Source organism: Lutzomyia longipalpis, chromosome 4 (assembly GCF_024334085.1).
Source record: "Lutzomyia longipalpis isolate SR_M1_2022 chromosome 4, ASM2433408v1".
NCBI lineage: Eukaryota > Metazoa > Arthropoda > Insecta > Diptera > Psychodidae > Lutzomyia > Lutzomyia longipalpis.
Genome location: NC_074710.1, coordinates 12189878 through 12311773, shown reverse-complemented (window position 1 = coordinate 12311773; position 121896 = coordinate 12189878). Strand labels below are relative to the sequence as shown.

The 121896-nt window shown below is 35.0% G+C and overlaps 13 protein-coding genes and 3 long non-coding RNA genes across 30 annotated transcripts; 9 read left to right on the top strand and 7 right to left on the bottom strand.

Moving 5' to 3' along the window:
* Positions 1-1361: 1361 nt before the first annotated feature.
* Positions 1362-6369, top strand: LOC129796342 (ubiquitin-protein ligase E3C). Its single transcript, XM_055838159.1, has 6 exons — positions 1362-1796; positions 1867-2264; positions 2336-3652; positions 4935-5041; positions 5112-5956; positions 6037-6369. The coding sequence occupies exons 1-6, from the start codon at positions 1464-1466 to the stop codon at positions 6202-6204; spliced, it is 3168 nt and encodes a 1055-aa protein (XP_055694134.1). The 5' UTR covers positions 1362-1463; the 3' UTR covers positions 6205-6369.
* Positions 6370-7092: 723 nt separating this feature from the next.
* LOC129796341 (histone deacetylase complex subunit SAP130) lies at positions 7093-12263 on the top strand. The gene is made up of 6 exons (XM_055838158.1): positions 7093-7350; positions 7451-7560; positions 7624-7731; positions 7822-7974; positions 8275-10637; positions 11911-12263. The coding sequence occupies exons 1-6, from the start codon at positions 7223-7225 to the stop codon at positions 12163-12165; spliced, it is 3117 nt and encodes a 1038-aa protein (XP_055694133.1). The 5' UTR covers positions 7093-7222; the 3' UTR covers positions 12166-12263.
* Positions 12264-12306: 43 nt separating this feature from the next.
* Positions 12307-19556, bottom strand: LOC129796340 (major facilitator superfamily domain-containing protein 6). Its single transcript, XM_055838157.1, has 10 exons — positions 19408-19556; positions 18899-19057; positions 17274-17612; positions 16714-17198; positions 16269-16637; positions 15564-16192; positions 15446-15492; positions 15271-15374; positions 15021-15207; positions 12307-14196 (listed from the first exon to the last, which is right to left on the bottom strand). Exons 3-9 carry the CDS (start codon positions 17542-17544, stop codon positions 15022-15024), a joined length of 2091 nt encoding a protein of 696 aa, XP_055694132.1. The 5' UTR covers positions 17545-17612; positions 18899-19057; positions 19408-19556; the 3' UTR covers positions 12307-14196; position 15021.
* Positions 19557-21047: 1491 nt separating this feature from the next.
* On the bottom strand, positions 21048-33679 carry LOC129796339 (monocarboxylate transporter 7). Its single transcript, XM_055838156.1, has 7 exons — positions 33358-33679; positions 25076-25558; positions 24291-24535; positions 23612-24228; positions 23170-23489; positions 22967-23092; positions 21048-21961 (listed from the first exon to the last, which is right to left on the bottom strand). Exons 2-7 carry the CDS (start codon positions 25542-25544, stop codon positions 21804-21806), a joined length of 1935 nt encoding a protein of 644 aa, XP_055694131.1. The 5' UTR covers positions 25545-25558; positions 33358-33679; the 3' UTR covers positions 21048-21803.
* A 5741-nt stretch (positions 33680-39420) lies between these two features.
* LOC129796298 (monocarboxylate transporter 14) lies at positions 39421-74997 on the bottom strand. 11 transcript variants are annotated; one of them, XM_055838083.1, is made up of 10 exons: positions 69633-70594; positions 66716-66974; positions 60131-60255; positions 57213-57379; positions 54200-54343; positions 50245-50898; positions 49486-49691; positions 47860-48496; positions 47552-47783; positions 39421-47482 (listed from the first exon to the last, which is right to left on the bottom strand). In XM_055838083.1, the coding sequence occupies exons 2-10, from the start codon at positions 66785-66787 to the stop codon at positions 47272-47274; spliced, it is 2448 nt and encodes an 815-aa protein (XP_055694058.1). In that variant the 5' UTR covers positions 66788-66974; positions 69633-70594; the 3' UTR covers positions 39421-47271. The 11 variants fall into 11 exon arrangements, with proteins under 11 accessions (XP_055694058.1, XP_055694064.1, XP_055694065.1 ...); XM_055838089.1 differs by having other exon boundaries at positions 49561-49691; XM_055838090.1 differs by having other exon boundaries at positions 49561-49691; positions 69820-70594.
* A 64-nt stretch (positions 74998-75061) lies between these two features.
* Positions 75062-75486, top strand: LOC129796333 (uncharacterized). The gene is made up of 2 exons (XR_008751213.1): positions 75062-75217; positions 75302-75486. It is a non-coding gene; the product is annotated as an uncharacterized LOC129796333 (long non-coding RNA).
* On the bottom strand, positions 75423-75932 carry LOC129796329 (uncharacterized). The gene is made up of 2 exons (XM_055838153.1): positions 75778-75932; positions 75423-75713 (listed from the first exon to the last, which is right to left on the bottom strand). Exon 2 carries the CDS (start codon positions 75708-75710, stop codon positions 75483-75485), a length of 228 nt encoding a protein of 75 aa, XP_055694128.1. The 5' UTR covers positions 75711-75713; positions 75778-75932; the 3' UTR covers positions 75423-75482.
* Positions 75933-76477: 545 nt separating this feature from the next.
* On the top strand, positions 76478-82570 carry LOC129796303 (E3 ubiquitin-protein ligase COP1-like). The gene is made up of 2 exons (XM_055838101.1): positions 76478-76593; positions 80351-82570. The coding sequence occupies exon 2, from the start codon at positions 80496-80498 to the stop codon at positions 82464-82466; it is 1971 nt and encodes a 656-aa protein (XP_055694076.1). The 5' UTR covers positions 76478-76593; positions 80351-80495; the 3' UTR covers positions 82467-82570.
* A 1781-nt stretch (positions 82571-84351) lies between these two features.
* On the bottom strand, positions 84352-86679 carry LOC129796311 (senecionine N-oxygenase-like). Its single transcript, XM_055838129.1, has 2 exons — positions 86240-86679; positions 84352-85547 (listed from the first exon to the last, which is right to left on the bottom strand). Exons 1-2 carry the CDS (start codon positions 86554-86556, stop codon positions 84605-84607), a joined length of 1260 nt encoding a protein of 419 aa, XP_055694104.1. The 5' UTR covers positions 86557-86679; the 3' UTR covers positions 84352-84604.
* Positions 86555-89353, top strand: LOC129794512 (cytosol aminopeptidase-like). The gene is made up of 3 exons (XM_055835265.1): positions 86555-86662; positions 87785-88823; positions 89070-89353. The coding sequence occupies exons 1-3, from the start codon at positions 86555-86557 to the stop codon at positions 89351-89353; spliced, it is 1431 nt and encodes a 476-aa protein (XP_055691240.1).
* A 233-nt stretch (positions 89354-89586) lies between these two features.
* LOC129796323 (mediator of RNA polymerase II transcription subunit 28) lies at positions 89587-95588 on the bottom strand. Of its 4 annotated transcripts, none has more exons than XM_055838142.1 (5): positions 95396-95588; positions 95020-95304; positions 94383-94574; positions 91567-91690; positions 89587-91506 (listed from the first exon to the last, which is right to left on the bottom strand). In XM_055838142.1, exons 1-5 carry the CDS (start codon positions 95453-95455, stop codon positions 91475-91477), a joined length of 693 nt encoding a protein of 230 aa, XP_055694117.1. In that variant the 5' UTR covers positions 95456-95588; the 3' UTR covers positions 89587-91474. The 4 variants fall into 4 exon arrangements, with proteins under 4 accessions (XP_055694117.1, XP_055694118.1, XP_055694119.1 ...); XM_055838143.1 differs by lacking the exons at positions 89587-91506; positions 91567-91690 and adding exons at positions 92616-92802; positions 93904-93963 and having other exon boundaries at positions 95396-95586; XM_055838144.1 differs by lacking the exons at positions 89587-91506; positions 91567-91690 and adding exons at positions 92616-92802; positions 93904-93951 and having other exon boundaries at positions 95396-95586.
* A 70-nt stretch (positions 95589-95658) lies between these two features.
* On the top strand, positions 95659-98642 carry LOC129796297 (golgin subfamily A member 2). Its single transcript, XM_055838080.1, has 3 exons — positions 95659-95836; positions 95983-97245; positions 97310-98642. The coding sequence occupies exons 1-3, from the start codon at positions 95786-95788 to the stop codon at positions 98546-98548; spliced, it is 2553 nt and encodes an 850-aa protein (XP_055694055.1). The 5' UTR covers positions 95659-95785; the 3' UTR covers positions 98549-98642.
* Positions 98643-98716: 74 nt separating this feature from the next.
* LOC129796305 (uncharacterized protein DDB_G0284459) lies at positions 98717-100626 on the top strand. Its single transcript, XM_055838116.1, has 2 exons — positions 98717-98925; positions 99003-100626. Exons 1-2 carry the CDS (start codon positions 98854-98856, stop codon positions 100602-100604), a joined length of 1674 nt encoding a protein of 557 aa, XP_055694091.1. The 5' UTR covers positions 98717-98853; the 3' UTR covers positions 100605-100626.
* A 70-nt stretch (positions 100627-100696) lies between these two features.
* Positions 100697-108949, top strand: LOC129796302 (origin recognition complex subunit 3). Its single transcript, XM_055838099.1, has 5 exons — positions 100697-100848; positions 100912-101079; positions 101146-102699; positions 108342-108520; positions 108692-108949. The coding sequence occupies exons 1-5, from the start codon at positions 100822-100824 to the stop codon at positions 108786-108788; spliced, it is 2025 nt and encodes a 674-aa protein (XP_055694074.1). The 5' UTR covers positions 100697-100821; the 3' UTR covers positions 108789-108949.
* Positions 104008-104591, bottom strand: LOC129796332 (uncharacterized). Its single transcript, XR_008751212.1, has 2 exons — positions 104314-104591; positions 104008-104238 (listed from the first exon to the last, which is right to left on the bottom strand). It is a non-coding gene; the product is annotated as an uncharacterized LOC129796332 (long non-coding RNA).
* LOC129796331 (uncharacterized) lies at positions 104601-106652 on the top strand. Of its 2 annotated transcripts, XR_008751211.1 has the most exons (3): positions 104736-104962; positions 105039-105752; positions 106638-106652. It is a non-coding gene; the product is annotated as an uncharacterized LOC129796331 (long non-coding RNA). The 2 variants fall into 2 exon arrangements; XR_008751210.1 differs by lacking the exon at positions 106638-106652 and having other exon boundaries at positions 104601-104962; positions 105039-105263.
* Positions 108950-121896: the final 12947 nt, after the last annotated feature.

Below are 121896 nucleotides of genomic sequence, written 5' to 3'. Positions count from 1 at the left end.
GCAAGATATATGTGCGGGGGAGGAAGGTATAGAAGAAGTGGTAGCACAACATAGCACGGAGCCCTCCAAAAGCATTCCAATAGATATTCAATTAATTGATAATTAATATTGGTCACGATACCTGAATTGCGAACAGTAGCAACTCATCCATTTTGACTTCTTCTTTTATGTTATCTGCATGCATACGGAAGGTTAAGAAGGGTGGAGTGGGTTGGTTGTAGCTGCGATGGATTAATTGAACAACCCAAATCGAAAGAAAAGTTGGAAAATTATTATTTTTAAGGACTTTGAATAATCTTCTGCTGAGAAAAAAAATATGGATGACTTTGGATAAAAGAGAAGTCAGCAGTGAAGAATCCTCAATAATACAAAACTTATTTTCCCCCACAATCTCTTTTACTTTCACGAATAAGTCAAGCCAGTCAAAGAGACAAACTATTTAAATGTTTTTTTTATTATTAATATGTGATTCTATAAGTTGGAAGAATGCAAAAAATCGAAAAAATCTATAATTTTTCAGTAACAACTTGCAGCGTTACAGACGTAGCGTCATTTTTAGCAAACATGGCGCCTTTAACGAATTAACGATTTTATTTAAAGATGTGAATTCTCTGTGTCTAATTATCAGTTAGGACGTCATTCTTTAATCACATTTATTTTAATTCAAAGCATTTCTCACCAGGAAAAACTTTGGGAAAAATAATTAGAGTTAATAAAATTAGGAAGGACCCAAAATATGGCAAAGGGTTACAAAAGAAGAGCTAAAAAACCAAAAATTGATTTTTTGGACTGATTTAAATAGCCCCAATCTCCCTTAATGTGAAAAATGTAAATAAATTTACTTCTTTTGCTATTTCAAAATGCAATTTTTCAAAACTATTCACCGCTTTCCCCGATTTCCCTATGTAAAAATGGCGCGAAGTAAAATTCCAATGAAATGTCCGCAAAAATCGTTGGAATTCGTAGATAAATCTATATCCAAGATTGAATTCGGCGAGATATAACGGATTTATTTCAGTCTGATAAAAAACCTCTAAAATTTTGAAAATTCGTTCTTTCTTTTCAAGAAAAAATCATTTTCGGGGCTCCTGGAGCATCTGCAAATGCTCTGGAGCTCTCCAGAAAGCTTCTATGCAGAAATTGGGGCTCGCAATTTTTTTGACGGTTGAAGATTTTAAACGACAATTTTTTTTCGTACCGGATTTTTGAAATACTTATCGGCAATCGACGAAGTGTCGCTTCCTGACCACTAAATACTACTTCCGGTCGGGAAATTCGATGGGAAAGGCGAGAAAATTGCGAAAAACTTTCGGTGCGAGCGGAACAGTATCAGTGACGTGCGAGTGAGAGAATCGTGAGCCAATCAGATGATTGTCAAAGTTGTCAAAGTAACGTCACAGGAAGTGAAAAACAAAGCAAAAATCTAATTGGAAAAAAGGAAATTCTTTATTTTGTTTGCAAAAATGTACAACTTCAATGGTGATTTCCGTCGTCGTCCTGAGCAGAATTTTAGTGGGCAATCCCAAATGCCGGATCGTGAGTCCGTGATTAGGCGAGCGCAGACAGAACGGCAGAAACGGGAGGAGGCACGACAGCAGGAAACGAGTGCCCTCACAATTCAATCCTTCTTCCGCAGCTGCTTCTGGAGGCAGCGCATCAAGGCACGAGAGCGTGATAACTTTGATAGCTTCTTCCACACACAGAACACGCGTATTGCTACGCAGCAGCTGGATTTTCTCCTCAAGCGCTTTGTCTTCTTCTACGATCACTCACGGAATGACGATTGCCAGAGATTGGTGAGTTGCTGCTCTGCGTAACTTCCGTCTCTACGTGACTTGCAAGTTTTTTTCTTTTTTTACTTTTCAGGTGAAAATCTGCGAAATCATCACACAGGACTCCCAAGTTATCTTCCACAATGTTCTCCGACATAAAATTTGGAAGTATCGTCTGCAGAAATTACTTCACATTGCTCTCCGGCAGTTGCATGCCTCGATAAAGAATCCCCCGGAGATTCTTCTTCAAATGTATGAAATTTTCATTGTGGGCGATGCACCAGCACCATGGTCACAAATTGTCGTAGAGCTTCTCATGTATCTACTCCAGAGGAACTTCTTCCACTACATGAGACACATAATTGATGAGCAGAGTTCCCTCATACCCACCAATCCTGCGGAAATCACACCAAATTTGCTATGTTTTCGCTACCTCCAGCTCACCATGAAGCCCCTCTATCTCCTCCAGCACACTGATAATGAGAATTTCAGGTAAATCGATCATTTTAGGACCTTTTCTAGGATAGGAGTGTTGTTTAGCATCTCTTTCAATAAATTCGCAGTATTGCCGTTCTCACGAACTTCCTGCGTCACATTCTCAGTCCAGAGTTGACAAAATCCAGCAAAATTCTCCTTCTTCCCTACCTTGTCACGTGCAAGAGATTCCCCTACGTGAAATTCCTCAATTATCTCGCATCCCTTTCGAATGTAACCACCACGGAAACCACAACGTTATACTCGAGCTCCCTCCTCTATTCCCTTCTCTACATTGATCGCTACTACCTGGATTTGGTGAAGAATGTCGAGACTATGTCGTACTACCTGAGAAGCCTCTCCCGGATTCTCCATCATAGCGTTCAACTTTTTGCCGAGAAACGCCTCGAGGGGCAAGCTGAGAATCACAGTGATTCGGAGGATGATGAAGATCTCCCATTGTCCGTGAGTGTGGTGAGTGTTGAGGAGGAAGCACTGCAGGAGAGCATAAAAATCCTCGGAGATTCGCGTCATATGGCGAAAATTGCTGAATTCGTTGATTCCCTCGTTGATGATCATGAGGCAATTTCAGCTACATGCCACATCTGCAATAGCCTAATGATTTACGGAAGAATCACCACAACTGGACCCAATCATTCGTTGCTCGGAATTCTCGCGGAGAGATCCAAATTCATTCGTGCCACATGGTTCAGTGTGGATCAATTGGGTAGAACAATGGGTGGTTCCTTCTCAAATGCCATCGTTAAATGCGCAAATACCTCCGTACCCATCCTGACCACCTTCTGTACGCTTCTAAGTCAAAAAATCTCCACACTTCACGACGAGGAATTCATTGGTGGGCACAAAGACAACAGCCCAATGCCATTCAATGTGGACCAAATTATTGAAGTTAGCCACAGACTTACCACGCTATGCCTCGAAATAATCGACCTGGCCTTCCCAGAGACGAAAATCACGCTGAAAAATAACTACAAACCCGTCATTGATCCATCCAGTGGGCATGTGAGTGAAACAGCAATGGAACTGGAGAGGAATACCAAGTGGCGGCACATCTTCAAAGTTTGCGTCATCCTCCTGCGACAAATCTACAATCGGGACTTGCGCCTGTCCTTCTGCCCAATGAATCATTGGGATATACCATCATTTAATCTTGTCCTGGATAAGAGTGCAAATGTCTTCTACTTGCAGCACATTGTGCAGGAGGATTTAATCTCTCTCAATACCCCCACAACAAGTTCAACGGATCAATTGATGGAAAACGGTGGAATCCCCATGACGGCCAAGCAGATAAGATCAATTAAAATTCTCAAGGAGATTCCCTTTACAATTTCCTTCAATAGTCGCGTCGTGATGTTCCAGGAACTTCTAACGGTGGACAAGATGAGGTGAGTTTTATCACTTTTATAGCAGGAACGTAAAAATTCGCCCCCTAAAAATTCCATAAGTTCAGGTTTTTCTCCAGAAGTCAGAAGAAATTATTTTTATATAAAAAAAAAAGTTTAGAGAGGATATTTTCTAACGTTATGAAAAATTAACAGAAAAAAAAGTCAAACGTTAGAAGGGAAATGTAAAATTTGTAAAGAAAAATGAAACGTTGGAAGTGAAGCGGATGAAGTTAAAAAATACGTCAATGTTATGAAAGAAACGTCAAACATTGAACGTTAGGAAAGAAGTGTCAAAAGTAAAAAAAATATATCAAATGTTGTAAAGGAAACGTCAAACGTAAGGAAATCGTCAAATTAAAAAAAAAGTCAATCGTTAGAAAAGAAGCATCAGAATCTAAAGAATATGTCACACGTTAAAAAAAAACACGTCAAAGGTTTTGAAAAAAATCAAATATCGTAAAAAGAAACGTCAAACGTTAGAAAAGCGTCAGAAAATAAAAGAAGTCAAAAATTAGAAATATAAAACTTCTAAAGAAAAATTTAACGTTAGAATAGAAGCGTCAAAAGTTAAAAAAAACATCCAATGTTCTGAAAGAAACGTCAAACTTATAAAGAAACAGTTAACGTTAGAAGAGAAGTTAACAAATACTTTAAATGTTGTGTAGAAAACGTCAAACGTTAGGAGAAAAGTGTCAAAAGTTTAAAAAAAATCAAATGTTGTAAAGGAAACGTCAAACGTTAGGAAAACGTCAGAAGTTAAATGAAGTCAAACGATAGAAAAGAAGCATTAGATATATAAAAAAAACGTCAAACTTTACAGAAGTAATGTGAAACATCTAAAGAAAAATTTAACGTTAGAATAGAAGCGTCAAAAGTTAAAAAAAAAACATCAAATGTTGTGAAAGAAACATCAAACTTGTAAAGAAACGTCAAACGTTAGAAAAGATATCATAAAACGTCAGAAAAGGGCTTCAAATGTTATCAAAGAAACGTTAAACGTTGTGAAAATACGTCAAGCATTTGAAGTATTAAAGGTTTCTAAAGAAACATAAAAAAAAAAGCCTCAAGCACTAGAAAAGAAAATGTCAATTGTTAGAAATAAAACGTCACGTCATTTTTTACTTATTTTCAACGTCTTTAAAATTTTGAAGAAAAGACTTAAAACATTTTCTTAAATATATTTCTGTCTTCGCCAATAGTTTATAATTGAACATAAAAAAAATCCTTTAAGAATAATAAAATGAGCAAAATTCTAAAATAGATTCATTTTCTTTGCTTTCAGAGCTCAAAGGGAACCTCATAGATTCTTTGTGGAGCCCCGTATTCACCTCACAGTTAGGCGATCTCACATCTATGAAGATTCCTTCAATGCCCTGGCATATGGAAGTGGTGAGATCCTTGTAGAGACTTCCCTTTCAAACCAATGAGAATTGATGATTTTTAATTAATTTTCTTTTAGAACCTGATTTTCGTGGAAAATTCAAAATTCAAATGATAAATGCCGCAGGATTGGAAGAGGTGGGAATTGATGGTGGTGGAATTTTTCGTGAATTCCTCTCGGAACTCCTTAAGACAGCCTTCGATCCCCATCGTGGGTTCTTCATGATCACCACGGATAACAAATTGTACCCAAATCCCGGTGCTGGGAAGATTGTGGAGGATTTTAAGGAGCACTACTACTTCATTGGACGCATCCTGGGGAAGGCTCTCTATGAGAATTTACTCGTTGAAGTACCACTGGCGGAGTTTTTTCTCTCAAAGTTGGTCAGTAAGTATCCAGATGTGGATATAAATCAACTAGCATCCCTTGATCCTGTACTCCATCGCAACCTGCTGAGCCTCAAAGCCTACGATGGGGATGTGAGTGAGTTGGGATTGGATTTTACGGTGGTTTGTGAGGAATTGGGGGAGACGCGTGTGGTGGAATTGAAGCCCGATGGGAGCAATATTGCTGTGACGAATCACAATAGGATGGAATACATTCACCTTATGGCGGATTACAAACTAAATCGCCAAATTCGTCCGCAATGCTTGGCCTTCCGGGAGGGATTGCAGAATGTCATCCCGACGGAATGGGTGTCAATTTTCAGCAACAAAGAATTCCAACTTCTCATCTCGGGGGCGGAGCATTCAATTTGCGTGCAGGATCTCAAGTGTCACACAAAATACGGCGGAAACTACACAGAAGATCACCCAACGATCATCCTCTTTTGGCGTGTCATTGAGAATTTCACAGACATTCAGAAGAGACAATTTCTCAAGTTTGTCACCAGCTGCTCCAGGCCACCACTACTTGGCTTCCGGGTAAAGAGCGAAACTCAATTTGACGGAATTTTCTTTTCTTTTGAAAATTAATCTTTTTTTTTTCTCGTAAAATTTTATAGGAACTCGACCCACCCTTTTGCATACAGGATGCTGTGAATACCGAGAGACTCCCATCAGCAAGTACATGTCTAAATCTACTCAAGCTCCCCCCATTCCAGAACGAGGAAACAATGCGAATGAAGTTACTCTATGCAATTGATAGTGGTTCCGGTTTTGAATTAAGCTAATTTATTTACCATCCCAAGAATAATTTCTCCTACAAGAGGAAAACTTTATTTGAAAGGATTTAATTATACATTAAAATAAAAATTATATATTGAGATCTATGTGTGTGGAAATCAGCGTGCATCAAAAACGACCACTAAAAACATAATAAATGAAATTTTAGACCCGGAAAGAACTCCCGGAATGTTTTTTTTTTTTTTGAATACTTACATCGCTTTGTACGCTTCTTGTACATAATTCTGTAGCCACATTCACGGCATCGGATGGGATCTCGTGGTCTCATGTCGTTCTCGTGATGACATTCTGGAAAATTAATGCAGAAAATGTGAAAATTCGGGAAAAATGGTAAGGGAGGCATGCAAAACTAACCTCCACAAACATAAACCATTGCTGTTTTCGTCACAGCGGAGTCTTTTGATGAACTTGGCTCACTCATTTTATCTCAAAAACTTCTTGTTTCACTTTTCTTTGCTTTTCTGATGATTTTTTTTTTGGAGTTTTCCGGGTATTTTATAAGAAAATGCGTAGCGCAAAACCCAGATGCGTTTGTTTTTATTTTGAGTGCGAATTTAAGGTTATGTTATTATCTCTGCCAAGAGAAATGTTCAACACTAGAGGCGCTAATGTCGTTAACCAATTTTATCTAATTCTTGCAATTTTCTTCCGTTTTTCACAGTTTTTAGAGAATTTTCTGAGATAGATTAAGCTTTCCTGACGTACAAAGTCATTTATTTAAAAATTTTATCTTACAATTCTTGCAAATTACGTTTGTTTTTAATCTTCATTTTTCTAAAAAAAAAATTGATAAACCCCTTAGAAAATTTTTAATCGCTTTTCGCCGAGTGCTGAAAATCGATGAAATCTTCGGCAGTTTTCGTGGAATTTCGCATAAGATTCCCCCCTATGTATTTGTGTTTTTGTGAACCTTTGTGTGTGTGTGGGAAATGTGTCTTCGCCGCCATTGAAATAATTTGGCTTGCTTGTGAAAAAAATTGCCAAGAAAAGTGAGAAAGTGACAAAATGAGTGGTCAGGAGGGCGATAAGATTCCCGTGGGGAAGACAATCGCCTTCCCAATTGATCTAGCTCCCAAGGTGGCCCTTGTGAAGCCAGCAACAGACGGGAAAACGCAAACACAGCAAACTTTTCGGTAGGTGCTCAAAAAAAGGGGGGCGCTTCTAATTTTACTACAAATTCTCCCGGAGAATTTCCTTAAAAATATTTGTTTTCTTTCTTGGGGTGTCTTGTAGAACAATTGGACAGCCACAGATGAGACTCATTGCAGGTGCCGTACAGACTTCGGGAACGGCACAAATCATCCAGACGCATTTAATGCCGCCCCAGGCGATGATAAAGCAAGGTGAGTAGCTTTGGAGGCTGTCTGTGGCCCCAATTTGGTACAAAGTTTTGTTTTCTTTGGCAGTTGACACATCCGGAAGGACACAGATTACGGCATTGCCGGCACGAAGTATCTCTCAGACATCCATTACAGTCACCCGGACACAGACTCCGACAACTTATGTGCCAAGAGGTAAGGATTTTAGCAAGAGGAATCAAAAGGAATCCCTGCAAGGAAGTTTCCACGAGTAATTAATTTTATTTCTTTCCGGATGTTCCCTAGGGGTGACGACTGTGACAAATATGGCAGGAGCCAGGGCAGTAGCAACTAATCCACGTACCCCAACACCCCCAGGGGCACAAATAAGTTCAACATTCGTACGGAGTACAGCACCACCGAGAACACCATCACCAGCAGCAACAGTCATCTCTCCAGGTGAGTTCCTAATTGTCCATCACTTATGGCCCAGAGTGCTAAAGGGTTCACCCCTTGACCGCACTGCCGTGAGTTCGAATCCCGGGGAAGAGGGTAATGTGATGAACTTAGCTAATGGGGGGCATTTTTGTCACCCAACCACGGCCTAAAAGCTGTGGAAACTGATCATTGGGGGAGTCACGAAGCTCCCCTGACTATGATTTCTACTAATCTGAATCTTCTTCCCCACAAAAGAGCTTTTTTTTTTTGGAAAAACTTCCGGAAAAAGTTTGCTAAATACTTTGAAATTTCTATGTGCAGCTGTACAAGGAGCTGCAACGTGGATGTCGGGAACTGTTCAGGTCCCAGCACAGCTAATTCGTGCCAGTATAAGTCAGGCACCACGTCCACAGCGAATGCTAACGCCGGGCACGAGTAGCGTCACCACGACAGCTGGGGCAACGATAACGGCAAATGTGGTGGCTGCATCGCCAGCTGGACAGAGTGGGCAGGCAACAACGGGTGCTCAGACGGTATCGGGGGCATCGCAGCAGCAGATTTTTGCCACACTGGCCGCCGTTCAGTGTGCTCCGCGTCAGCAGACGGCAACTCTTGTCTACAGTAGTGTCTCAAATCCGCAACAGCAATTCCCCGGGCAGCGTCTTGCCGTGGCAACATCCCTCGGTGGCCCACGCCAGGTGCGTCCCATTCAGCTGAGCAATGCCCGTCTGTCGGCGGCAGGGATTGGAGTGCGTGTCAGTGCGGCAAATATCAGCATTCGTGCCCCAAGTGTACCCGTTTTGGCACCTTCGAGTGTCCTCACGACCATCCCCACGCAAGCACGCACCTCCCAGACAACTGGTGGTGGTCTCACGGCCACGGGAACACTTCCGGCAACAAGAATAATTCAAGTACAGCAACCCCCGGCTGGTGGAACGGCTCAGGTGATCAGTGCAAGTCGCCTTGCGGGGAATCTCATGACACTCCATCCGGTGATCATGAATACCCCCACGGGGACGCAGCGAAGTGCAACAGCAACGAATCTGGGCACCGGAAAGGTACAACCATCGCTCACAATCACGCACGTGGGGAAGCTCCCATCGCAGGGGGCGACACAGGCAACAGGAAGTGCTGCACCGGCTCTGGCGCAAGTTAGTGGCACACAAACGGGGCAACTGCAGTCTCAGACGCATCATACAGTGTCCGGAGGCATGGGTGGGATGGGTAGTCAGACGGCGGGAAGTCAGTCAATTGCGCAGATTGTGAGTGTGAATCAACAGGGTGCCATTACGGGGCAGGCACATCAGCTGGTTGCTGTGAATCAGCAACAACTTCTCACGGCAACGCAGAATCCATCGAGTGGGGCCACTGTTGTCCCCTTGGCCATTGCAGCACGTCCCGGTGCAGGGCAGACAGCTGTCACACCGGTTCAGCAGCAGGTTTCCAGTCAGGCAGCCATTGTACGTACCAGCGTACCCGGAATTTCCGTTTCAAGTGGTAACGTTGTGAGTCAGGTGGTGTCTGTGCCGCCAATTGCAAAAGTTCTGCCCCAGCAGCAATCTACGGAAGTTTCCGGTGTCTTCATACAGCAGCGTCCTGCAACTTCCGGATGTGCTACTCCGGTGTCAGCAGCTGTCACTGTGTCCGGAATGCAATTGGCACTCACATCATCTGCCAGTGGTACAGCTACGAGTATCAGCTACTCATCAGCTGGTGGTTCATTCGCCGTTGTTGGGGGGAATCGTCAAATTCACGGACTTGTCCCATCAACATCCGGTACACAGGCACAAACAGCTGCCGTACAAACTGTCCCGGTGCGTTTTCAACCGAATATGCCCCAACTGATTGTTGATAGCTCCACCACTGGGCAGCAGGGAACGCATCAGATTATTACAATGACACAACCAACATCCAATGTCTCCCAACAGCAGCCACAGCAGCAGCAGCATATGATCATCCCAATGCCAGCTAAACTAGCTCCAGCAAGTCCACGTCCGAGTATTTTACGCAAACGTGACAGTGAAGGGATCTGCGTTGCACCGAAGGGGGTTAAAAATCTCGTTCCAATCCTCCAGTCAATGGGGAAGGCACCCACACCGGTGCCAGAGCCGGAGAAGGAGATCAAAATGGACATGCCATCACCCCCAAGACCTCCGTCCACGGATGGTTCGACAACAGTGAGTGCCACATCGAGTCCGGGACTTGAGCAGCAGCAACAGATGCCAGACCCTGAGGAAATCTCAATGGCACTTCGGGTACAAAGTGAACTCGCATACACGACAATGAGTGCAGCTTTTGCTGCTAGTACATCAGCTGCGCAAGCCACAGAAGCACCCGAAGTGGAGGTAACACCCCGAAAGAAGCCACGAAAGCAGCAAATTGACAGTGGGACAGATGCAGCGCCGCAGCCCGAAGCTCCCAAGGCAACAATGCCACAAGTGAATAATAAGGAGAATAACAATCAAATGCAGGAGGTGACGATCAAGAAGCCACGCACGTGTTCCCTCCTGGAGACCTACAAGCAGAACTGGAAGGCAGCAAATAATCATTTTCAGCGCTATTCGGATGTGAAGCCACGCGAGGAAAGGAGACCGTCAGTGATGGATTTGGCTAATCAAGCGCACGTCCTGCAGAAGGTCAATGGATGGAAGATTTATCATCTCAGTGCCCAAATGGAGGATTTGGTGAGTTAATTTATTCAAATTTAATTTTTCGATAAGGGGGTGTTTATATGGAGAATATTTTGATTTTCTTTTGGGCAAATCTTTCGAATATTGGCAAAAAAAATCGAATATTCCGAAGATCTGAGTATTTTTCTATTCTAAATAATTTTTTTCTAGCTTGAATTTACTCCGTTTTTAGGTAGAATTTTAGTTGTCATTCTAAAACTTTTCAAAATTAAAAATTGAATTTTTTTCAGTCTGAATTTAGTACTTTTTGGGCTTGAATTTAGTACCCTTTTCGGTTTAGATTTAGTACATTTTAATGCTTAAGTTATCTTTTTGACTTAAATTTAGTACTTTACGATTTTTTAAGACAGGATTTGCTTCATTGCTCATCAAGAATTCATTGAACAGTATTGAATTTAGTATGTTTAAGGCTTTCATTTCGTTCTTTTTAAACATTTGTTTGTTAATCAAAGACTTTAATGATGATTAAATGATTAAAAACCGAACAATTATTTTAAGTTTGAATTTAGTACTTTTTAGGCTTGATTTTAGTACATTTTAAGCTTTTGATTCTCAATATGAGCTTCTTCATAATTAAAAAGCAAATTAGTTTTTTAGCTTGAATTTAGTACAATTCGGTTTGAATTTAGTACTTTTAGGCTTTTGCTTATCAATCTGAGCCTTTTTAGGATTGAAATCCACATGAATTTAGGCTTGAATTGAGTACTTCTCGGCTAACTTTTAGTACATTTTAAATTTTGATCTTTTTGGTTTGAATTTAGTACTTTTTTTCAAAGAATTCTTATCCTCAATCTGAGACTTTATGATTATTTAGTACTTTTAGGCTTGAATCAAGCACTATTTCGACTTAAATTTATTACTTTTTAGGCTTCATTTTAGTACTATTCAGGTATTTTCTCATCAACTTGAGTGTCTTTAAAATTAAAAAGAAAAAAAAATTTCAACTTAAATTTAAATTTTTGTGCTCAAAAAAATCATTTGAAATTCTCACATTTTGGCCATTTTGTTCCTGTAGAGTTTCCAAAATAACGTGACCATCCCTTAGTACGTTGAAGCTTGAATTTAGTACCGACTTTTAAACTTTAATTTTGTACTTTTTATGCCTTTACTCCTCAATTTGTGTTTTTTTTTCATAGGGTTAATATTTTTATTTTTAATGCAGAAAATATCGAATTTTTGACGAATTATTTAAGCAGAGATCTTGTTTTTTTTTGGATAATAAAAGAAAAAATAATTTACCAAATTTTTTCTCTTTAATTTTTTTCAGTGTGAGCTGGAGTCTCAAGTGTACGACAAATTGTCTTCGATGCTGCAGGTGATGGAGGCGCACGAGCAGAATCCAGATGTGGATCGTGTGAATGATCTGCTCAAGGGGAACATGCAGAGGAGTAAGGTGATCATTGATGGGGTAAATGAGGCCCGGGGGCAGATAATGAAGATCTTCGATCACAAATCCCACGTGTCTGACATTATCCACCGGTGTGCGTCAAAGAGGAACTTCAAGAAGCGCGAGAAGACATAAAAAAATGACGAGAACGCCAAGGAAGGATGTTTTTTTGTGCACATTTTACTTATAAAGAAGATTTTATCAATAAAACAAAAAATGATTTAATCTCTAAATGAAGAGTTTTCTTTTCTTTTTCAAGAAAAATGAAAAAGAATATTTTCTTAACATTTCATAGAGTGCATTTTATTATTCTCAAATATTCTTTACAAGTGCTGTACAATTCACTAATACGAGATACATTTATACAACAATATGAATTTGATGTGTTCTCACGGCGGAGATTCATCGTCAAATTCCCATCTTTTATCCAGAAAAGTTTTCTTTGGTTTTGTTAGACATTGATTAGGAGATTAATGAGTATTTTGGGTAGATTTTCATTTCATTTGCAATAACCTTTATTCCTGATTTTTAAACATTTCTCTTTGTCTCTAAAAGGTAAAGTATACAATACAAGTTATTTCCTTTTGTCATACTACACGAAACTTACTAATATTAGTCAAAATAGTGTCTCCGCTACCGATGGCGCGTTATTCATTTTTCTTTCATTTATTTATTTATTTTTTAAATTAGTTAAAACCTAAATTTCTCAATAAATATTCAATATTATCTATTTTTAAATATAACATTTTTCAAAGTTTTTTTTTATTCTGTATATCATAAATACCTATATTTTTTATGTTTATGTATAATATATAGTTTTTTTTCTTTTATATTTCTTATCTCTTTAAAAATGATATGATGATGATATAAAGCGATTTGTGTGAAGTTATTTATCCCATACTGATGTGTCACATAGTTTCTATTTTTTCTTCATTTCTTTCATCTTTTGCACTTGGAATTAAATTGGCAGAAATTGGTATGTGTCTTCGCTAATAATGTTCATGTAAAAACATAGAATCCTATGTACAAGGGTCAACTTTCTATACTTTCCTTGGTTTCTGTTACTTTATTATTACATAATCAATTCCAACTTTTAAAAAAATATTAACAACAAAATATTTATTACATAGAATTTTTATAACATAAAAACTCAGCAATGAAATTCAACATTATTTTCTAACTAAATCATGTTAATTAACAATTAGGATGTAATTTACAATCCTTAATGTTTTATAAAGTTTAAAAACTGAATTAAAAATGTAAATTTTTAAAGCAAAAATTCTATGATAAAATAACAAAAAAACATTAAAAACTTAGTATGGACACATTGCAAATAGAACAGTTTATTTGCAAAATAAAACAAATTCGATGATATGTTGATTGCAGAATAAGCAGGTACGAAAAAAGATGTCTATGTTTCTAGATATTCCTCAACGTTTAAGGCTAGTTTGTCAATGTGATTTAATCTACGATTCTATATGCAGTGCTTGCGAAAATGAAGCAAATCCTTTGTTATTTGTTTTATTGCTATGCGTTAATTTTTATTGTTTTTCTATATTTTGTGTCTTTGCTAAAATTAACATCGAATTTATTACGCTGAATTAAAAAAAAAACTAAATTAAAATTATTTCTGAAGATTGTAAATCAATTTCATTTACTAAATACATAAAAGCGTTTGTGTACTGACTGTAAAACATCGCAATGAATAAAAATGTATATAACAAATTTCAACAAAAATGCTGCAACATTAAAAGCTTTATGTTTATGCCATTCTTGAAATTCACGATATTTTCCTATTAAATCAATATTCTATGTTTTACCAGTTTTAGCATAGACACACACCTAAAATAAAACAATTTACTTCCAAGTGCAAAATTTTAGGTAATCTTTAGTTTTATTTTTTTCTTGGTTTATTGAGTATTTTCCTTTGCCAAATTCTTTCCTTTAATTCCTTAAAATATCATGTTTTTCTTTCACAAAAATAATCACATATTTTTACGAGGGAGCTTCCCCATTAGCATTTCTTTGTATTACATGTTTTTAAGCATAAATTTAAAGCATGCTTTTCTTGCAATGTTTAAGGACAGATATGTGTTTGTTGAATGGACCAAAATTCTATTTTTTTTCTTGCGGTTTGTAGAGCAAAAAATTCATTGTTTGTCGTTGCTGCGGGACAAAAAGTAGATTAATATATCATAGTTTTTTTTTGTCTGGTTACTCTGGTTATGTATTTTTTTGTTTTAGAATTTGAGCTTTTCAAGTTTCAGCGAAGCTAAAAGCAACAGCTGCTTAAAGGAAATTACATAAATAATAAAAAGAAAATAATCATGAACATTTATAGTGAAGATTAAACAGTGAACGTTTTTTTTTTAAATGGATTTTCTGAATTTTTATTATTTCCTTAAATTCTATGTTTTTTTGCATAATTTTCACGGAGATATCTAATTCGCAGTTTTCTTCATGAAGATCATAAAATCACTGAATTTTTCTTTCCTTTTTTCTCCTAAAAAAAGTGTCCCCCAATAAAATAGAGAGGTCAACATCGTTTGTTTTATCTACTAAAAATAACCTAAACTGACCTCGATTTTCTATGTTTTTTATTCATCAATTTTTCTTAGTTAATACCTATACTCTTGCAATGCGCTAGCCTAGAAATTCTTAATTTTATACTCAATTTTTTTTCTTTGCTAAATGCTTTTTTCTGGTCAAAATTCTGTGCTCACCAGGAGGAGTAACGAGCAACTTTTTCTTTTTCTTTTTTAAAAGAAATAAAAAATAAATTAAACTGCTGATTATTTTTGTATAATATTATTTAGCTTTCTGTGGGATTCATTAACAATGGGTAGGATATTATGTTATATATATATAGATGATTCAGGGCATAAACCAAAGAAAAATAAACACACGGTTTGTGTCCTGAATGATGACATAGAACCTATGAAATTATTGTTTGCAGCCATCTTGAATTTTTTTTAAATAACTTTTGGTACCTTATTTCTGGAATGGATTCCTCGGGGAGCCACCGGGTATGTCCAAATTGCCTCCAGTTGATTGGTATGAAGCACCGTAGTTGTCGTTAATGTGTGAAACTTCATTTAGACGAGTGCTGGATAATGCTCGTGGGATAGGATTGCTGGGGACTCCATGAGGAGCTAGATGTGAAGTCTCTTCGGCCACCTAAAGCCGAGAAAAAAAAATTAAAATAAAGAAGCGAGAAGGAAATAAGAAGAATTATCTTACCTGACGTGGATCTTCAGTCATGGGGATATCTGATACAAATCCTCCTTCCTTGCGATAGAAATTGATGAAGATGAATGCAGCCAGGACAAAAATGCAGGTGATACCTGAGAAAAAAAGTGAAGAAAAATGCAAAATTTCAATCTGAAACTCATTAAAATTGATTTTAGAAGCTCACCATAGCCCCTGAAGGTAGCTGTAGTCCCAAAGTATGTTACAAAGATCCTAGATAAAAGAAAAATCCCCTTAGATGATCCCAGCCGTAAACCAATAGAGAAAACTTTCTTCTAACTCACCCGCCAATGACAGCACCACATCCCCTTCCAAGTCCATGATGTAGACCCTGAAGAACACCCTGTGCCGATGATCGAAGAGGTTGTGGGGTGTTGTGGGCAATGTAGGAGCAACAGGCTGCCCAGACGGCAGCATGAGTGATGCCCTGCATAAATTCAAACGGCAACACCCACCATGGATTCTTCAAGTAGGAAATGTAGAGGAAGCGCAGGATGTTCCCAACTAGACCCAAGCAGAGCACTTTGACATGCCCAATTTGTGTAATGAGTCGAAAGCTGAAGAAGTAGGCAAATATCTCACTGATGTGATTGATAACGGATGCAACACCGAACAGTGTCGGGGAGCCCCCGTAGTCTTGAAGGTGCCAAAAGAGGAATGTGAAGATCAACCCAATACCGAATCCCATGAACCAGGCAACAAAGAGGAAACTGCCGCACTTTAGATCCTTAAATTGCTTCAGCACTGTCACCCATTCGGGCATTTCACGCGTTGTCTGGGCAAACATCTTTGTCTGAGCACCCAGATCAGACGTTAATGAAGATCCAGCTGGTTTTGTGGGTGCAGCCAGTGAAGGAAGTTGAAGCTGCGCAGCCAGTTGATTTTGCATCTCATCCTCATAGCTTGGTTTCACCTGCAATGGTACACAAAGTTGGAAAACTTCTTAACTACTACTCTTCTGTCAAAAACAACCCCTGATGCGCACTTACCTCTCCAGGAGCTTCCTCAGTCGCTGTAGGCTCCTCGTAGTCGTACTTGAAGTTAATTTGCGTGGCAGTTAGCAGTGCAGCACCCATGAGAACGGAGAAGGTAGCAAAGCAAATTGTATAGTTCTTCTCCTCCTTCTCCGGACCACACGGATGATCGGGGAATGCCGTTGAGTGATCCAATGCTATCCCAACGAAAAACATAGCCAATCCCCATCCGAGGGAGCCAAACATACGCTGATGCCCATATCGATCTGCATCATCGCCGAGGATTGTAATTACAGCCGAATCAGCCAAAGTAATTGCAGGTGCTGCGAAGAATTCTCCAATGATCACAAGGAGGATCAGGAGGAAGAAAGCCTTTTGAATGTCCTGGAATTTTTTTTTAAATTAAAGTTTAATTATTTGAAATATAATTTAAGCTCTGCTACAAACACCAACGACTTACCTCAGTACGGTAGACAATGGAGGAGAAAAGCGGGGAAACCCAGCTTCCGTGCAATTTAGCATTGTAGTTGGTGGCATAGCGAACATCAAGAGGTGACACACCAGCCTCAGATAGTGGTCTTACGGCTCTCTTTGCGCGTTCATACTGCTCAACACCTTCACTGAGATGCTCAGAGCTCATATCCAGAGCCCAGTTGGTATCACTGATGGAACGCTTGAGAATCCGTGGTGCCTGTGGGACTTTAAGCTCGTAATCAGTGGCGTTGCGCCTTTCTAGGCAACTTGTGGCTGGTGGTTGGATGAAACCCAGTGGTAGTGTAAAGAGGATCCAGCAGGATAGCGATGCCAATAGGAGGGTTTTGCCTTTCTTGCAGCGATCAGCATAGCTACCCCAGAAGGGAGCTGAGAGGAATTCCACAAAAGGACGTATGCCAATCAGTAGACCACACTGCCCAGGATTCATGCCCATCTGCTTGAAGTAGACGCCTGAGAAAAGGATAAAAAAAAATATTTTTCCTTTTTTTCAAATCTTTGAAATTTGTGAAAAAAAAGGAGATCTACCCATGAGGGGAAAGAGTGATCCAAATGCCGAGTAGAAGAAGAAGTAGAAGGTCTTCACGAAGAGTAGCTCCTGATCCACAGAACCGCAGAACATCTCAATAATATCGTAACGTCCGCGAATTTTGTGCGTTGACTCCTTCGCCTGTGGATAGAGATTGGGATCCACTTCACCTTCCGCCTCCGGGTCCACCATCGGGCGTGCTTGTTGGTAGTGAGCCGGTGGGGCACGCTGCTGGCCATACTCCGAGTATTCATCATTCAACTGCTCCATTTTCCCTGCCTCAACTCTGTCCCTTTGCCTCGATGTGCTTCTTCTTTGCCTTTTCTTTTGTGAGTTTTCTTCAAATAAATTTTTAAAAAAAGTCGTTTTTAAAAGACATTTTATTATCCTTAAAAATAAAGAAAATGTTCATTTCATCCATCTATTGTGTCCTGACCCTCCATAGGGGGAAGATATGCCTGAACGTTCGTTTCGGCTCTTATGTTATTCATAATAAACAACGAAACATTTTATGTTAAAAATTATGCTAAATTGATTTTTTTTTAGCAAAAATCGCAAAAATTAGGGAAATGGAAGAATGAATGCTTATTAGGGATATGTGAGTCACTATATGTCCTTCCGAGAACGTTTTCTGGCTCAAATCTCTATCACAAACTCTCGTAAGTTCTCAATTAAAAAGAAAAAGCTTGATTGATCAAATTTATCTGCAATAAAAGCGTATTCATTCAATCTGCCTTACGCCATGTTCTTTCAGCTTGATGTTCATTTTCATTTCACTGATCCTATATTTTGGGCAGGATGTATCCTTTCCCTTCCTATAAGCTTCCAATAAGTCTCTGATAAATGAAGGCTATCTAATCAGGGTTGAATGATTGAAAAGTTTGAACAATTTTTTGAAAAAAAATCATATTTTTAATAGTTTTAACGTGATAAAAAGAATCATGGCTGCAATTGCAAAAATGCTACTTCTTTTGAATGTTTTCAACGATTTTTAACCTTAAAAACTTTTTATTTCCCTTCGCTCATTTTCCATTTAAAATTTTCAGCATTATATTATAGCTCTTTATTCATTTAAAATCAAAGTGCATCTTTAGTTGCTGTTTTGTTCAGATTTGTGACGCCATCTTGAAAGATGCCATTGAGACTTTTAGGTTATTTTAAATGAACTAAAATGTTGAATAATATAGCACTTCATTTTCTTCCTTATTTTCTTTTCCCAATATTTTAATGATTCTGAGAAAAAGAGTTTCAAGCTTTTACAATACTAAATAGCTTGGAATAATATTTAATTTTAAAACATTTATTTTTTAAAAATAATTTTGTAGAATTTTAGGAAAATCGAAACAATTAAAACTTGAAATTATCATGTGGAGTGAAAAGTTTTTTATCCAATTAACTAAATGTGTTTTAATTTTAACAATTAATTTGGTAAATTTGATTTAACACTATTTAAATGAAAACAAAAACCTTTACAAATTATATTAATTTTGCCAATTAAAAAAGTTTGAAGGGTTGGTGAGACAAAAGGGCTTCATGTTGAATTTAGCAGATGAATCTCTCTATGCGTGGAGCAACATGGGTCGATATGAATATAAATGCGAGAAAAATAAAATATATAACTCACTTTACTCTTAGAAAGCTTCCTGTATGTTGTGGCTCAGGCGTCCATTGAGGTCAGGAAGGATGTGCAAAAAATCTAATGTGGCTGAAGCACCTTGTGAGTGTCCTTCCTGTATATGCAAACGGAGATGCAGCTGCGGATGCAAATTCTCGGAAGAAATCCCTGTGAGTGATGTCATAAAATTTATTCCATATACAAAATTGAATTTCACCCTCCACACATGGATGGGGAGGCTCCACCATTTTTTTGCATCACCTGCCATGGGCACAGTACTAGACATGGTAGGTACATTGTGATGGAATAAAAACAGGATATTGTAGAGGATATTGAAAATGTGCAATTTACAGTAAATTTATAATTTCCTCCTTTGATGTCTTTGGCAACAATTTTCCTCTTTTGCACACATGCAAAATGTGTCACACGGTGGGGGGTGCAAAAATGGCTCTTGATAGAGTTGAACACCAAAAGGGGGTTGATTGATTGAAAGGGCCAACAATGGGGGAGAAACTCACCAAATTCCACGGAATTCTCAGGGAAAAAATTCAACACACTTCACTGCCGATGGGGGCTCTTGCCCAGCAATGGCCAGGAGTCTCAGTGAGGGAGAGTCCCCAAAAAAGGTCACCACACAAGAATATTCAACAGCACACCGAACACAAATGACAGGTACTGAAGGGGATCGATAGAATTTATAGCATTCCACGGGACCAGGAAGCTCCAAATGCGCAAGTCTCGCCCTTCCTGGCCATGGCGGGATTTTTTTTCTATAATCATTTAAAGCAGAGAACAGAGATGTTTTTAAAATTTAAAGTTTCATTTTTTTTTGAGTCCTTAGTCCTAAAATAGAATTCCTTATTCCTTAGGTACTGTACTGTAGTATATATAGTTGGAATCAAAGAGAAAATTAAATGTAAATTAAACTCTAATTAAAAGAACAATCTTTGTGGACTAATAGCACTCCTCGGTTATTTTTATGGAAAAATTAAATTACATAAATAAAATTATTACTCTTATTACTCCTAAGACAAATGAACAAAATAAATGAAAATAGAGGAAAATTCACATTCGAAGTAAAAGTATGTGTAGAAGGAAAATTCTCAGTTGAAATAAAGTCTCTTTAAGCTTTCCTAAAGCATTTCCTAATGCCAGCTTTTGAAGAAATCATTGCAAAAAAAATAAATAACCATAACAATTATGGGTGGGGTCAATTAAGTCAATTTGAAAAAATCTTAATCTGCAGAATTGTAAAAGGAAAAGAAGTTTTTCTTAGAAGAATTTCTTACAAGGATCTTGCTCAATTTCAACGGGAATTGTGAGCTTTTGAGCGTTTTCAGCTTTTCCTGAACTCTTCCACTTTTATTTTTGTGCGAAAATTTTGAGGTATTTTCAATCATTAATGGGGCGAATTAAATTTGTAGAATTTTCTCTCCCTTAAAAATAAAGCAAAAATTAAAACAAAACAAAGCAAAAATCTTGAATATATTCGGGGTTAAGAAAGTGAGAATAAAAAAAAAACAAAGAATTTAAGTTTTGAGTCGTATTCTGCGACCAAGAAATCCTTGAATTTTCAATAATTTCTTCTGAAAGGAGTCTAGTCAGCTATGAGAATTCCCCTGGGTCGAGAAAACAATTTGTTCATTATATGGGGTAAATTGAAACAATTTTTTTCTTTTCTTTTCTAACAACTTTAAAGTTCTTGTAAGATTTTGACAGTTTAATGTTTTTAAAATCGTTCTGTTGTCGTTCTATAAAAATAAACAAAGAATTAGTTGTTCCAGAAAAGTCAGAAAGAACTTTACAGAGGCTTAGAAAAGTAATTTGTCAGAAACCTGTTTAAAGAAAGAAATAAAATGTCAAAATCTTATAAGGCTTATAAGATTTTTCCCAGAATACCAAAAATCCTATAACTGACGAATTGTAAGGAAAAAAAGAAAAGATTTGTATCAGAATCTAGATTTGTCAACTTTTGTTTAAGTTTCATTTCACTAATTTTGGATGAAGTAATTATAAAAACAAAAGTGAATAGACTCCTTTTCTTTAGAATTCAATTTTTTACATACCTTTTTAGATACCTTCTAGTATCTTCTTGACCATTTGCAGCACAGAAAGAGCCACAAAAATGAATAAACTCCTTTAGCACAATCAAAAGAGATTTTGTGTAAATTTCTCTAACAATATTTTATTTAAATGAGTAACAAATAGAAGTCCTTTGCTTCGTCCACGCGTAGTAAAATGCGTTGTTTTCATCGCTATTAAATAGAAACTAACAGGAAAATCTACACGAACTGTTTTCTAACTTCTCTAATTGATATATTTTTTTACCTTATAAAAATCTAATGGACTCTCAGTGTGAAAGATCACATACTAATGAAAATAAATTGATAAAATAGTTTTTTTTTCTTTTAGCTAAAACACAATTATATGCATTTATTAGTAAAATATCTAATTGGTTTCCTACACTATTGACAAAAACACCCTTTAAATGCCTATAATCCATTATAGAAAAATATTTACATTGATTTTATTTCTTCTGTTGTAAAATTAAGGCACATTTCTCCTACGAAAAAAGTCTTTCTTTTAGCAAATTCTATAAAATATTTTTTCAACATAATCTTTCTAATGCATAAAAATATACAGAAAAAAAACATTTGAAATATGTACAAAATTATTTTAAAATGTTATACAAAATATTTTTTTTTTAGTAATGTGTTCTTGGTATATTTTTCATCGCTTAAATATCTCTCTCTCTCTCTTGAAAAAAAAATATCAACAAATTCCTGCTGAAAACCTTTCCATGCTGATATCACAGAATAGTGGGGGCTAAAAAAATTCTTAGATAACATTCAATGACACAGAGAATTGTAACAGCTCCAGAATGGCTTCTAAATCTCCTTTTTTATGACACATCCTAAGCAGCTGACTTTGAGGTGTTCTTTGCATCATTTCGGCCATCCTCCCAGCGCTTTATGCAGTTAAGGGGGTAGATAATTACAGCTGAGAGTGTCATCAGGGCACCAGAGAGCCAGAAAGCAGCATCGTGACTGTCAGTCCAGCTCATGAATGCTCCTAGAAAAATCAAAGATTGGTATTTAATTAATTTTGTTTGAAGATTTGCTTTTTTTCCTTCAGGACAAAACAGCAAAACTCAAGCTTTCCCTTTCACCAAAAATGGCGCAACTTTCTTTTCAATTTTGGAAGAGTTTTTTCAATATTTTCTCTTCATATATTGTAATATATTTTGTTTATTAATTTTTCTCTTTTTTTTTCTATATTTTGTAAGCTGAAAACAGATCTGTGAACTCTTAAAAGATTTTGTTTAATGAATAAACATTTTATTATTATTATTAAAATAGCGCAACATTTCCCGTTGCAGTTAAAAAAAAAGAATCACAGCCATAAACGAAGCGAGCAACATTTTTTTTCCTTCAGAAAGTAAAGGAAAGCTCAATAATATCTTTTTAACGAAAAAAAAAGAAATGCAAGCCCTTTTGTATTTGATTTAATAATTCATTCAAAATTAGTCAATTAATGAGACAATATGGCGTCTTGAAGCGTGTTTGAGACAAACATAACCCATTAACAGAGCAGTTGGCAACTGTGTCTTGTCTGAAGTTGCTCGTAATTTGATTTGTAACGATAAAAATTCAACATATTGATCTCCTTAATCAGCTTGAATAGCTTAATAATCAACTACTCTAGCAACGTGGGATTCTCTAACGACTCATCATACTCTCTATTATCACATAAGAAATGTCAAAAACCTCTCCACAACTGCAGCAGATAAGCTATCGTGAACAAAAAAAATGAAACAAGACAACCTAACCATAGCTACAGAGAAATTCAAGTGGTTATCAATTAATCAAGATATAAAAGTTATGGTGTAAACACGTTGTAAAACAATATGAGCTTTCAGTAGTAGGTGGGAGCATGATGTTACCTACTATTGAACTCAAACGTAAATTGTTGGGAGATTTATGAGATAATCTCGGTACTTAGGGGTTGTATTGACGTCACAAGAGTGTGATGAATGAGCTTCGCAAAAATACGGGCATTTAGCAACAAGATTCTTACCAGCAATTGGTGATCCAATAGCGGCGGCAATACCTTGGAACAACATAAGTATCCCAAAGGCATTTGTTAGCTTCTCCAAACCCAGTAAATCCACAACGATTATTGATCGAAGGGCTGAGAAACAAGCTGGAGAAAAAAAACATGGCGGTTCGTTGGTATTTCTTATATTATAAAAGTGAGGTTAAAAAGACAGAAGAACTTACCGATAGCAATGCCAAAGAAGACAGCATATGTAAATTGGAAGGCTTCACTCATGGAGTAACCACTGAAGATTGTTGCAACACCCCCGAGAGTTATGGCAATATTGTTAACATGGAGCGAATTGACGCCCTTAATTGAACTTATAAGACCACAACCGATCCTAGCAATCGTATTGGCAATACCAATGGAGGATAGTACAAAAACAGCTGTTTGTTTCTCCATTCCACGTGCCACAGCACGTGCCACGAGGTACATGAAGGGAATAAAGAAGCCCATCATTGTCAGGAAGCCACTCAGAGCCAAAAGGATAAATGTTGGAGATCTGCAAGGGAAAATTTCTCCATTAATTTTGATGATTTTCTTCTTCAAATATGGCGGAGAAGCGTCTATTTAACAAAGTCAATTGTGGCAGCACTGTATGCAATTGCAGCCAACTTCACTCACTTTAACAATGAAATATCCAACATGGTGGCGAGAGTTCGTTTAACCATCTCTGGGCATAATTTGCATGATTTCTCCTTTTCTTCGCGCTTATCCTGTTGCGTAGGGAGTCTCGTGACGGACATATGATAGCCAAGGGATGTTTGGGATTGGTACTGGGGCACACGTGCCAGAGAGCCACTGAAGAAAATATCATCGCGATAGAGTGGTCGTGGATTTTCCGTGGTGGATACACGTCGACTTCCGGGTCGGCTACTTTCACGTTCAGACACAGTATGGCGTCTCTTGGGGACAATTACAGGACGTGGCTCACCCCCTTCAAGCAGAGCACCATTTTCATCGACATTCTCATCGGTTTCACCGACAGGACGGAGTTCCAGTGATGCCGGCATAAGGGGTGCCACCTGTGTGTCTCTATCTTCAGACGTGCGCTTTGCATGACCATTGAGATCCTGTCCACTACCACGAAAGACCTCAGATGCAGTTGGGTAGTGATTGTTGGGAATGGAGCCCATCCATGTGTTGTGGACGCTATTGGGCACCGAATAGGCGAGACGCTTCTCAAATGCATCCTCGTGGAGTTTCACCTTCTCAGCTGCAGCTGCTTGATCAATTGGAACCTAACAGGAATTTTTCTCTCATTAACTGGCCAAAAACAATCCCAAGAAATGCAATCTTATACCTCAATCGGTTTTATGGGACGGAAGCAGATGGCAAAGAGAGCACATAGCATGATAATGGCTCCCTGAATAACGAGGGTGATCCTCCAATTTTGCGATGTGATGAGATAATCCGTAAGTGGGGCAAAGATGAATGTGCCAATACCGGAGCCACACAGAGAAATTCCCGTGGCCAGGGCGCGCCATCTTTCAAAGTAATACCCCACAGTGATTACGGACGGCATATAGATGAGGCAGAAACCAATCCCTAAAAAATATAAACATTCCCATTTTATACTTTCACCCATGCAGAGTGACTGTGTCAAGGACTTGGAATTTGGTCATATCGCTCTTGAAAGAATTCTCTTGAGAAGACGCGATAAAAACCTTGGATAAGACCCCTAACGAACTTATTTTTCTTTATCTTTTTCACTTTTTTTCACATTCGATTTCCGGGAATTTCAATGACGACGCTTTTATCATTAAGCTATACCTTATCTTCAGAAGAAATGAAAAAAAACTTCGCACATCAGCCACGAGATAGTATTTCGTGTTCATCAAGTTCATTTAAAATCCATTGTGGTTTGCAAAACGTAAACTGATTAAATTAAACGTACAAATTTATATAGAAGTGTTTGAAAAGTCGTCATGGTTTTTACCTTCTGCTAATTGGAAGACTTAATAAACAAATAATTATCTTTTTGAGAGAATTTTTCGTTAGCAAACCACCATTTTCATTTACGCATTCATTTCATTTAAAAGGAAAAATTTTAAGGTTAAGGAATAAAAAAACATGGCGGACACTAACCACCAATGACACCGTAGGTGATATAGAGGTGAACAATATTTGTTGCAAAGTAGGACGTGCAGAAGCCAATGGCTCCAATTGTTGCACCCATCATCGTTACAGGCCGGAAACCCCATCTATTGGCCAGAGCACTCACAAAAGGTCCCGCCATGAGGTAGAAACCACTGAGGAGGGATGTAACGAGCGCCACTTCGGCATCCGTGACGTCAAATTCATCCTTGACGGGCTTCAAGAGTGCACCAGCACTGAAAATAATGCCATCCACGACGATGTTGCAGCAAAAGGACGCCATCATCACCACCCAACCCCATCCACCATCTGGTGGAACGACCACCTGTGCCGTTGCCACGTCAGGGATATCCTCACTAGGTGGCTTCGTGTGATCCTTCCCATTTGTCTCCACAAAGGTGCCATTATTTGTCTCCTGCGCACCATTCTCTGCTAATTCCAACGTATTCTGCGGCGGCATCCCGCTCTAACTTTCTGCGAAGAAAATATCCAAAAGAATTTGTTTTGAAAAGTGAAAAAATATAGATACAAATCATTATATAAGCATTTGAAGATTTCAAAATAACAAGATGGCGTCGTTTTAAAAAAACTTTGAAAGAAAAGGGGCGTGGTGGTGAGTTTTAATTTATTAAGCTTAATTATGGCGTTTTTGATGACTAAAAAAATATTCTTTTTGGATTGTTGATTTTTTTCTTTAATTCTAATCTGATAAGTCCAACATTCTTTTAATATTTTCCCAATAATAATTCAATAAAAATTATCTCAATCGATTGATCAATTTATGCTCAATTATTCAGCAATCACCCAATTTCCGCTCAAATATTGATCAATCAAACAATATTTGCTAAAATATTATTCTATACTTGGAGTAAAAATTCTAATCCTCTCCTCACGATCTGTTGGAAATTTTCTCCTTTTTAAATCGAATTTCAATTGAAAAAAAAAATCTTTAAGATTTCTTAAATTTTATTTATCCGAAACGTCACTGATTGCACCAAACTCTGCGCTTTACCTTCCCTTCCCCGTCTTGATCGCTTTTCCGAGGAAGTTCCTCATTCATTCTAATTTACTTTTAAATGCTACAAACCCCCTGATTTTTTTCTTTCTAATAAATTCCAACGTGGCTGGCCTTTCAATGCTAAATGTGCAGCTTTTAGTGGGAGATCCGGAGGCAAGAAAAAAAACTCGCTTTAGAATGTAATGTAAATTGAAAATCTTCACCTTTCCACATTCCTCAGGAATCTTGCCTATTATCAAATTAATTGCCCACATAAGCTTTTTCCTTCTTTTATTGGAATTTTCATTTGAAAAAAAAATCTCAAGATGCGCACGTGAGCTTTTTCGCGCTTTTTTTTCTTACTCAACCACTGCCAAGCCCCCAGAGAAATTTTCGCGCAATTTTCTGTTGCATTTTTCGCGAGTTTGTATATTTCTTTTTCATTTACATTCATGCTAAAATTGCGATACGAATCAATGGCTTATCTAATCAATCGTGAGACGTGTTATCGGACCTGAGTAGTCCATCAATCATCGCCATAGTGGGATCTTCACGCGAAACACGTGCTTTGCGCATAGAGCATGTGACGCGGGCTTTTTCTTTATCATAATACAAGTCACAGATGAAAGTGCAAATTATTGCGCTAAATTCGTGGAATTTCACAGGCACGACCCAATTTGGAGTCTTTTCCACGGAGGACATCGCAAAATTTAAGTACATCGCAGTTTGATGATTAAATGAAAATCTTTCTAGTTCAATCCAGACATTTTTTTTCATACAATGAGTGACAAAAAAATCAGCAAAGAGACGCCGTTGTGTTAATATTTTGGGAGAACATACGCAAGGAAATGTCGCAGAATTTTGTTGCGCAACATGTGTTGAGAAGAAAATGAAAAAGCTAACACATTTTTTTTTGAATGATTGAACAACTCACAAAGCGTTGATCTTGAACTTATTTGCGATGGTGTCAATCATGGAGAATAAAAACGTTGCACGAAGGATTAATGGCGAGGAAAGTAAAGGAAAATATTGGCGCGAAAAACTCACACCAAGTGCCTGCAACTTGTTGATCATTCTGTTGACAAATCAATAAATTATCGCCATGTGCTGCTGCACTTTTCCAATCAACGCTGTTGTTTTCCCGCGCTCACCGCAGCGCAACTTGTTTGCCAATACTTTACATAAATTGAAAAATATGTCTATCACACGCTAATATCAATTTACCAATTGAATACATAAAATTTCCACTATTAACGAGACATTCTTTTGCTCTATGGGGTGCATTTAATGTCCTTTCAAGGAAACGAAAAGAAAATGGCGCCCTTCACGCCTAAATTAACCTTTATTTTAACCTTGAAAGTTCCTAAAATCTCTGCCAAATATAGCGCTAAAAACTCCAAGGAGAAAAATATCTACAAGTTTTTCTTTTATCAATTTTATCAATTTTTTCTTGTGAGCAATGCTAATCAGAGCATTAAATAGCTGTCATTAAAAGAAATGTAATTAATAACTGGTTGTATGTAACAAAGAAATAAAAAAAAATGAATCGAGATTAATTGGAAAATTTTCCACTGACTTCTGACACGACCTTTCTTGATAAGACCCAAAATAGGCCGAAAGTGTGTGCAAAATGAATTTCACATTGCTCAATCATTGCATGCAATTTCTTGCTCTATTTGGGATTATCTGGGGCATTTTTCAACTTAATCTTTTTCAATATGGCGGACTAGGCGTCCTTTTTTTCTTCTCCTTTTTTTAGTTTTTGTGTTGCGGTCTGGGCTATTGGATTCATTCAGGATCCATAAGGAATATTTTCTCAATAGAATGTATTAGTCAAAAATCTGTTCAAGCCGGAGATTTTATGTCGATATATTTTTATTTTACGTTTTTTTCTTAACATTTGGCATATTTTCTAACGCTTGATGTTCTTTATCTGGCATTTGACATTTTTTTCTAACGGTTGACGTTTCTCATAAAATGTCTGACTTTGTTTCTTTAAGAGGTCACACTTTTTTTCTAACGTTTAATGAACATTTTCTGACATTTGACGTTGTTTTCAAAAATTCTTAAGTCTAATTTTCTTACATTTTTCTTGTAATTTTTTATTTTTTTCTTAAACTATTTTCTTTTGATTACTACAGAAAATCCAAACTTAATGTGACCTTTTTAGGTTATTTAAATACTCAAAGACTCTCCAAGACTAATATGCCACTAAGCGAAAGTGGAGTGTTGTATAACGTAATAACTCAATTAATTTTTCTTATTTTATTTACTTAGCTGTTTGAAGAAATTGCAATTGATTGTTTGTAAAGCAAACGCATAATGATCTTGAACAATATGCTAATATGTCGGCCTATTAATAAGCATCCTGACATGCAAATTAAGTCTCTCAGAGTGTGTCCACCAATTAACAATGTTGTTTCAGATCGAAAACTAGATCAATTTGCTACGAGATCGATGCAGAAAGAAGAAAATTGCCGGCGGGAGGGTAAACATAAAGCATACATCAATTTAAAAAAAAATGAAGTGCTAATTGGTCGTTGATATGGAGGTGGGATTAGGAGTCGATGATGTGGCTAGAACAAATTGGATAATTGCAGTAAGATCGCAAAAATTTTTCCTCCTAAAGGGAGTTCGTGATCTTTGGGCAATTAGCAATGTTAATTGGCTCATTTAGCACTTCACTTTCATCCCATTCCGCAGTTAGGGTCTCTCCCAATGTGAGTCATTGCGAAACATTGGGAGGATTTTATGATTTATTTCAATGAAAATTAATTGAAAAGAGAGGAAAATTCTCAGAACCAAAAAAATGAGTTTTTTTTAAGAGAAATATTCTGCAACAAAATCAATATAAACCGCAGGGGTATTCATTAATTGTTTATTGTTAGAAAGTAACCAAAAGAAGTAAACTCAATGTTTTTTTGTTCGTAATAGAATCTTTTGTTATGAAAAGTTATAAAGAAAATTATTTTCGTCTATACACAGATTAAATTTATTCTTTCACCAAAGTTCTACCTCATATTTATTACATCTCATGCATTTCATTAAAAATTTTATTTGAAGAGACAACACTTATAAAATTATTCTAGTTCAGAAAAAAAACTTTCAGCGCTGTCGTATCAAGCATTCGTTAACTTTCAAAATAACATTAACGTAATTTTTTTCTTTAAAAACTTTATATCAAAGCAAAATAATATTTTCTAAATGTTGTAGACTAATTTCCCGTTTTTATTTTAAACTTTTATGAATGAATCACATTTCTTATAGGAAATTACTCTTCGTGAAATATTATTGCAAAAAATACTTCCAATCCATCAGAAAACCAACAATTTCGGTCAAGAAGCCAAGGTTAAAACCACAAAAAAGTTCATCATACAACCACACACTATGTGAACTTATTTCCTACGCCTAAGATATATCCAAAGAAATAGAGAAACTAAAAGAAACTGCCACATGTAAGACAAAAAAAATTCAAGATCACGAGTGTGTTTATCTTTAGACTTTACGATATGTTTAAAGAAGAAAAAAATTTTAAGCGTGTTTGAAAATAAATTGCGATTGCGAGTTTTTTGGAGGCTCGTCTCTTGTTGTCTTATTAAATTTCTTTCGCGCTCACAGCATAAGTTCTTGTGGCATCCACTCAGGCGCAAAATGAAATTCATATTAAATGGTAATTAAATCAGCTGGGTGTTGCTAAATGCATTGCACGAGGAGATATCATTGAACAATAACAAAGTGATTGAGCAACGTGCGTATTTAATTATTTGAAATTCTAAAGTCATTTATCTCCTTATCTCATCGTCACTCCGTTCTATTTTAAATATTTTAACTTTTCACTGTCTCGCCGCGTTGAAATTTCTGACAGGCACAAGATCACAATGGAAGTGAGTGTGTGGTGGAGGTACTTTGGTTAAAAAAAATAGTAACAAAAAAACTTATATGTATAGGTATTTAAGATTCGTTAAGTTTGAATTTTAAGATTTCAGTCACTTAATAAAAGTTCAAATTTAAATTAATTTAAGTTAAATTCACTAAATTTCGTTAAGTTTTGACATTTAAATTGACCTTGGACATATTTGATTTATTTCCAAAAATTATCGTTAAGTTTCGAAATAGTGGTTCATTGAGATGAAAGTGTAAAAAAAACCCAAAATTATAATTAAAATATTTTCGTTAAGTTTTGACACATGTTGCATGTTCAATTTTTTTTTAGAAAAGTCCGCATTTATTTAATTCTTCAATCAAATTAAAGATAAAGCTATAATGTTTCGTTAAGTTTTTAAAGTTATATTAATGTTAATTTCGTTAAGCTAAAATTTATTCAAATAATATTGAATTATGAAAATAATTAAATTGTATAGTAAAAAATGCAAAATTTTCATGCAAGAATCCGGTTAGAAAAAATTCTTAATCACGATTTTTCGCTTTAAAAAAATAGCAAATATTTTTTCTCAGTGTTTGACTACAAAGTTCGGCATTATGTGACAAATGCGCCGCACAATTTTCCAATCATAGCTCGCAAAAAATGCCGAAAAGTTTAAAAATAAATTTGACAAAATCGCTTTAGAAAAAAAACCTCCAAGTGAACCCCTCCAAATGCGTCTAATCTTCAGGGGAATTCTCTTCAATGTTCTTTATCAAGCGTCCACCATTGATCTCCTTATCGTTATATACAGAAACGTTCACGCGGGATTTAGGTTTCAAGTTGAAAAATGATATGAGAAAATTTGTGGGAGGATTTTCATTATTTTTGCCGTGTTTTTTTTTTTGCAGAACTTGTCTGCTCGATCAATATCATTTGTTGGTTTGGTGGTGTGCAAAAATTACAACGAAAGTATCTTGTTGACCTTAAGAAGTCAGCAAACTGTTGGCATAAGTATAAGAAATATATAATATCATGCGATTCACAATGAAATAGATGCTAATTAGACATTAGTTCGCTATATATACACAGCATGAAAAAAAACCGGTGTCGGCGGCCGTTACATCGTCTACCTACAATTTTTCGGGAAATGCCCCACGATTACACCTTTTTGGGTTTTTCCTCGCGCTCGCATATAATTTCTCTCTTCTCTTCACAACATTCAATAAATAATACGCCAATTAAAAGCTTTTTGCAGTGTTGTGCACCTAACATGAATATAAAATATTAATTGAAGAATTTCCACCCTCGAGGGATTCCCGCATTGAGTCTTTTCAATAAATTCCCCGCCCAAGGGGTCAGCAACTTGCTCTATTTTGTTGTATATTTGTTATTTATACCAAAAACACAAAATATTGTCTAAAATGTTCAAAAACAAAAACAGGTCAGTGTTTAAATATTTTTGAATAGTGCTGATATAAATAACAAATAAATATATAATACGGAATTATTGGCATGACGGATTTGAATGGATTTTGAATTCAAGGACTTTTCACGCAGAGATATTTCCACGGAAAAATTCCATTGATTTGCCAATAAATGATGGATCCATTTTAATCTCAAAGATTAAGTACTTTAAATTTATAATTTAGGTATTGATTCGATCTATAAAAATATATCAGTAAATTTCTTTAAAATAATCCGTTTTTTTTAAGTTGACTTTGGATTAATTTCATTAATTTTCAAGTTATTTGTTTGATGTATGGCCTGTTAAGTTCGTAAAATTCAGATCTTTAAGAGAAATCTAATCTTAAGAGAATTCTGATCTTTCTAGATTTATTATACAAAAATAATCAAGAAAATTAGAAGTCGGATTTTCGGTCGTTTTTAGGCTAATTATTTCTTATTCTTTGCCGACTTTTCAGACTGTATGAGTCCTTCCTCAGTGCCTACAACTTTTAAAGAAATTTTAGGCCCTGAGGAAGGACTCATACAGTCTGAAAAGTCGGCAAAGAATAAAAAATAATTAGCCTAAAAAACGACCGAAAATCCGTCTTCTTATTTTCTTGACGGATATATTGTTGATATTTTTCTTTATTCTAAATATTAGACAGAATATTTTTCAAAAAAAATCAAATTGATTGCTTTCTCAATCAACTCATAACATTATAAGAATTTCTTAAATTATCAAAATCGGAAAAGTATTCTTATAAGTTTAAGGTTAAGGTTTAGGCTAGAGACTGACTTCCTTTTTAATTTTTGCATCCAAATTGCAAAGGCTTTTTGAATTTCGGGATTTTTTAAAACTGTAACAACTTACAATTTAAAAATCACAGCTAAAATACAGAACTGAAAATAATAAGTCAGAACGAGTGGAATAGAAAAAAAGAACATTTTCAATTAATTTTATTTGTTGAAGATCTTTTAAAAAAGCCATAATTTTCATTCTCAGAGGTTTAAGAAGTTTCTAACGTACCTAACTTGAAAAGGACACTAAGCACTTTTACATCACAAAAAAAAACTCTGCAGCAGGAACAATAAAATGGTTATTAAATGAACGTTAGTAATTAAGAAAAACATAGGTATTTCCCAGAAAATTCAAGGAAAATCATTTATTTTATTAGTCTAAGTCCTCGTCAAGCAAGTCGAACTTATAACAAAACTTGTAGAACTTTTCATTTTCGAGTTTTCTTAGTCATTTGGACTATTTTCTTTCACCTTTTAAAGCAAAATCGTAACAATTTTGTCTACTTTCTGTTTTCAATTTCGTACCGTGAATAGTGTCCTTTTGAAAGCTAAATAATTAAAAATAAACTAATAAAATTTATTTATTTAAATAAAATGATCATTCAGCTACAACAAGCAAACACTTGTTTTGTTGTAAATCCATTCATTTAGAAGTATTTTGAGAGAAAGAAAAAAATCAACAGGTGCTAAAATTCCTGGAACGTGCGCTTTGCTCATCGCAAGATCACATAAATATGAATGGATGAAGAAAACCCCCTCTCATAAATTCCCACGCGATCATCTTTGAATAACAAAACTATCAATCATTCTGTGAGAGACTTCTCAATGCACTTTACTGATAAAAAGGAAGATGCTTCGAGCACACTCCACGGAAGATCGGCATGTAGGCATGATCCCAAATATTTACACAGAAAACAAGATAACATACAGCAGATATGCTCATTTGAGTGAAATTTACAATCAAATCCCTTTGTCAAATTGGAGCCAGTGTGTGGCTTTATGTGGATTTCTTCAAGATATTTTCTTTGCCATTTTTAGTGATTTTTTTTATCGCGCATTGAGATCCCAACGCCAAATTCACCAAAAATGTGCCACGATTTGAGGCGGACGGTTGAAAAATAAATAAGAAATGTTTCTACGTTTACATTTGCTATTAAAACTACGTACATTCTGATCACTTCCAAAAGTAAAAGATTAAAAACTTCTAGGTGCTGATTAGTCACAAATTAAATCCTTTACACTGTCCACCACGCACGGGGTTTTTCTAGCAAGAAATTCGAGAGTTTCGTCAGCAAATTTTCAAACACGCCAATATAGAGCCAGCCGAAAATTTGTGAATTTTCTTCCACAAAAATGAAACACTTTTCACACACAATTCGCGGTTGCTTGAAGCTCGTGTGAGCTCGGAGGAGTCCAGAGAGCGACTGACTCAATGGGGTTCCAATACGGGCTGGTGTGTGACCAAGTGGCTCAACCACGACGATATAGAATCACAATATCAACGAGAAGGAAGCACATGGAGGAGAGATAGAGCTTCACAAATCACATGTGCTTTATTTTTCCAATCCCCGCGCGCTTTTTTCCCACCACCACCACCCGAGCTTTGCGAGAGAAATTCAAATTTTTTGCCAGTTGGATACAGTTGTTGCCAATAGAATTGATACGTGTGTGCAGAATTTATGAGTGCTGCGTGGATTATCTATACTTGCAAAATGAGTGCCTAATTCCGTAGCTAAGAAATTCCAAGAGATTTTATTAAAAGTGTTTCCTTCTTTTTTTTTTCAAAGAACTTTTTAAGATTGAAGAAATGTGGGGCTAGTAAATTAATCAGTTAAAGGAGTTTATTCATTTTCAAAATTCATAATTTGTTGGAAAAACTCGGAAAATGATTTTCTTTAGTAGCAAAATCTAAGCTTCTATTGTACTTCATTTATCTCCTTTAACCTTTTCACGTCCATTGAGTCATACGCATACTCAAGTATGCATATAAATAGAGCCTGAAGAAGCCAATAAATTTGGCGAACCGTCGCTGGAAAACATAATTTAGTTTTTTTTTCTTCCTCTTTGTCTGATTGCTCCACCGATTAAACTTCAACAACTTGCAACAGTCGTCAATCGTGCAGTAACAAACGCGAAGGGGTTAAATGAATTATTTCCCTAACAATTACAAATGTTTTAAATTAATGTAAAGCCGAAACACGTCCATGCGAACGCAAAAGAGTTGGGAGCAAGTTCTTCTATATTTTTGAAATCTAACTGCAAGAAGAATTCAAAAATTCAAGTGGAATTCAGTTTCTTTTATTAAATGCTTCAACATGGCGTCACCAAAGGACGCCATATTGCTGCTGAAAGTTCAATAAAAGGCATTTTCTTACTTTTTACCCTGCCTTTTACTCTTTCTACAATACAAATAGTGATTCATTTAGTTTTAATGCGACTGGGGGTGTGGGATCTCTTAAAATTTAAATAAAATCGTCATTTTTGCAGATCACATAATGTTTCAGTTTTTTCTTCTCTCGTATGCAATGGGAGTGTCTTTCATGTGATTTCTGTGGGATTCTCAGCTGATACCCATCGTATTGACGCGTGGTCCTGCGGGGACGAGTTTTCGTGTCGCCACAGAGACTAAAATTCGCATAAATTGATCATCGATGTGCCACATAAATTAATTTGTAAATGCGGGAAGGCACGTCTGCTGACCTTCGCGATCATCTCCATCTAACGTGTGCCCCTCTATATTTTTTTGTATCTTCTATTGGTGACTCTTTTTGGGATGATCACAGAAGTGGCAGCTTTTGAGCAATCAACTTTCAGTTTTTATATGTTTGTTGTTTTCATTATTGGAAAACCAAATAGTCGCGCGCGCCAAAGAAATTCTAAGCACAAATAAGATCAAGAAAGCAATAAAAATCTTCAGGTGGAATATTTTTTATTGCCATCCTTGAGAAATTCTCATTTCATATTCTATGAAAAATATTATTAGAGATTATTTATCTGTGAGGAAAGACAGAAGAAGAAAAAAAAGAATAGAAGAAAAAGACGCACATTTTATGGAATTAACATTGTGAATTGCAAAAATTTCAAGAACAAACCGCGTAAGAAGAGAATGAATGAACTAAATAAATTAAAGTGCTGTTATTGATGATTTTTTGTCATAGGCATGTTTACGTCAGTTTGTAAAATGTTTTAAGGTGAGCTTAATTAAATTTTCCAGTAGTGATTCAGTTTTTTTTTCGGGGATTAGTCATAAAGTTGTGTGACTAAATAAAATTAATAAAAATACTTATTTCTTATAAGATTCTCATAGGTACATATAATGTTAGTGATATTATCTGTCAAAAATGTGACATATGTCATGTTAAGTACTGTCAAATCGATTAGAGATAAATCCGTTAACACGCCATATCGCTAAAGACTTTTTAAACACACTCAATGTGTTATCATGTTAAAATTGATTGCTCATGATTTTTCGGCGCGCTTTTTTGCCCAAATTGACCTTCAATATATTAAAGAGAAGCCCATCGATGCTAATTTATACACCACCAGCAAAAATCATAAAAGTGATGCCAAACACAGCGACGCATAATTCTCTCTCTCCACGACAAGCCCCCTAATGTCTGACCAATTGGACAGCAGACCTCGGCAAATTGATTGCAGACCACAACGCAAATTGACGTCAATAGATTTCAAACTTATACACATAGCGTTTGGAAAGAAAATCTTCCGCATGTCACAGCGTCGTGAGAAACCCTCCAAAAATGTCCGCGCTCTTTGGTAACCAAAAAAAATGATTGACTGCCACCCACGCTGAGAAAATTTAGCTCAATGAGTTATTTCTTTCTGATCACAACGGAAATTTCGGCAAATTCTATTCATTTTATTTATAGAAGTTTCATATTTAACGCGGAAGGGTTAACGTATTATTTAATGCTTCAAAACTTACCTGGTACTCCGTATACTTGAACTTGAAACCACGCATAGAAAGTGAAATGTTAGCCATTTTCAAATCACCGTGACCTTGGATGGCGCGTGGTATCTTTCCACCATCTGATGCTGCCTCCACTGCCTCTTAGTCACTCCGAACTTTTCACTAATTGTTGCTTTTTATTGCGTGGCTTTGCTTTATGGACTTCCTGCAATTGCACGGAGAGATTTTTGGAGTTTATGGCAATGGAGGTTTCCGTTTTGAGCATTTTATTTTAAACACTAGATGTCTCCATTTCCATTAGCCCTCTGGTGGGAATAAAATAATAAGGGCGTTGTTTAACACTTGGAGAATCGATGTTTCTAACCTCAAAACTTTGACCTTCATTTTCTCTTAACAGAAAATGTTTTTCCAAGTTTTTTCAGCAAACTTGATGGAAGTACATAGAAATGTAAAATTTATCATGAAATATTAAGTAGATTTTAATTCTGTGGCGCTTAAAAAAAGCCGGATTTGCCACTTTGTTCAGCAAAATCCTCAAAGGGTTAATTGCAAAGAATGTGGACATATGCTGAAATCCTGAAATCATATCTTTTTAATTATTTTCCTTATTTTCAAATATTATGTAGGTATATCTAATTAGACTTTTGGTGGTAAAAAAAATTGAACATGGCGTCCTTTCTATTTTTTCAATCACTAAAACCTGGCGGAATAGCCCTCTGGTGGACAAATAAATTTAAATTAGCGCGTCTTTGAACCGCCATGGACCTAACGCTATTGGTTTGAATCACCTAAATGTTCAAGATATAATTTTAATATTTTTTCAGCATCTAAAATGAACATATTTTATTTATTTTTAAACGCTGATTTGTTTTCAAACTGACAAGCCATATTTATGTCACAAAAATGTCCAAATTAGTCGCCGCAGCAGCTTATCTGCAGAGGGGAAGTTCACCGTGAATGGCGCGAGATAATTTTGATGAGATTGTAAATCACATTGCTCTATTCACCCCTCGGCCGTGCCTTAATCTTTCCGCCTTGAGTGGTACACACAGCTCTAAATCTTTCGCACACGAAAACGCCTTGATAATTGGTTGTGCAATCACAGCGCAAACGAATTTGCGGTGGATGAGAAAATGCGCGATGGTCAGGTCAGGAGGAGGTTATCATTTGTGGGCAACGCTAATCTGCACCACGTTTGTTCAGCGCGCGACCCCCAGCAAATCATCCCCTCCGATGACCCCCTCGGAGAGGAATTGAAAGTCATCCTCGTGTTAGCCGAATTGCCACTAATTGCCAGTCAATTCACTATGGCGCTTCTTCATTGAATTAATCGGCGGACTTGTGCGCCGACAGACGCTACGCATCTTCCTCATTGCGATATAAATCATCAATTTGCAACCGCGCGATCTATTTTTATAATTTTTACAATTCCTTTCCTTTTGTCCACATAGGGGGCAATTTAGAGAGTCTGAGAGAGCCTTGTACGGACATTTCGCAGCATTGACGCGGGCAAAAGAAAAAGGTTTTATGTTTCCATTTTGTTTGTTAAACATGATCTTGAGATAATTTCTATTGGATTGCAATTTTTGCAGGCATTTCCTCTTTACAGTGTACTCAATTAGAGTGTGCTGTGGATTAAATGACAACTTATTACAAATGTACCTATTTTCAAATTGGCTGCCATTAATTGGACAAATATGGCGGATTTCTAACGGATATTCAATTCAATGTTCAAGATGGTTTGTTAAATTCTTTTCAATGGTGGAATTTCCATTTTTTTAAGTAGTTTTCCATATTAAAATAGCAGATAAACCTTACGGCCATTTTGAGAAATTCTAAAATGAGTTTTTTGCGATGTTTTGAATAACTACAAAAAAAATATCTGTCAAAAATAGGTTAAAATCACGACGAATCGAGCATTTTGTTAATTTTTGTTTTCAACCTTTATTCTTATCAAGAGAGAAATGATTGAATAACTGATAAAACTGGTGTTAAATTACTTCTTTGAATAATATTTTGTATTATATTTCTAATTTTAGGGATAAGAAGCCATAATAAAAATTCAAACAGCTATTAAGGAGCCTCAATAGCGATAATACTTAACCTCTTAACCCTAAAAATATGCGGGGAAACTTGAGGGTCAATCGCGTGCACGAGATTAGAAAATGTTAAAAAAAATTTAATTTAAAGTGCTTTTCCTCTCAATAATTTTAATTTCTTGTCACCAAAATGCCGCGTTTTTTTTTTCAGAAGAAGACTTTTTTGGTGATACCCCCTGACATTCCGCTATCACACAATGTGAGGTTGGCTGCCCTCAAAACAAGAGAAAAAAAAGAATAGATTTGTTTTTTCACGGTCTTTTTGAAAGTCTATCGAAATCTCTAAAGAATGTTAAAGAAATAATTAAAAAAAAGAAACGTCGAATCATCACTGAGAAATGGCGGTTTTTGTGTTTAGAATTTGAATTTCTGAATTGTTTAGAAAGTTTAGAAAATTCATTAATGGCGTCGCGTCCTTTCTCAACTTTCTAAACGTTAATTTCCACCCATAGTAAATGCGCTGAAATGTTGTAAAAGATATTTTCAAGAATGACATCCATTGATTATGCTTTTCTCGCAATTTCCTTCAGAATTCCAACGCAAATGACTTGAAAAAAATGAGAGATATTTTTACCCTCTGTTCATTCTCTCTAACTAAAGATTCTAAATTAGTTTCTTTTTGTCTGCCAAACTTCAAAACCACTCGCAATGGGCAAAAAACGTCCACTACAGCCTTTTTATTGGTCCCAATTGATGGATTGAATTTGATTTCTCTGGATTGATGATGAAATATCATTGAGGGGTGACGTGAGACTTGCCGCCAAAACGTTGTGCGTATAGTTTGACCTACAATAGGGGGTTAAATATCACAAACTAAATCCGCATGTCGCGCAAAGACACGCAGTGAGATATCGCGCGCTTTGGAAGTAAACAAACTTATTTAGGACGCTGCACTTTATGAACTGCAAAAACTTGTGTACTTGGTGCACTTGGCGAGTGTGAGGACATCTTTGTGTCGAGAGAGAAAGGTTATTTTTGCATTCTAAACGTTAGAAATTTTTAATTTGATGTGTTTTGAAGGTTTTGAACGACTAAGAGGAGTCAAAACAGCACAAGTTGGCGTCATAAAGACAATTCAAACCGTTTCTAACCTCAAATATCAAAACATTACGACGCAGAAAAGGCATCATTCTATCTTTGTATAGATCTTCATTCTCCGGCCTCAAACTTAAAAAAAAAAACTAAGAAAATCAAAACAACAAATTAATTGACATAAAATGATTATATTTTCATCAGCTTTGCACTTCCGATGAATACTGAGGCAGCTACAAAATAATTTGTAGGTATACTAAAACAAATATTAACCATAAGCTTACGATTGATTGTGATTTATACTTTTGTGGTGGCCAAATTGCTTAATGCTCACTCAATTAATGAATTTATTTGTATTAAAATTTATTTTCATTGCAGTATTTTAAGCACCTTAAAGCGCCGCCATCTTGTTTTCTATGTTATTCTTGCTGTTTTCAATATAATTTCTAACTTTCAATATGGCGCTCAATTGTGAAAATATTATTTTTTAGTATTTTAAGAAGAAAAACTTCAAAAAACAGCGCCTAATATTCACCGCAAAATTGTGCGCAACTGCATTATGAAAATATCTGTATACACATTTACATTTTTGTTTTTTTTACATTTATCTTTTAGCTCATTGATATTTCCATCTTTGATTTTTCTCCTGCTTGTACGGCAAAAAATGGCAATCATTGAAATTAATTTCAATGATCGTGTGAATTTCTCTGCATAATTTCCATTGTCAACATTTATATTACTTTATGGCTATTTTTATGGTTTCTTAATTGGTTTACTTCCAGTTTCTATAAAATTTACAAAAATAGCACCCCCATCTTCAAAACTTTAGTATTTTATAGCTACTGGAAGTCGACCCCAAATTGTTTTCTTTTTTTTTACTTATTTTTCTTACTATGTTATTTTTGTTTTAAAATTTACTTCAAGGTAGTTTTTAGACAGCAAATGTTGAAGATTTTGCTTGCAGCTTCTTGCAAAAATGAGGTTGAAAGTGGTTGACAGATACGAATTTTACTGAATCAAGTAGCTCACACGCAGTTGATGATTTTCAAAAATGGCCTCAATTCCATCTGTCAAAATTGTTGCTTCGAAAAATCCACTTCGTAGCAGATACAATAATTAGTGAAATACTTGGTGATTTTTTTGACAGTTATCAGTTAACAGCTTCTGTCATCCATATGTCATTTACTTAAATTAACTGTCAAAAACGTGAAAAGTGAATCTTCTTGGAAGAGCCATTTTGAATTACGTCACAATTTTATAAAAAATTGTTTTAGCACACTTAAAAGCTTCAAGCACTTGTTGTTGGAACTTTCTGCATGGGAAAGAATAAGAGAAATTACCCCGTTTTTAGTCTAGGAGAAACTAAAAAATGGCGTAAAACCTAAAACAAATTCGGAAACGTCCAAATTTCGCACCATTCGATTTAAATAATTAAAATAAAACCTTTGTATATGTAAAAAAAATTGTTTATGGTGCTATGCAGGAAAAGAATGTCAAGAAAGAATGATCATTACATTTTTTCCTGACATTTTTTTGTCATTCCATCTCACTCCCACTAATGTATTTTCCTATCTTTCGTCTTTCTCCCACGCATGGTGACGACATTTTTTTTTTTCATGGCATGCTTTTTTTCTTGCGCACAACATGTTTTTATTTCCTTGAATTTTCTCAACATTTGGGGGTATTTTCCCCAAAGAAAAGTGGAAAATGCTTAGCTAAAGAGCCCACAGTGCCAGGAAAACAGTGAAAAATGGAAATTTACGGTCATTTATCGGCCAAATATGTGAAAATGTGCGAAGTGAAAAATCAAAACATTCTTTTCCGGATTGATTTTTACGGGATACTTTTCTGGATTTTGACCACACGAATCACTTCTTGCGGGCTTTTTGTACCTTCCTACAGGTCATCTGCAAAGGGAAGGTCTGCTTGGGGTCAGGGAAATGCTTTCTGGGTGGTGGAATCCCACCTAACGCGAAAAACTGGTCCGGGAGTGAATGTTTTGCTGTCGAACTTCACTGTTTTCACTTATTTGGCCGATAAATACCCACGATTTTCCACTTTTCACACTTTCACAGGCACTAAGAACACTTCCACAAGCCGCTTTTCACTTTTCCCTAGATAAAATATCACAATTCACAGAGATAATTGACGAAAAATAAGAAACATGTTGACTACGCAAGAGCTTGAAAAAGAATGTCGCAGGAACATGTTTTTTTCTGTCATTCTTTTTCCAGCTCTTATGAAGTCAACGTGTTTGTTAGTTTTCTCTGCAATTTTCTCTGTAAATTGTGATATTTTAGCTCGGGAAAAGTGAAAAGCGACTTGTGGAAGTGTTCTAAGTGTCCGTGAAGGTGTGAAAAGTGGAAAATCGGGGGTATTTATTGGCCAAATAAGTGAAAACTGTGCAGTTTCTACAGCAAAACATTCACTCCCGGACCAATTTTTTCCGCGTTCAGGTGGGATTCCACCACCCAGGAAGCATTTTCCTGCCCCCCACACAGACCTTCCGTGTTGCAAATGACCTGTGGGAAGGTCCAAAAATCCTGCAGGAAGTGATTTGTGTCGTGAAAATACAGAAAAATATCCCGTAAAAATTGGTCAGGGAAAGAATGTTTTGATTTTTCACTTCGCGCATTTTCACATATTTGGCCGCTAAATGACCATAAATTTCCACTTTTCACGGCTTTCCTGGCACTGAGAACACTTCAGCAAAGCCCATTTTCACTTTTTCATGGAAAAATATCCCCAAATACTGAGAAAATAATACGAAATGAAAAACATGTTGAGTGCACAGAAAAGAATGATGAAAATGTCGTCACCATGCGTGGGAGAAAGACGAAAGATACAGAAATACATTAGTGGGAGAGAGAGGGAATGACAAAAAATGTCAGGAAAAAATGTCATGATCATTTTCTCTTGACATTCTTTTCCTGCATAGCACCATTAAACGTTTGGCTTTGGTTTCCCACAAAAGCCATCGAAGCCATTGACCAAATAAGTGGACGTTGTGCATTTTGTATTCAATCGAAGTACGATTTGACAGTTAAGAGATTTTAGGTAAGAAAATTGAAAAAGCGGATTTTCGGTTGCTTTTTCTGCTAATTTTTTTTTAATTTTCAGCCGACGTTTCGGACTGTATGAGTCCTTCCTCAGGGCCTACATCATTTTTGATTTTTTGTATTCTTTCAAATGTTGTAGGCTCTGAAAAAGGACTCAGACACTCCGAAATGTCGGCTGAAAATAGAAAATAATTAGCCACAAAAAACGACCAAAAATGCACCTTTACAATTTCCTTAAATTTTTTTTTCACAAGATTTAAGTGTATTCAGTTACTACACTGGGCCACTTATCCGTACAATGACTTCTATGAAATATGGCTTCTGTGAAACTCTTTAAACGCATTTCCTGAAAAGAGCTCACGTTTAATCAAAAATTGATTAATATAAAAAATTTTTGTTTTATTTATTTAAATCGGATAGTGCCAAATTTGAACGTTTCCGAATGTTTTTGGCAGTAAGACATATTTCGCCTGTGCTGTTTGCATTGTTTCTCTTGCAGAAGTTAAAAAAGCATCAAACGCTTGAAACTTAATCCAGATTTATTCAAAAATTTTTATTCTTCATAAAAGTCAAACAGATCCGATTAAATGACAAGTTTTACAATCTTTTCGGCAAAATTTCAAAAATTTTCAGTGAGAATTGACTTTTCTAGGCAATTTTTGGAGTTCGATTTATGAGAAATTAAAATATTTTTAAAACAAATCTGAATTAAGTGTGATAAATCCCCATTGCAATTTTCTTTTCTGCGCGTTCTACTACTTGATCTTCAAAGGTTCTTGCAGCACAATCTGCGTGTATTTCATTACTTCTATGTAGGTGTTTGCAGAAAAATACAAATAAAAAGAAAATTGTCTGAAAATTGAAGCCTTAATCTCTATAAAAATTCATCAAGCTCTGGCATTTTACAACTTTAATTAATTTTCATGTAGAAAAATAATTTTTCTTGCCACAATATCTCTCATTTTCACATACTTTCTTTCATTTTTTTTATCCATCAATTTGTGTTTTTTGTGTTTTCATTTAAAATGTGGAATGATTTTAATTTTCCTTCATTTGCACCCATTGAAATTGCATTGGTTTCTATGGGTTTTCCAACAGCAATAAATTGATTATTATGTATATTTTTTTTATGTTTATATTTCTAGACATTTTCCATTTATTTTGCTATAGGTATATTTTGTTATACATTTTTTATCTATTTTTTTTATATATATTTTTTTAAATATGTTTTTCTTTATATACTTCGCTGCCTGCTACAGCAATATATCGTACAAAGATTAGGAATTCTTTAGCAATTACGATATTTGCTGTTTCAACCAGCGAAACCACCTGCAAAATCTCTTTGATCAAAGTAATTTTTATTTTGGGGTTTGTTTTTTTCTTGCAAAAGGACATTTTAGGATGGAAAAGTTCTTGCAGTGAAAGAATAAAAAAACGCCCTTGATTTGGGTTGAATTGATCAGTAATTAAAGATCTCTTGATTAAGGAAATAGAATAATTTTTTGGTCAGTAAAAATGATATTTCGACAGTGAAAATATTCATTTGATCAGTAGTGTGTCTGTTTGAGTAATATTTTTATTACAACATTGAAACATTGATTTTTCTTTACCACGTAATTTATTCTGTGGATGATCTCAGATGATTATTCTCTGTTAAAATCTTTTCTGTAGGTTTATCTACGTTACCACATGGCGTATGATCGACCATGTTAACCGTCTGTAGACTGTGCCTGTATCATTCATGCGTAGGACTGTGTGAGTAGGTGGTCGTGTAAACTCCTTGGAGTTTTAGGTCAATTTTTGAACTCCAATTTATTTTTCATTCTTGTAAATATTTTTAATCTTTTTTTTTTTAATATTACGTGATCAAATTGATCGGAAATTTCAAAACAACCTTCACATGAAATCAAAAAAAAAAAAGTTTAATAAGACAAAAAGACTCTGGGGTCGAATACCTACTCATCACGATCTACGGAGGGTTGAGGAATTGAAGAAAAAATTAAAAATTCGTGTAATAATAAAATGTTTTGAAATTTTTCACCCAATTTAATTATTTTTTTGTATTTTCTTTGAAATTACGTTTCGAGGAAAAATCTCTCCTTCTTTTAAGGTCTATAAGACACGTGCTGATCATTCCTTTATCAATTCATTGTAAAATAACAAATTTTCTCATATTTTCTTTTGTTCCATTGACCTGATGAAGAAGGTAAGCCACTCTCGAAAAGTCATTGAGAATAAAATCAAGTGGTCAATAAAAGAATATTTTCACCAATCAAATTCTCTTCAAAACTTAAAAAAATATTTTTTTAACCAAAAAATTTTTTCATTTTAATTGAAGAAAAATATTATTATATATTTTTTCAGCCCTTTTGGGTATTAAAGGGCGTGACCCTTATTCAGCTGCAAGTGCAACCCCACAGATGTTGAGCACAAGCAAGAATATTACATTGTTTTTAACTCACTGAGTTATATCACAGTGCTTTGCAATTAAAAGTTAATATATTTTCTCATTCTCACAAAATCTTTTTTTTTTCTCCCCATTCCACACGTTAACGCATGAAATGCTAAATCGTCCATCTTAATGCTATTTTTTAGCATTTTTTTTTCAAATTTTTCTCCATTGTTTTCTCATTGTTTCAGCTTTAAACTAATTATTTTAAAAAGAAATTCGCATTTGCAAAGAAAACGAATCCTTTTCTCGTCGTTTGAGTACAATAGCCGCATGCTATCGCTTTTTTTTGCTTTATACCTAAAACCATCTAAATGATATGGTAAAAGAAATATGCATATAACATAATAAATTCTAATGCTCATCCGAAGTAATTCGGCAAAAAAATTATTAATTTTTGTTTTTTAATTGTATTTACAAATTAATTTGAACGAATGTTAATCTCTAAAATAACTAAAATTATTTATTTTTTCATTTCTTTTTTTTTTACAAAGCTATTCTACGTCATTAACGTCCATTTTCATCGGAGGGGTAAATATTGTATTCAGGGGGGTACACCGTGCAACAAAAAAAAAGTTAATTTGGATAAGATTTTTTTTTATTTTCAGAATTGAAGAAAAAGTCCAAAAATATTTATTAGGCCGTTTTGTCTACAAAAAAAACTTCGTTGACTAAATTAGCAAATAAAGGGCCTTAATCAGGGACCAAGAAACCCTTGAAATCTTTGAATTTTGTACTGAAATTTCAAGTTTTCAAGCGAATTTCAAAGGTTTCTTAGTCGCTAAATAAGACCCAATGTTGATGCTTATTAGCAAAACTCTTTGTTTTTTTATTATTCCTAAGATTATCTATGTCTTTTACTAACATTCTTATTCTTTGAAAGCCATTGAATGTTCTGCGAAAAGTAATGAAAGATTCAAGAAGAAATATTTACAAAATGAAACTCACTATGCGATGTTTGGTGGCTTAAAGGACGAAATATTTTAAAAAGTAAAGTTGTGTTGAATTTTTTAGATTTCAAAGGTTTTCCTTTGTCCATTTAGCTCCCAGAAAAAAAAAACTTATCTTGAAGAAAAAAAATCTTATTGATTCTTTAGAGATACTAACCCTCCCAACAGCAAAAAAATAAAACTAACCGTAAAAAAGAAGTTTTTTTTTAATGTAATAAAACGATTTTGTTTTGTTTAACAGATCAAAATTGTAAAAAAAAAGATCCTAAAATTCTAACGAGGAATTTTCAGCTGTTAGAGGATCTTCATCGGTGCTTTAAAGGATTTTTTTTTATTTTCCTGATTTTCCTATCAACGAAAATTTTATCGAGCAAAATTCTTTACTAAAAAAAATCTACAAAATATTTAGGAATAATTTAAAAACTTAACGGAGGTCTATGAGAGACATGTTTATTTTATTTACTTTTATTTGAGAACTAAAAGTATGTTGCACGATGTTAAATTTCAATTTGCGCATACAAAATTGAGTTATTGCCTCGATTCTGTTGAAGATCTTTTATATTTTCATCTTATCTTACAAGAAAACTTTTAAAAACACCAAAAATTATAGCAGCCTAGACACATTATATATAATAAATTATGGTTGGCTTGCATTTACTATAAAATTGGCAATAAGTGCCCTCAGCATTTTATGGCAATTGTAAATTGACCAAAAAGTTAAATAATCATTGAATAATTTCTTAATTTGTTCAGGTTTTAATTTTTTTTCACAAGAAATAATTTCGAAATCATTACATCCTTTTTAGCACGAAATGTGTCTCGGCTATAGGGGAGACCGGGATTAAGAAAGTCACTTAAGGGTTTAGAAAAAGCTCAAAATATCATATTTCCCAAACAGATAAAGCGAAATGTATAGCTCATTTCTAAAGGAAATTTACTGCACTATAACTCTTTCTCAGATCATTTTGTTCTATTTTGCTAGGAAATATGATATTTTAAGCTTTTTTCAAACCCTTAAGTGACTTTATTAGCCCCGCTCTCCCCTACGGTTTAAACCATTTATTTATAGCTCTATCAAATCTTGATTTTTTTTTAAACAAAATTGTAAGAAACGTATAGATTTTCTACAAGATCGAGGCCTTAGTTATTTACGACATTTATTGTTATTGGGTCCTATTCAGTGACCAAGAAATCCCTGAAATTATAGAAATTTGAATAGTGGGCCTAATTCAGCGACCAAGAAACCCTTGAAATCTTTGAATTTTGTACTGAAATTTAAAGATTTCAAGCAAATTTTAAGGGTTTCTTGGTCGTTGAATAAGGCCCAATTTCAAGGATTTCTTGGTCGCAGAATACATATTGAATTATAAATAAAATTCTCTACCCCACATAGGGTGGCACCATCCAATATATTTACAATTAAAATATTTTCTTTACGGGGGTAGTTTTACAAGATGGGGAGACGTTGAAAATTAAAAATTAAAATTATAAAATTACCTACGCGTGTCGCTTAGAGGGATTTATCTTTCGACCGAATAAAGTGCCGATAGTACCGAGATGGTCTTCAGAGAACAGATTCGCGCTGATTTACCTCCTTGTCGTCGGTAGCCTTGAAGCCCTGTGGCTGTTCGGTGGATGGTGATGGTGCCGTGTGGACAATCTTTGGCACCATCGTAATGGGCTGATCATCATCGGCGAGATCTTCGGCGGGTTCCTCATCAATTGGCGTAAGAGCTTCCTCCGGGTACTGTTGTACATTCCCTGCCTTTGAGAACCTGCTCAGAATTCAAATAAAAACATTAAAAAATCAAAAGAAAATTCGTTGAAAAGTTAGGTTATGGAACCTCTTCATTGCGGGCGCCATGAAACTTGTAATAGTTGAGATCAAGAAGAAAAAGCCAGCCATGTAGAAGGGAATATCGTAGCTTTGTGTTGAGTCGTAGACAGCACCAGCAAGGGGAGATCCAACAATGGCAGCAGCACCCCTGAACAAGATCAGCAAGCCAAAGGCATTTGTCAATTTATCCAATCCCAGGAGATCCACAAGAATGATTGAAGTGAGTGAAATGTAGCCGGCTGTTGGCAAAAAATTGCGGATTAAAAAGGCCTTTAAGCAAAAATTCCAAAGAGGAATTTATAAATAAAAACTCACAGACTGCAACACCGAAGAATATGGCCATGGCAACGTAGGCACCATAGGAGCTGCAGAAAGGTGTCAGCGAGACCGCAATGGTGGAGACAACGAGACACATGTTATTAAGAAGGAGAGAATCAACTTTAGGGAAGTCAGCAACGTAGCCACAGATGACACGACCGAAGGTGTTTGTGATGCCAATAATAGAGAGGAGGAAGGAGGCAGAATTCTGACTAATACCCGACAAAATAGCAGCATCAACGAGGTAGACAAAGGGCACATAGAGCCCCGCCATGCCGAAGACATTTGAGATTCCAATCATCATGAAGACGGGATCCTTGAGCAGGCTCACATCCAGCATCGTAGCCAGGGCAGATTTGAAGGAATCCGGTAGTACGAGGCACGGGCACAGATCGTACTTCTCACCACGCTCAACGTCATCCCCACCATCGCGCACATCCATCCGGCTGACCTTCTCGTACCTCGGTAGGGAAATCACGGAGTTCCTGTAGTGCGAGAGTGACTTCTGCGACTGATATTCACGCAAATTCGTCACGGAGCCAGAGTAGAAGATATCCTTGCGCGACATTGGTCTTACAATTGCGGGACGTTCACGTGGCAAGGAAGTCTTGGACGTGTAAACCATCTCACCATCCTGTACGAAGGAAATCCCGAAATTATTAAAAGATAAAATCATTTCCCTTCAAACTACCTTCCCTGTGAGTGTTTAGTGTTGTGCTAAACCTACTAAATAATTTTGTTTTTTAGTAGTTCCAGAAGTTAGTTGGAAAGTGTTAAAATTTATTAAAGAGGTCCTCTATTATCCTTACAATTTTATTTATTTTTTTAATCTTGCATCTCCCGTTTATGCAACAAGTTGTTAAATAAATTTAATTTCAAGAATAAAACTAATTTTAGAGTGAGAAAATTCCATGAAAAATAATTGTGGAGTCTTGTAGGACTATTCGGAGGAATTTCCATTGATTCTCCACATTTTTCCATGGAATTTTTTCATTGTTATTTCCATAAACTTTTCTTAAATATTTACCGATTTATTAAATCAGAATAAAAAAATCAATTTGATTTATAAAATTTCTCCATGGAGAATTCTTAGGAAAATCACAGTAAATATCCGCTAATTCTCCACATTTTTCCATGGAACTTTTTAATTGTTATTTCCATAGTCTTTTAATAAATATTTACAAATTATGTATCAAAATGAATAAGAAATCCATTAGATCGTTTATATTCCTCCATGGAGAATTCTTAGGAAAATCACAGTAAATATCCGCCAATACTCCTTATTTCTCCGCGGAGAAGTCAGGAAATTAGCAGAAAATGTATTTTTTGCATCTCTCCGTTTGATTTTCCTTCAAATAACAAAATAAAATGACAATGATTCCCAATACAATTGCATTTTGTTAACGCTCGAATGCTTTTTTAAACCACTTTGTTGCATACACATCGTGGGTGACGCTAAAGAGGGTCAATGTTAGCATAGTAAAAGTTAGATGGATATAAGTGCAATAAATCATCCAAACACCTCTCTATACATCCCACAAAAGAGAGAATAAAAGAAATAAAAGCAAAAAAAAAGAACTTTTTGGGAGGAAGATAAAATAGCCAATTGGTGTTTCTACTAACACTGTCGTCTGTATTGTTTGGTCTGCTTCCGGTAACTGAGTTTGATGACAGCTTTAATTGTGTATTCTTACGTACTTCGCCATTGTTGCTACCCATATTCCCACGTGAGCTAGCCTTTATTGCAGCCAGGGATGGCTTGAAGCGTTCCCCCTGTGATGTCTTTCGGATGCGATCGAATGTTGGAACAGAACCATTTTTGGGAATACCTAAGAGATAAATTAGGAAGAATTATTTACGAGAAAAGAGTCAAAAGTTGTCTTTTATCCCACAAAAATGTGATCATAAAGTCAGAAATATTTATGCAATATACGATTTTATGGGACAAAATTCGGGTTGTTCTGAAAATTCGTTGAGTTTTCTTTTAGTAATTTATGTTTTCTTTGATTCTATTAATATCCTCAAAAGAATGACTTTTGAACAGATTAACATTCTTCCGAAAGAATATTCGTGATAAAATAATAAAAATTCATTTAAAAAAATTAAATAGAAGTATGAAAAATGTAGGAAGCTTCTTAGTGCAAGTGATTAAACATAAGAGCTCTCAAGCTAAAAGTCAAGAGTTCGAGTCCAGCTTCTTCATTGATTTTTTCTCATTTTTTTCTTCAATTTTTTTTTAACAAAATAAAAGCCCTACAAACTTTCATAGCAACCACATAGCATCAATATAAAGCGTGTGCTTGTGGAAATACCACAACGGTCACACTATATTGCAATTTTATTGCACCCAAAATTGCTCTTTAGCACGAAATTTTGGCTCACCTTGAGATTGGGTAGAGAAAGCAGGTTGAGAAGCATTGCGGGGCATATTTTTTGCTGTGGTACCCTCAACGGCTGAACCATCGGATTCGGAGACACGATGGGGGCGCCTTTTGGGCTTTGATTCGGCCTCCCTTTGCTCCATCTCCTCCTTATGATCCGTCACCTTTGATTCGGTAATTGTGGGTAGTGTAGCTACTGGATGAAGACCCCCTTGTGCTTGAGCCGCCATCTGATCCAATGCCAAACTAGAATGGACTCCAGGCTCGGTGTTCAATGGCAACTTCATCCGCTTCTCCATTGTCCCATCGGGTAGTTGAACCATAAAGTAGGACCCCCCAATTGAGCCCCGCTCCAGCTGTAGACGCTTCTCTTCGTACATCCTCTGCATGAGTGGTTTCATTTTCTTCTTCTTCGGATACTCCAGCGGACGCATAAGAGCCCCAAAGACGGCACAATTGAGAATCAATCCAGCCAGGATGAAGTTGGCATTCTTCCAGTCCATATACTCAAGCAAAAATGTCGCCAGAGGTGCAAAGGCAAAGGTTCCAAAACCCGAGCCACATACCGCAATACCCGTTGCCAGGGAACGTTTTGTCTCAAAGTAGTATCCCACAGCAACAACAGCCGGCAAATAGATGAGACCAAAGCCAAAACCTGAGAGAGAACAACACACAAAAATGCCATGAGGTGAGCACCGATTACGCAGCCACTTGGTGGATGGAATGAAGTCTCCCGAGATATGTTTCAAGTGCGACAACATCATAAAAAATTCACTCTACTGACACACATTTATTGGATTTCATTTGCCACGTCATACAATAATAATCATAAAGTGAGAAAAAACATGTAGAAATGCTGAAAATAAGGTTTCATTAAAAAATCACGTAGAATGTAAAAAAAAAATCCTATTAAAATCTCTTGTAAACGTTGAAGAAATTTCTTAAAAACATTCAGCCGTTTTCAAGATATTAAAGTTTTTCGGTTTAGAATTTTTGGGTTTAGAAAAATGAAGATTTAGAATATAAAAGGATTTTTTAAATCATAAGCAAGTCTGTTTTGGATATTTAGGACCAATTTAATTCTCAAAATAATGCAGAAGAAACTAACAAACAAAGGTTGTGTAGTTCTTGAGATATTTAAGTTTTACGGTTTAGAATTTTCGGTTTAGAAACATGAAGATTTAGAACATTTAGAACTTGAACGGACATTTTTTTTAAGTATCTAACCAATTTTTTTTTGGAAATTCACGGCCCATCCAATTCTCAAAATAATTCTGAAGAAATTAATAGAGAAAGTCTTGAAGTTTTAGAGATATTTAAGCTTTTCTGTTCAGAATTTTAGGTTTAGCAACATGGATATTTAGAATGTCAACGGAATTTTTAAGTATTTAAACAAATTAATTTTGAAAATTAACGGCCTATTGTATTTTCAAAATAACGCTGCATAAAGGTTTAAAAACGGTCTTGAAGTTCTTGAGGTATTTGGATTCTTCTGTTTAGAATTCTTAGTTTAGAATTTTGTAGGTTTAAAGAATAAATATAGCATGGATGGAACAGTATAAAGCGAAAGAACGGTAAGTAAAACTTACGGGCTGTGATTCTTTCTTTGTCAGTGAAATGTGAAATTGACGGAAAATTGAGGATGGGCAAATTTTGAGGAAGGTTTTCTCGCGTACCGAATCACAGCCAACGCGCAGATAATTTGTGAGAAGCCTTAATCGTGGGCGATGGCTGTGATTCGGTACGCGAGAAAGCCTTCCTCAAAATTTGCCCATCCTCAATTTTCCGTCAATTTCACATTTCACTGACAAAGAAAGAATCACAGCCTGTAAGTTTTACTTACCGTTCTTTCGCTTTATACTATTCCATCCATGCTATATTTAATTTTTATCTTTGCAGTTTATATATAATTATCTTTGCATTTTTATATGTATATGCATTTATATATACAGTGCCGAGAAAAATAATAGGACCACCAATATAGGTTTTAAATGTACCCTTAACTTCAATCGCCAATATCTCAGGCTGTGGGGAACAGATTTTGAAAAGTGGCATAGATTCGGAAAATCGGTTGAGGGGCTGATTTTTGACAGTCGTTCAAGTAGACCCATATTAAAAATGCCACTTTCTGTTCAATCATCTACCAAAACTGAACGGATGGGCCGATTTTCGAAAATCTACCATCGTTGGAAAGGGGATGAATGTAGCTTTCCGAATCTATGCCACTTTTCAAAATCTGTTCCCCACAGCCTGAGATATTGACGATTGAAGTCAGGGGTACATTTAAAACCTATATTGGTGGTCCTATTATTTTTCTCGGCACTGTATTTTATTTTATTTTATATGTATATATATAAAAAGCCCCGCTTCGCGGGGCGTTGGACTTATGCAACTCAAGATATGACATGTAAACTTTAAAACGCGATATCTTCGGAACGGCTACATAGATTTTCTTCATTTTTGGCATGGTGATAGATACTATAGTCAACTATAACATATCAAAATATGAAGCAATTCTATAAAGCGGTGCTCGAGATATTCATCGAAAACTCATCGAAAATTTTGTTTTCGATTTTAGCACCACTTGCGGACATTTTTTGAACTTGCGATGTTCCGAGCAGTTGTAGGGCTCGTTAATATCTTTCATTTGAGCCCGAGTTGATCAAAATCGGTCAAGCCGTTCTCGAGTTATGGCCGATTTTCGATGAAAAATTGTGGCGGCCATATTGGCTAAACGGCTTGGCCGATTTTCGAAAATGAGGTATCGTTGGAAAGGTCTTGATGGCCCCTACAACATATAAAAATTTCAGATTTTTAGCTCTTACAGGGGCTGAGATATAGCGAAAACAAAATTTTGAGGTTATTCAAAATGGCGGACGGAGGGGTGTGGGGTAAAATTTGACTTCATAATCGTATGTCTTCCACCCGATATATGAACTTTGCCGTTGACCGCAAGTCTCTATCTATTACCGTTCTCTTGTAATTTAGCGAAAGGTTCCGGCCGGACGGACGGACGGACCGATTTTTGGCGCATACGTTTTTTGGAATGTGGGGACCCTAATTCGTGCTCATCCCAAGTTTGAGCCCGATCTGACGACTTTGCATTTTTGAGTGTACACAGAAGCTGTGCTTCTTTTAAGAAAGAATCACAGCTAAAAGGTTATTTAAAAATTCAAGATTGAGATGGATTTGTCTTCTAAATTCTCTACAAAATGCCAATGAAATTATTTAGAAAATCATCTGCAATTTGTAAATTATTTAATATATCACGTTTATAATTTCAGGTTGAGAAAAAAACATAAAAAATTTTATTTAAGATTTTTTAAAACAAATTAAAAGAGATAAATGGACATATTTGTAACCTAATAATTTTCTCAAAAAAAAAGCCAAATTCGAATGTTTAAAATGCATGTTTTCTCCACATTTCATTCAATTAGTTTAAATAGGATTGGGGTTGTATTGAAATGAAATCATTTAATTAAATTGGAATTATTTTTATGGATTTACATTCAAATTTTTCAGCTCCCCTTGGCCTCAATCATACGCACCTCACCACAACAGAGAATCCACAATAAAGGGTGTGTGTCGGAGAATTAATTTACAAGCTGCATTCAATTTCACATGACAACCATTTTTATATTACCACCTCAGATGCTGTATGGAATGAGTGGTGAGGAAAATTGCTGCAAATGACTGACAAATGGAATTTCATTCGAAATTATTCCACAGCATTGTGCAAGAAGGATTAAATTTCTCTCACTCAATTTCCCACCTACACACACACACACACACACTTTCAACAATATATCACCGCAACATGCATTCCTGTTGCTTCCACTGCATCCCTACCAGTGGGTAGGATTAGAAATAGAATTTCAAGGGTAATAAGGAGGATTAGATTTTCCTGGCATTTCAGGAAACAGAGAACATTGTGGTTTGAAAATATCAAAACTTACCTCCCATCACACCATAAGTGAGCATTAGCATGGTTACAGAAGTGCTGAAGGTACTCAAAACAAAGGCAGTACACGCAATAATACTTCCGGCGATGCAAACTGTACGACAACCATATTTATTTGCCAATGCAGATACAATGGGACCTATAAGAGAAAAGATCACAACCATTAGCTAATTTCTTCATTAATCTAATGGGGAAAGGGAGCGAGAAAAGTTTATTCCCCCAAGAAACTTTGAATCCATTTGGATCAATGAACTTGAGACTCTTGTGCCTTTCGCTCCCTTTATCCATGCTTGCACTCTAGTTGATAAAAAAAGGCATTAAACACCACCACAAGCCTTGAGATTGCACTTCTTGTGAGAGATAAGAATGGAATTTCTTGGCTTAAATTCAAGAGTTTTGTGTGAAATTTTCATTACATATTTGAACACGATTTTAGATTAATATTTAATTCTTCCTCTGAAGAAGTTCAGAAAAATTTTATTCTATTTATTGCTTAAAGTCGATAAACGATTTTACAGTCAAACCGCATACTAAATGTACTGGTAAGCTGCCCAAGCTTACGGGAGCTGTGTTTCTTTCAGTGTACCAATTTTGTGAGAGCAAACTAGAACGCGAATTAATTTAAAAACGCGCAAAGTCGGGAAAAGTTGAAAAGTCATACCCTAAGAAATGTTTGGAAGGCCATATCTCGAGAACGGATCCGTAGATTTTCATAAATTTTTTTTTGTTTGAAAGGTCTTGAAGTCAGCTATAACATATCGAAAAATGAAAAAAAAAAATTATGTCGCAATTTTCGAAAAATTCGAGTTCGAAATTTTCGAAAATTTTGTTTTCGATTTTAGCGCCTCTTGCGGTCATTTCTCGAAGTTGCAATGTTCTACACATTTGTAAGGTTTTACGAAACCTTTCATTTGCGCTTGAGTTGATCGAAATCGGACTTGTAGAACCCGAGATATGACATGCTAACTTTGGAAGGCTATATCTCGAGAACGGCGACATAGATTTTCTTCATTTTTGGCATGGAGCTAGATAATATAGTCAGCTACAACATATCAAAAAATGAAGCAAATCGATAATGGAGTTTTCGAGATATTCATCGAAAACTCATCGAAAATTTTGTTTTTGTTTTTTGGCCCCCTAGCGGTCACTTTTGAAACTTCCGATGTTCTAGAGAGTTGTAGGGTTTGTTGAGATCTTTAATTTGAGCCCGGGTTGATCGAAATCGGTCAAGCCGTTTTCGAGTTATGGTCGATTTTCGATGAAAAATTGTGGCGGCCATATTGACTAAACGGCTTGACCGATTTTCGAAAATGAGGTATCGTTGGAAAGGTCTTGATGGCCCCTACAACATATAAAAATTTCAGATTTTTAGCTCTTACAGGGGCTGAGATATAGCGAAAACAAAATTTTGAGGTTATTCAAAATGGCGGACGGAGGGGTGGGGGGTAAAATTTGACATCATAATCGGATGTCTTCCAGTCGATATTTAAACTTTGCCGTTTACCGCAAGTCTATCTATTACCGTTCTCTTATAATTTAGCAAAAGGTTCCGGACGGACGGACGGCCGGCCGGCCGGCCGGAAAAATTTTTTTGGCGCATACGTTTTTTGGAATGTGGGGACCCTAATTCGTGCTCATCCCAAGTTTGAGCCCGATCTGACGACTTTCGATTTTGCTCGGTACACAAAAGCTGTGTCTGAAAGAAACACAGCTAAAAGCATACGGCTCCATCTAATTGTGACTCAAAAAAAATTACTTGCAACGCAATCGTCTTATTCAGACTCAGCTTTTGCCTAATGGTGACTCAATTTTTAACTTATCTGCACTACAAAATACCTAATGTAGCCGCGAGTTTTAACTTAGGGGCACATTTAAAAAAAAATAAGTCAGCTTTAGAATGGCACTAAATTAAAGAATATTGCTTTTTATATTATATCATTTTTTCTCACTATTCGCGATCCTCTGGAGGTCGGATTTGGGCCACGTTCCCATAATTATCATAAGAAAATTACATGACAATGTTTTACAGCGTAGAAAAAATAATGGATTATCAATCGATACTTTAAATGAGGAAATGTAGTGAAAAATTATTTCTTAAATGGAGGAAAATATGGAAAAAATAAATGTTTCTTATTACTGTTTGATAGCAAATATGGGATTCGTTTGAATACTATACCTACACATTCCTATTATAAAAATTTATTTTTAAAACTGTATAGATGATATTAAATTACAACATCATGAACCAATTATTTTTTTAAATTAATATAACTGCGTATGTTGGGAATTTGCAGTAAAGTTTTGAAATAAAATTCAACAATTTAGTTCTGAGAATTTTTCACAACTAAACAGGAATGTTTTTTATTAGCATGGGATGATTTATTAAAAGAAAAAACGGATTAATGCTCGTTATACGTACTACCAGATAACTCAAAACAGTTTTCAAAGTTTGGAAAAATATTCTAATTAGTTTCCCTTCATAAAGAGTTATTTGTAGATAACATATTGAAGATCATTTAAATGAAATATTTCAACACATTTTGTAACCTTGCTCATCATTCACTAAAAAATGGATTTGTTTACACAGCATAAAATTAATAAAACGGTCTTTTTCGTATAAAAAAAATATTGTCACAAAATTCCCAACAATTTCTGCTGCACTTAATTGCAACTCTTAATTGCTCAAGAGTGCATCAATTACAGCAATTTGTTTATTATAAATTAAATTTAATATAATGTCGTTATCCCCAGCACTGTGTGTGCTTTTCACAGCCACAACGCACGCTTGTTTGTGATAAAAATATCAACATTGAATAGTATTTTAATAGATCTTGATTGGTTCGTAAACTATTTTGAGAGATGTGCCTTTTTTTCCACTCTCATAAATACATAGCGCTCGGTAATGGAATTTATGTGAGAGAGAGAGAGAAAAAAACTCCATTGGAGCGTGCAAAATCAGGCTGGTGTATATAGTGTGTCAATAGAACTAATTAAAAGGATATACATACCAGCACTGAGGTAGACTCCACTCAGTAAACTTCCAACCCATGCCACCTTGCCTTTTCCCTCCTTGAAATAGGTTACAAATTCACCGAGGAACACGCCGAAGGTGTATGCAATACCGTCGACAATCATATTGCACATAAAGGATGCGAACACGATGACCCAGCCATAGCTTTATGTTTTATAGAAGAAAAATAATACATAAATAATTAAATGAATTATAAAAATGAAAAAAAAAAGTGAATAGTGCTCTTTTTTTTTATTCTTCATATTTATTTTACTGAAATATTTATAAAGAAATGTATAAGAATTTCGTGGAAGAATGCCTGAAGAAACTATGATTTTTATTCGATGTAACAATCCAGGGGTGTAGCTACATATCAATTCAATAAGGTCTTTTCATTGTTTTTTTTTTTAATTTAAAAGACATTAAAACTGGTCATAAAACTTTGTGACATTTCTTTACAAATGTTTGACATTTTTTTTTCTAACGTTTAACGATTTGTTTATAACGTTACAAAAGTTTGATGTTGGATTTTAAATTTTCAGACGTATTTTTCACCATTTTGACGTTTATTTTCTAACATTTGACATTCGTTTTATATCTAATGCTCCTTTTTTTACATTTCTGATATTTATTAACGTTTCACATGTCTTTAAAAAGCTTTATGATCCTTTGTTACCATCAGAATTTTTTTTTATTGAACGATTTTTAACCCTTGGATGATTTTGCTGGCCACCGTGGCCAAATTGTTTTTTTTTTAAACCGACACAGAATTAAAATTTATTTAACATTTCGTGATTCATTCTACTTCTATGTACAGGATTGTTCATTGTTCAGTAACTTTAAATTCGTCGAATGAATACTTGGAAAACATTTTCTGTTAGAGAGAAAATTAGGGTCAAAGTATTGAGGTTAGAAGTCCCGATTGAGGGTTAACATCGGATATTCCTTTTTAGCTGTGATTCTTTCTTAAAAGAAGCACAGCTTCTGTGTACACTCTAAAATGCAAAGTCGTCAGATCGGGCTCAAACTTGGGATGAGCACGAATTAGGGTCCCCACATTCCAAAAAACGTATGCGCCAAAAAAGTGTCCGGCCGGCCGTCCGTCCGGCCGGCCGGCCGGAGTATAACGATATATTGCGAGAGAACGGTGATAGATGGAGACTTGCGGTCAACGGCAAAGTTCATATATCGGGTGGAAGAAATCCGATTATGAGGTCAAATCCACCCCTCCATCCCCACGTCCGCCATTTTGAATAACCTCAAAATTTTGTTTTGCCTATATCTCAGCCCCTATTATAGCTAGAGGACTGAAATTATGATATGTTGTAGGGGCCATCTAGACCTTTCCAACGATACCTCATTTTCAAAAATCGGCCAAGCCGTTTAGCCAATATGGCCGCCACAATTTTTCATCGAAAATCGGCCATAACTCGAGAACGGCTTGACCGATTTTGATCAACTCGGGCTCAAATGAAAGATATTAATGAGCCCTACAACTGCTCGGAACATTGCAAGTTCAAAAAATGACCGCAAGTGGCGCTAAAATCGAAAACAACATTTTCGATGAGTTTTCGATGAATATCTCGAGCACCGCTTTATAGAATTGCTTCAAATTTTGATATGTTATAGTTGACTATAGTATCTATCACCATGCCAAAAATGAAGAAAATCTATGTAGTCGTTCCGGAGATATCGCGTTTTAAAGTTTACATGTCATATCTTGAGTTGCATAAGTCCAACGCCCCGCGAAGCGGGGCGTTTTATATACACATATAAAATAAAATAAAATATATATATAAATGCATAGATATATACATATAAAAATGCAAAGATAAATATATATAAACTGCAAAGATAAAAATTAAATATAGCATGGATGGAATAGTATAAAGCGAAAGAACGGTAAGTAAAACTTACAGGCTGTGATTCTTTCTTTGTCAGTGAAATGTGAAATTGACGGAAAATTAAGGATGGGCAAATTTTGAGGAAGGCTTTCTCGCGCACCGAATCACAGCCAACGCGCAGATAATTTGTGAGAAGCCTTAATCGTGGGCGTTGGCTGTGATTCGATACGCGAGAAAGCCTTCCTCAAAATTTGCCCATCCTTAATTTTCAGTCAATTTCACATTTCACTGACAAAGAAAGAATCACAGCCTGTAAGTTTTACTTACCGTTCTTTCGCTTTATACTATTCCATCCATGCTATATTTAATTTTTATCTTTGCAGTTTATATATTTTAATATTTGACGTTTCTTTTAAATGTTTTTCATTTTTCTATTTTTTTTTACTTTTCACTATTCCCTTTTACGCCCCTGTATAAAAATAATAAAGATTCAAAATAAATGTTGAAAATTTTTTTGAGTAGGTTATGTATTTTTTTTATTTATTTAATAAAAATTTTGGGTCTTTAATAATGTCACACGTGAAATCTGATTAAATAACTGAAATCGTTAATCATTTAATGTTTTAATCACAAAAAATGTTTTTTTGAGGATATTTTGAAATATTTTCAATTTAAATTTTATTATGAACTTTCTTATAAAATTTTCGAATTATTTGAAAATTTTTGGAATCTTTTCTGGTGAGCGTCGGGTATATTCAATTTAGCAATTAAAAAAATTGAATTGCCAGAGTTTTCGATTAAAAGAATAGTCTTTATTTTATTCACAATAAATCTGTTAAAAATACAAAAAAAAAGAAAACAAAAAAGATTTTCCCTACTCAAATAACTTCTGAATTAACTGCGTGAATTACGTCATATAGTAGGTGAAGTCATATATAAAATTTCCCTTTATATTGCCTAGTTTCATGTAGATAATAAAAATTTTATTCTTTCGAAGAATCAAAATCAAAGGAAATATCCAAAGAAATAATATAGAAAAAAAAATTCAAATATCAAAAATCAAATAACTCACCCTCCATCGGGAGGCGGTGGCATGTCATGATATTCACAGGAATCCTCATCTTCGGGTGAACCCGCCTCTTCCTGAAGTTCCGCCGTGAGTCTTGCAGCTTCCTCGCATGCCACCTCACTGTCCGTCTGCGTTGAGATAATTGAAATGGAATTAGCAAAAATCTTTAGCACAAAATTCGCACCTATCTGCTATATGTTGTTACGAATTCTTGCGCAAAATACTCCCAAATTATTCCCACAAATAAAATACCTAAAAAAAACCATCCAATTCCTCTTCTATTTGTAATCTGTACACCGCGATATCTTGTGGTGAGCGCGCGCGGGGATCAGGTGAATTATCTCTTCGCCCCAATGTTTTCCCATGCCATTATTTTGTTATTTTTATTGATCATCAATCATTAGCACGGCAACAGAATCATGCGAATTACCAAAAGTCTTCTTTTTTTTTACAAAACGATGGAATCTTTTCCAATTCACGAACAACAAGGAGATATCGAGCAAAGAGACACCCACTTGGCCTTAAAACATAAACCCCAATTGAGACAAAGATTGGATTCATATCGTTTTTTTGCGATTAATTTATCTTATCAAACTTTTGTCGATTTTTTTGTGTGCAAATAATGTGTGGCTTTGATGGCATAAGAAAAAGCTTGAAGAAGCATGGTGAATTATGCAAATCCCATGTGGTTGACAGAGGTAATTGTTTCAAGAATTTTCCTTTACGTGTATCGGTATTCTTTGCTTTCCTTTCAACCCACAAAATTAGTCTAATGAGCTATATAATTCATTTGAATTTAATTTTAAAAGTTTTAAAGCAAAAAGAAGTTTTATTATTAAGGAAAATATTTATTTTTAAAGAATGGTTTAATTTAAGAAGAAACTTCAAGAAGAAAATCATTTATAGACATCTCTTCAAGTAGAGAAATAATTAGATATAAGTAATTTTGATCGAACCATTGTGTTATCTTTATTACTTGTTAAAAACCGAATATCTTACCACTCTTTAATGTATAAAAAAGATATTTCTGATTCAGATGAATTTTCTTTAAAAACTCATCCTAAACTTCAATCAAAGAATTTAAATAGTTTTATTCTAAAAGTTTTATGAGAGCTAGAAAATATCGCGAAACTAAAAAGAAACTTAAAAAAAAGAAAAGAAAAAATAACTTCACAATTTCTCGAGAAAATGAGAACAGCCATAAAATTGCACATAAAGTTTTCTGATATTCATTCAATTTTCTATTTTAGATAAATTAAATTTCCAGCCCTTATTCCGGGAAATTGTTCACGCTCCATCAGGTGCATCGGTGTCCTTTTAAGCTCCCTACTCAATACCGAGCAGTGTGTTGAGCCTATTACAGGGACTTATTGCATTAAATTCCTCATTATATGGCATTTATCGATTTAAGTGTCATTTATAATGCCTTTTATTTCTCTTTCAAAATAAATAATCTCCCTGGCGATGATATGGAAGGCTTCTTCTCACAGAATCACTTCCAATTCCTCTCAATTGCCTCAAACTTGTTGCACAATACATATACTCACTTGAACAACAATATTATATAGCACGAGCACTCCTAAGAGACATTTCTTGCGCGATTAAATTAACAACAATTGAAGCGCGTGGTGAACGCAAAGTGATCACGCTCTTTGAAGTAAATTCAACTCACTTTATAATGCCTTACAAAACACAATGAATGAGCGTTGTATACAAATTTTAAATTCATTTTTGAGGATTAAGCTCTTTTATAGTAAAATTATTGACAAATTTTCCAATGTTTAAATTGTTTTCTGAATGGACGTTATTAATGATTTTTTCATTGAAAAGAATTAATTAAAACATCAATTAGAATATTGACATGGATTTTCTCATTGTTCCATGTTTAATATGCTTGTCAATTTTTTAATTTAATGACTTTCAATCCTTTAAGTAGATAAAAATAGGAAAAAATGTATTTTAATTTTTACATAAAGCGAATGGGTTCGATTGAAAGAAGAGTGTTGTATTTGTACACTGATTTTTGCAAAATTTCATGAATATTCATTGAAATTCGAATTTTCTTGATAATTTTTAAATGATTTCGTGAAATCTTTAAACAATTAAATTCCTTAAAATATCTGGTTAAGTTGTGAAGAGGCACATCGTGTAAGGAAAATTGAGGAATCTCCTACATTTTTTTTATGAGCTAAAAGAAATTATGTTGCTGTTTTTTAAAGTAATATTATTGAAATATTACTGAGTTTTATTATTACTTAATTTGTTACTTAAAAAGGGATAATATAAAAACGATGGTACACAAAGATTTTGAATTTTTAAAATTATTTTCGAATAAAAACAATTTTATTGACTATTCAATAGGTGTTAGTTTTCCATAAAACTATATTCTTTTATTTAAATATAAAATGAGAAAAATAAAAAAAAACCATCATTATTAGTTGGTATACCACAATCGTGGCTTACCAAGTATTTTCTAAAGGGAAAACCAATGAATTTGATTAATTTTAACGGAAAATCTCTACATTTTTTTTTAAATTATTCAGTATGTACTGGAAATAACTTTTAAATGACTTATTTGAAAATTAAATAAAACAGTAAAGATATAATGTACTCCGTTATTTTCATAATGTCCTTTTTCAAATAAATAAATTTATTTGAATCGAAGGGATTGAAAATTGCTGTTTTCCCCAAAATTAAATTCTTAAGAAATACATAAGAGAGCAATTTTAGGCAAAGTAAAAGAGAAAATCTTTTGCACATACAAAGAAATTGACTTGCATAGAAGACTTTTCTAAAACTTTCGTCAATGCCCCTATAAAAGATTTTCGTGCAATTTTAAGAAAATATTTTTAAAAATTCAAAGATTTTGATATTTATTATAATTTTAGATGTTTTATATGAAAAATAAAAGATTTGTTGTATTGGTTGTATTAAACTTTTTATAAATGAACCAAAATGTCGCTGGAAAGTTAACTTTTTGTGAAAAAAATAAAAAATCATATTTTTTTTGAAAAAAATAAAAATTTTTAACCTCAAATTAATTCAAAATAAATTATTTTCACTAAGAAAATGTAATGGGATTGTCTTTAAAATAAAATGCTTATAAATTTAGCAAAACTTCCATGTCCTATTAATCCTACATAGTTCTTGGGGAATTCCTAATGCAGTCAACAGTTTCAAAATTATTTTTCTTTAATTGCACATTTTACATAACAGTGTGAATATAAAAGTAAATGAAATTTACCCCATTCTTGCGATTATCAGTCATACTTTGTTCCTTCTTTGTTGTTCTTTTTTTTTCAACTTCACAATACTTCACTTCACTCGATTGAAAATGTATATATTAAGGGGGAGAGAATAAATAATTTTGTATTATGTACTTTTTTGTGTATTTTCCTATTGCTCGTCACTCTCAGCAACTTGTTGCACTTGACACAGAAAATTCCGTCCGCTATCTGTACCGTCTTATCCGATGAAGAGGAAAAATCTAACTAATGAACTAAAGGAAAATCCCTCACATTTTATATTTTCATATGCGCGCAAACGCTCTTTTAAATATGAAAAATATTTTATGCCCTTGAGAATTTTCCTTTTCACAAAAATGTAGTTTATTTTTATTTGTAGGGAGATGCTGAGGAAAATGCAACAAGACCTTTTCCCTGGATAAATGCAATTTGCAGAATGAAATGAGGAGAATTTTGTATGCAATCAGTCACCAACAAATGCTCACGGACGACTGATACTCATGCTGTCGTCACAGCATATTGATACCGAATGGAGTTGAAAATTCTAATACAATTGAATGTATCTTGGCGCACTTTATATCATAACCATACATCGATGCCCCCCTTTACTTATTTATTTCCCATTCGTATATGGACAAGATTGTTGTATTTATATATTTACAACATATTTAACACATCCATACATGAAGAGACAATGAGAATACTGATGTATTTTGCATATTTGTGAATGAAATATGTAGTTTGGATAAGAGAAAAATATGAAGATAATATTTATATTTTTAAAGAAATAATGTTAACTTTGCAAAGTCAAAATCTTCTTTACAAACATTCTTCTGTATCACAAGTAAATGTATTTGTCAAATGCACTTGAAACTCTTGTTCTCTTTTACTATCTCCCTTTGAAAATGTTATACTGTATACATATATGTTTGTAATGATAAGAAGCTCTCGAGAGAGTTGTCCCTGCCACAAAAGGGAATGAAACATAAGAAAATGATAATCTATCGAATTGATGTTGTCATCACTTTGGCATATATATATTTCCTTCTCATCCAAATACTCCATCTCGTAATACTCCCCTATCGTGGTCATACAATTTCCCACAAAAATACCCAGATAAGGATTCACTAATGTTCAATTTGTTTGTGATTCTTGTCGTAACCAACGAAAACTGGAAAATAAATTAATTTATTCCATAGAATACATTTTTTTATTTACTTTAGATACTAAAACTCTCTCTGTTGTTCCATTTTGATTACCAGAGAACAACGATGAATCTTACTGAACAATGCATTTATTATTAATTACATCCAAAACGTCGCTGAAAAATTTTTTAGAAGAAAAAAATCTAATCTTTAGAGTAATAATATTTTCAGTAAACTAAAGCTTTGAAGAAAATAAAAGAAATAATTTGAAGATTAAAATGAACATTGATGTATTATTTTTTTTTATTTTTAAGTCTCTTTTAAAATGTTTATTAATCTTAAAATTGAAATTAAAACTCCTCAAAAATTTAAAAGCATAATAAATAGACAGAAATGTAGCCATTTATCTATTCTGGGGGGTGTTTTTAGAATTTTTTTTTGTAATATTCAAAGTTCAAAGTTTGCAAAGACTAAGATTGAGATTCCTAAACCATATAATTAAACGGTTGGTTGATCGATATTAAAAACAATTAACTATTTGTTAATGCAATTTAATGGCTTTACATTTCTTGTTTTATTTTTTTTTAGTGTTTGACATTTCTTCTTTAACCTTAAACCTTAGGTTTCTTAACCTTAGGTTTCTTAATCCTTTAAAACGTTTGACGATTTATCCGTGTTTCTTTCAGTTTTTTATGTTTCACATCACATTTTCTAATTTGAAAGTTACGATTTTTTCCTTAACGTCAAACGTCAACTTATGTCACTTTTTTTTCTAACGATTGTTTTTAGCACATGGCTTTTTTTTCTTTCTCACATTTAGCATGTCTACATTTTTAAACATATAATAGGGGAGACCGGGGTAAAAAGAGTCATTTTCGAATTTTCAAATGCCAATTTCTCCCAAGTTATAAATCGGAAAAATCGGAAAAAATTAGGGTGGAAAGCCCTATACACCTACAATTTTTGACAGTAATTTGGAGGTTATGTGATCAGTACTTTGGGAGATAAAAAAGAAAATAAATTTTTGGCCCATTTCCCAAACTTTTGCGTATTGAGAAAAACGAGTTTTCCGAAGTTTTCCTTCAGCAATTTTCCAATCTGATAATTTTTCTCACTAGCTGGGTTACTTCAGAAAACGTTGCCAAGGTGTATTTTTCAATAACTTTTAATGATTTTTCTGTAAAATTATTTGAATCAAAACATACCCCTTGGGGTAGATCGGGTCAACCCATGTAAATCATATGGGAGTTCGAAATTTTCGACATATTTTCTATCCATTTGTTGCAAAATGGCGTGATTGAGAAAATCGCAAAATTCTCTGTTTTAGTGCATATAAAAGTGAAATTCCTTGTCGCGGATCAAAAGGTGAGAAGTTTAGCTATCAACTACTATCAATCTCTCAGGCGGAAAATCATTGGAAATGTCGGAAAATTCGACCGACTTTATTTAGCCAACTGGTGACTATATTTACCCGCCGCGTTTAAAAAAAGTCAGAAGCGGAAGGGTTTAGGAAAAGCTCGAAAACTCATATTTCCCGGGGAGATAGAGAAAAGTGGTCTGAGACAAAGTTGTAGGCCAGGAAATTTCCTATAAGAATGACCTATTGAGGAAATTTTCTTGTCCTTGGGGAATCCTGCAGATAAGGATTTATGCAAATTGACTTTTTTTACCCCGGTCTCCCCTAATATTTTTTTAATTTTGTGATGTTATTTTTAGCAATATTTTACCAAAAAGTATTTTTCTTGCAAGAGAAAATAATTTTCTTTGTAGAAAATAATTCCAAGAGAGAATTTTGATTCTAATTTTCTATAAACTTGGAATTCTAAAATAAATATTTATTTCGAATTATTTACTATAGTTGCCAGTTTTCTCAATTAAACTCTATTCAAATATAGACCACAAATTTCACTTCATCTTTTTTGTCACACTGATAACGCATTTATTTTACGTGCAAATCTCACCTAGAAAATACAGAGTATTATATCAGTTACTAGGCGCCTCTGTCGAAAAAAGCCCACTCGAAAGAGGCAATGGAGATTATTTATGAAACCCTCAACAAGTGATCCACCATAAGAACGCAATAATTTTTCAAACATGAAATTCACGTGGTTTTAAATCACATTATTTCATGTATGGCAATGTAATGTGAACATAATGTTGGAAAAATATGTTTTTTTGTAGAATATTGTAAGACTTACCCGACTTATTTTTCGTACACGTTTGTTAATTGATTTTCCACTGGAAACTCTTTGAAGATTTATCGAAGACATTTGATGGAAATCTTCTTTTATTTTTCTCGTTCAAAATCACTCACAAATAAAATTAAAATCTTTAACTCTTCTCACTTTTGTCTATTCCACTATTCAATTTAATTTTGTTTGATTGGAAATCTTTGAAAATCAATTAGATTCATCGTTTTTTGCATCTCAAAGGGACGAAATTTTCCACGAAATATTTCTGTTGTCAGTTAAAAGCAAAAAAAAAAAAATTTTTTGTGATTAATGCTGCAGTGTTTGTATTTCTTATTGATTCAATGATTTTTTTTTAAATTTGCATCTTGGTGTACTTTCGCTTTGTTACTTCATCATGAATTCCTCTCTCTCCAAACTCTTGAATGAGCCGAGAGGTTGCAATTATTATGCAAATTATATCATTTAAGTTTATTTTCTTCACTTTATTCTTGCATATTTTAACTATTTCCCACCCCTCCTGAGACTTTCACCGCATCAGCAATCTTGTTTACATGAAAACCCATTTTTTCTGTGAATTGATAAAATTTTCTCTTATCATATTTATCAAGTTCTCTAAACGGAAAAGTCTTTATAGTCAATTAAAAAGAAGGAAAACCATGAAAATTATTAAAAGTTTGTCTCTATTGTAAAGAAATATATTCAGGGAAATGCTGTGTTTATTATGTAAAATCGCAAAGAAAATAATTTTTTATCAAGATGGCTTCTTTTCAATTAAAATTGATAAGACTGTGCGCTTACAGCGCCAAAGGAAATAATCAGGAACTACTTGTTTACCAAAAAAAAACTTTGCATTCATAAGTGATTTATCAAGCTCATAAAGGGTAAATAAAGAGAAAGAATTCGCAAGATGAGAAGATTCTGAGTCATTAAAAAACACGTCTTCTTGGGAAAAATATTTCAGTCCGATATTTCCTCAAAAACAAGCCATAGACGCCATCTTGGTTTCTTTTGAATACCGGTAAAACAAACCGCTGACCCGCTGAAGGCCAAAAAATCGTCTTATACTCCCATTCCTCGTGCCACACACACCTACGTCAATCAGACAGCAAATATTTGGCAATGAAAGAAAGAATAACAAGAAATGAATCTGCTAATAAATCCACAAAATTAAATATCTCCTATTTGTGGTACACTCTTTGTTGAAATTCACAGCATACCTGGCTATTGATTTCTTTTTCTTCTTGTACCCCATTTATTTTTGGCAAGAAAGCACGTGAGAAAGTTTTTGTTTACATGCTTATTTGACATATCTATGAAATGTCAATTTTGACAATTAATTCACGCGTCTGTCAGGATTTTCTTTACTTTGTAATTTTTCAACAAAAAAAAACTTTGAGGTATGCACTGCAAAAAATTTTTACAGTGTAAATTATCATAGCAATTTAATACTCAATTGTGTGTGTGAGCTGAGTAAAATTTATCAAATAACGCAGCATTATTTCCTCCCTCTTTTATGAATCATTTTTTCTTCTACATACTACACTCTGCCTCTTGAATTTCCCTCATATCATTGAAAAAATCATCAATACACATCCACTGAGCATTTTGCTGTAAAAGTTGTAAATAGTGTGTGGCTAAATTTAACTGATTCTCTATGAGACTTCCACACTAAGACTTTTGCCATTTCTTCACTTTTCTTCTTTTTTTTTTCTCTTCTTCTTTACTCTCTCAAATCCTTTCACACGACAATATATTTATGTAATTTCTGCCAATACTTAAGGGTTAAAATTTTTCCATAAAACTCAATTTCCATGCCGTATTCTACTATTTACACTGTCTGTCTAAATTATAATATGCGCGTAAAGAATGTTTGATAAAGCATTCAGCGGGGAAATAAAAAAAATGAGAATCCACTTTGTCAATAGAAAACACCGTGATTTGATAAGAAAATTTTCATCCAATACATGCGTGGATGTTTTTTTTAACGTTGTATGTAAAGATGTACGTGTAGGTATGTGTAAACTCATTAAAAAATTTAATGAGACGACAAAGGTTTTTTCAAATGAAAATTAATTTTAAAAAAAATATTACATTTAGAACCAATAAACTAACTTTGATGAGTAGACCAGATTTATCAAAATGATCAAAATCGACTCAGCCATTTTTTCAGTACCTAATTTTCTAAAAACTTTTTATAGGTAATATTAACTACGGTCCTATAGATAATAAACCAACTTTGACAAATATGATTTTTTTTATACCAAATCAGGTAAACTTCTTTATCAAATTCGACTAGCGGATGTTTTTGAAATCTATTTTAGTCTTGAGAATTGAAAATGGTAAATGGTTAATTCAAAGAAACCATTTATCCGATCAAGGTTAAAAGAATTTTCGAAAGGGCAATAAATTATCATTCCAACAAAAATTTGACAAAATCAGTTTATTACAAAGTAAAATGCAAAAGGATTAATAAAGTAAAGAATTTTAAACATGTTTAAAAAAAATACATCGTTTAAGGTTACATCAACGTTCGATTTTGACAAAATTATCCGAAAAGAATTTAAGTGTCAAAAAGGAAAGAATTGACAAAATTGGTTTACTCTAGCTAGGATTAATCTCAAAATAAAAGTTTCATTAATTAGTTGGTATACCACAATCGTGGCATACCAAGTATTTTTTTTTATTCTTTAGACTTAAAAATACTTTGATTTAGACTTGTCCGTTATCTTTTTGAGGATAGTGTTTGCATGTAACTATTAACTTATTTACAGAATCATATTTCTTTCATTTAAATTTTCCACCTCCTATTTTGCAGACAAAGGTGAGGTAAATGGCATAAGTATTAGTAGGTTATCTCTATTGCAAAAATTATTGAGAAAACAAGGTATAAATTAAAATTCAAATTGTTTATCTTTTTGAATACCAATTTAATCAGCGCTGTGTGGGGGTTTGTTTGAAAGTTTTGATTTTTGTACGTTGTCTCTCTTTTAATTTTCTTCCACACTGTATTATTTTGGTCGAGGTCAATTGGTGCGATACTATAGTCACCAATACAATCGGGAGGCAACCAGGTGTCGTCGCAATACCACCAAATGGAAACAATCTATCACCTCTTTCTCAATGGGTCAATCAAAGAAATTTTATCATAATATTGCTTGCCCACAACTTTTTACCACACTCACACACTAAACAGCTGTTTTGGGCATTTTATTTGAATTTTTCCACTGATCATACAAGAACTTCTTCTAACTCTTTTTTTTCAACAGCACAACCAGTACAGCCTTCGCGGCAATATTAGTGGGGATGACGATGTTTGTCTTTTAAATTGGCCAGAACGCAAAAATTCCCAAAACTTCTTCACTCACAAAGCCAACAACGCGTTGTAACTTCTTTGAATTTGCCTTTGTTGTTGGTTTTAAATTAAAAGAAGAAAAAAGAATCACAGCTAATAAAAAAAGCTGCTCGTGTTCAATGCGATAGTCTATTTTCGATGGTATTCTCACAGTGATTTCATTCAATACACACTGAATGGGTGTAAAAAAAAACGAAACTTTTCTCACCCACAATGTTGCTTGTCTACAATGAAAAACTCTCTTGGGAGTTTTCCTTCACTGTATTGGCACAAAGGAAAAAAAAACTTCACTAATATACCTCATTCAAACATATACCTTCATGAAATTTTCTCAGATATTTTCACCCACATTTTCGTGCAAAATTTTCTATTTTTTGCACACCTAAATAAACGATTAACCGTCTATTGAACTCCCCGTCGAAAATGTCTGATAAAAATTTTGCACGACAAAAAAGGGACAAACTTAAAAAGCAAATGGCTCTTGCTAATTAAAATCCACAACTGAGTGTGTGAACAGCGGCACAAGAACTTTTCCACTGACAACCTCTGTGTCGGTAATCATTTATTTATACATTGAATGTTTGCATTTTACTACACACATACACTATCGCACGTTTTCTTGCTTAACCAGGGAAACCAATACTTTTATGTAGATAGTGAATATATTATATTCATACTGATTGCCTCGAAAAGATCGTTTAGATTTAAAATTAACGATCAATCTTAGCATTTTTTAGCTGTGTTTCTTTAACCCTTTTTTCAAAAATTTAGATAAAATAATAGTGCAGTGGTTAAAAGCGCCGCGTTGTATTGTTTCTCAAAGATCGTGGGTTCAAATCTCATGAATAATTCTTGAGATTTTTTTTGTCGAAAGAATATAGGTAATTTTTTCCTGATTATTGACTTCTTCGCCCTTCGAAAGAAAATTAGAAAAAATACATCGTGTTAAGGACATCCTTTCAAAGCATAAATGCTTAGGTGCATACAGAGTGTACATAAAATTCACAACACAAAATGCACCCCCCAAACCCCTGTAAAATGCATTACTCTACCATCCCTTTGTGGGTACTTTTCCAACACTCTAGACATTCAATGAGCTCACACGCTGAGAGAACTCTCAAATTAATTTAAATACATATCCCAACCTGTTGATATACTTCAAGGGAATTTTCCTGCATAAGTAAGTTCATAGGAGTGGTAAATAATTTTCCCTCTCAAGAAAAAATCCATTTGTGCTCTCCCGCTGTGAGCTCAAAAAGATCTCAAAAAGTTACAAAGATTGCAGGAATGATTTTCCCCATTATATGTAGTACGACAAAGATGAATCACAGAGTGAAATGAGATCGTTTTCAAGAAGGAAAAACACACGCAAATTCATCATATTAAATTTATAAATAAGTATACGGCCTTTGTGAAGTGCATGAGAGGTTGGTAATTAGTCCAAATAAATGCATTCCCCAAATAAAAATATTTGGTATGCCAACCAAATAATATTCTTGAAGAAAAAATATTTCTTTTAGAAAATTATTTATAACAATTGGTTAATTTTTGATTGAATTGTATGAAGTTTTCTTTTGTTGTGAAAATGAAAAAAAAATTTCTCCGTCGAGAGTTGAATAATTTAATTTAAATGCTGATAAATATTACTATTAATGTACAGTACACTGAGAAAAAACAACAAATGGAAGTGTTTATAAAAGTTATTTAATATTTTAAATTCTTCTTCTTTTTATTTATTTATTATGACATTCACGTAGCACTGATTTTGAATTACAAAAAAAATATTCTTAATCTTTTACTAAAAAAAAAAATTCAAAAACGCAAAAAATTGAATATTTACAGATGGCACTGACTTTCTTGATAAAATGTAGAAAAAGGATAAAATAAAAAATTTTATGTAAAATTTTAGGAATAAATGCATATAGTAATTCAATGTAAAGTAAGGTTAGAATCCGAAAAAATTATGGTACAATCCAGTACTAAAAAATATTTTACTTGAATTAACCCCATTCGTTGTATACCTACTTCTACTGTAGTCGGTCATTTTCTTATGATTTAAATCAATGTGTAAAGATTTAATCTAAGAAAAAAATATTAGTTGAGGTTATTTGAGGTTAAGATTGGTTAATCAGGGCTTTTATTGAATGTATTTTTGTAAATATTGTTTTTTTTTGGAACAATGTTGCTGGTTTTATCAATATTTAATCAACACAAAGCCCACATAAACTTTAAAAATATATATTTTAGTCACTGCAATTTTTCATCATTTTTTGATTATTAAAAAAAAATAGCTATGAATTTTTATGAGTGTTATGAGTCAATAATTTGTAATAAGAGTTTACTTTTACCAATTATTCATTGTTATTTTTTGTTTAAAGAAATATGATCCTTTTAACTCGTAATTGCCACAAATTTAATACATTTTAACATTTTAAAATATTAACTTACATTTTCCAACAAATTGTTTTATTTAATAAATTCTCTCTTCAACTATATCTTTATTAAAATTGTGTGAATAGTGTGGATTGAACTCAACCATTTGATTTTGACCCTGTCCTGGGCTCATTATTAATTAGGGATCAAATAGCAGGAACAATAATTGCTTCGGACGTTTAATTTGCAAATGAATGCTCAATGCAATGCCCTCCCAACTTATCAATCATTGATGCTTTACGTACTAAATGATGGACTAACACGAAACTCTCAATGTCCTTCAATTACATCCAACCCATCCAATCCACCCTCATCTTCATTTACATCATACAGGAAGTGTCTCACACAAAATTAAATTTCCTTCTAACTCTATTTTTTTTCCTTTTGATATGGAAATTTTCTTAAGGAATATTTTTATCACGTAAACGCAATGAGATTGTTCTTTAAAAATGAAATTAGTATCTCGTTACAAATAGACAATGTAAATAGAATTTCCGCTGTGAAACTGGAGAGTAACGAATGGGACAAACACTGAGAAATCCATTAAAAGGAGTCATGGAGATAGAGAATAAGAGAAGTTCTTCAGTAAAGAAAAAAAAAGTGCATGAAGTCAATATTTCGCAAGAATAGAGATTTTCTTTGAGAAATATTATTTCTTTTGCTTGAATTCATCTGAAAAACATGAATATCTGAGATTGACAAAGAGCAGAAACATTCACATTGGGGGCTTCTGAAGGTAAATAAATATTGTTGTGGAGATGTTAGTAAGCGCATCTCGCTTCTTTGACAGATGTCAAAAATTCCCCTTTTTTTACAAAATGCACAAAAAAGTTTTCTTTTTACAAAAATATTGACAGAAAATGTGATTTGAAGACGTATATAATGTATGGATAGGATATGCTCACACCTAATGTTTCTTTCTAATGTAAACTTTGTTACTCAAAACCTAATTTTCCAACTGCCAAGGCTTGTTGAAAGTTTGAGGTGAGAAGTTTGCATGGAAAATAACTATTATGCTGCATTTGCGTGATATTTTGAATGACAAATATGACGAAATACTTTACACTGATTTAGCATGATGATACGAATCACTTCGCAGTATTTTGTAATAGAAATATATTTGATTTTGATAAGTCTAAGGAAAATAATTCAAGATGGCGTAATGTCACTTTTATTAGAAGGATTAAAAAAATAAAATCAGATTTTTTTCAATAATATTCTTTAATATTGGGTCATTTTATATTTACGCAGACTGCTTTTTCATACTTCAGTTTTTTTCATATGGATTTTTGAGGTTAAAATTCTGTGTAAATATAAGATGACCCAATATTATTCTCTTTTAACAAATATTAATTACAATGGAATTAAAATTCTCAAAAATCTTTTTTTTTTAATGTTTAAAAGAACTGTCAAAATCGTAAAACTTTTCTAAATTCACGTTCATTCCAATGTGAATAAATTAGATATTTTTTTGTCAGAATCGAACGCAAAAGTTCTGTAAAACATCATAAAACATCTTTCAGCAGCTTAAAACACTTTTCTGACGTTTTTTTTTGATAAAGAAAACACAACGCTGACGTCACTGTTGGATTTTTTAAACAAATTTTCCAGCTTTCACAGCTAATCTCAGTTAGGAACGGGAAGTCTCTTTGCTGAATTCTTATTCTTTGATAATTCATATATGATGCAGATTATTTTGACGAATAAGGGGTGTTCCCATACAGATACGAGTAAACTCCTTTGACTCACTGAATACACAGAGGTCCTTTAAGGGTTAATTTCTATACCAAATTCTGTTTTTCTCTATAATATTTTCGATTGAATTTGGAGGATTATTTATTCTCGGATCAAGGAAATCTTTTTTATTCTCAATTTCCATTCCTATAGCCCTCAGGGAATCCTCAATGTCCTTGGCTCCAACGAATTGTTTTAATTGTTATAATGCTCTTCCTTGCGTCATGAATTAAATTTACAAAGTGAATTTTAACTTACCGAGAGCCTCCCACTGGCCATGGGGATGATTTCGTCCTCATCAGCGTCAGCCCCATCGTCCTCAATACTCGGAGCTGCTCCCATTTCAGCACTCTGGAACTTCCGACTTTTTGTTTTGCAACACAGCCGCGCTAAGTTCACTGTCTCACTGCACCCTTATGGTGATGTCTCATAGCCCAGGAAATGTTCATTTTCTTTACTACTTTCCTGCCAAACACTCCATTTTTCCACCCTTGGTTATCCACCATACAAAACACTCGCAAAATGCAAAAAAATTCGATCAATAAACACGATGCACGAGCCCTATTTGTGGGTGCTGTGACACTAAAATTCACAAATCCTTTCCGTAGCACCGTCCACGGGATCAAAGGATACGCCTAATTGTGGCAAATCCTCACTGTGGAATGTGGTGTGCACTTCCGGGAAAAGGGATTCTCCAGCTGACATCCGGCCCAGAAACGCGGAGGGCTGTCTTCCGAACATCCAACGAAGGCTGTTGCTCGCAAATGTTCGGATGGATTTTGCGCCATCTGCAACAAGTGGGGAATTTAGCACTTTTTCACCACTTTGTTTTCATTTTGGGAAAATTGTATCAATTTTTGTGAATTTTCTTCTTATTTGGATTTAATTGTGTGTGATTTCACCTGGAAAATGTCCACATTCAATACGTGGAGATTCCCAGTTCTATTTGGTGGCTTCCTTGCATTTGCAGCTGTTGGTTTTAACTATCGGTTCGTAATGAATCCGGAAGATCTAATTCCTTTCATATTTTTATTTAGATTTCCTTTTTAAACATTCTCTACATCCTTTTTCAGAGAAAAACTCTTCCCGGACATTGAGCAACAGCGTGAAGCACTCTACAATGAAGATAAAGAAGGGTTGAAGCTAATAAAAGAGACAATAGCGGAGGCGAAAATGAAGAAAACATCTTGAGGATATTTTTTTTCTTTGTATTCACTGCATTTCTATAGAATTTAATAAAACATCTCTCCGTGATTAATCTTTGTGGACACGGGCTGCACGGGGATCATCTGAGCGCATTATAACATAATCCATTTTGTACCGACGATTGTCCCCATCTTTCTTCTCATACCGGTACAGGGCAACACCCGTGAAGACAATCCCAAGGAGACCAATAAAACAGCTACCCATTACTTCGGGGATTTCATGGCAACCCTGCCGGAAGAGCCCCACAAGACCTCGTCCGTACGGAGAGACAGACATAACCTAGGATAAATTACATAACACAGTGAAAATACAACAAAACTGGCAATTTTCTGGATTTTCTTACTGCTGATTAATTTATTAAGATGTTTATGAAGATTCTCAACTGAAATTAGCTTAGTTTTCTCAGTGGAAATTGCAGAAAATGTTGTTTTTGTGGAATTTTCTCAGAGAAGTCGTCACAAAACAAAACAAACACCTTATCGACTTCAGCGCCACAAGCGGCAAATTTTGCTTCTTGGATCTACAAATTTTTCAAAATGTATTTTTTTTCTAAAAGTTTCATTTGAATCGTACAGCAAAGTCAAAGAAAACCATTCAATATTTTTCATTTTCCCATTTTCTATTAGAAAATTAAGTGAAAATCAAAGTAAAACTGTAAACAAGTGAGTGGTGAGTTTGAAAAAAAAAACTCCGCGCCAACTCAAATTTTGACATTTCTTTTGTCAATTGTCAAATAAGAAAGTGAAGAGAAAAAGTTTCCTATCATGCATTCTTATCAAAATGGCAATATTTAGAGTGCTTGTGCCCAGATACTCTTCTGTTGTATATCGTGGAAGGTTCTACAGCTCAATGTCTGAATTAGTAAGTATTGAAATTAGTGGAATTTGCTGTATTTTGACCAATTTTCTTGCAACCTCATTGTGCTGGATTCTTGCCACCTTGAAGGTGCTCCATGTTGGCCCCTGGAGAAATTTTCTAACATACATGCAGAGCATGAATTTTCATTGATTCTCTGTATTTCTTCTTATTTCTGGGTACAGCGTGGTCTTGTTTTGGGTGCTTACGCCTCTGAGAATGATAAAGTCAACAAATTGACACCCTACGCGCAGAAATTCAACGATCAAGTGACATCCGGAAAGCTTCTGGAGCAAATTAATGTGTAAGTACCACAAAAAATTTCTCATTTCTTACTCATTTGATTAGAATTATTCATCTTAGAGATTTTTAGTACGTTCATTTATGTAAGGATTAGCATTTTTCGCGTTTCCCTGTAAGGATATTCAAGGATTTTGTCTTGAAGATTCTTCTCGTCCTTTTTCACATTCCCGGAAACACCAGAAAAGACCTAAGTTTCATATTTATGAAAAATAAAGGAAGGAATTAAGAAAAAGTCCTTTATAGAGAGATTTCAGGAAGAAATAACTCAAAGAAATAAAAAAGAAAACCAAGAGAATTCAGAAGAATTTGCTAAATTCTTTTCATCTTTAAAAAAAAGAAGATTTTGTATAAAAACAGTAGCAATTTACTAAATATTTAATTTCTAAATAATCTTATTTGTTATAAGATTAATGTTCTGGGGTAGAAATAAACATAAATTACATAACTCTGTCTAATCTTTCGAACCTCTTGAAGTATTCAAGAGTTTTCAAGGGGCAAACAGCTGTTGAAATGATAGACTTTATAGTAAATTTGTGATTACAATATTCTGTTAAAAAGAATCCTAAAAACATCTTGTTTAAAGTCAATATTCTATATTTAGTCCTTATATGGGAGTCTTTCAATTTCATGATGACATAAAGAATATTTATCTCAATTTTCAAGGAATTTCAATGCCTTGAAAATCCTTTTGGAATAGCATTCAAAAGCCACAGAGACATCAATGCAATACCAGGAATTTTCTGAATGAAATATTGGGAGCAATTTTGGACAAAATAAAATATATTTTGTCTTTTGTGAAGTCTACAAAAGACATTTTATGAAGAGCAATTTTGAATAAAATATCTTTTTGGAGACTTTTGATACGTTTTGTCCGTTTTGTCGCCTTTTGTGACGTGTTTTTTCTTTCGAGTGGAGAGTTTAGAGATGAAAAAAATAAGAAGAAGATAACCTTCCTATTAGGTTATGTTTACGATTGGGGCAATTGGACAATCTGAACTGAATCAATTTTTAGGGAAATTCAAATCAAGCATGCGTGTAGTCTATTAGGTACCCCAAGGATGTTGGGAAGACAAAAAAAAACATCTGGCTTTTAGCTCACCAGTTCGATTTTCATTAGGCCAAGGAAATATTAATGAGTCACTCTGATATGATTATTTTACATGAATTGATTGACTCATATTTATTGCATTAATTAGCCCTACATATTTCGGTTTTGCACATAAAAACTCGCATCGGGAACATAGGGAACGGATCTCTGACCCAAAATCCTGATTATATAGAGTTAGAATTTGTCAGCGATCTCCCAAATTTTTGCCGGAAAGACACAGAAATTCTCCAAAACATTTTTGCCCAACACCGCGAAAAGGGAAAATGGACACAGCCAAATTGGCTGAATTTCATATCATTCCACAAATTCCCTTTGCACAAAGCTTCACAATTAACCGAAATTGCATTATTGTCCATTGCTATTTCAAGAAACATGATAGAAAACTTATAAAAAATGCAACGCGTAAACACCAGTTTGACAAAAGATTTTGATTTTATAAAAGCACCTCGACGAGATGCTTGTAAAACACAAAATATTTCTTGTATAATGTATAAATTATTTTGTGCAAAATTACAATTCTCCTGTAAAAATCTTTTGTGGAGACGTTCTCACAAGATTGTCAAAAGTTTGACACAAAAAATCTTTTGTCTTTTGTCTAAAATTGCATTAAACGTCAAAATTTTTCAGTTTTTCAAAATATTTCACCTTTTATTGTACCTAAAATTGCAAAAATTTCTTTTGTGGAGAGATTGACAAAAGTTTTAGAAAAATATTTTGTGCAAAATTACATTTAATGTCAAAATATTTTGTATTTTCAAAATATTTTGTCTTTTATTTTGTCCAATATTGCTCCCATTATTTTTTTTCCTTCTTCTTCTGACGCTGTTTTTCCAGGGACTTTTCACACAGAAAATCCCCCATGGTCGTTATAACTTTTCACATATACTTTGAAAAGCTTTTTTCTATTGAATTTCTCCTTTGAAAGGATTAAAGTGGTGAAATGTATTTCAGATAATTATTATAAAGTAGTTATTTCAGGAAACCTCATAAAAACTATTCAACAGTAAACGAAAAAGGAGTCTATTCATTTTTTTCGTGCTCTATCCTTATTCAATGAATTACTCTAAATTAAACAAAATCTCATAACGATTCAAGGAAATTCTTTTTAACTATGTTCCATTATTGGGGGAAAAAGAAGGAATTTTTCGTTTAAAGAAACAACGGTCCTTTAATTTTTCCCATTGATTGGAGAGAATATTCTTTTTTCTTTTGTCAGAAAGATGTTTAGCTTGTTTCATTTGATCAGAAAATTATTTATTTTGTCTAGAAAAATATCTCATTTGTTCAAGAAATTGAGGAAGTTGTTAATTTAGTAAAGAAAAAAACATAAAATCAGAAGTCATTTCATTTGGTTAGAAATGGTTAGAAAAGAAGAAAAATCCTTGCCTTTTGGTCAGAAAATCACTTTAATTGGCCAGAAAATATTCTTTATTTTAATCAGGAAATGATTAAAATAATTAATAATAGCCAGAAAAAACGCTTCATTTGGTCAGAAAAAAAATTAATTTCGTCAGTAAATATTTTATTTTATCAAGCTTTAACGTTGTATTGATTTGTCGAGTAATTGAATTAGAATTTAATAAGGAAAAATGGTTTTATATGGGAAAAATCCGAATCTTTATCGGACAATCCAATATTTGGTCAGGAAGTTAAGTTTTTGTAATCAGACAAAAATTTTTTTGGTAAGAATTGAGATTGATTCGTATGATTGAATATGGTCAAGACACAAACAAATATGAATAGACTCCTCCTCCTTAGGCTTGGATTCATTTAACCCTCCGTATACTGTGACCAAAACACTTACGCGCATTACTATTGGGGTAGGTGAGCGACCCCATAGAATTTTTCGCAATAAAAGCAAATTATTTCGTTCAACTAAGCTTTAATAGACTCCTTGGTTCTCCCTAAGAAGTCTTTTGTTCATTTTAGAACACAAAAATAAATTTTAAATGGATTTTTTGATGTTTTTTGTAATGATTTTTTGGAGGTTAGAATCTTCTAGAAAGAGACAAAGAGTGACAATGGAAGAAAACTGGAATAAAGACCGTTACACCAATTTTTGAATTTTTTTACAATAAACATTCATTGACTTTTCGGGTATACATGAACCCTTCATCAGGCCTTTTGACAGCAAAATAACAGATTTTTTAAAGAATAAAATAAATAAAAATTCATCAATTTCACACAGCTGTTTGCCTCTTATATTTGAGAGCTTCTTATTAGCTCTTCACTTGAGATTAGGCAATGACATTTTTACGACTCCTTGGGCAAATTCTGCTCGAAGCCTACCCCCCCCCCCCACCCAATTTGTGGCTTGATAAGAAAGCCACGCACTTGATATCTCTTGTCAACTTTGCCGGGGACTATTCAATATACCACAGACGGAAACTTTTTTGTTGTTATTAAATTCTCTTTAAATACAATTTCTTGCTTTCGTTGACCTGAAACAAATTTTTTGCCCGAGAGATTTTTTTCTTAATTTGTAGATAATTTTTTTTGTTTGTTTGAATTTATTTCTTTCTCGCTAATCTCTTTCGTGGTTTGTCTTTTATTGTAAATATTTAATTTGATTGAAGAAGAAGAAAAAGAAATGATTAAATTAAAAGAAAAATGACAGAAAAATATCTCAGAATGGCATTTTTTGTTTCAGATCGACTTCAAATTGAAAGCAAAATTAAAAAAAAGAAAGAAAAATTGAGCGAAAGAAAAACGAGAAGCAATTGAAAGAAAATAAAAAGGGAAAATCAAAGAGAATTTTGGGAGGTGCTTTGAAAAAAAAAAGAGAAAAGAAAAAAATGTCCCGACGTGGGATTGTGGATGCAATGGCGGATTCCGGAAGTGGCGGAAGTGGTGCATCGCGACGTCTTACAGCATTGAGTGGGATTACGTCGACGGTGGAGGAGAAGAATAGTGATTTACTTTGCCCAATTTGCTTTGAAATGATCACCGAAGCGCATATTACTAAATGTGGGCACACCTTTTGCTATCAGTGCATCGTGAAGAGTATTGAGAGTACCAAAAGATGCCCAAAGTGTTGCTTTGCCCTGCCCACGCAGGAGTTAATCTTCCCGAATTTCCTTCTCAATGAATTGGTAACGAAGCAACGTCTCCGGATGGCGACAAATGAGCAACTTGTTGGTGATACAGCGGGGAAGGATGGGAATAAGTTGAAGGATCTCATTGCGAGGGATTCACAGAATCTCTCACTGTCCGATGTTGATGTTATGTTGGAAATTCTTTCGCATCGACGACAAATTCTCGAAACGGAAACGTGTGTGGCACAGAATAGGCTACTCTATGAATTCCTGAGGCATCTAATGAAGCAGAAAGAGGAGCAAAAGGCACAAATTGCCAAGGAGATGGAGCTAATTTCGCGGGATTTGCATGAAGTTGAATGTATTCTCAAGGAGAGGAAGGGTATTTTGATATCGGGTGAGGAAGCTGCTGCGGCGGAAGGGAATGAGGGTGAAGAGAAGGCAGAGGAGGAGGAGCCAATGGGTGGGAATGAAGGGGAGAAGCAACAAGTTCCGGAATTACCAACGGTGGAGGAGGAGAAGGAAGACCCAGGGGCTGATGGATTTAATACCTTCAACACGGATATTACGTCAACTTTCACCATCCGGAAGCGTCGTATGCACACGTATTTTGATGATTTTGTCAATTGCTACTTCCAAGCACGTGGGCAGGATCTCTATTTTAGCAATCCCACCACACAGGATGACACAATGCGTCTCTCCGTCTCCTCTCGGCGTGGCCTCGATGCCTTCCGGGAGAGCCTGGTTAAATTCTCCCGATACAGCTCGTGCAAGACTCTCGCCACTCTTGGGTACTCGTCTGACCTGTCAAATGGGTCAATTGTGTCGGGAATTGAATTTGACAAGGATAATGAATATTTTGCCATTGCCGGTGTAACGAAACGCATCAAAGTCTATGACTATCTTGCTGTTATACGTGATGTGGTGGACATACACTATCCCGTTGTGGAGATGGTGTCAAACAGTAAGATTTCCTGTGTTGTCTGGAATTCCTATCATAAGAATATTCTCGCATCAAGTGACTACGATGGCACTGTAACCATTTGGGATGCAGTTACGGGGCAGAGGACAAAAGTTTTTCAGGAGCACGATAAGAGGTGTTGGAGTGTGGATTTCAATAATGTCGATTCACGCCTTGTGGCATCCGGTTCGGATGATGGTCGCATGAAATTGTGGTCCCTCCTGGCGAATAATTCTGTCGCCACATTGGATACAAAAGCAAATATTTGCTGTGTTAAATTCAATCCCAAAAGTTCGTGTCACATTGCCTTCGGTTCAGCTGATCACTGTGTCCACTACTACGATCTGAGGCACACAACAAAGCCCCTGTGTGTCTTCACGGGGCACCAAAAGGCCGTGTCGTATGTGAAATTTCTCAATGAACAAGAAATTGTCTCAGCCAGTACGGATAGTCGTCTAAGGTTGTGGAATGTTAATTCCCCACCATATTCCATACGTTCCTACGTGGGGCATATGAATGAGAAGAATTTCGTTGGGCTCGCCACAGATGGGGAGTACATTGCATGTGGGAGTGAAGATATTTCCCTCTATGTGTACTACAAGGGACTCCCAAAGCCACTGTTTAGCATGAAAATCGATCGTCCGAGTAGTGTTGATCAATCTGGATCGGATCTCAATGAATTCGTCTCAGCCGTCTGCTGGCGGAAGCAATGCAACGTGATGGTGGTGGCCAATAGTAGGGGTATTGTGAAGATCCTCGAGCTTGTCTAGTTTCCATCTAGTATCTCCTGAATTTAATGGGGTAATCATTTGTAGACATTTTCTTTTTTTAATTTGACAGAAGTAATATAGAATTGAAGAGCATTTTGAAGAAATTCGTTTAAATTTCATTTGACAGCACTATTTTTGACAATTGTATTTTGACAGTGACAGCTTTTGTCAAAGTGACACAATTAACTTGTCTAGAAGTTTTAATAAAATAAATGAATTTGAGATAAATGAATGAAATGAAATGAAATGGAATGAAAAATTAAATATTTGAATTTAATTTCAATTGACAGCATTTTTGAGGTATTTTGACAGTGACAGTATACGTCAAATTGACACTATTGACTTATTGTATTAATTGGATAAGTTCTGCAGTATATCAAATTCAAAAGAAAATTTATGAGATAAATTGAATATTAAAAAAAATCATTAAATTCTGTTTATGACATTATATTTTAACAGTAGTGATGACGTCTGAATTATAATTAGGTATTCTTTATTTCAATATTTTAATTAAAGTATAAAACTGAATATTTAAAGAAATTAGTTGAACTATCTTAGACTTTTTGACACATGATATTTTTGACAATCTTGGTATTGACAGTTCTTGACAGTTTGGGTTATTTTTACTAATCTTTAAATGAGATAAAGTATGTATATTGAAAAATTCATTTGGAATATATAGTGCTACTATAGATCACTGTATCTCTTGCATATAATAAACTATATTCATTCATTTGGTCAAAATATTTTTTTTTGTTTTGACATTTAATTACATTCTCTGTCACTTTGACATAGGCTGTCAATGTCGCACAAATCAAATTACGTCAAAAGGAAACTGTCAAAAATAAATAGAGAACTATGAATAAAGAGAAATGCACAAAAAATTGTTGCAAATTCCTATAAAAATGAAAAACCTGTGTAAAATCTTGTAGAGATTTTTCTTCTTGTGATAGAAACAAAGCCGCTTCCTTCATTGTTCATGGTGTATACAATAATAAATGTCTATCCTGCCAAAAGGGAAGCCTAATTTCAATAGGAATTTAGGTTTCTCACTAATAGGAGTTTATCCTTGGAATTTTGAAATTATTATTTCTTCAAAAGAGAAATAATGAATAAATTGAACAAAATAGAAAGTCATAAAGTATTTAAAAAGAACATCATTTTAGTAGTTATTGAAGAAAAAAAAATAGAAAATAACCACAACTTTTCTTTAGCACAAAAATACGTTTTTTTTTTAAAGATTTTCATGAAAATCTTTTCTTTTAATCGGGTTTGTCTTACAAAAGTCTTGGAATAAATCTTCTATGAACTTTAAGTTTTTAGTCAAGACACATTGCAGTCCTTAGTACTAAAAAGAATTGACAGATCCTCACATTAAGTTCAACTTTTACTTAATCTTGTGGTCTCAGAAAAGAAGAAAGTTGCAAAAAAATATTCAGACAATCAATTTTTTTAATTTTTCATGCAATTAGTGTCTTGGCTATGTGGTCTAAAATTGTACTAATTTTAGACTATTCAAATCTTTTAATTCTTTTTGCACATGAAACCAAGAAATAGACTTTATTTTCACGAGTAAAAAACAAAAGATTTTCAACAGAATCATCCAAAAATAACATTTCAATCTATGAAAATATAATTTTAAAAAAAATTAGAAAATAGAGCAATAGAAAATTCAGAATTGAGCTTTAAAAATAAATTGCATGCTGTTTTAACCTCTTTCGTGTGCCAAACATTCTGAAATGAAAATTTCTACCCCTAAAAAACTTTGAAAAAAATTGTTTGGTGCTAAAAAAAAGTAATAAAGAAAAAAATTAATGGTCCTTTGCCACGTAGTTGAAAAGTATGTGTTAGAATAAGAACAAAAAAAAATAAATAAAACACCGAGTTAACAGATTAAAAGTTTACTGAAAGAAGAATTGAAGAAAAATCTAATAAAAATATATTTTTGTGTGAATTTAAAAAAGTAGATTTAGAAGGAAATAAAGAAAAAAACAAATTTATTGTTGCTCTGAGATGAAAAGTCTCTATATAAGTTCTAAAAAAAAAAAACAAAAGGAATGAAAAACCTGTATAAATGTTTGTAGATCATGAAAAAACGTCTTTCATTTTAACTTGATATTTATGTGATCTTCATGCGATCAGTTGAGTTTCTCGAAAGTATGATCATCAACGATTCTGTAGTTGGTTTTACGGAAGTTGAGGATATCGCTGCGAATGAGAGCGCAAATTTCGGTATGAAGCACCGCAAGGACTGGCGGAAGGGGTTTGATGTCGGCAATTCGGGCGAGATCCTCAAAATACTTCCCTTGATCTGCTCCCATGAAGTGAGCCTTTCGCAAACTTATTCCCTTCTTTAGGCGTCGCGTGATCTCGTACTTTTCACTTGCAAACATCTCCTCCTTCGGCGGGAGTTCCTTTGCACCTGTAATAAACTTCAGAGCAAAGCGCACCTGAAGATCCATCATTTGTTGCGCAATGACAAAATTACAGATCCCAATGAAGGCCATTGTTGGGCGATTTATATTGAGGCAGTGCTGATAGAGGGGTGACAAGTAATTTGACTCCACGGATACGCCACAGTCAACCGAGATGAAGGGAAAGGTGAATTTGTATCCTGTACAGTATGCAATGATGGTGAACTTCTCACTTGTACCATCACTAAAGACAGCCCCGTCTTCCGTTAAGCGCACCACATCAGCGCATTTTTGCACAACATGCGCCGGAAAGGGAACATTTGGTGGTTCCTGCCAGTGATGGCACTGCACAACGTATTCCGCAACCTTTGCTGCGTCCTTCGTGAAGTCCATCCCACTGGGACCGGCACCAATTACAAGGACACGTTCTCCGGCAAAAATCTCCTTAGAACGGTAGTCATGGCTGTGAATTTGTCGGCCACGAAAGAGCTTTCTGCCTGGGTAGTTGGGATACGATGGGGTACTGTAGTGACCATTGCAAATGAAGATTGCATCGAAAATTGTCGTTGTGTACTTATCTTCGACTAGATCCCTTACAAGCACCTCCCACTGTGATTCCCCATGGGGATGCACACGAACGACATTGTGTTGGAATTTTATGTGCTTCCTAGGAAATCCAAAAAAATAAAATTTTACGATTTTACTGCATTTTAGTACATGTACTAAAATTAGTACTTGTGCTAAATTTACTAATCATGCATGGGACTTTAACAAAATTTACGTTACAGCCATTGCAGCGTATTCAGTTCTTAATTTATACTATATTTTAGTACTTGTACAAAAATATAGAACATATGCTAAATCTATCCACTTATTCTAACCCTGTAGCGATCTTTAGCGAAATTCACTTTACAACATTATCTAGTTATTGCATTATTAATTTGTACTAAATTTTATAACATTCACTAAATAATAGTGCAGGATCTAAATGTCTTTAATTCCTAAAACTATATTTATTAAAAAGAATTTGCACTATTTGTTTAGTACCTACTTGCACATAGTTGAATATTATTTTTTTTATCTTATTCTAAAGTTGTAGGTACTAAATTGTTCTAAAATATTGTCCTTAAAAAATCTTATTGATTTGATTTTTTCTCAATTTACTACAAAACACTAAAACCTGTACTAAAGCAATATTATTTCGAGAAAATTAAGAAAAAAAAACGTGGAAAAATATTTAATCCTTAAATTTGGTTTAGTACAGAAGTTAATTATTAAAAGAGAAAAATTCCAAATAACATGTATACGTATATTTAGTGTTAATTAATTGAGCAAACAAAGAGAAGCAACGACACTGACCTCAGGTTAAAATGATCAGCGTATTCGTGATGAAATTTGAGAATTCTCTCAGCTGGGAGGAATGAAGTTTCATCGCCTACGATGGGAAAATCCGGAAAGCCCATAATTTCCCTGGGAAGGTTGGTCATGAGGCCACGATACATGGATGAATGGATGTCAAGTCCGTGCTTATCTTTGCCCACATCATCGCGGTACACCCATGTCCCACCAATTTGATCCGTTTGTTCGTACACAGTTACCTCAAGACCCGCTTCGAGGCTGTGCTTTGCTGCACATAGCCCACCACTTCCGGCCCCAATCACTGCCACCTTCATCATGTCACCACCACTGAGGTACCCGGAAGACTGCCTGTGGTGTCCCAGAAAATCTTGTCAACTCATCCACGAATGTCAAAGCCAATCTCTCGTTCCAGGAACGTATTCAGTGAGGCAAAGAAATTCTCTCCTTATCTTGCTTATTTTGCTTTCTAATGTTACATCCACAAATGTGTTAAAAGCAACAGAAACCAATTCGCTTCTGAGCTCAGCAGGAGACAGAGAAGTAAAATTACAAATACAGAAAAAAAATTCACATAAAGATTATGGCTATGAGCGCGTGATAATGGCCTTACAATGAGAGAGGGGAGATTTAATCTGGAGTAAAAATATGTAGACTTATTTATCTATTAGTTTGAAGTAGGTTTGAAATAAAAATATGATGACTTTATGGAAATACATAATTCTGGTTTAGCGTGAAGAAAATACTTTTATTTAATCTTTAAAAGGTGAAAATTTATCAAAAATATCATTTTTCTGGTTTTAAAGAAAGGAGTTTTGCTTAATTAGGACGTTAAGTTTTTAGTACAAATTTTAGTACAAGTAAATACTGACTGGAAAATTTTAAAGATTTCTTAAATTAGACTGAAATCAAAAAAGTTATTTTGAATAAAGAATAATGAATTAAAAAAAATAATCATTAACATAAGTAATCCGTGATCTTGTTCTAAACTAACAAAAAAGAGCGCCAGTTCTATTTCTTTTAAGAAAATTCTTAAAAATAAAATGATGAGTTTATCGATATTTTTAAAGTAAAGTTTTCTAATATTCAAGACCGTTCATTACTACAAATTAAAATGTGTACTAAAATATAAATGATTAGTGGGTAATCCATTATTGTACTAAAACAAACTTCAATGTTGGATCAAATTCATTATATACTCAATAACAATTTTTCCTAAAGCTTAAAAATTAATCGAGAACAATAAATTAAAAATTTCTTTAGTGTTGTACTAAAAATTGCAATATGTATACTAAAGTTTTCAATACTGTACTAGAAATATTAATATTGGATCAGATTCATTATTTAATATTTTTCTTCCTTCAAGATCCATTTAAAATGAATGGAAACAAGAATTTTCGTCTATATATTGTACTAAAATTTATACTAAATTATAATCTATTTCACGCAAAAATCCATTTTAATATAGAAAATTTAAAAAAATAATTAAATGATTAGAATATTAGATAATAATTTAGTACACGCCTTTACAGTGCTGGTCCTCTGAAGGTAGGTCAAACGCGTATTTTGTGGAACACCAGCCCCAAGTATCCGGTGGTTGCTGTAGCAGGATTGGGTGATGCAGCCTCGTGGGATATTCTCGATGGGCTTGATGGGGTGCGTGAGAATGTGAGAATTGCCGCTGGGGCGGGTGTTAAGGTGTTGGCGGCTGAGAAGGTAGCCCAGGTGGAAGTGGAAGACTTCAATGGGCAGGCCGAGGCAGCAGCTGAGGGTGCCACATTGGCGGCATATCGTTTCCAAGAGTACAAGAAACTCGAAGCACGCAAGACCGTGGCCCAGGTGAGCCTGGCGCCGGATGCTAGTGGGGCGGAGGACTTTAAGCGTGGCGTAACGACGGCCAAGGCACAAAATTGGAGTCGTTTGCTCATGGAGACTCCGGCAAATCTCATGACACCGACTATTTTTGCCCAAGAGGTACAAAAGAAGCTCACCCCGTTGGGTGTTGAGGTTGTGCCGCATGATCGTGAATGGGCACGTGGTTTGGGCATGGAATCCTTCCTGTCTGTGTCAAAGGGAAGCGACGAGCCGCCGGTGTTCCTGGAGATGACCTACAATGGTGCCGGTGGGGATCAGAAGCCCATTTGCTTGGTTGGCAAGGGTATTACGTTCGATAGTGGCGGCATTAGCATCAAATCTGCGGCAAAAATGGATGAAATGCGCGCCGATATGGGTGGTGGAAGTGTTGTGGTTGGTACAATTGCTGCCCTTGCTGAGCTTGGGGCGAAGATCAATGTTAAAGGGCTTGTGCCACTGTGTGAAAACCTCCCCAATGGGCGTGCCAATAAGCCCGGAGATGTGGTACGTGCCATGAATGGAAAATCCATTTGCATTGACAATACAGACGCTGAGGGTCGTCTCATTCTTTGTGACGCCATTTGTTATGCTGAGCGCTTCAATCCGCGCTACATTGTGGACCTAGCTACCCTAACTGGTGCCATTCGTGTTGCCCTTGGATTCTGCGTTACAGGAGCTTTCAGCACCTGTGATCAGCTCTTTGGGCATCTATCGAGTGCTGGATCTAAAACTGGTGAGTTACTAGCGCGGCCATTGCAGTCTATGTTTTTTTCTATGTTTTAAGACTGCGGTGGACGAAGACGAAGTATTGGTTTGTCCAATATTTAGACGGATTTCTAACCTAAGATATTCACATAAATTCAGTACAATTTTGATTTTCTATCTCATTGAATGTAATGTTAAAAATGTTAGGTTAGAATCCGGATAAATAATAGAAAACGGAAAAAGACTCAGAGGACAAAAAATTGTTCAATTAAAGGTGATCGCGTGTGGCGTATGCCGATCTACAAGCACTACAACACCAACATGACCGACTACTCAGGCTACGACATCAACAACCTGGGAAAGGTGTCCGGGGCAGGATCGTGCACAGCTGCTGCATTTTTGCGTGAATTTGTGCCGAAGAATGTTCCGTGGATGCATTTAGATATTGCCGGAGTGATGAATGGATGCGACGATCAGCCATATCTCGTGGAGAAGGGCATGACGGGACGTCCCGTGCGTACAATGGTTGAGTTCATCTACCGCGAAGCTGGCCTATAAAATTCTACACAACACCACACACCGAAGATGGGAGAAGCTACCTCAAGTTCATTCAGAGTTAAAGAAAAAAAGTTTTCCGTGTGCCATGCCCCAAAGATATTTCTCCTTGTGCCCCAGTGAGCCCTTCCTCGTCATTAACGTTTTCCTCCCACAAAGGTAAGCAATTTTGTCGCATTTCCTATGCCATTTTGTAGAGAAAGAAAAAGATAGTGTCATAGTAAAAAAAACATAGATTTTCTTTTCACCTGTATTTTGTTTGTTTTCTTGCATTTTATATTTTTATTATTTCAATACAGTGGAAATGGTTTTATTTTGTTTATGATGAAATTAAAGATTTTTTTGTCTTGAAATGGTTTCTTTTTTTTTTCAATTAAAAAAAGAGCCGGATCAAACTTGCGAAGCACCCATAAAGGACGCCGAGAAATGTTAGGTTAGGAATTCAATTTAATTTTCTTTATATTTGCTGTGGAAAATTAATCCAAGAAAATGTGAGAATAAAAGTTTGTGTCTTTGAAGAGTCTATTTACTTTTGGTTGTGTCCTAATGTTAGTCAGGCGTTCGAAATATTATCTAATAGAAAACTTTTAAAAAGCGTTTTGAAATCTTAAAAAAATAAAAATAACAATTTTTAACCCGAGAAAAACCGCGCATCTATTGCATATCTTTATGGCTGATATTTAAATAAATGCAGCATAAGCGTCATTGCTTCAGTTGTTTTGTTTTTTATTGAAAAAATACAAGTTTAATTTAAATTGTGATGAATACTTAAAATTAAAATATTTCTAATCTAATCAAATTGGAAAAATAGGTTTGCTAAAAAATTTTAGAGTTTTCAGAATCTGACATGGATCGGTTAAATGCATAAAGCATAAGCTTAAAATCTGGAGTCGTTCTCGTGGTTCTCGTAAAATTGTAATTTAAAGCATTTAAGCTTATGCTCCATCTGATTTATAGGAAAAATTACAATGTTGCAAAAAGAACCTAATTTAATTCTATCCAACTCATTCTAATGAAATTTTGAAATTTGACTTTTCTTCAGTATTTTTCGGTTGATAAAATTTTTGGTTCATTGTAACCCTTTCGCGTCCAACGTGAAACATAAAAACATTGAAACACGCGCTCTTTTATCCAAATATTTATTCTACAAACGAACTCAGAGGATATTTTTTAGGTAAAATGTCTCCTTAGACTTCTGCGTGAATTTCACGTATTGCTTACTAGGAAAAACAATATTGCATTCATAAAAAAATGGGAAAATAAATTGTTTCATGTATGGGTCAACGTATGACCCAAAACACGCGAAAGGGTTAATACTTTGTTGTAGCATAAAGATGAATAAACTCCTTGACAATTTTCATCGAAAAAAAAAAACTTTAATCTTGCAAAAAATGATATTTAGATTTGAAATAAAACAATTTTTTTAAATCAATTTTATGTGCTTCGCAAGGTTTTTTTTGGAATGTATGTAAATTCCCATCATCATGAGCTTATACAGAGATAGAATGAGGAGGATTCTTTGAGAAATGGAATGTTTTTCTCTGTTTTATGTTATTTATGGATCTTCAAGTTTTTTTTGTCACTCGCAAAGTGGCGTCAAAATGAGCGGGGTTGGTCGCTTCACAGCGGATTTACGTTGAATCCTTCGTTTTTTTTTTGTTTCTTGCCTTGAATTTTGCTGTATAAGGAGTTACATTTAACGTTTATACACATGCAACATCTAATTTAAGAGTAATTACTATGGGTCCGTGTTTTGCCAAAGGGTAGCGAATTTGTTCTTCTTTCGTTAATTAATTAATTTAAAAAACTTCAGAAAAAATGCAAAATTAACTAAAAAATAAACTTAAAATCTAAAAATTATTAAATTAATTTTTCTTGAGATCATAATTTTGATTTTTTGTGTGAAAATATTTAAGAAATGTGTTAAAAATCAAATAAATCAAAAGACGGCAATGAAAGTAATGTCTGTACTAAATTTAGTACTAAAAAAAATAAGAGAAATAAACAAAAAAATGTAGGTTTCGCTCTCTCCTAGGACAATGGACTGCCGTGAAACTCGGGGGCGCCTCTCCCTCTGCCTCTTCCGCGTCCTCTGCCACGGCCGCGCCCCCTCCCCCGCCCCCGTCACCTCCTTGCATCCCCCATTCCCACCAGGTCTGCAAAAACAATTAATTTTACACAAAAAGACCATAAAATTAAAATGAGAAGCTTCTCACCTATGTTGCTGGTGGTCTTCTCCAAGTACGCCAGAGGGCCTTGCAGGACATTTGGTGCTTGATTGAAGGCACCACGCGATGGAACAGGTCCACCCTGTTGCATGTACATTTGCGGAGCACCAACCTATAAAAGCCACAGAGGAAGAAATGCCTTTGAAATGTACCACAGGGTGTGTACTAAAAGGAATTTTAATTTCATCTCATCCACCTTTTAGCTATTTGAGGAAAAATATTGAATTTTAATCAAAGTAGCTTTTTTTTATGAGAAAATCTCTCATTTACGAAATGAAAGAGACAAAAATCATAATTATGACGTCACTGTTCACATTTTTGCATAAATCTTTGCTTATATATTTGATTGTATTTTATTCTTTTTTTGCTTCTCTACAAAATTTCGTGTATTTTACAATTTATTTCCTCGAATGATAGGTTTTCGCTGATTAAAAGCGAAAAGTTATTTTTTCCAAAATAGATCCTTTTTTTTCTAAAAAAAATCGTTTTTTTTTAGGTTTCTATGAACGTTACTTAACCTAAAAAAGTAATTTTAAAAAATATCCTTGATTTAACGAAATTTTACCATATTACATTAGTCATTAAATGCTTTGCAAAAGTCATTTACTAAAAACAAAAAAACCTTTACTAATATTAGGCAAGGCTGATATAAAAAAAAAAAGCTCTGGAGATTCATAAAAAATAAAATTTTTGCCGTAAATCGTTTGCCTCTATCTACCATAGAAGCGGAGATATTTAAGTTTGACAAGCAAAAGTTCAAAAACTAAAGATTCAAAATGGCGGACATAACATTTTTATAAATTCTATCAGTGTAAGAGCGCTGTAAGATCAAAAGACCAGAAAAAAAAGAAATTCTCAGCAGAAAAATTAGGATTTTCAAGGCACATTCCTCAACTTTCCATAAGCAGCAATTTTAAAATAAAAGGCATTTTGTGTGTGCAATAAAATACTTTCTATTTAATTTACTCTTACAAGAAACATAACCTCAAAATGACAATAAAAAATCACCACTACTTGAAGCAAAAATAATAAAAGTCTTACAAGAAATTGAAAATTTAATAATCTAATTAATTAATTACAAAATAAACTGTGTCTAATTTGTGTATGAATAACAAAAAATAGAGAAAAATGGGAAACTTTAATTAAAAACATTCAATCCATCGCGGTATCCATTCGTCCATGTTGAAATGTTCGCAACTAACGTTTTACTAATTTGTTGAAAGACTGCAAAAGAAAATTACAACAAAAAAATAAAATAAAAAAGCACTGCAAACACTTAAAAAAATAAATTTGATAAAATGGTTGGTGCGTTGAGAAAATCGTGCATTAAAAAATTCAAAAGATCTTTTTGAAAAAAAGAATAGGGGAGGACGGGGTAATTTGGCCACTTTGGCGGTTTTTGGGATATATCAAGCAAGTATGGTAGTATGAAGAAAACCAAATAGCCCTATTTTGTAGGAAATTTTCCGGCCTACAACTTCCCCATATAACACTTTTCTCTATCTCGATGAAAAATGGGTGAATTTTTCATTTTCCTGGACCCTTAGCTTAGTGTCCAAATTACCCCGAGCACGGGTAATTTGGACACTTTGGCGCACAAATTATTAAACATGAAAATTTTTGGACAATAAAAAAATTTTATTTTTTCGATTATTTTTTTGGAAGATAGGATATTTATCTAAGATTCATTTCCAGTAATTTGCCAGATAAAAATATTTAACAGAGCCTCAAACTTTAACATTTTCTGAACCATAAACGAGCATAAACTCAAAAAGGCCATTTTTCAAATTATCCTAAATTTCTTTTTCTAGCTTAAATCTTTTGTCGTACTTTGCTTACAATCTTTAAGAAAACATTAAAAGGCACAACCACAATGTATATCTTAAATGTGCGTCGGAAAATGTGCCGGAAAAACTCAAGTGACCAAATTACCCCACTCCAATTTTCTAGATAAAACCATTTCCACAGGATAATCTGTTTGAGATATCGGAAAATGGATGTCACTATCGTGTTTATGAGGGATCAATGACCCTTAATGGCTTAAAAGTTAATTTTTAAGTGTTAAAATTTTTTCGAAAATGACGAATTTCCAAAATGCCAAAAGCACTTGAAAAAGTGAAAAAATGATTTTTCTTAAACAAAAGAAAATCCAATGATCGGATTTTCCCCAAACTTGGTACGATTGAATATTTCTATGGGGAGTATAAACTGTAGAGAAATGGATTTTCTAGCATTTACCATACTTGAGATATTGCCATAAATGACTTTGCCAAAGTGGCCAAATTACCCCGTCTTCCCCTAGAAAGAGATTTGTTTGAAAATCACCTGCATTTGCATTTGCTGCATCTGCTGCTGTTGCATGTACTGCTGTGCCTGAAGTGATGCCTTTCAAATTTACGTTTTTTTTATGTTTATTTTTGGATTTTCGAACACAAACACACAGAATTATTCAATTATTTTTTTTTTAGAAAGAATATTAGTTAGTAAATAGATTTTAAAAAAACGAGCAGAATTAGTAAAGGAAAAGCTTTATTCCACAAATTTTAATTTTTTCCTTGAATATTTGACAGATGCTAGGTGACAGGTGCCACTTTGACGTCTGTCAGTAATGGAATAATTGCCAAAACTAAAATGTTACAGAAAACTAAACCAAAAAAAGGGGTTTTAACACAAAAGAAAATAAAGGAAATAGTTAAAATTAAGAATTATAACCTCAAACTAAGAACAACAATAAAAAAAAATTAAGGAATGAGGATGAGGGTGACACAAGAGAGGGAAAATAATTAATAAATAATAAAATTCACCTGCATTGATCCTGGCATTCCTGGGAGTCCCATGGCACCTGGTGGGCCCTGGGGGAGAACACCACCACCTGCGGGACCACCAATGGGCCCACCAGGTGCACCCCCGCCCATCATTGGTCCCGCAGCACCCGCCCCCGGCATATTCCTCATATCAGTCGTACCCTGCATCCCCCCTGAGCCCTGAGCTGGCATCTGTCACAGAAAAAAATAAAAGAAAAACAATTTTCAGTTAAATAATCTTACCTAACAAATTTTTTCCTGTCCGCCATTTTGATTTTTTTAAGTTGTTTTTTTTTTAATATAAAATAATCAATTGTTAAAATTAGCGTTAATTGCGGGCATTTGCAGGATTTTAGAAAACCTTTAATTTGAGCTGATTCATAAATAACAAACAAAATCGATCAATTACAATACTACTCTACCTCAAACAAAACCCGACGAGCAAATGAGTTTGAAACTTTGCCGAATGCTTGATTTTTTTTAGAAGAGAGTTATAATTTTTTTAACGAATTTTGATGCAGAAAATTGAAAACTTGGCCATCTTGGATTCAATCTATTGAAATTGTCCTGACCAGGAGAAGGGAAATAGCAAAATAAAACAAATCTTTCGGATCCCACCCTTTGTGTCCACACTCACGGGCTGTTGATCCATTAGGAGGGATTTCCACTGATCAATCTTCTCATAGTGCTTCCGGATGAGCTCATCTTTGCGCTGAATCTCATACCGCAAATCCAGATTCTCCTCCTTGAGCACCAATTCGGGCTTCAGCACTGACAGCAGGAAGCGCTTCTGCAGAAAGAACGCCTCCATCTGTCGTGCTAGATGGATGAATTTTGTGGTGGTCTGATCGACTTCTAGCTTGAGGGCATCCTTATCCATCTCCGTTGCGGGTTCCTCCTTGGCCAACGCATGCAGGCACGCCTTTTTTCCATGAGGAAAAATGAAAAGGAAAATGGCAACCTGAAGGCCCCTTTGTGCTATGGGGGATGACTTTCCACCCATCTAGACATACCTGGAAAGACTCCTCGAACTCATCGAGCAGATTTCCGTTTCCGTTGGACGATGAGGCCATTATTTATCACATATTTCTCGTAAAAAAAGTTTGATAAGTTGCGTCGCCGGGAAGACACGAAAAATTTATTATTTTCAACCAACTCAGCCTGAAGTTTTTCTTTTCTGATTGACACACACCGGAAAAATGCGTCAAGTACTTCAGCCAATGTTGTACAGTACAACTATTTATTAACGCATTGGCTGATTTAGTCAACGATTAATGATCAGTTTTTGCAAAAACTTCACGTTGATGCGATTTTTGTTGTTTTCTCCTTCACACACACCCTAAAAAATTTCCTCTTGCGAATGATTTTCCCCATTTTTGGGGCTATTTTCCGCCTTTTCCACAATGTCGGACAATAAAACGAAAGTCGAAAAGCTCGCAGAAGGGAAGAAGAAGGTAAACTTCCGCTTTAATCTGTGATTTTCTTGCTGCAGTGAAAAATTCTATTGACATTTGTCGTCCACGTCAGAGATTTTTTTCTCTAGAGCGCCCCAAAAAACGAAGGAATTTCCTGTTAAATAATTGTTTATTCACTCTTGCAGCTCAAGAAGTTCCAATCGAAGCATAAGAAGCCAAAGGAGGAGGATGACAAGGGATCCATTGAGCAATTGAGTACAACTTCGGAAAATGGAGCTGAGGCAGGTGCTGAAGAAGCCGCGGAAGTTCCTGCTGAGACCTTCCCACCGGCTTCTTCAGTGTTTCAGAGTGCGGAAGTGAGTGTACTGGACAATTTGGGGCAAATTGTGATGCATGAGGAAGGGCAAGTGAAGAATTTAACTATTCCGGAAGCTCATGAGCGACGACGGACTCCACCACATCATGAGAGCCTCAAGGATGAATTGTTTTCCCTGCTGCAGAATGAGAAGACTCACTGTGAGGTGCTGGAGGAGCGCTTGAAGGAGCAATGTGGGGAAATTGAGGAACTTCGATGGGAACTCCAATCAATTCGTGCTGATTCCGGGGATGTGGCGCATCTCCGGGAACAGCTGCAGGGTCACATGCAAACTCTGGGCATTCTAGTGGGTGAGAAAGCTGAGCTAACGGCAACACTCACCACCATGCAGGCGGCTGTGCGTGAAAGGAATCAGGAAGTTGAGGAGTTGCAGGCAAAGTTGAGCGCATCACGGCATCAGGTGCAGGATATGCGAGTGGAAATGGCACAAATGAGGGAATCTCTGGGGAAATTCGAGCACACCCAGCAGCATCTCTGTGCTGAGAATGAGACAGCACGCGAGAGGATTCAGCATCTCTCGGGGAAGTGTGAGGATTTGACGGAAGAACTCGGTGAGATGAAGCAGAAGCTCCTTGTGAAGGGGAAGGAGTGCACAGCACTCACGGAGGAGCTGCGAAAGAGGGATTCAGACCTAGCATTGGCACAGCTACGAGTGGAGCAACTCTCAGCTGGTGACACCCATGCGGCAGATGCCAAAATTGAGGGCGCAGCCCAGCAACGGGGTGTGTTGGAGCATCAGGTGCGTGAGTTGTTGACACAGCTGGAGAAGATGACGCAGGAACGCGATCAGGCGGCCACGCAGTACCAAAACTACGTGACACAGCTCAATCGGGAGACAACAACGCTCGCACAGAAGCTCCAGGAGACGGTGCAGGAGCGGGATTTGCTGGCAAAGCGTGAGGATGAGCTAATGCGGCACATGGGGGAGCTTGAGAGGCAACTTCAGGCACAAATCGCTCAGCCAAAGGGGCAGCAGAATCCCCCACAAGAGCAGGAGAGAGAGGATGATGGTGCAGTGAAGAAATTGCAGGAAAATCTCCGGGAATTGCTGAAGGAGAATGAAATTCTCAAGGTAAGTTATCAATTTTACAACAACCGCTTATTTAGTCGACGAAAACTTTCCGGAAACTTTGCAGAAGTCACTGAGCGCAGCCGAAGCGAGTAGTTTGAAGCTTCAAACGGTGCTGGAGGAGAAGATGAGTCAAATGGGGGAGATGGAGATGAAGGTGGAACGCCTGGAGGCATCCTACGTTGATCCATCGTCCCTCAGTGCAACGCTGGAGAGTGAGAAGGTGGCAGCAGCACGTGCTGTGGCGCAAAATGTTGAGCTGAAGGCACAACTGGAGGAGATGCAGCGTGCCTATGTGCAGATGACGCACGACAAGGCAGAGCTGATGGATAAGCTGCAATCGGAGCAGCATCTTGGGCGTGAGATGCGTGGCAAGGTGGATGGGTGGGAGGTGGAGGTAGTTGGGCTGCGGGAGAAGCTTCACTTCAAGGACGAAGAGATGATGAGGCTGTCACATGAGAATTCCGAACTGGAGAAGAGAACATTGCTGCAGAGTCAGGAGCTTGATCGGCTGCGACACTGTGAGATGGGTCAGCAAACAAGTAGTGTCCTTCAGATTGAGATACAGCGGCAAAAGGAGGAGATTTCACTCCTTCAGGGGATTATTAGGAAGCTCGAGGAAGGTGCAAAAGAATCCCCGGACAATGAAGATGTTTCCGGAGAAGATAAAACACCCCAAGAAGGCAAAGAAGCCATAGAAGAAGCTGACGTACATCCAGCACAGGAGGTGACAGAGAATGGGATAAAGGAAAACATTCTACCAACGGAGGAAGCAATGTTGCGATTGGAAGAACGCTTCCGGCGTACAATGGATGACATTGCCGAGTTGACGGAGGAGAAGCAACGTCTTGAGCATCTTGTGACACAGCTACAGGGTGAAACGGAGACAATTGGTGAATATGTAACGCTGTACCAGACACAGAGGCAAATCCTGAAGCAGCGTGAAATTGAGAAGGATGTTCAGGTGCAACGAATTGCCGCCGATAGGGAGGAGATGAAGCAGAAACTCATTGAGTTGAATGGTTTAGTGGAATTATTGCTGCGACAGAAGAATATTGACATTCCCACGGTACCCATGGAGGTGAATGGGGATGCCCAAGAGGTGCCACAACACCTTTCCGGAACACCCAAAGATGATAACAATCAGCAATGGGCTGAGTTGAGCCATTCCGGGGAGACTGCTGAGAAGATTCTAAATCTCCTCACGGAAATTAAGACAAATAACCTCAATACGAGCAATCTTGTCGTTCCCTCCGGCGTTGTTCATCACTGCTCCTGCTGTTCCGGAAAACTAATAACGGTGTAGATTATAATTATGTATATTTATTCATTCGCTTCTAAAGCAAGTCGGTGTTCAATCGCCCCCCAAATAAACGAGCGTGCTGTATTTTTTATCATGATTTTGGGTTTGATTTTCCCCACTTCCGGAACTTCCTAACCTCTTTTTTCTCGTGGAAAATTTTCCCGCGTCCGATGAAAAATTTTCAGCGCAAACCTCGTGTTTTGAAAGTTTCGTCCTCGATTTCGTCGACTTCTTCCGGTGATATTTTGAATCTTTGTGCACTTCCTGTGTATTTTTAGGTGGTACATTGTACCCACAGTGCTTCCAGAATGGCTCAGGAGGAACAATTTGATATTTATGGCGATCTCAATGATTTTGATGCATCTGTTAAGCTGAAAGAAGTAAAATTCTAACCTCACTTTTCTATCACAGCAAAAGGATTTTCCTCAATTCCTCTGGATTTTCTCGAATTTTCTAGGTGACTGCAGAGCTGGAAGCACTCAAGGAGAAACAGAAGGAAATTGTGAAGCAAATGGAAGCTCTGGAGGCTGTAAATAGGCATACAAAGATTGTAAATGCAACAATGAAGAAGAATTTCTATGCTCTCCTGAACACAGCCAAGGCGGAAGTGACGAGGAAGGATGGAAATATCGCAAAGTTGAGACAGGAGAAGGATAATGTGCTGTTCAGGAGGGATAGGAAGCTTGGGAAGGTGTCAAAGAGTACACAAACTGACGGTAGATGGGAAGATAGAATGAAAGAAAATAGAGAGCACCGGAAGTATAACCATGATCGCTTCAGAGATCGGCTGCACAACGATGAGACACCAATTGGGCGCAAAAGATACAATGACAGATATGAAAGAGAGTTCGATTCTTATGCCAAGAGGAGAAGAAGTCGCTCCAGGAGTCTGTCTCGTGGAAGGAAATTCCACAAGGAAGAGAATCTGCGCCAGGAGAGAAAATCCAGAGAAATGAGTGTTAATAGGGAAGTTTCAAGAGTTCAAGAAGAAAAGACTTCCAAACTAGAAAAAGCTCAGAAAATTGAGAGAAAATCCCGTCAGGAAAGGAATTCCAGGGAAAAGACTGAGAAAAAGGAAGTTCAGGAGACAATTGTTGCTAAAGACAAGCCTTCAAAATCAGACTGTCAGAAAATTGAGGAAAAATTACGAAAAGAAAGAAAATCTCGAGAAAATAGTGAGAAGAAGGAAGTTCCGGAAGCAATTGCTAAAGAAGACAAGCCTTCCGAAGCAGAAGTCCAAGGAATTGAGATAAAGTTACCCACGGCGGAGAGGAAAGAGGAAAAGGCAGATGAAGAGAGCTTGAAGCATAAAGCAGAAGAAGCAGGAAGTCAGGAGATTTCACAGGAAATTATTGATAAGTCTTGTCAGGAAATAAAATCCACTGAAAAGAGTTTGGAGGAGACAATTCCGAGAGTTCAGGAGCAAAGTTCCAAAAGCGAAAAGACTTCAAAAGCTTCAACATCAGAAGAAGTTCAGGAAATTGAGAAAAAATCGCTTCCGGAAAGAGAATCCTTTGAGAAGAACAAATGCAATAAGGATCAGGAAGTTCAGGAGCAAATTACCGCGGCGGAGAATCTTAAAAGTCCCGTCAATTCGAAAGATCTTCCGCCCTGTCCCCCTGACGAGAAGGAAGTTCAGCCAATTCCGGAAGAAGCCATCAAGGTGGAAGAACAGAAAAATCAACAGGAAGTCATGGAAGAGGGACAAATAGAAAATACTCCAAAGAAAAATGAGAGAATCTACCAGGAAGCACGCGAGGAAACAGTTACTGCTGTTCAGAATATCCTCCAATTAAACGGAGAGGTTCCTCCTGTGCCTCTTATGCCACCTCTACCTCCTGAAAATACACCGGAAAAGCCACCACCTCTGCCACCCATACCTCCGGAACCGCCGAGCGATGAAACAGTGCCAAAAAGCCTTAAAGATACTGGAAATCCCGAACCAAGTGCCACGCAATCTCCGAATCTTAATCTTGGGAAAACTAATTATTCCATGGAAACGGACAATCAGGGAGTTGTAACGGTTTTTATAAAAAGGAAGAAGCGCAAATTGAAATAAAAATCCTTGAAATTGTCACAAATCCTGGTTTTTTAATCATTTCCTGGCATTTCCGGGTAAAATCAAATCAGTGTTTTAAGGTTATGTTTGTCAATGATTTTCCCTCCAAAACTTTCATCAGCTGTTTCACTTTTCATCTGTTGATCTGTTTGTTTGGCCTTTTTAAGCTTTTTTCTTCCAGAGAATATCCCAGGAAATCATAGAAAACAGTCAAGGAATGGAATCTGCTGTCTCAGTATCAAAGGTAAAATTGAAATCAAGGATTTCTTCAGAGAATTCTATAGAAAATCTCTTAACAACTTTCCAGGGATGTTTTGTTTACAAAAACGGTTCAATGGGGCCAAAAGGAAACAAAAGGAAGAAAAAGGGTCGATCCAGTGAGAATCAGGGCTCAATTCTACCTCAGAGTATCCTCACCAGTGGATGGTTTACCTCCTATCGAAGATTTTGGGAGAAAATCAACTCCCGGATTGAGGTTAGGGAGAACATTCTCACAGCAATTTGGGGGGATTTTAATTAATGTTTCTCTGTGATTTCACAGGAAATTCTCGAGCAAAACTACTCAAATGCAATGGAAAATGTCTTGGGGTGCATTGAGAAGAGTAAATCAAGCATCTACAGTACGCTATTTCCGGTAATTGTCCTCCAGACGGGGATCAATCAACCTGATCATTTGAGTATGTTTGAGCATCTTGCGGAGGAAATATCGCATCAGGATCATCTCTACTCAGTTGTGCTCACCTCAACGGAAGCTACAAATGTCAAGGGGGCCATTGAGACACTCGTTGGGGGTTTTATACGTCAACTCGGGGATGAAGATGTTGAAATCCGGAAGCAGAATTGTACAATGCGTAGCCTCTGTGGAGCATTTGCCGGCCACAGCAACACCAGCACCGTCCTGGCAGTTGTCATTCCGGATTTTGAGGTTTTCTGTAAGGAAACTCTTCGTGAACTCGTGACCATTCTTGCTTCCTATCGCCCAAGGCTGCCGCTGGTGATTGTCTTTGGTGTGGCAACATCCATTTCAGCACTTGAGCAACTTCTTCCGCTCAAATTCACCACCAGGGCTAAATTTCACGTCTTCCAGACGCAATCTTCTGTGTCTGTTCTCAATGAGATCATTGAGCAGGTGATTCTGGAGGAGAAGATTCACCTCTCAGGGCGTGTTCTGCAGTTCCTCGTGGAGAAGTTCCTATTCTACGACTTCTCCGTGAGTGGATTTATTCAGGGTTTGAAGTTTTGTCTTCTTGAACATTTTTCTCATCATGAGGAACTTTCTATGCTAGCTTTGGGTGCTTCCCCGGCCACAAGTCCTCAAAATCATGAAGATTGTGAGAATGTAAGACGTCTCATGTCGGTCAGGAGGTACATTGAACACTTGGCAGATAGTCAGGAAGTTATTTCCCTCCTCACAAATGATAATCACTTGAAAACTAAAATTGCCAAATTCTGGATTCCGGAAATTGAAGATTTCTTCCTCTTCTTCCACGCTGCACTGCGCTTCCTGCACGAATTGGTGCGGGATCTACCCAAAGCACCCCTTGGAAAGCAACTCAGGGAAGTTTATTGCTTCTGCAGCGCCAATTCCATCGTTGCAAGTGAAGAATTTGCCGAATGCAAACAAATCCTGGGGCTTATGGCCAGAGAAGCTTTTACGGAGAAAATCGATGCAGCAGCATCGAAAGTTGGGGCTTTTCTTGAGAAGAAACAGAAAAATCATTTAAATAGAGAATCCCTGCAGAAAATTCAAATGGCAATGAAAAGTCTCCAGGAGGGGGCAAGGAAGACGTCAGGAAAGCCCGTGGAAGAGCAACCAGCCATTGATCGTGTTGCAAATCGCTTTGAACTGAAGAAGATGCTGCTGGAGAAGGCAAAACAGCAAAATCGTGCCTCTGGACAGGCTGAAGGGATTGCTGAATGCCTCAAGGAGTTGGAGGAGGAAGTTTTAGCGCAGTGGTTGGTACCCTTTGCCCGGGGGCCACCGCTAATTGAGCTCTTTGTTCACATGGATGCCTCATCGACGCGCCGGCACCTCATGGGATCACCGCGAGGGGCTCTCCATCAAGCTCTGACCAATCCGCATCATTATCTTCAGGTGAGTTTGAAAAGTTTTATTAATAAACTTCATTATTTTAACGAGCATTAATCCATTAAGCCCATTAAAGACCACTGGCTTGGATTCTCGATAGGCAATAATTTTTTTTTTAATATTTATATATTTAAATTTTATATAAAAAATTATTTAGAATTTTTTTTAAAAAGTCGGTTTTTGTTTGTAAGTTTCTAGCATAAGGGATCAGCTTGAATTTTTTTTAAGTCAGGCTTCAGTTTCAATCTTAAGTTTTTTAATTAAGGTCATGCTCAGGTAGTGTTAAGTGCATTCTAGACCTAGCCTGTTTTTTTAACTAATAAAACTATAAAATCTTTATCTAAAACAATTGTAAGGTAAATTGTATAAGACCTCGAAAATGTAAGTTTGACTTAAAAACTTAAGCCTGTTTTAAGAAACAAAGTTAAGCCGTTTATTAGGCCAGGTCTCTTTTCTTAAGCCAAACCTTAGTTCTTTTAGGTCAGACTATTAAGACTTATTCAGACTCTGTTCTGTTTAGCCTGATCTAATCTTGAAACCTTAAAAGTCTGACCTTAATAAAAACTTAAGTCTAGTCTAAAACAAAAGCCTTGCTTAAAAATCTTAGGACTGACATTAAAAACTTAAACCTAGTTTGAAGATAACGGTAGTCTAGCTTAAAGAAGTTTATTCTGGTTTAAAATAAACTGGGATCTAACTTTAGACGATTTTCCTTTAACTAAAAAAAATTGAAACTTTCTAAATTAGAGAGACTATTTTCAATTACCGATTTTTTAGTTTTTGAATACAGCCGAAAATAAAAGCAAAAAAATAAATAAAACCGTTTGATCCGGAGAACTTCATCCTAAACCCGCAGCCCGAAGATTATACCCCGAAGCCCCTAGAGATGGTAACCTTAAGATTAATGAGGCAATAATATAAAATATAAAAAATTGGGCAATTTAAGGTAGGGCATAGCTAAGTGAATTATTTGATAACGCGAAACAATAAAAATCAAAACGAAAACATTACGAAGACAATCGAAGAATAGCGAAGATTATGCGAAGTGAAACGAAGACAGAAAATTAAAAAAAAAAAAGAATGTAACGTATTTAAAAAAAAAAGAATCACAGCTAAAAGCAAAATAGTTAATTATTGAAAATGAAAAAGAATATTTAAGATCTTTCCATAATTAGTCTTAAACTTCAATTTAATTTAAACTTAAAACCACTGAAGATCCTTAAACGAATGATTGCTAGGGTGTAGAATGTGGGGGGAAATTTTCGCGACTGAAGAAATCTTCGTTGAAGTTTAAAATTGAATAAAACAAGAGAATTTTTTAATTGCAAATGCTTTAATTGTGAGATTTCATTATTTTGGGAAGAAAAGAAATTGTGTGTATCTGCATTTAGTTGCTTCGGTTAAGTCCAGTGTTTGGGGGTAATTAGTAGTAACCATATCCACCATATGGAGCATATCCGTATCCATATCCGTGTTGTGGGTAGGCAACAGGAAGAGGAGCTGGACGAGGAGCTGGCTCAGGGCTGGCATAAGCAGCGGCAACAGCTGAATAAGAGAGAAAAAATAATGAAATGAGTTAGAACTTTGAAGATTGAAGACTTTGTGCAGGATCAAACTCACCGAAGGCAACGAGGAAAGCGAAGATCAGGAACTTCATCATCTTGAATTGGGTTGGTTGGTTTGATTGCTTCAGTTGACTGATTGTGAACTGACTGTGCTGACTGAAGAGATCCTCTGGGCTTTTATACTGAATTTGTCGTGATCTTGATGACGATTTTAGCTGACGTTGAAGGCATTGAACATTGTCTCTGAGCAGAAGTTGTCGTGCAATCCTTATCGATTACACCTGACTGCAACGTTGCTAAGACAACTGTTTGCAGTCTGCACAGGCCGCACGATTTTCCGTCGTGCGAATTCCTTTAGTCAGCAACATAACTACTAATCGAACAAGAATAGAATCATCACGAGTAAGGAATTCTCACGACGGAAAATCGTGCGGCCTGTGTAGACTGCAAACAGTTGTCTTAGCAACGTTGCAGTCAGGTGTAATCGATAAGGACTGCACGACAACTTCTGCTCAGAGACAATGTTCAATGCCTTCAACGTCAGCTAAGATCGTCATCAAGATCACGACAAATTCAGTATAAAAGCCCAGAGGATCTCTTCAGTCAGCACAGTCAGTTCACAATCAGTCAACTGAAGCAATCAAACCAACCAACCCAATTCAAGATGATGAAATTCCTGATCTTCGCTTTCCTCGTTGCCTTCGGTGAGTTTGATCCTGCAAAAAGTCTTCAATCTTCAAAGATCTAACTCATTTCTTTATTTCTTTCTCTCTTATTTAGCTGTTGCCGTTGCTTATGCCAGCCCTGAGCCAGCTCCTCGTCCAGCTCCTCTTCCTGTTGCCTACCCACAACACGGATATGGATACGGATATGCTCCATATGGTGGATATGGTTACTACTAATTTCCCCCAAACTCTGGACTCAACTGAAGCAACTAAATGCAGATACACACAATTTATTTCGCAGAATAATGAAATCCGACAATTAAAGTAATTGCAATTACAATTCGACTCTGTATTATTTAACTCTCAAGGGGTTTTGTCTCGAAGCAATTAATCTTAATGTGAGTAATCACAGATAAAAATTCCTTCAGGATTTTTTCTGAATACTTTTTCGTCTTTATTAGGGCTTTACCACACTCACTGACTACATAATTCGAAGAAATAAAAAATTGACCAATTAACACTGAAGCTAATTGGTTGGAATCCTCAACCGAAATACTTAGTGTTAACCATAATTCTTTAAATTTTACATAAAAAGGTACAAGTGTTCTTTCAGCCCCTTCTCGTTCCCATAGAAACATTAGGTTTTATCATGAATTCCATTACGTTCCTTCCCGGCTGACACAACTTTAAGATTTTTTAAAGATTTTCACAATTCGCGTCAATAGTACTCGTCAGTAGTTCCCATATAAAGTTTTCCGACTATTTGTTCGAAAATGGCACTTTTTTTCGCGTGTGTGTATTAGTGAGTAGCGCTGAGTAGCGCATCCGTGTGAGTAGCAAAGTTACCGACTCCTTCATTTACGCGACAGTAGAATAGTCGCAAAACTAAACCAAATTTAATTTTAAGACCACAATAATATATTTTTTCAGTGGTCCTAATACATAATATTTTAAAATTTCTTTTAAAATTATATATAAATTTATATATATGTATGTATATATACATACATATTATGTATATAAATAAAACAAATTTGACTTTGTGAATATTTATTATACTTTTATTGAAAAATTTAAGTTTCATATTCGCCCTCTGAAGATGATTCATCTACCAGGTCATTCTGTCGTCATCTTAAAGTTGCTGCTCCTTAGCGTAGGCGACTCTGAGATGCCTGAATTTGGGATGCCTGATTTTCGGGATATTCCATTGGCGTCTAGAATACAGAAAAATAAAATTTTTAATTCATTTTGATATTCAGGATTTTGTAATAATGGGTTTTAGAAAACTTACCAATTCTTTTCTCAGCAAATATTTTCCTTGTTTCTTTTTAAACTCCACAATACTCACAGCAACACCTTGATTAAAAATGATTCACAAAGCACTGGATGTCAAATAACATAGACTGCAGCGATCCTAGCTAGGAAAAAGAAAACTTAAATTTTTATTTACGCGATGTAATAGAATCGTCAAGAAATCAGGACTGCTCGTAGGTGAAATTAATTTCGTAATTTTTTTAAGACTAATTTTTGAAAAATCTATATGATTTCATCTAATACCTACGCTGTAGCCAATGAGTATTAAAACTATTCACATTCGCGTTATCGAAAGAGTAGGTTTTTACTTGGGTGCAAATGTATGTGTGAGCTCACTCTGAGCTTCGCCTATTTGCCACTAGGTTTGTTGACGCGAAGTGTGAAAATCTTATTGATATAGGTATTTCTCATGTGCAAAAGTAATTTCAAGATTATTTTCCGACTAATATCTTGAAACTTTTTCCTGACCCGTAAAAACCACTGACTCTGTGTCAGCCGGGTTCTGGCCTCTTTTACGTAAACTCAACGTACATATTTTTGAATTAATAATAGAAAAAATAATTTAATTCTCTTTAATCCGAGAAAATAGAATGTTTCACTTTTAGTTAAGCTTTATGACCCAACAAGGGGAGTTTATCTGAACGAAATTATTCGGATCTTCGGAAATATTCGAATGATTCGTTAAGGAAATCCAAATATTAGTCTAATCATAAAAATGTTAAATTCAAGCATAAAAAGACATAAATCAAACCAAAAATAGTAAATTCAAGCCAAAGAGTTCTAAAGTCAAGCCAAAAAAGTAGTAAATTCAACACAAAAAGAATAAATTCAAGCCGATAAATCTTTGGTTTTCGGTCCCAAAACAAAAAAGACTGAGGAGCAAAACTTTAAAATAAAAATAAAAAAATCATTAAAATCTAAAAAAAAAGGACTAAATTTACATTGAAAAATAGTAAATTAATGCTAAAAAGTAGTAAGTTGGACCCAAAATAAGACTAAATTTAAACCAAAAAGTCCTAAATACGTTTTTGGGATCATTTCGGTTTTGAGTTGTTCAGTTTTTAGCAAAAGATGTTGATGTGATGTCAAATCTGATCTGAATGATTCAAATCTTGGGAAATATTCGGCTGATTCGTCTAAAAAATCAAAACATTCGCCAGTTAAACACCCTTTGTGACCCAATGAATGCGAAAGGGTTAACCGAATCCATCTTGATTTTTATGACAATAAAATTTATTAACAAAATTATTATTATTTTAGAGTTAAAACAAAAAGCTCTCAATTTGATTTCGAAACATTTTAATTATAAAACGCGACTTTAATAACCAATTTTTATGTAAATAATTACTTACTGGTAATTATTTTCATATTTGTGAGTTAATCAAATACTTTTTGAGCGTAAAAACTTTTCATGAGATTTTATGATGAGGTGAAAAGGTAATTAAATTCCCATGAAAAAAAATATTTTAATAAAAATAAATTGAATTCCATTAAATATTTCACTTTTTGGGATTTAAATGAGTGTCAAAAGGAGTCAAAGGCAAATTAAAACACTGAAAAAACCCAATTGACGTAATTAATTTTCATTTTATTAGTATTTTCCATGATACGGTGATTATGGTCAACCAGTAATTATTGCTTTTAAAAATCAAGAGGTCTCCAATATGTTGATTTGGCGTCAAATTTGAATTTTATTCGTTAATTGAGCCATATTTTTCCCATAATTAAGCTGTCTTTGAAATTGTTAGAAATCAATGGCTTGCATGAAACTCTCTTTTCCTTCCATGGAATTGCTTTAAATTCAAACATTAAATTTCACCTGGTCAATCTCAAATTGTTCGTGCTCTAGGTACGTGCTTCCCTGCATGTGTAGAGGGATATAGTGCAGATGGGAATAGATAGAGAAGAGACTATTTAGGGGGTGTAAATATAATTTGCTGAATTGGGGATTTCAACAGAAGCGCATATGAAGGAAAATGGGAAGAGAGAGAGAGGAAGAGTAATGAAGACGTGTGTGTGTATGCCGTATGTGGGAAAATTCTCTCGTTGAGGTGAGATAAATTTTGGGAGGTGTGTAGTGTACAAATGTTGTGTGTCTTTGCAGTGCGGATGCTGCGATGGCAGTTCTCTAAATTGGCACCTACCGGACCTCACGGTTGCCTATAGACTGCATTCGGAGTGTGGTCGCATGATTAATCTGTTCGATTGGCTTCAGGCATTCCAGTCGATTGTGCAGCAGCAGGACGATGCGGATGAGGATGAATGTGTCAGCCCGCAAGTTCAGTATCCTTTTATACATATAGTACAGTACCCACATGTATGTGGGTCACGAAATCCATCGTGAATGACTGAAATACCTCTTCTACCATCATCCCCCCCCCACTTGAAACATTAAGCCATCAATTTATATGCAATGCAATTTTCCCCTTAACTGTGTGCCAACACAATTTTCAGAGCGAGATTCACGAGAGCTGTGTGCGAATTGGAGTTTCTGGGATTCATCAAGAGTTCCAAACGGAAGGTGGACCATGTGGAAAAGCTCACATGGTAATGTGTGTGTGTGAGGAAATAAAAATCACCCTCCAGGGAATTATTTATTGAATCTCACATGCCACTTTACCTGCATACCCAATGGATTGTCCCAAGCAATCTCGGTTTGGAATTTTGTCATTTTATCCTCACGAGAGGGAAGATTAAATGGAATTTTGCACAGTGGATGTTTTTATGTTCACGTTTTCAGGGATTTTTCCATGAGAGAATGGGATAATACTTTTCCACCTGCAGGATACATTCATGGCTTGTTAGCTCATGCACTCTCTGTGAACAATATATTTTCTCCCAATTCACATCTCGCACTTTCATTTCCATGTGCAAGTTTCGCTGTCGGCACAGTGATGGCCGTGAAAAATCACCCTAAATTGGTGAAATGGACAAAGTATTCGCGCATTAATTTTTATTATTAAAAAAATCTAATAGGTGTATTACAAATAATAAAAAAAAGATTCTTGGTAAATTGATGTGTGTGTGAAGTGAAATTAAAAGAAGACGTTGAATTGAAGATAGAAAATAAATTTTGAATTTAAGGGCCTCAATGTGGAAATGAAGTGTTCAGTGAATTTATTTAGGAACTGCGCCGAAATTGATCCAGGAAATAACATTCGGTAAGCGAAATATCAATGCTAATTCTATATAAATTTGATTTTTTTTATTCGAACTTTAAAAGAACTTCGCAAACAAAGAGCCATCATATTTGCATCATATTCAGCGTAAAATATCTTTTACTTTTATTTTATGAACTTTTATCGTAAAAGTTGTCAAAATAATCTGAAAAAAATTTTATAACATAAAAATATGAAAAATAAATATAAAATAAAAATATATAAAATATTTTACGCAGAATACCGTTTTTTTGGAATATTCTTTTTAAATCTTTTTATCAGTATTGGGTAAAACCTTTAAATTAGTCGTTACAACCTATTACACAAAATTGTGAAGAAATTATCGAGTGCATGATGGGCAGAATTGCTTTTTTTAAATTAATTGTTTATATTTAATAAATAAATTATTTAGTAAATAATCAGCAAAAACTAAACAAAAAACTTGATTTTGCCTTTACAATTTTTAGTTTGAGATCAATTTCTGTCAGATTCATATTTTTTCACATCAAATGACATTAAAAAAAAATAAAACGCTCATAAAAGAACCTCCAAAACTCACTTTTATCATAAAAGAAAAAAAACTCGATAAAACTTTTACCTTGAATACCAATTTTATTTATTTTTTATTTTTGGAGACTAATTTTTTATGGTAAATACCAAAATTCTTTTATGTTTTATGCTGAATATCAAAATTACCTTTTCTCATAAAAAAAAAATTACGCTGAATATGGCCCAAAGTTTCCTAAATTTTTTCAGTACAAAGTAATAAAACTCTTCTTATTCATTTTAGTCGATTTTTGTGAAAATAAAATAGTTTATATATGCTATAGTTTAATATAAACTTAAATCAACGCTTTATTCCAATTTAATTTTTAAATTATTTTCGCAAAAAAAAATAATAATACCGCTTCTATGTATAGAGAATAGCGAAGTTGCAAAAGTCACACAAAGAGTTAAGAAAAGTTAAAAATGTTATATTTCTTAGCGAACAACTAAATGTAGGAACTCGGGGAAGTATGCATATTTTATTGGACGAGAAAAACCCTTGCCTCGTGTTGACCGAAAAACTAATAAAAATTATGATTATGATTTTTCTTTTCAACTTTTTTTTTTACGTTAGCCAATAGAAAATATTTCAATTTCCAATAATCAATTAAATCAATACAATAAGACTTTCTCTGTTGATTTATAGTTCATTGGCTCACTTTGTACATCCACAAGTGTAGTATGTATGGCTCTGTGTTTGCTATTTAATTCTAACGAGAATTTCTTCATGTTGCGATGTGAACAAAAAAGAACCACAATGTTTGGGGGAAGCAGAGAAAATTTTTCTGTGTTATCTGCAATTGACCTGATTCCTGGCAGCTCAACTATCCGTACAATTTCTCACAAATTCCTTTCACTAATTCCGATGAGTAATAAGTGATTTTCAATTATTGTTTTCAATGTACGACATTTAAAAAAAAAGAGGAAAAATGAATTTTCTCGATTGACGGGAAATTTTTGAAAGTGTTGGGATGAATAGAATACCTTAAATTGTAATGATGAAAGAATTAGTAAATCCTCCGGTTCGATGAACGCCCGGGAAGATGATGAGATCTCCGGATTGGCGCCAATTTGTTTGGGAACAAATGGGTCCGGATGTGGTGCACTTTGGAGAAGCACTTCAAGAGGGGACTTTGTGAATAAAACTTAGGGAAGGTCTACTTAATTTCTACTTTATTTTACTTAAATTAAAGTCTTCACAAATTTTCTTTGTCCGCACTCTTTGGTGATTTTTGCTCTTCTCTACGGTTAAAAATAGTTTCTTTATGTGCTGCTGGGCAGCCTTTTCTATTTCCCGCTACTTATAAATTTGGCGCTTCAGTTGAGGGGAATTCAACTGGAATTCGCGCCAACAGAAAGGAAATGTTTTTTTAAGGCTCTAACAGATGGACGAGAAATTTCTCGTACGGTGCGGTGCGGCGAGGATTTCGTGGCCGATCGTCGCTTCGGATTGGCCGAAAAACGTTCTCGTACGGACCGGTGAGAGTGTGTGAGCCATCTCTCGCTTCTGATTGGCCGAAAACCTCGCCGCACCGCACCGCACGAGAAATTTCTCGTCCATCTGTTGGAGCCTTTAGAACGGCAAAAAAATTTTACATAAAGACTTAACGTTTGAGGTCGTCATTAATGGATTTAAAATATTTGAAATATTAAAATATAGGTAAGTGTATTTTGAGCCAAATTTTTATATCTTGGCATTTTATTCCCTTAACTCTTCAGGTCCGCGATCAATCTAGCGAGCTGATTGAACTAAAAAAATGTTGGGAGTTCATGTGAGCTCAAATGAGACATTTTTGGCAAAAAAAAACCCAACTCAAATATTTAAGATTTTCGTCCTTCCTGATTCTGTGTGTCCTTAGGATGTCCTTTTGTGGTTATCAGGGATTGTAGATATTAATTCGGATTCAATATTCGTAAAATAACTAAACAAAATGAAACATTTTCAAAATCGAGCCTTTGGGTCAGCGTTTGATCCAATGGTCTTTGAAGGGTTAAGGAAATGGGACGTTTTCATCACATAGCCTGTTTTTGAAGATGCCTAATATGAGCTATTTAATTTTAATTTATTAAGCTAAAACCTATCCTGGACTATGCCTTGCGGTCCCTGAACATTTTAATATCGCAAAAGGACATCTCCAAGGACTCACAGGATCAGTAAGTACGAAAAACTAAAAATTAAAAAATCGGATTTTTTTGCCAAAAATGTCTTATTTGAGCTGAAAGGTACCACGAAGAATTATTTTTACTTTAATTCTACCGCTAGAATCCTTACGGTCGTCTTGGCAAAAAATTCGATTTTTTCATTTTTGGGTTTTCGTACTTTCTGATCTTGATTTCTTCGTCAATTTAATAAACCATTCTCAAATCTATTTGCCAAAAAGGAGGATATCTTTTGAGAAATTTAAAAGAAAAACTTTCTTCCTCATAAGGATAGTATATATATTTATTTAATGGTGAGAAGAGAATTCTTTTGCAAAATCCATTCTTTCACAAGAAAATTCACTTAGCCTATTCCTATATCAACTCCTTTTCTGGATGAAAGAAAAGGGTTTTCACACGCGCTGAATATTTACCCCAAACCATCACCCCCCTATTCGTATCCCCATGGGAAATACATGCGGTGGCTTTGGGACTACACTCCTTCCGGAATTGATGGTGATTTATAGGCTTTTTGCCATCCTTTATTTTTTCTTCCTTCTTTTTTTGCCAATTCCGACGTATGCGATGAATCCACACACACACGGTTTGTGGTTTGGGAAATTTGAACGACAATTTGAAAAGTTTTCCACCCCCTGGGTGGGTTGAAAATGATGGAAGAAGGAGAAAGAGGGGGATGAAAGAGCGACAGGGCAAAAGGCAATTCGCCCTTATTTCAACCACTTAGACTTATGAAGCACCTTATGAATTATGGATGATTGATTATTTTGGTTTCATGAACCACAAGTTTGCTTTTATATATTGACTTACACGTCCCTTTTTCTATTGAAAGGAGATATGAGATGTTTCTATGCGGAATGATGTTATATTACCTTTCTATACAAATAAATCTTTTCATTGCATTATTGAAAAGTTACAAAAACAAAAAAAAAAATTCCATCAAATTCTAATTTGTAATTGAAGTGAAATGCGCAAAAGTTTGAGAAAGGAGACTATGCACTTAATATGGAGCAAGTACCTGATTCGAGAAAGCAATTTTAACCCACACAGTCTTGTAGGGATTGAAAAAAAAGGATAAGACATCGCCGAAAATACTCACGATTTTCCACTGGGATCACAAAGAAAAAGGCCAATAAAGTTTTCATATAAAATGTAGAAGAATGGGCGGCCATACGAACGGCCTTCGACGGCATACGAAGGGTTTAATCTTCTTCTTCTTCTTCTTTTTAAAAACTTCAGGGCCAGACGTCATTTCGACATCCACACAGCCTCAGGGTTTAATCTAATGTTGTGGGAGTCAAACGCGGAATCTGACCTTTTTGAAAATACTCATTTATTATATCTGCGACGTTTCGGAGCTTTATTTCTCTTTCCTCAGGCATTGATAATTGAGGGTATTTCTGTCAACATTGATTTTTCCAAGTCCAAGTCAAAAAGCCACAGTGATAGGAACCGTAATTGGTGCAAAGTGGATGCAGAAAGGAAAAATCAATATTGACAGAAATACCCCCAATTATCTGTACCTGAGGAAGGAGAAATAAAGCTCCGAAACGTCGCAGATATAATAAATGAGTATTTTCAAAAAGGTCAGATCCCACGTTTCACTCCCACAACATTGTAAATTGACCGAATCTCCAATATTGGTTTAATCTAATTCATTAAAAGAACTTTTTATGTTTTATAAATTGTATTAAAAACACAAAATGTCTTTGTAATTAAATATTTTTGCAATTTTTTACATATAAACTCACAAAAAAAACTTAAGAGAAATGTCTTTACTCGATTTCCGTGCTTTTTTCCTGGAAAGAAAACTACAACTTTAAGCAGTTCTTTGTAACTTTTAGAGACGACAAGACTGGTAAGTTTATTATATACATAAAGCATGCTGTAGTCATATGATAGAGTTGCGAATTTTGAACTTTGTATGACTCTGCTATGTACATATGTACAAGACTCTTTCACAATGTTTGGGGGATGATGGTGAACTCTGCATAATGAGTCCAAATTTATGCGTCGCAAACACGCCATTTATCGTGTTTAGATATGATTTGGGGGTCTACCTGGGGAATGTCTGCAGTGTACAGAGAAACATAGAGAAAAAAAAGTATATATACTGTGAGGGGTTGGACAGAAAGGGAACCAAAAAGCGTCTCTTTGCGTTTTACAACTCAACATCCCCCAAACCCATGGGGCAATTTGTATAATAATATTGCTCTTGTCGATGGAATAGTGTTTATGGCAAGTGTGATTAGGTTTTTATTGACTCCTCCGCCATGGGGAGAAGCAAAAGGTGGATTTTTTCTTTCAAGACAAAATACTTCTGTGTGCTTTTCTTGGAAATTTCTTGCGGCAGGTGAGGGTGCTATGTGTCTCAGGGTCACCTGCTGAAAACACCCGCATCACATTTTCCACTCTCACCCGCCATTAACTTCGTTTTCTTTTTTTCTCTTTTGCTTTTGCTCCCTATTAGAGAAACTTCCCTGTTTGGCGTGTCGAAAACATCCCCAAACCATTATTTACACCTTCAACTCCGCCTCACTTAAATTAAACCTGCCATGCACCAACGACTTGTACCATCAGGAGGGAATTTTTTGCACAAAAAAAAACATGGCGTAGTGAGAAAACAGAAGCAAAGAAATATAATAATTTGCATGATTTGATTCTCGTCTTTTGCGTGTCTCGCCGCTCTCAATATTAATTTTCTTGTCGCAATATAAACTTCCACGATTAATGTGTAAATAGAAACATTTTTCTCTCTTTCTCATTTCATGTTATTAATTGTTTAACTTGGATTTGCGTTCATGTTTTGTGGTTATGTTTCTCTCGGCAGTTAATGTTCACCACCTACAAGGGGTTGAATGATAAGAAGGATAAGAAATTATTACATACATATATGTACTCTGTTGCATGATATACAAATGATTTTTTTTTTAAATTCTCTTTGTAATTTGTCATTTTCTTTTTGTTTTGTTCATTGAAAAAACTGACATTAAATGCAATGACAGCAAATGCATTTTGACATCCATGTTGAAATCTGTCAAAAGAACTTCTTCACGAGTAAAATAAGGGCCCTATTTGATCAGAAAATTAGGATTTTGATAAAAAAAAATCTAAAAAGACCTAAATCCTAATTTTCTGATCAAAAGTTTTTATCCGTAAAAATAATCACTAAGTTATTACAAAAATTTGTGAATTTTGACGTGGTCCTTGTGACCAATTTCGTCCTTCACAGATAATTTTATTGTATGAATGACAAATTTTCATTTAAAATAAAATTATTTTCCTACAAAAATTCACAGCAAAAATTAATCCCATAAAAATAAGAATTTTCTCGAGCTTTTTGCTTTACTTTCATCACCGGATTTCTATGGGAAAAGCCACAAATCCTGAGCTTTATTCTTTTGAATTGATTTTCCACTGTGAGAGACAGATCAACAGCTTTTTGTCAAATATATCTTCCCTATCCAGATATTTTCTTCTTCGGCATTGAAAAATTTCTCCCATTTCGCATTTTGTTTTTCCTTGGGAGAGCTTGAAAAAAAATAAAATAAAATGGTGTAATTTTTTTCTCTTCTTTAAGGTGGCAATTTTCAATACGCATATATGGGACATTTTACCATAATGTGGCAATTACATAAATGTGTGAGAAGGAGAATGGATAAAATCTCACCTCTATTTACCTTCCTGCGAAGATTTGACCTGAAGAATATCCTCCCTGGTTGACCCAAATATTACCTTCCATGAGGGACATAGAGAAGAAGAGAAGGGAGGCTTTTATCTCAATTGTAGGTGGAATGTCTATGTTCAAAATATATGTGAGTGTGTGCTTTTGAGTGTGATAAATTGGGAAAGGTGGAAAGTCAGGTGAATGGGAGAATTATCTGTCGTTTCCTTCAACAAAATCCTTCTTCCCAGTTAATCGTTGTTTTCTTGGTTCAACAAACTCAATAGCACAAGTTCAATTTGTGATCATATCTAGGTGATCACAGGTTACATAAATACATTAGGGAACCATTGAACCCGTTAAACGATTCGTTTGCAAGACAATTTCCAACAATTTTTGTACCAATCTCTAATTTCTTTGATATTTGTATCTCCTTTAATGAAGGATATACCTACCATTCCTGTCCTTTGAAAAGTTAAAAATATATTTTCCATTTGAGACTCCAGTTTGCATTTTTTCCTTCAATTATCAACTCTCACTCTACTTTTGTTCCTCTATCAATTTTCGCTTTTAAAATTGTATGCGTATTTATAGACGAGCATTCAGGTAATTTATTTATTCTTTGCCTACCTCATGATCCAGCTCATGATGGACCTGATTGAATTAAATGACTGATGCCTTTTATCAAAAGGTATTGTTGTTGATAGAAAAATTCACAAAGGTAATTTAAGTTAATTTAGTGATGCAAAAGCTCAGTCACGAAGTGTACAAAATATTTTAAAACATAATTTCAGTGTAATTAATTTATCTGAAAATATCTCACCGATGATGCGTGCAATGAATCAACAAAGTTTTCTCAGTAAATAGATTTTGTGTTTTTTTTTTATAAAAGGGAACATTAATTGGATGTTTAATTTACCCTCTAGCTGCTGTATTATTTCTCTTTATAAAACGTGGAAAATAAATGGATGGGATTTTTTAAAAAACGGATTTTCGGTTTTACTCTCGGCTAATTAATTTTTATTTCTGGCCAACGTTTCGGACTATTTTAGTCCTTCCTCAGGGCAATCAATGGACAAAATTAACCACGTCAAGAAATAATCAAAAATCACTACATCCACAACACAACTTTCATTATCTCCTCTCATTGGTGGCCAATCTCTAATATCTCTTTAATAAAAAAAATTACATTACTTTTATTAATGAAGTTAAAGAACAAAAAATTAAAGAAGAATCCCTTTTCACGATAAAAAGAAATTTTCTTGTAATTATTTCAAAAGATGTTGGTACGGTGGAAATTTTCTGAATAGCTTTTTCCCTCAATTTTTCTGTCACACATCTTTCAGTATTATGGTTACATTTTGTCATTCAACACTCATTTATAATTCCATCTGAATTGCCAGTCTCAAAAATTTCGTTTAAAAAAAATGAAAGCAAAATATGCTTTTGATGGAATTTTGTGAGTGAGGTGAGGTCGCCGTAATTTCGTCTGTAATTTCCTTTCATCTCAAAAATCAAAGAATTCGCATTAAAAAGAGGAATCTTCAAAGAAATTGAAACTCATATATTGAAATGCAATATTATTCTACATCAAGCAACTTACATACATGGATTATTTTTTCTGCATTTTTGCCATTACTTAACAGGAACATTTTGCTGAAATTTATTTTATTGGAAAATTTACACCAGTAAACAATTAAATGTGAGAACTTAAACAAACTTTTGAAGATGAATAATTTATTTTTTCGAATTACAAAAATTCAGAAGAAAAATTAAAAATTAAATATTCTTAGAGAGCTTGACAATATTGTACGCATTTTGAATCCATCCAGCTATTCGAGCCATTCATAGTAAACAATAAAAAGCTTTTGCTAAGCTATTGAAATTAAATAGTATTTAAAACAGATGAGTTCTCAGTGAAAAATAAAGTCATTGTTATAAATTTAACTTTTCGTTACACCTCAAAATTCTACCTGTATGCATTTGAAAATTTTCAATGTAAAATTATGAAATTACACACTCAACTGATTTCTGTAAAACACAAAATTTTCATCCCTTGGGATAAATTTTAGCAACATGGAGAAAGTTTTGATGAGTATTTTATTACAGTTTAGTAAGTAAAAATAAATAAAGGAAATTTTATTTGGGAACTCATGCAGAACACGAAACCATTCAATATAACATTTACAAAACAACACTTGAAGCATGCTTTTAATATTATTCAAATTCATTTAATTCAAATTTTGTAATAAATTTGTGAATTTTACGCTCAAAATAATCCACATTTAATTGTATTACGTGCACATTAATAGTTTATATTGAAAGCTTTCCAAATTTGTCTAAAAATCAATGCAAAACCCATGATATGCTGCTCATCAATTTTATTTTATTGACTTTAACTGCATAAAAATATCATAAAAGGTTTCTATATTATTAAAAAAAATCGAATAGATTTAGTTAAAGAACAGTTTTGGAGTTTTTTTTGGTGAAATTTGAAGAAAATTGATCAAAAATTGACTTTGAACTCCCACTTTGCAGAAATTTTGATAATTTCAAAAAATTCTCCGGAAAATATGGGCGAAATCTTATAAATTAAAAATGACATTAAAAATGCTTAAAATTGATTATTTAATGGATTTTCTTCATCATCCTCCATACAGTCTTTTTAGCCTATTTAATCCTTTTAGCACTCAATCGCGGTGAGTCTGTTCTATGTCAAATTTGTCTCTATTCGCTGATATATCCTTTTATGCTTTGCAATACAGATCGTCTCAATTGTCACATGGATAGTCTTGATAATTGCATGCAATTACATGACGAAAATATGTATGGCAGAGAGAGAATCAATTGGGTGGATTTTAGTTTCCTCTGTTCATGCTACACACAGAAAAATTTTTCGCATTTTGTGAATGCGAGTGAAATGGTTCGCAGTTTCAATCTGCGAGCCTCAGGTAGACTCGCACATTACTATTACGAGTCTATGGTAGATAGTTTCTTTCTCACTAACATTTGACAGGTTTTTTTTGACAAGCTCCTTGTTTATTTTCAATTTGGCCGTTACCGCAATGCCTCATCTAAAAAACACTGACACGATTTTCTAGAGACGTGGTATATGAGATATTCAGTCCAGAAAACGTTTTTACACGTTTTTTTTCTGGTTTTCCTGCAACAAAAAAGCATTTTCATCATACACGTATGATTTTGGGTCATTTTATAAAAGATGTTACACCATTGAAAGATTAACTTCTGCAAAAAGATTTCGTGACGACATGTCATAGGATAATCCATACCTTTTTCTCTTTTCGTCATTGAATAAATTCTTAATATATCCAATCATTTACAAAATTTTGCAAATATTTTTTTTATAATTACAAAAAAAAAAAACCAAAAATTATTTATAGAAAATTAAATTAAGCTGTTTTACGAAATCTTATGTTGCAAAGTGCTACTTTAAAATAACACGAGCTACTTTAGAAAGGATTTTCAGTCGGGATTTCGCCCTCAAATTCTTTTGACCGCCATCTTGCATACCAAACTATTATTGATTTTTTTTAAATTCATATCCTTGATTCTACAAAATAGGGCTTTATAACGTTTCATAAGATCTATATTTTCCTAAATTAAAACAAATAAATTAATAATTAAAATAAAAAAAATAATATTCGCGTGAAATACAAGTTTATGGTTATGGGAAATGTGAGAAACATCATCCAAAAAGCGTGGTTGTAAAATAAAATATTTATTTTACATTACATTTGTTGGAAAAAAGTTCGGATAAAATGGCGGCCATTTTTGAATTGCTTAAAAATTTTTATCTAAAATTGATCAACGTAACCATATTATGTAATATACTTTCATATTTTACCATTAAGCTTATAATAAGCTTTAATATTTATGATCGGACATTTCGGTTTAGGATTGTTCGTCCGATTGACTTAAATTTTATTTTATAAAGTTAAATTAATGTCTTATGAAACATTATCAAGTTAAATTAGTTTTTGACGATATTTTTTAAATATCCTTTCTAAAGTAGTTCAAGTTATCTTAAAGTAACCCTGCGACGTAAGATTATGTAACACAGCCTTATTTAAGAGTCTATTAATTAACTTTTGTTTTTTTTTTTTAATTATAAAAAATAATTCAAACTTTGAAAGTCATTATGAAATTATTTAATGACGAAAAAAGAAAAAGTATGGATTATCCTACGACATATCGTCATGAAATTCTGTTGCAGAAATTATTTTTTCTATGGTTGTGACATCCTTTAAAAAATATGCGAAAATTTATGTTTTCGAGAAGAAATTTTATTTTTGTGGACCTTTACATGAGATCAGATAATGATTTTTGGTGTTTTAATAGTTTTTCCAGATGAAAAATTAACAAAATAAAAATCATGTGTAAAATTGGTAATTCCGCCCAATTTCCGCGCGGCGCTAGTGTTTGTGAAAGAAACCTTTTAAATGTTTTTTCTGCTATAACATTTGCTTTCTTCTCGTCAATTTTATCAATTAATATTGTATTTTTATTTATCTATTTTGGGCAAATAATGCTATTTATGGAAGAAATATTGCTTTTAAATTGGTGTAAGTGATTGAGCAAATCAGTATTTATAGAATTCAATGTTCAATTTCGGTCCAATAAATGTGAAAATTTTCGAGAAATAGTGCGAATGAGTGCGAGTGAAATATTCGTATTTTGTCTATGCGAGTGGCCCACTCGCAAAAATTGACGATTTGACTGCCACTTTTTGTCATTTTTTTTCTGTGTGTAGCTATTCCGTAATTATTTCTGGGGGAAGTGACATATCCATTTCCTCACCATGTGGGCAACACAGAGCGAAGAGAGAGTGTGTTAATCCCAAATACTAAGGGAATATGTCTGCCACTCATCTCAGCAGATGCTCACCATGCGTCCGCACCACTTGGACATTTGGGATGTGAATATACAAAAGTTTATGCTATGACGACGTTCACATTTTCACACAAAACACTTTGCAGCATGTCAGGGACACCCTTTTGTGCTTGCTAAACATACGCACCGAGAAATCTCAATGCTTCCAATGCTTCGTTTTGTGCTGAATTTTCGATAAGGAATGCTTACGAAAGGACAGCTTATTTGATTTTCCCACACAACCTTTAACACTCTTGACAGAACCACTTATGACATTAAACGTGTGTCTGTCATTGAACTTCTGTCATGTATTTCCTCATTCACAGCTTTTTTTGCATTTTCTATGCGCTATTCACATCAAGAATGCACATAAATATCACCTATATATATTTAACTCTTTTGCATCCAACGTGAAACATAAAAACAATGAAACATGCACACTTCATCACGATATTTATTCTAAGATGGCTCTCAGGGGACATTTTTCAGGCAAAACGTCTTCTTCGACTTCTTCTGTGTAAATAACATGTATTTCTTACTGGAAAAAACAATTGAATTCGTAAAAAATTGGAAAATAAAATGTTTCATGTTTGGGTCTACGTATGATCAAAAAAATGCGAAGTGTTAACACTTAGAGGATTTATGTGGACACCGTGTCCATTTCGAGTTTTTAAATCGTCATAGATTAAAATGTATTGAACCTATCGTGATAAATACCACGTCTATGTGTAGGGAATTTCAATTACTTTAAGTTAGGCTAAAGAAAATCCGGAAAATATTTTGCTTTTTAAAAGATAATTAAGGTCAAAGTCGAAAATATACGCGGAGGATGAAAATGGTCACCGTGACCAACGGTTTTTTTTTCGAAAAAAATCGACGCACCCGAAGATTATGAACCATACTCCTGTGTTAAAAGATAGGAATATGGTTCATAATCTTCGGGCACGTCGAAATACTCTTTTGCACAATTGTCAAAGTGTTGTTTACTTTTTTTTTTACATAAAAACTCCGGAAAATTCAATACTTAAAATAAGCAAATACAAGGATTAATCTAAAAAAAACCCTTCAGGTAGCCTCCATAAATTGTTTTCTTTTGAGATTGATAAGTGGTTTCAGCGCACCCATAAAAACCAATATTTTAGATTGTCTATCGATTTCAATCTTCCATTATAATATTTTTTTATCCAAAATTTGCGCGAAGCGCAATAAATCCCCCCATTAATTGAATAAAATATGCACGCATA

Bases quoted from the DNA above. Each gene is read 5' to 3' on its own strand.
- LOC129796297 (XM_055838080.1), top strand. From the start codon at position 95,786: ATGTCGGACAATAAAACGAAAGTCGAAAAGCTCGCAGAAGGGAAGAAG. The intron at 95,837-95,982 runs GTAAACTTCCGC...TCACTCTTGCAG, and splicing joins TCGCAGAAGGGAAGAAGAAG to CTCAAGAAGTTCCAATCGAA. The intron at 97,246-97,309 runs GTAAGTTATCAA...GAAACTTTGCAG, and splicing joins AGGAGAATGAAATTCTCAAG to AAGTCACTGAGCGCAGCCGA.
- LOC129796303 (XM_055838101.1), top strand. From the start codon at position 80,496: ATGTCCCGACGTGGGATTGTGGATGCAATGGCGGATTCCGGAAGTGGC.
- LOC129796311 (XM_055838129.1), bottom strand. From the start codon at position 86,556: ATGATGAAGGTGGCAGTGATTGGGGCCGGAAGTGGTGGGCTATGTGCA. The intron at 85,548-86,239 runs GTCAGTGTCGTT...TGGATTTCCTAG, and splicing joins GCTGATCATTTTAACCTGAG to GAAGCACATAAAATTCCAAC.
- LOC129794512 (XM_055835265.1), top strand. From the start codon at position 86,555: ATGTCACCACCACTGAGGTACCCGGAAGACTGCCTGTGGTGTCCCAGA. The intron at 86,663-87,784 runs GTGAGGCAAAGA...GGTCCTCTGAAG, and splicing joins TCGTTCCAGGAACGTATTCA to GTAGGTCAAACGCGTATTTT. The intron at 88,824-89,069 runs GTGAGTTACTAG...GTTCAATTAAAG, and splicing joins GAGTGCTGGATCTAAAACTG to GTGATCGCGTGTGGCGTATG.
- LOC129796302 (XM_055838099.1), top strand. From the start codon at position 100,822: ATGGAATCTGCTGTCTCAGTATCAAAG. The intron at 102,700-108,341 runs GTGAGTTTGAAA...GTGTCTTTGCAG, and splicing joins ATCCGCATCATTATCTTCAG to TGCGGATGCTGCGATGGCAG. The intron at 108,521-108,691 runs GTATCCTTTTAT...CACAATTTTCAG, and splicing joins TGTGTCAGCCCGCAAGTTCA to AGCGAGATTCACGAGAGCTG.
- LOC129796329 (XM_055838153.1), bottom strand. From the start codon at position 75,710: ATGTCTGTCTCTCCGTACGGACGAGGTCTTGTGGGGCTCTTCCGGCAG.
- LOC129796341 (XM_055838158.1), top strand. From the start codon at position 7,223: ATGAGTGGTCAGGAGGGCGATAAGATTCCCGTGGGGAAGACAATCGCC. The intron at 7,351-7,450 runs GTAGGTGCTCAA...GGTGTCTTGTAG, and splicing joins CAAACACAGCAAACTTTTCG to AACAATTGGACAGCCACAGA. The intron at 7,975-8,274 runs GTGAGTTCCTAA...TTCTATGTGCAG, and splicing joins AGCAACAGTCATCTCTCCAG to CTGTACAAGGAGCTGCAACG.
- LOC129796305 (XM_055838116.1), top strand. From the start codon at position 98,854: ATGGCTCAGGAGGAACAATTTGATATTTATGGCGATCTCAATGATTTT. The intron at 98,926-99,002 runs GTAAAATTCTAA...CGAATTTTCTAG, and splicing joins CATCTGTTAAGCTGAAAGAA to GTGACTGCAGAGCTGGAAGC.
- LOC129796342 (XM_055838159.1), top strand. From the start codon at position 1,464: ATGTACAACTTCAATGGTGATTTCCGTCGTCGTCCTGAGCAGAATTTT. The intron at 2,265-2,335 runs GTAAATCGATCA...ATAAATTCGCAG, and splicing joins ACTGATAATGAGAATTTCAG to TATTGCCGTTCTCACGAACT. The intron at 5,957-6,036 runs GTAAAGAGCGAA...AAAATTTTATAG, and splicing joins CACCACTACTTGGCTTCCGG to GAACTCGACCCACCCTTTTG.
- LOC129796298 (XM_055838082.1), bottom strand. From the start codon at position 74,570: ATGGGAGCAGCTCCGAGTATTGAGGACGATGGGGCTGACGCTGATGAG. The intron at 60,256-74,486 runs GTAAGTTAAAAT...ATCTCAACGCAG, and splicing joins TGGCCAGTGGGAGGCTCTCG to ACGGACAGTGAGGTGGCATG. The intron at 47,483-47,551 runs GTTCCATAACCT...AATTCTGAGCAG, and splicing joins ATGGCGCCCGCAATGAAGAG to GTTCTCAAAGGCAGGGAATG.
- LOC129796339 (XM_055838156.1), bottom strand. From the start codon at position 25,544: ATGCCGCCGCAGAATACGTTGGAATTAGCAGAGAATGGTGCGCAGGAG. The intron at 24,536-25,075 runs GTTAGTGTCCGC...TATATTTTTTAG, and splicing joins CACCTACGGTGTCATTGGTG to GGATTGGTTTCTGCCTCATC. The intron at 21,962-22,966 runs GTAAGAATCTTG...TGATTTTTCTAG, and splicing joins TATTGGATCACCAATTGCTG to GAGCATTCATGAGCTGGACT.
- LOC129796340 (XM_055838157.1), bottom strand. From the start codon at position 17,544: ATGGAGCAGTTGAATGATGAATACTCGGAGTATGGCCAGCAGCGTGCC. The intron at 17,199-17,273 runs GTAGATCTCCTT...TCCTTTTCTCAG, and splicing joins ATCACTCTTTCCCCTCATGG to GCGTCTACTTCAAGCAGATG. The intron at 15,208-15,270 runs GTAAGATAATTC...TCTCGGCTTTAG, and splicing joins TGACTGAAGATCCACGTCAG to GTGGCCGAAGAGACTTCACA.
- LOC129796323 (XM_055838142.1), bottom strand. From the start codon at position 95,455: ATGGCCTCATCGTCCAACGGAAACGGAAATCTGCTCGATGAGTTCGAG. The intron at 94,575-95,019 runs GTGAGTGTGGAC...TTTCTGTGACAG, and splicing joins TCCTAATGGATCAACAGCCC to ATGCCAGCTCAGGGCTCAGG. The intron at 91,507-91,566 runs GTGAGAAGCTTC...TTGTTTTTGCAG, and splicing joins GAAGACCACCAGCAACATAG to ACCTGGTGGGAATGGGGGAT.